General features: G+C 41.4%; 1 protein-coding gene across 2 annotated transcripts; it reads left to right on the plus strand.

Moving 5' to 3' along the window:
* Positions 1-22,288: 22,288 nt before the first annotated feature.
* insyn1 (inhibitory synaptic factor 1) lies at positions 22,289-120,503 on the plus strand. Of its 2 annotated transcripts, none has more exons than XM_061701696.1 (4): positions 22,289-22,411; positions 22,523-22,801; positions 23,198-24,632; positions 119,418-120,503. In XM_061701696.1, exons 3-4 carry the CDS (start codon positions 24,489-24,491, stop codon positions 120,222-120,224), a joined length of 951 nt encoding a protein of 316 aa, XP_061557680.1. In that variant the 5' UTR covers positions 22,289-22,411; positions 22,523-22,801; positions 23,198-24,488; the 3' UTR covers positions 120,225-120,503. The 2 variants fall into 2 exon arrangements, with proteins under 2 accessions (XP_061557680.1, XP_061557688.1); XM_061701704.1 differs by lacking the exon at positions 22,289-22,411 and adding an exon at positions 22,454-22,501 and having other exon boundaries at positions 22,590-22,801.
* Positions 120,504-144,179: the final 23,676 nt, after the last annotated feature.

Consider the following 144,179-nt stretch of genomic DNA (forward strand, 5'->3'; position numbering starts at 1 on the left):
CACCGACCTCCATCCATCCATTCATCCATTTTCTGTACAGTGAAATTGCAAATAGCTTCTTACATCAGATATAGATCCTTTGATTCCTTCACCGTTACTTGGGTATGTGTGGCAATTCTAAAGATAATGTCTATCACAGTAACGTTGCGTAATTCCAGCAGAGAGGGAGTGAACTTTGACTAGTTTGTGCCGTCATTATTGTCACTATGCTTTTAAGTTAACATGCCACTTAGGGCCGCATGATTATGGCCAAGTAATAATCACGATTGTTTTGATCAATATTGTAATCACAATTATTAATCATGATTATTCCTCGTTTATTTGTATTGCAATACTTTTTAACAAACAATATGCAACAGCTTTCAGTTCAAAATGAATCTTTAAATAAGAGTAATTGAAAGATAATTTTAAAAAATGTACCCGAAAAATTCTACTTTAGCTAAGGCTAACTGACAAAAATGAACCACTTTTCATATGTGCCTGCATTTTTATTGTAAAAAAATGCAGACGATCGGGCTCATTTAATCGTGGCAGTCAAAATTGCGATCATGATTAAAATGTTATTAATTGTGCAGCCCTAACGCCACCTTCCCCCAAACATGGAAATGGTGCATGCATAGAGTCCATTCCTAATGGTGAGACCAGAGTATAAAGTTTAACACCAGACATTAACTTGTGGGAATAGACCTGGAAATGTTTTGCTTTCAGAGGCAGTATCGGTGCTGATGCCTGTTTGTAAGGCAATTCCCGCCCTGTTGTGGTACTGTAAATGATAATTAATGGTATCAGACATGCATCTAATGATCAGATTGTGGGATGCCGTGTTGCTGTGTGGAAGCACAGATAGTTGCTGCAATATTCCTGGTCACCAATCGATCACAGATCACATACAGACAGACCATTACAATCACGCTGCCTGCACTTGCACTACACTATCAGTGACCAAGGCAATTATTTTCTCAAATCGTAGTTGTCCCTTAGATAAATCTTTGTTACCTTGGCTGTTGTGATTCCCTTACATGGACCTGTTTTTTGGGGATCCCGAGAATAATCCATCCATCCATTTTCAACACTGCTTATCCTGGTTAGGGTCACAGGACGCTGGAGCCTATCCCAGCTGACTTCGGGCAAAAGGCGGACTACACCCTGAACTGGTCGCCAGTCAGTCGCAGGGCACATATAGACACAGACAACCATTCGCACTCACATTCACAACGTCACTGAGTGGGAACTGAACCCACGCTGCCTGCACCAGTCAGGCGAGTGTACCACTACACCATCAGTGACTTCCCTAGAATAATGTGTATCCGTTTTGTTCGGGGAGGTACAAGACCTATTAGGTATGCCTAAATTCTTTCTGTTTTGGCTGAACTGATCAATTATAGTTATTATTTTGTCCAACCCCACTTTCACTTGACATGAATTGTAATACACTGGTTTCACATTATTCCTAAAATAAAGGTCTGCCTGCCCGTTTGGTAGAAAATACTGTACGTACTGTACTTACTTACAATTGTGATGCAGCCATTTTGCGGCGTAAAAGAGGCTTCAGAAGTGCTTCTACTTTAAGAGGTATGCAACATGTAACAGCAAATGTAAATTCCAAGCTGGTTTCTAGTTGCGATGCATTTTGTTCAGCAGAGTGGAGATGATGAATGCACCTGTAGATTAAAGTGTGTGTGGGTGTTCCGTTCAAATGTAATTGCTATGGATGTTTTCAGATTACTGTATCCTTTCCATACACCAAAGATGTCAAGTGGTTTGCTGTAAAGACGGGTGTTTATCGCCGATTTTGTGACCTGTAAAAACTGAATATTGAAGTGACCAATCACTTTATCACAGAGGGGAAAAAAATGTTTTTACTGCAGGACAACAACAAAGCTAGCCGAATTTGGATTTTATAGCCAACTGCTGAATAATTTATACACATGAATGACCTTCTATTGAATATATTTCCTATCTCTTTGATCTTTGAGTTTCTCTGCAATTCCTTTCTTTCTTTATGTTTCAGATCAAAAGCTTTGACATCACGTACTGTACATTATCACGGCCTATATTTCAACATGACGCCATCGTCTGCTTTCCGCATTTCTCTGCGGCTCATTGCAGAAGCATAATCAGGGCTAATGACTCAATAAATTTGAAAAAAAAAATCTGCCAGGAAGAGTTTGAATTACACAAAACACAAACATGGATTTTCAGTCCTTTGAAAAAAATAAAACATTAACAGCACCAGCCAGAGGATTCATGGAAGTACTGTTGATGCCTCCACACTTCCCATTCACTCTGTTATTACAGTGCATCCTCCAAAATAGAACACAATTCATTACGTGATGACGTTCACTTACATTTATATTTTGTTTTATTTGTGTTTTGTTTCTTGCTGTCAGATGGCTCTTACATGTGGTTCTTATTGTTTCCCTTAGGGGGCTCAGTGACCTGGGTGGAGAAAGCAAGGAGGAGCTTACCTGGGAGCTATTGGCAATCAGCTCCCAGTTGCTTCGTGCACACCTGTAAGACTCCAGATCGTAGTTGCTAATTCATAGTTCCTTTGTTTGTAGCAGTTTGTATCGTATCTTGCTCCAGTTTTACTTTGAACTTCTCCCTGTAGGAGTTACAGTGGAACTTAGATTTAAACTGACTAATAGGGCTGGAGGGTCATCCGTTACAGCTGATTGTCCATTATATTGAAGCACTTTTTTTGTTGTTGTTGATATTTAATTTTACTGTAACTTACAAAATTGTATCCTTTTTTTCGTGACCTAAAACGCCCATTGCAGTACAAAGTTATTGTGAAACTTAAGTATGCTTCCTATTTCCAAATCTGTTGCCATAGACGAACGGCTTGACAAGAAACATTTTTACTTTACCAAAAATAGCATGTTCCAGACTCCAGAGACGTGTGTGTCGAATTCCTTTTTAAGTTAACACCGGAATACATTAACACCGCAGCCATGAGCACTGTGCAACAATACATTACATTCTTGCCACCATGGCTGTCATCAATACATGTCCTGGCAATGTTGCCACATTCAACATGGCCGCCAAATGTCAAGGCATTACCTTTGATCGAATGTTGCCACATTCAACATGGCTGCCATGTAGATAGGGAAGCACATCTGTTGATTGGATCTAGTCATAATGTATATCTGTGACGCGGAAATACGTGCGTTCCAGTCTCTGCCTATATTGCACCATAGCGCCAGTAAACTACAGTGGCCAATTCTGTATTTGACAGACTTTGTGCCGGTTTAAGCGAGAACTGTACTGTCCATACGCTCCGTTACTTCTAATATCCCTATAAATCTGGGTCCGTTAAAGGTTCCACTGTACTTTATTTTTCCAGGTTCCTGTGAGTTTTGGTATCTTCATGATGAGTATCCTTGCTGCCTCTTAACATCACCATAAGCCTCATATCTAGTCTTCGCTTGTTGTGGTGGTTCTGTTTGCTTTTGCCTGGCACCGTAGTTTTCTGTTAATATTTTCCTACCCGTATAGTAGTGCTTTTGTTCCCCACTTTTTGCTCTTTTTGCAATTAACAGTTATATCTGTGGCTATAGTTTTTTACTATTATTATTTCAATCAAGACTGTTGAATAACAAACCCTCTCCTAATGCTTCTAGGTCCAATTTGTTACAAACCATAAGAATTAAATAAGTTTCCCATTGGGATTCATTATATTGGGATTTGTTAACCATTAATGTTCTATAGTGTTAAGCCTCATTAAGGTTGCGTGTGAGCTGGAGTCTATCCCAGCGAACTTCGGGGATGAGGCAAAAGATGCAACCTAGACTGGGTCACCAGTCAATTGCAGAACACACACATACACAAATATTTACCCCTGCAGTATAGACAAAGTCTTCAATTAACTTATCATGCATGTTTTTGTAATGTGGGAGTACACAAACTCATCACAGGAAGGCCGAAGCCAGTATTTGAACTTGTAACCTCTCTGAGATGTAAGGCAGGCTTGCAATCTCCTAGGACACCATGCTGCCAGCATTATCCATCCATCCATCCATCCATCCATCCATCATCTTCCGCTTATCCGTCGCGGGGCAGTAGCTTTTAGCAGGGAAGCCCATACTTCCCTCTCCACAGCCACTTCCTCCAGCTCTTGCGAGGGAATGCGTAGTCTCGTAGTAGGCTTGGGCATCCGAAACAGATGCCCAAGCCACCTCATCTGGCTCCTCCCTATGCGGAGAAGCAGCGCCTCTACTCTGATCCCCTCCCGGATGACCGAGCTTCTCACCCTATCTCTAAGGGAGAGCCCGGACACCCTGCGGAGGAAACTCATTTCGGCCGCTTGTATCCGGGATCTTGTTCTTTCGATCACGACCCACAGCTCGTGACCATAGGTGAGGGTAGGAACGTAGATCGACCAGTAAATAGAGAGGTTCGCCTTTTGGCTAAGCTCCTTCTTCACCACAAGGGACCGATACAAAGTCTCTAAATCACTGCAGACGCTGCACCGATCCGCCTGTCAATCTCTCGTTCCATTCTTCCCTCACTCGTGAACAAGACCCCAAGATATTTGAACTGCTCCTAGAGAGGGCACTCCACCTTTTTCCGACTGAGGACCGTGGTCTCATATTTGGAGGTGCAGATTCTCATTCCAGCTGCTTCACACTCGGCTGCGAAGCGCTCCAGTGTGAGTTGGAGATCACGGCCTAATGAAGCCAACAGAATCGCATAATCTGCAAAAAGCAAAGATGCAATACTGAGGCCACCAAACTGGACCCCCTCAGCGCCTTGGCTGCGCCTAGAAATTCTGTCCATAAAAGTTCTGAACAGAATCGGTGACAAAGGGCAGCCTTGGCGGCGTCCAGCCCTCACCGGAAATGAGTCCGACTTACTGCCGGCAATGACACCAGTCGTACAGCCCGTATCAGGGGGTTCGGTATCCCCATACTCCCGAATGAAGTTCCTCGGAGTCTACATCTCAGCAGACCTCACCTGGTCAACCAACATCTTCCTCAGGAAACAACGTCAAGTCGAGCTCCCCCAACACCTGCTGATAAACCTTTACGGATCCAACCTCCTGACCTACTGCTGCACAACTTGGTTCAGCAGCTGTACTGCGAAGGACAGGAAGGATACTCTCTTTTCTCCTCCCTTCCCTCTGAATAACGCCACAGGACAACGTCTCAAACCACAGGGCTTTAAAAACAGCTTCTACTACCAAACTGTGAAATGCATCTGCCCCAACACCCCCACAATAAAAACTAATTGCTACCCCACCACCCACACCCACACAGCACCCACTTCACATGTATTAAGTGCAATCTAATGAGACTGTGCAGTATTGTCTGATCATAATCTGTGCAATAATCAAATACCATATGATCATATGGTCTTTTTCTCAAATGTGAACAGTTGTATATTCTGTAAATAATTGTCTTTTGATAATCGTGTATTTTCGGCTACTTCATTGTTCATCGTAAAAATCAAAATACTGCATTAATCTTTTGATGCCGACTGAAATGAGGAATTGTGAGGCATGCCACAGACTATAACAGTTCGATATATGACAATTAAGGCGTTTTTTTTTCTGAGAGCTCGCACATTTGGGATTTAAGGTGTTTGACTTCAAAGATGAACATTGTTTTTAATCTGCTGACCAATACACAGTATGACCCTCCAAAATTTCACATGCGCTGTTTTGACATCACAGTAAAGTAGCCCACATCACACAACGTGACGCTTACCCGCCGCAACGGTTGCAGGAGCATCTTAGTGACTCCCTTTTAGTGTACCAAAGTGTGCCGTGAGTGTTTTCCACAATTGAAATGACACAGTTTTAATGGGCACCACCATGACTTCCATATGAAAAAGTATAGATGGAGCAATTCAGTGGGGGATTGGTTCGAGTGATACATCACACAAGCGTATGCGATAGGGTGCCTACAGCATTTAGTGTTGAACAGGATGTTAGTCATTGAGGCCTGCGGCCATTTCATTACCCTACATTTTCGACCTGTTTTAATGTGAAATGATATAGTAGCTGGATATGTATTCCAGAATACACTTTAAAACCATGGGCTACCAACCACTGCACTATGTGGTCATACAAATGGGAAAAGTATCGTATTTTCACGACCATAAGGCGCACTTAAAAGTCTTAAATTTTCTCCAAAATGGACGGGGTGCCTTATAATGCAGCGTGCCTTATGTGTGCACCGAGTTCCAACATCTATAAATGTTAAGATTTTAAGAGCGTTTACTGCCGGCACTTTGCTTACACAGAGGAAAAGCGGACGTGGCTGAGGACAGGGGAGGGTGCGTGAAGGAGGACGCTGAAGCCACGCCCCAAATAGGTCGCCGGGGTCTGCATTGTGCAAAGCAACATCGGTTTGGCTAAGGGCCCCCGAAAAATGGCACCTACAAAGAGACACTCTTACGAAGCACAATTTAAACTGCAAGCTGTCAGTTACGGAGAGGAACATGGGAATCGAGCAGCCGCGAGAGAATTCAAGATCAATGAATCCATGGTTCGCAAGTGGAGAAAACAGGAAAACGAGCTTCGCCAAGTCAAGAACTTGAAGCTGAGTGAAAACAAGGCGAGGTGGTCCGAGTTGGAAGACCAACTCTAACTCGAGCAATGGATTAATGAGCAACGAACAGCCGGGAGAAGAGTCTCTACAGTCACCATTCGACTGAGTGCAATAACTCGGGCCTTGCCATTGTTCCGGGAGGCTCGACAAACCGAAGGACATCCGCGTAAACAGGGCGTTCAAAGTGAAGTGAGTGGTGTGGGAGCCATGGATGACAGATGGCGAACACAGCTTTACGCAGACTAAGAGGCAGCGCCGGGCGAGTTACGCCACAATTTGTGAATGGATTGTGGATGCTTGTTCGAGCTTTCGCACGGCAACGAGATTGACTCGAACCTGGCGTGTTTGTTGGAAAACTTGCCCAGCTGTTCATTTTGGATACAGAAGTTGAGGACTGTGATGGATTTTTGGATGAGGATCAAAAATAATGTGAGTACATTGTTAAATACTTCAATAAAGTACAACCGAACTCACTTTTGCTCCCGCTGCCTTTTTAAAAACATACGCTAGCATGAATGCTAGTGTATGTTTTAGCGTGCATGCATGCTACCGTATGTTTTACCATGCCTGCGCCCAATAATACGGTGCGCCTTATGTATGTGTTAAATACAGAAATAGATCCCGTAACTGAGACTGCGCCTTTTAATATGATGCGCCCTATGGTCGTGAAAATACGGTAGTACAAATGCTCAGTGACGCTTGTGTACAATGGATAAGTGGTATATCTGCAGTATGTAGTCATGTATTTGGACACCCTATTTCCTATCTATCATTTCTAGACAGCACCCTACTAGACACAATTACAGCTGAATCAGAAAAGTGAAACTCAACCAATATTTCTCCAAAGTTGCATAAAAATTCAGACTTTGAATGACTGTAATGCTTCACATCAAACGAGACCTTCACTTAAGGGATTAGCATAACTGATTAACTAACCATTAAGAATTATTGTAATCATTTGGAATTGTTGATTAATCACGTTTTGAAGTAATTAAGGCAAGTGGTACAATGTAGTGATTTAGTTGGAAACCCTGATTTCCCATCTGCTCTTTCTAGACAGCACTCTTTCAGTCGCAATTATTGCAGAATTACATATATTTAAAAATATATATATGCAGCATTAAAATTCTGACGGCAAACTGCGATTTTGTTTGACATCACTCGAGAACGGCGCAGGTATGGGCATAACAATCCATGAATTAATCAATAGGAATTCTCTCAATCACCTGGAACTGTTGATCACTAAATTGAGGCAAAAAGGAGTGCATTTTTTTGGCTTCTACAACTCCTTAAGGCAAAAATAAAAATACTAATTTAGAACATTACATAGATTCTCCTGTCCCACTAAAACATCCATCCATCTTTGGTATCGCCTATCCCCATTCGGGTAACAGGTCATCTGGAGCCAATCCCAGTTGACGACTTCAGGTGAGCGGTGGGGCACACCCTGGACTGGTTGCCAGCCAATCAATCGCAGGGCACATTAAAACAATTTACATTCACACAGATTTAAAATTTGGAATCTTCAATGAACCTACCATGCCTTTCTTTGGAATGTGGGAGGAAAACGGAATAAGAGTACATCACTATTCCACACAGGAAGGCCGGAGTCCTGAACTATGAAGTGGATGTGTCCCACTAAAACACAATATGAAAACAAAAATATTAAATTTTTTCTATAGTCAAACTAGAAAATACAGCAGCTGAAAGAAGTATTTAACGTCACCATTTTTCTCACTAAATATATTTCCAAAGGTGCCATTGACAATACATTTTCACCAGATGTGATGTTGGGAACAACCCAAGTAATCCATATACACAAAGAAAGTAGAACAAATAAGATCAGAAATTAAATTGTGTGTAATAATGTGAAACGACACAGGGAAAAAGTATTGAACACATGAAGAAAGGGAGGTGCAAAAGGCATGGAACGCCAAGACAACACCTAAAATCTATCAATAATGAAACAGCAATTCAGCCCCTTGTCAGTGCAAATGAATATCAGTTGGTTTAGTCCTAATTGATGGCCTACAAGGTGGTCTCATTGCCAAGGTGTGAACCATAATAGGTAAGTGGAAAGCCAGTCATACCACCTAAAATTTACCTCGACCAGGTGCTCCTCGCAAAGAATAATCAGAAGAGTTGTCCAGAAGCCAAGGACCACCTGTGGAGGGCTTCAAAAAGACTGGAATTAGCAGATACTGTTGTCACAAGGAAAACAGTAAGTAATGTACTCCGCCGCCATGGCCTGTATGCACGCTCGTAACGCAAGACCCCATTGCAGAAAAAAAAAAGCATGTCAAAGCTTGTTTAAACTTTGCTGACCAAGATTTGGACAAACCAGTTAAATACTGGGAGAATATAGTCTGGTCTGATGTGAGCAAAATTGAACTCTCTGGATGCTATAATGCACACCACGTTTGGAGGAGAAAAGGCACTGCACATCACCCTAAAAACACCATACCAACAGTGAAGTTAGGAGGTGGGAACATGATGGTGTGGGGTTGTTTTTCACCAAATGGTACTTGTAAACTTCCCACTATAGAAGGAAGGATGAATGGGCAAATGTACCGAGACATTCTTGACAAAGATTTGCTTCCATCTACGAGGATGATGAAAATGAAACACGGGTGGACATTTCAGCAGGATAATGATCCAAAACATACTGCCAAGGAAACTCAATTAGTTTCAAAGAAAAAAAATAAAGCTGCTGCAATGCCCCAGCCAATCACCTGACTTGAATCCAATCGAAAATCTATGGAAAGAACTGAAACTCAAGGTCCATAAAAGAAGCCCACGGAAGCTTCAAGATTTGAAGACTGCTTGTGTGGAGGAATGGGCCAAATTCACATCAGAGCAGTACATGTGATTAGTTTCTCCATACAAGAGGCGTTTTGAACCTGTCATTGCAAACAAATGCTTTTGTACAAAGTATTAAATACCAGTTGACGTGTTCAATACTTTTTTTCGTATGTCATATTTTTCTTTTGTCCATCACAAAAAGTACCAGTATATAAGGAGGAAAGGAGGAAACGTGATGACAACCATAGAATCAGAAATGAAACTCAGTGTGACACAATTGACATAATTCTATAATAATACAAAAAATATTCATTGTTTACCACTGTAAAAGCAGAAACTCTCCATCCATCCATTTTCCATACCACTTATCCTCACTACTACACTACACTTTGGGCAAGAGGCGGGGTACACCCTGAACTGGTCGCCAGCCAATCGCAGGAAGCAAGAAATCTCTTCATTTTATATATCTGAAAAGTGTATCCTGACAAAAATTCACATATTTTAAAGGTCCAATCCCCAGAATTAAGTCACTTTAAGACAATTTCACCCCAAATTGAGGTTCACCAATCAAGACGAAATTTGATAGACACGTTTAGAATGACAGGAGAAAAGAAAAACCCTCAAGAATAATTTTTTATAGGAGGATTCCAGCCATTTCTCTTCGGGAATTACTAATATGCAATCATCATCAGATTTTAAATGGGTATGAGTCATGAATTGCTGTTCTTCATACTGCTTTATTTGAAAGAAAAATGGCCGTTTACACTACACTAAAGTACATTTAAATCATATTCTATTCAGCAACATACTTTGTTAAACCAAAAACCATATTTTGAATAAATAAATCCCAACACTTCTTGCCAACACAAGGTGGCCAAAGTAACATGTTTTTCTTGTTACGATTATCACCCAGTCTTCTTCAGACCTTTTGGGGTTGTTCTTCATCCAAGATAGATCATAGTAAAGGCGATCAGACCCAAGGTGCTTGAAGGAGCTGGGGTTCTATGTCAGAACTGTCATTGCTTTTTTTCATCACTGCCAATGAGCGATTGGTTTGCCTAATGGCCAGTTTGCGCTCACCTCATCAAAAATACATTGTGTTGTACATGCTTCCAAGTTATCTCTGACGGGTCAATACGAAAATGGCCTCAAGAAGACTCTCAATGACCTCTCGCTGTAATTAGAATTCGGGAAGAGCCCCCATTAGTGCCCTTTCGTTATACTCTGTGACATTCTCCCAGCGGAGACAGTGTGATTTGTCAGGCACTTTTGGAGGACCCTCAACCTGTTGACCTTTCCTTCAGTAATAAGTTTAGTACAACTCTTTGAAATCTTTAAAAGGCCTGAGAAACCGGAGACCATCCAATGGCTTGAATACGGTCCATAGCTCAGAAAACAGGCGATGAAACATGAAATGGTCGAAGGTTCACGTCATTATTGTGCAGTGGTATCAAGACTAAAGAGTTTAATTTGTGAACATAACCAAGCGCGTAACTCAATTTACTCTTTTATTAAAATTAATATTCCCCAGTGATGAAAATTAATCCGTTCCAGCCCCCAAAACATAACCATTTTTTGTTACATTTCTAACAAAAAAAAAATAGCGCTGTATTGGTGTAGAAACATGCTTTAAAAGAAGAAAAGAGAAATAAAATGGTTTTATAAAATATAATTGCGTACGTTGTGAATAGTTGAGTCACACCTGAAGTGTTGGATGTGTGCCTTGAAGGGGCATGAGTGACGTAGAACATGGCTGGTTAGGTATTGGCGTCAAGAATATACTGCGTCACACACAGCATCCTGGAGTTGTCAAGAAGAACATTGGAAGATAAAATTATCGTCACTGTTAGTGGGCTCCCGGAATTTTCTGATAACTCTGCTGCCGACTCTGGTACCGGACGAACAAAGAGCAGGCCAGGAGAATGGTGAGCGATAAAGTTAGCATATCTGTTAAGTATATTTATGTTACTTGTTTACAGCTGTCGGTTGTACTTAACTGTGAACCGGTTAGGTGTGGCGCAAATGCAGTAAATTCACATTCGGTGTGATCAAACTCGCGCGAGTAAAGTTAGTTCGTTTCACGTCCGATGTGAACGCTTCCCAAGTACACCACAAACGATAAGATCAGGGACTTTTCATCATGTGTGGGATCTGTTTTTATCTTCAATTCAGTTAAGATGTTGAAAATCAGTAAGTGTGGAATCTGCATTCGACAAATCACTATTATTGAAGCTTTACAAACATTCGCCTTGCTCTTGGAATGTTGCAATAAATGAAAGAGGCCAACATTGATACAAAATCAGATAAGTAGACCGTCGCGTAATTTCAGCTGGGAAAATATGACACAAGCGCTCCGACTCTTCATGATGAGGCCTTTGACCCTCCCAGGCCATGAACACGTGCAGCCGCTGGGACCATCATTCCCCACCGTTGGGGAGGAAAAGTAAATGAGAAATCAATCAACGACTTAAGTCTCATGTCATTGTGTAAGAGAGCGGATCCAAGCAGCCCGCGGCTCGAGCACCGCCCAAAAAAACGCACACATGCGGGATTCCGAGTTGGAATATTAAAAAGTCAGCGGAGAGGCAAGAGGTGTCGTTGACTCATTAATGATTTGCCTGTCCTTTTCTGTTTGTCCGCGTAAGACAATGCCGGCTGTGTCATGGAGATGCCAGGTGGGCTTCAGCCTCGTAAATCATTACTCTCTGCAAGCCAAAATTCATAAAGCAATGCATTGCTGTGACAATGAGAATAAAACTGTCAATGTGAGCGTACTCTCAGTGGAAATTAGACACATTTAGTCACAAACTGCATATGCAATCAAAATGGAAATGAATCCTTCTTTCATCATTTATCATGTTATCTTGGGGGTTCTTCAAACAGTAAGCTTGTCACAATAAACATTTCTGAACTCTGCCTGAATTCTAAGGAACATCTTTTTATCCATTTTCTATAGCCCCTGTCCTCACTAGGGTCGCAGGTGAGCTGGGGCCTATCCCAGCTCAGCACATACAGTGTGTGAATGGTTGTTTGTCTACAGTATAGTGAGAGGAAGAAATATGTGAACCCTTTGGAATTTCTTACATTTCTGGGTAAATTGGTCATCAAATGTAATCTGAGCTTCATCGAATCACCACAATTATATGGTTTCATATTTTTATTAATAACATGTAAATAGGTGACACGGTGGTTAAACTGGTTAGCACATCTGCCTCACAGTTCTGAGGACCCGGGTTCAAATCCGGCCTCACCTGTTTGGACTTTGCATATTCTCCCTGTGCCTGCATGGGTTTTCTCCAGGTTCTCCGGTTTCCTCCCACATCCCAAAAAACATGCTATTAAAATAGAGTGACAGTGACCCACCCAAAATTAGTCTGGGACCCACTTTTGGGTCCCGACTGATTTAGCGTCACCAAGAAACTTTCTTTTTTTAATTGTCTTTCTACAATTTTAGCGCATCATGACAAAAAAATGTCTCAAACTACAACAACTGTAACACAATGGCCTGGAGATTATTGGCATGGTAAGGTTAGTTTTACAAAGCATCTGATGTTATTATTGGATGTAAATGTTTTACAGGAACCACCTTATGTAGAGTCAAGATGTTTATTGTCATATGCACAGTAAAAACACAGTGTAGCACTCAGCAAGTCTCTCTCCACTGAGACAAAGATTATCAAAGATTTTTTTTTAAATGGAATCATTTTAAATATTATTATTTTTAAAAAAAAGTACTCTAAAGTGCGACTAATTTGGTCACATATGCGCCCTAATTTCTGAATGATGTGGCAAACGCCCCCCCCAAAAAAACCCAGAAAAAAACAGAGGGTGGGTGCGTAAAGGGTGCTCAGTCATTTGAGGAAGAAAAAAACATTCCCGCGACTTGAAAGCAGACACATGATGGGTTTCATCATCGTGGTCTCTAAACCAGTCAGAGATAGTGAACAGCGGGGACCCTCTATCTGATTGGCTGTGTGTGTGTCTGTTTACGCGTGTGTGTGTATGTGTGTTTGCGTGCACGCGCATATACATCTGACAATGCTCGCGTACAGGAAGCGAAGTTTTGTGACTGTGAGGTTGTAGCTGCAGTTACAGAAAATAGAGCGCTATAAATGGAATTAGTTCCAAAGCCTAACGCCACGACGACGTGGAAACATTTTGGATTCAATCCGGATGAACGTGGCCATCCCCTAACGCCAACAAACTGGTATGTCGAACTTGGATGAAGTCGCAACAAAGACAACACAACTTAAAGCCTTAAAGTGACAAAATCCATTTTAAACACAACCATCCCACTCGATTTCTTCAGCTGGGAACAAAAAACACGGTTTCTCTTGTTTGCCGTCAGCTTGCAATTATGGAACCCTTTGCCCAACAATGCAAATAAAAACGTCAATATGGCGCACGTATGCTCACATTATATACAGTATCACGTTACTATTGCAAGAGATGTCGCCACTGAACATGTCGACAAAGCAGCATTTAAGGAAAAGTAGCACAAATCTTGAATCGAAACAGGTTGCTTTGTTCTTTGTGTTGTCATTAATGGCCCAAGACGAGATCTGTGTATCGCCGATCGATTGCTATTCCTTACAGTTCCCGGATGTCTGTCACAGGTAATTTGAAACTGAATTTGTCGAACTGAATCTGAAATGATCAAACTGAATGTGAAAATATATAATTTGAATTTGCATTGCGGATAAAAAAAAATTACATTCACTTTCAAGTTTATTGGACTTAATACAAATTCAAATTATGTTTTTCATTTCCAGTTCCTAAATTCAAATTCAATTCCTGGTGGCACATATTTCAGCCCATATGGTACACCCTCAACTGGTCGCCAGCCAATCGCAGGGCACATATAAACAAACAACCATTCGCACTCACATTCACACTTACAGGTAATTTAGAGTCTTCAATGAACCTACCGTGCATGTTTTTGGGATGTGGGAGGAAACTGGTTTCCCACCATTTACAGGGCACATTAAAACACATAAAAAATTTACAATTTAGAGTCACCAAGAAAATTCATTATTATTATTATTATCCATCCACCCATCCATTTTCTTTACTGCTTATCCTCACTAGGGTCGCGGGCTGCTGGAGCCTATCCCAGCTATCTTCGGGCAGGAGGCGGGGTACACCCTGAGCCAGTCGCCAGCCAATCGCAGGGCACATAGAAACAAACAACCATTCGCACTCACATTCACACCTACGGGCAATTTAGAGTCTTCAATCAACCTACCACTCATGTTTTTTGGGATGTGGGAGGTACCGAAGTGTCCGGAGAAAACCCACCCAGGCACGGGGAGAACATGCAAACTCCACACAGGCGGGGCTGGGAATTGAACCCCGGTCCCCAGAACTGTGAGGCAGATGTGATAAACAGTCTTCCACTGTGCCAATTATTATTATTATTTTATTTTATTTTTTTGGTCCTTCCATGGTTTTAGTGGGTCATATGTCCCATTCAAGATGCAGTGCCACATGACGGTCAGAATAGGAAATGCATATTATTGGACTTCAATGGTAAATGGTAAATGGACTGCACTTACAGTGATCCCTCGTTTTTCGCGGTTAATGGGGACAAGAACCCCCCCCCCCCCCCCCCCTCGAAAGGTGAAAAACCATGAAGTAGGATTTGCCCGCCCCACCCCATAGGAATTTTCATGTATGTGGGTACCAGAATGTTTAAAATATGTAAAAAGTATTTATACTTTACATATATGAGACAAAGATTACAACAGTACACGTATTTACTTAAATCTTTAATTATAAAACCTTATACAGTAATTAACATTCATCAACATTGCCTTCATGGTGATGGGTAGTTGTTGTCTTTGTTTTTTCTTTTGCTTCAAAATTCCCCTGTACAAGGACATGACCCAGTCTCTTATTACGTGGAGTTACCACACGTTTCGCTTCCGTATTGAAGCAGTTTTGTGAATGTTTGCGTCCTCTTTCTTGATGTACCGCACTGAAGATTCATTCACGCCATAATGGCGGGCCACAGATGCATAACTATTGCCCTCTTTGATCTAAAAGTTTCACTTTTTCGCTGATGGTCATCATCTTCTTCTTCCTCGTGGGCGCCCCGGAGGAAGCTTTCGCAGGGGCACAGCGCTTAGGCGGCATAGTAAGGGCTTAACTAATCAAAAAAAGTTATCGCTTAAACAAACAAAGTTATCACGAACACAACACTAAGATACAGTACGCGAGACAGTCAACAGCGTGGACGAGACTGGCGAGACACAACAAGGGAAGATGCTGGGTGAGGCTGCGATGATGCGCAGCCTATCAGCTCACGGGATAAATCCGCTCGTGCTCTCATTGGTCAATGTCGCGCCGGGAACCAATGACGCACCTTGTATGAGTGCCCGTGGCATGTACAGTACAGTACAGTACAGGCATGTACAAAGCCTCTGAGTCGCTTTGTTCAGCATGTATGGAAACCTTCTCTCTAATGCATCAACATGAAACAACCCGTCTTTCCGCAATATGGCTGTATTTTTTCATTTTTATTTTTTGATGAAATTATTTTTTATTTTTTTGATGAGGAATATTTTGGAAAAACCCGCGAAGCACTGAAGCCGCAAAACGTGAAGCGCGAAGTGGCAAGGGAACACTGTATATATGATTCAATGCAGCCACCTTACATCACAAGATTGTATCTCCAAAGTGGAACACAATGTGTTCTGAGATCCAGGTTTCTTTCAAGTTGTTCTAATTTAAAAAATAAATCAATGAATAAATAATTTAAAATAATAATAGCTGTCTCTCTCATAAAACCTTTCATTTAAAAAAAAATTCAAAGTAAACCATTGATCCAGCCATCAGTCCATCCCTCCATCCAGGCATCTATCCATCCAGCCATCCATTTTCTATATTATTTGTCTTTGTGAGGAGAGCTGGAGCCTATCTTAGCTGACTGGGGAAGAGGCAGGGCACATCCTGAACTGGTCGCTAGTCAATCACATATAGACATATCAATAGGCGCCCTCACGTTGACACTTTTGGGCAATTTGGAATCTTCAATAAAACTAACATTCTGTTCTGCTAGCAACATGCTTTTACCTGAGCATTTGCTTGGTAAATTACTTTTCTGAATGTTATTGATATGTTGAAATAGGTTCCACTATTGATTGTTTTCCCAATGCAACTGAAGGCACTGAGTCAATAATGTATGGTATTAACAAAACTGGTTGTTTGAAAGCATGCGTTTTTTCTCTCAAACTCCAACTACAACACAATTGGGTTGATTTTCAAGAAAGTCCATCTTTGCACTCTCCTTAACATTGCCAGACTATTAAAAAAATGTGTCCAAAGTTATTTTGACTTGTAAATTTGTAATCTTTTTTTAATTTTATTTTTCCCAAGTGTCCATGCTATTAATCCTTTTGAAATGTGCAGCTTTACAATACAAATTTTCTCTCTGTGTGTTTCAGGATACACTCACTGTTCCACAGCTAAAGGTAAGATGTCATTTTGTCCATTGTTCATTGGTTGATACTGTCTGGTTGACATTGGAGAATCAGCTGATGAACATGAAGGATCCTGGGGGTTTTCACAGTCTTTTGGGAGGTAATTGAGTCTGGTTTGGTGCTGCTACAAAAAAGGACAAACTCCGACAGCAACGGACAATTAAAACTGCTGAAAAGATTGTCAGTTCCCCCCTACCCACCCTTAAGGACTTGCACGCTGCCAGAACTAAGACAAAAGCATGTAAAATCCTCTTGGACCCTCCACTTCCTGGTCACAACCTCTTGCAGCTCATTCCCTCAGGTAGGCGCTACCGAACAATGCAAACTAAAACAAGCAGACATTCCAATAGCTTCTTTCCTCTTGCCATTAACTTCTTAAACAGTTAACTTTCAATTTCATTGCAACATGCTGCCAATTTTGTCAATTATACATTACTCGTGCACTAACTGTAGCAGTGTCGCCACGCTGGACTATTTGCATATCTGTTGTTGACCAATACTGGCCAATCATGTGCCTGAGTAGCATCTGCAACATTCGCACAATCGACATTGTCCCAGAAAATAATAAATTCTACCGGCCCAGTGACTGTGTTTTTATGTCTCAAAAGTATTTTCTGTCATTTGACTGTCTGTTGTCGTACTAGAGCGGCTCCAACTACCGGAGACAAATTTCTTGTGTGTTTTTTACATACTTGGCAAATAAAGATGATTCTGATTCTGATAATGACGAAGCAAATCCGCATATACATGATTTAACATCCAAGCAGTATTTATAACACACAGCTAAACAAACGTGATAATCTTCAACTGTGCCTCATGTTACCTAATGAAAAGAATAGACAAAATGAGTGGAAAGACCATCCAGTGGGGGTGGAGTGTGGTTGCTGATTGAAAGTTACCAAGTACTATGTGGGCCAAAGAGACACGTCAACTACTTAAGTGAAGGGGCACAATATTTTTCAGGAGCACTTTTGCCCCCCCATTTTTCAATGGCAATGTTTTTGAGCCATCTCATTTTCTGGACCTAACCGGGAGCAAGTGTATCGTCAGAATTACTTCACATTTCTGACGTAACATCTGACAGAAAACAAGAATAATAATAGTTCATCACGTCCATATAGTTTTCAATCATGTCCGATTACTATGAATGTATGATACTGGATGCCGAAATCGAGGATCATGTTCATCTTTGTCAGAACCATAGAAAATCTCACCTGAGTTGAAAATTGTAAAAACGAGGTGGTGAAGGGATTTCCCAAAAATGCTATTGGAAAAGAACAAGGATTACCTTACGTGGAACAATGACAAAACGTGATTTGGTGGACCTCGCTATATTCAAGTGCTGGAAATCCGCCTCAGCAAAATGGAAAGAAAATGGTGCCGTTTTTCTGGATTTAGTAACATACCTAGATTGTTTCAAGATTGTGGTTAAACTGTTAAAATTAATATGTAAAATAAAGATAATCCAATGGAATGGAGAAAGAGCAACAGGTGTCCTGCATTGTTGATTTGTCATATTTCTCCTATTTAAAGTGTACCTCAATCATCAGGTTATCTATATATAGGACCTAGCCGGGCTACCCCTAACATGTCAACAAAGTGATGGATAACTACTAGTTTTGAAATCAGAGTAAAGGATAATTGTTCAACCATTTTTCAAGTTACTGTAAAAAGGTGTATGGTAACAATAAACAAAAGCAGGAATCGTGGAAATTGACAGACTGATGATTTGCTTTTGCATACAAAGATGTGGCGCACCACACTCGGCACCTCTGCCTTCAGTTTGACACCTGTGCGCTACACGTACACAAAAATCACAAGTACATTTAATGGATTATTATCAATAATATCCTACTGCAATGAAAAGGTGACTTTGCCAGTACTCTTTCATATTGTTTTCATGATGGGGACAGATTGACACAGGAACATTTATATTTGTATTATTTCCTATAGGAAGATTACTTTGAACTCCAATCAAATCTATTCAACAACATCCTGCAGAAGATGATGTTTGTTTGATCATAGAGCTTTCACTGTAATGCATTCCTACCTAGAAAATCAACTACAAAATAATATTACATCAAAGAAATGGCCCTGTGTTGCCTTTCAGGCTCTTCTCTAAATAAATAAGTTAACGGTTTAAGTAAATAATTGTAAAAAAAAAAAAAAAATGATGTATTGTTAAAAGTGATTTAAAGTTGTTTTTGATGGATAATTTACAATTTTAACTTTTAAGTAAAATATAATCGCTAAAGTCAATTTCCTGTTTCTGTTTTGTTAAAAACACTTAAGGCCCACTCACACATTGTTTTTCAATGTTGGTAAAGACTGTGGACTTCAATTCTGTAATCAAATCCTTCATGTTGGAAGAAAATTGACTGTATTGATTGCTGGCACTCTCTCTCTGTCAACATTGTAAAACAAAATAAATCCTCCGGACATTTTGTAACAGTGGTTGCCAACCCAGTGACTTTATTGAAGACTAAAAAAAGAACAATCATATAAAGGCTAAATCTTCTGTTCTTTGTAAATCCCATTTTTTTAATTTTAAAAGTGGAGGTATGCTATATCACAATTTTAATAATTACAGTATAGTGGGGCTTACGTCACAAACGAGGACAAGATCTTCATTCAGGGAGCTTTCACCGACGACATCATCAACGTCTTGGAGTTGAATCAGTTCCATGACCACACTTTTAACTCAAAATACTTAACTCTAGAATCATATTTTCCCCTTGAAATGAGTAAAAGTGCCATTAATCTGTTCCAGCCTCCCCCTATAAAAAAACCCAAAATGTTTGCTTCTTTTTAATACTGTACTTTAAAAACAGAGTAATAACATAAACTGAATGTAAAGTATTGTTATATTATTTATCTACATGTGTTGCTCTCCCGTTTGTTTAAATATCAGTTGCATCTCCAACTGCGGCTATCGATGCGAAGGTTAGCATTTCAATTGCGTTTTGCATTGTTAGCATTAAGCTCAGTGGATTTTCGTAAGGCAAAGCTATGTAGTTGTTTTAAAATACACAATGTATAATTCTTTTCGTTTTATGTTTCTTTTTTGAAGAATTGTTCAAGCTTACATGCAGCGCTATTCCTCGTCCTGTGCAGGGTCTCTCACGTTTGAAAAAAACAGTTAAGATGTTAAAAATTGGTATGTGAACAACCTGCCTTATATCTGTAAGGCAGTTCCCAGTGTTTGTGCACTAATGTCTTTTTCGACATTTTTATGCTTGTTTATGAGCCCTGTACCCAACTAGAAAAAAATGACATTCCATAAAAAAAAAGGCATGGCACAATCATTCCTACGAAATATTAAGTGCAAGCCATATTATTCTGCACCCACTCCAGATTCCTTGTAAAAAAAAAAAAAAAAAAAAACAATAAAAAAAACACACACACACCAGACGGTATGACCTCAACATAAAAGAAAAATAGTTTACGTGAGGGAAATGATCAAATTCTCTTTCTCATGAAGGCATCACTGGAATAAAGCTATCTGAGCTGTGGACCTGGGTCTTTTCCATGGGGATGCTATTTAGCCCTCTATTAGGGACTGCCCTACTAAATACACCTTGCAAAAAATAGCAGAGTTTTACAATGTTGCGCAAGAAGAAAACAGCGGCATAAAAGCGCGAAAGAACAGAGCCTCTTCGTTTGGTGCTGTGAAGGTGCAGAGGGAAAATGCTCAAGGACACCTGTTTTTTGCAGAGTCACATGTACAGCCATTCTGCAATCTTACACTGCACTTGTGTGTCTGTGTAACCACCTGCATATAAGCCTGCCTGATCCTGGAAATCCTCGCCAAAGTAATGCAGCTTCTCCAAGCGGTACCACGGCCCACCTGCCTCACGTAAGCCAAACTATTCCTCCTCCCCTTTAATGACTCCTGTGTCTATCCTCCTTCTCAGTGTTTCCCCCTCTGTGTTCCTGATCTACGTCATTCTGCCACCCCGCCGCCAAGCCAGCCGCCTGTCCTTGCCACTGCCTGCCAACGCACCTTGGACCACCTCCATTACCTCCCATAATAAACTGTTCATCATAACCTATCTGCAGCCGCCTGCTCTTAGGTCCAGCTCCTCTCCATTTGTGACATGTATGTATTTAACAGACATAAAATTGAGTATATATATTTTTTTATTTTGGGGGGTGAGGATGATGGTGATGATTATTTATTAATCCAAGAAAACATACATGTGGATTTGATTGATTGAAAATATTTTAAATCTCCTTCTAAATAGCCTTACAACATCAGTTCAACTTCTACGATTCAAGGATGCCAGACCAAATTAATCTGCATGGAAAATCCACATAACCTGAATCCCATTTTGCAATTATGCTAAATGGAATTCAGAGGAATGCACAGAGCCTCTGGCTGTTCTGCTCAGTTAGCTAACAAACAATCCAAAAAAGACCGTTGGAAAATAACGTGCTTTGCTCTAGAAGTTATTATTGGATGTGCATTTTCAAAATGCTAATCCAGTTTAAAGTCAAATGTGATCTTGGAGTCAATCCTGGCTGACTTTGGGTGAGAGTCGGGACAGACCATGGACTCGTTGCTAGTCAATCACAGTGCATATAGAGACGAACAACTATTGACACTCATATTCACGCCTATGGTCAATTCTGAGTCTTCAGTCACTATTTGGAGAAAAAAACAACAACACAAACAAATTGAGAAGATGCAAACTAGAGATTCCAACCCAGAACCAACTTTAATAGCGATGCAGACGTAGTCGCCACACGCTCCACAGTGTTGCCTTTTTCCGAGCTCGCGTTAGAAAATATTTAGTACGCCTAGTATTAGTATAGTATACACGGTCCAAATTGAGTGGCGACTGCATGAATTCCCGGTAAATTTGTTCAGGTACATTCCGCGGAAATGGCCAAAATCCACTCAAATGGCACCTTCAAACTAAAATGGCCGTCGACCCGCGCGTTTCATTGCGTTGGTTCTTAACTGATTTGCCTGCGTCCTGTCACGATCAACATGCATACCAGTGATTGTCAATAGGATTTTGCGGTGGGTCGACCCCGGGGGCCACACATATTTTCACCTGGATACACGTGTTTGTGAGGTTTTGAGTATGTTTATATGAATTCTTTTGGGGCTCCTTCCTGTTTAGCCTGTCAGTATAGAAAGTCGGGATAAGAGTCGCTACAGAACTTCCACGGCAGTAGTGAGCTATGGCGTGGGACCCAACCTGCCTTGTTTGTACAGCGATGATTTTCAGCACCCTAAGGCCTTGCGACCGCTGCGCCTGGCAGCGTGACTTCATCCCGATGTATTCAATAGACGATAGAACCTCCGCGACAGGTTGCGAGCGAGCGTCGGATGCCGGCAGAGGTGGAGCACAGCGTGGGTGGAGGAGCTGCGCCTTTAAAAGCGCCAGACTCCTCCTCCGCCGAGTGGAAGCGAAGAGCCGAGTGGTGCTGCCAGAAGTCCACATGAGCAAGTCTGGCATCAGCTCGCCTTCATCCGGCAGTCAGGGAGGACACAGCGAGGGTGAAAGGTGGGCAGAGAGACGGAAGAAAGAGCAAGCGCCACAGAAGGCGGGAGCAAGCTTGAAAGTGAGAGGGAGAGAGGAGGGGTTCGGGTGGGGTGGGGGGGGGGTTCTCCGTGGTCACGGTGATGAGACAAGGCGAGTAGACGAACGACGAGTAAGTGTCATCTGCGCGCAGCTTTCCTTCGGCTGCCTCACGACGGCAGGCGAACGCCAGCGGGGGATGACGGGTGGCTCGTTTTCAGCGGCGCGGTTATCGGTGTGACGCTCGCAGCGCTGCTGACAGGATCGAAGCCGGCGGCGTCTTCTCGTCTTCACTTCGGGCTCCCTCAACGGACTTGCCGACCGCTCTCTCTCGCCTCCTCCTGCCCGTCTTCCACGCAGCCTCATCTTCCTCTTACTGATGAGCCTGAGAGTGAAAGACCCCCGCTGATAGAGGTTCCTCTCTGTCAAGACAGTAAGTAAGGGGAGGGAGGGAAGTGTGTGTGTGTGCCACTGAGAGAGAGTGAAAGAGAAAGTGTGGGAGAAAGGGAAGAAGAGTGAGGTTGTCTGTAGCTCAGAATGCCAAGGATGTGCATGGGCACTTTGCTCTGGGCACAGCAACAGTAACGAGATGCACAGAAGAGGTAAGTCTCTCTCTCTGTGTGTGTGTGTGTGTGTGTGTGTGTGTGCGGTGACGCTTTCTGACACAAGCTCCGAGTTAATCCTTTCCGTTCTCCGTCCTGCTTTCGCACGTTCGAAGGTGCTGAGAGAGAGAGAGAGAGAGAGAGAGAGAGAGAGAGAGAGAGAGAGAGAGAGAGAGAGAGAGAGTGGAAGAATAAGTGATTTGCTTTCCCCATTCCTATCTGTCCAGGTGCCATGTGCAGTTGGCCGGGGCGCCCCACGGCAGCAGTGCTGCCCCGCATCTGGCGGGAAGCGCTTCCCCTTGCACATTCTCCAGGGCTCCGCCGGGAATCTTTTCTGGGATTTATCTCATCCTGCTGGATGGCAGTGAGCTCCCTGCTTCTCTGAAAGAAGAGTCCGCATAGAAAACCACACACCGCACGGATAAGAAGTAAAATAATTATCCAATCACTGCATGGGGAGGCAGTCCTGGTTTCCTTAGCAACAACTGAGAGAGAAAGAAGAGAGTCGTTTTCTCTTTTTGCTCTTTTGGGGTTTTTTTGTTGAGGGAGGGGGGGGCACAGCCTTGTGGACTGCTGTGGGTATCAAGTGCCACCCAGATTCTAGGACAAGTCGGTCCGTTGCCTCCCCTATAACTGCGTCTCATCCACCGTGATTTTTGTTGTTGTTCTCACCACGAGTCACGTTTCGTAGGCTTAGGAATTCATTCATCCTGATACTACACCACCTGGAATAAATCCTTCTTTTGGGAAGGAAGATTGGATTCTCTAGGAAAATACCTGCCCCGGTCCACCAATCCTCCGTCCTGAAAACAACTGAAAAGAAATGATCCAAAAAGAAATGGGGATCTGAAGTTTATTTTGACATGACCACTGACGTCTCTCATCATTTTCAGTTGGGATGAAAAGGAATATCAATTTTTTCATAGCCAACAGCAAGCTCCCTCACAAAATCCATAAAAGAAGACAATCATCTGGGAAGTTGTATTTTTCTATCTCTAGAAGAGTGGATATTTATCAACTTTTATAATGGTGGTATGACACAATGTTGCTCTGTTTTTCAAGTGCAAAAGGCAAAAGCTCTTTCCCAAGTATAGAACAGTGTTTTAAATAGCATCTCCTCCAGAACCATTTCAGTTGTACACACTGACACATGAGATGAGTTGGCTCAGTTTGATTATGTAAGATTTTTTTTTTTTTTTTATTATTCCAGCCTCGGCACATTTTTTGCCTCTTTTTTTCCATGGATTTATTGTGTTTGAGTTTTCCTGTGCTCTCTTTCTCCCTGATTTCGGATGGACGTCATGGCTGCCAGAGACTGACCTTCTGCCGAGTGTGCAGGCGAGGAAAGGCGTTTTGGTCGTCCAGGTGCTTTTAAGATGTTGAGGTCTCCCTGCGTGGCTGGGGCCCCTGTTCGGATCAGTAGCACTGAGGCTCCTCGTAGCCAAAGACATGGACCCCGACTCGGCTCCCCCACGCCCTCAGCCCGTTGGCCACTGGCCCCACGTCACCTTGTGAAGGATGTCCCTCAGCAGAGCTCCGGCCCGGGACACCGCTGAGACCCCCAGCCCGAGAGAACGCATCCGCAGCCACATGAAGATGGTGATCGACCAGCTGGAAGGAATTCTAAGAGAGCTCAAGGATGTGGCCAAGGAACTTCGGGAGGTGAGCTTGGAAATTACACAAACATCCAGCTTTACGGCTTTGAGGGATTGTGGGAGAAAGTGGGTTCTTTGTGGGTGTGCTACTAAGGAAGAGTTCATTTAATTAAGCATAACATTCTCCTCACAGTGTGGAGATTGTGATTAAGATTTGAATGCGGGAGCTGACTTTTTGTTGTTGTGTAGCAGGAGGATATTGTTGATTAGTACTGCAGTCTCCCCATCAAAAAGGAGGCAATTATTAACACGGCTCATGTCTCCAAGTTGAGGCAGGGTAAACTTGGTGCGAAGACCCGATGAGGGCAGCAAAGCTTGGCTGTGAGAGAAAACGGGCTTAGATAAGATCCAACACTTAGCACCGCAGCTGTTATGTAAGCATTTTGTTCGGGATCAACGAGATTCCTGTAGTTTTGCAACTGCAGCGTGTGAAGGATGTTTGAAAGGGACTTGGTAATAGCGAGATTGTGCAGAATTTATCGTGTTCTGCTACTTTAAATAATCTAGGTGGAAGAAAGAAAAAAAAAAATGTGTTGCGCTGATAATCTGAGTCCGAGAGTACACAACCCCCCCGCCATCTCTTTGGGATCTTTCCCCAAGAGCTCGTCTTGTTCAGCTCCTCCTAAAGAGAGATAACACCAGCTGGGGAGACGGAGACGGATGGAAGCTTCACTAAACCCATCCCATGTCCTGAGAGTTCTAAACCTCCCACCTGTTTCCAGGGAAGCAGAGGAAGGGAAACATGCTTTAAACATGCTGTACAGGTCCACATTGGACCATGTAATGTCCAAAAGACAAGGCGGGGAGATTGTAAATAGATGTTTGGAGTCCCTTTGCACACATTCTTTCAGACTCCCACCTCTTATGTACTCAGAGGCGCAAGGGCACGGCTCACAGCGCGCCTCCTCTAAAGTGGGACGGAGAGGCCGTGATTGACGATTATGGTGCTACAGCAAATTGAGTAATACCGGCTGGAGATATTTATGAACAAACACGCGCCTCGTGCCTATGCCAGCCCCTGCTGCCTATTACCATTCTCGTCTCAGCGCCCATTAATGGAGCACGATGACTCTAACGTAACTTTGTGGGAATGTCTCAATTTCGCATTGACAGCTGGTCTTCATATTAGCCTCTTGTGGTGGGGAAGAGTATCACGATGTATTGACCTTTTCAATTTCACTTCATGCTCCATACGCAGGTGTCAAAGATGGATATTTCAACTGTCAGTCAAATTATGCACACTTTATGACGATTTTGACATTTTCTAATCAGTTGATCTCAGTGCAGGGGGTCCCGGTTTACAACGGAGTGCCATTACTAAAGCAGCGACAAACCAAATTTGTGCTTGAGTTGGAACACACAGTTGTCTATTAGTTTAATATAGTAAAGTCCAATGCAAATTCCAATCCAGTGAATCCCACAATCCAGTGAAAAACAGTAAGTGCAGCAGTAACTGAGCATGCCTTCTTGTGCCGCGTGATGACATATTCATATGTTGCTGCATGAACTACTTTATTCATTCATTCCGTACCTTTGAAACCTCATATGAATAAAAAAAGAGGACACCATGTATTCTGCTGTTATTATTATTAAATTAAATCCTCTTAATTATTAAACATTTGAGGTACAACATACAGTGATGATTGCGGCATTTCTGGTACTGAAAGCTGTCATTTGTGTTGTTTATTTTAAACATTGAACTTGCTCCTGAAAAAAATTCCAATTATGTACATCAGCTTAATATCAGACAAAAGTTTATGTAGTTTCATGTCAAATAACATTTTGTATACTTAATGCTTGAAGACTCTCAGTCTTCAGTTACATATTGTGATGTATTGCTATTTGGTTTCTTCCAAATGATCCACTATCGCACAATTGCTGTATCTTGATATAACTGGTATCGTTGTTAAAATAATTTTAAAAACAAATTTTATTTTTATTTTTTTTAATTATTTTTTTAAATATCATACTGTGACTTACTGCAATTCCCACCCACTAGCCGCCATGTTACTAGTATCAATATCTAGCAAGTGACCGACCGTGTGATTGAAGATCACACTTTTAACATAACATGGGCCGCCAAGGCAAGGAAGCAGAGTCACAGTCATATGCGTGACTGGCTAATGCTGCATAAAATCTCCTATTCTTGTCTATGTGAAAGGAACAACAGAGTAGATAACTGTCACATAAATAAATGAGGAATTGCCACGTGAATGCGGTAAAATAACTCAGTGATGGAGCAGTAGTGACTGATTATCACCCACAAGGTCTTCAGAGAGCTGGTGGAACTGTGGCATTCTCGGGAGTCAAAAGATGACAATCCAGCTCACAGGCCTGCACTGCAGAAATGCAGCATTGCCACTTCCCTCTTTTGCCTTCCTTACTTGGGCGATTTTAGAAGCTCAAAATAACACGTGCAGAAACCAAAAACCTCTTAATTCCAACAACATTAAAATTCCATTCAGCAAAGCAATCTGCCTGCCTAACATACATTGATTGTTTATAGTTTTATCAATGTGCACTCATTTCTTATTCCAGCCTTCAATCAAGCCATTTAGTTGGAGCCTCAACACGAATGAAAATATGAGGTTTTTATTTATTTATATATTTACAACTCGTAGCTGTAATAGTCTTGTGCATCGGCTCCGAGAAAGCAAGATGTTCTGTAGACATTTAAAGAGGCAATTCCAAATGTGCATTGTACTTTTATTGGATCTCAAGGTTTAGCAATGTCCAGGCCATTTTTATTTCACTTTTAACATAACATGGGCCGCCAAGGCAAACCTTTTCATCACTTATAAGACCTCACAGAAAACACTTTGGTGCAGTCTGCCAAGGTGGAAAAGACCGTTGTCAGCATATGAATAAAAGGAGTCCAGGCAGGAAACAAATCATTCAATTGTCGTTGTTGGATGTGTATATGTGTGTGCGTTTAGAAATATCATATGAAGGTGCCCTGCCAAGTCTCAGTGGGGTTTATGAATTAATCAAACACTATTAACAGCAAACACAAAGGTACCACAATAAGAAAATACCCGGAACTTGGCTCAGGAGTCTATAGGGAACTGCACAATCTTTAGGGTGAGAGTGAAGGCTCATATACTGTATGAAATTGTAAAAAGCTGCCCCCCACTGGAAAAAAAACAAAAACAAAAAAAAAACCTACCTCAAATGGTAAATAGACTGCACTTATATAGTGCTTTATCTACACTATCACAGTGCCCAAAGCGCTTTACAAAGCCTCACATTCACCCACACATTCATACACCAATGCCTAGGGCTACAATGTCCTGCATAAAGACACAAGCCAATAACATCATAGCGTCTTGTTGAATAAACTACAATGGAATGTAGCCCTCACAAAGACCAAGAATCTGTGATTGGCAGGACGATGTAAACTATAATTCCTTCCTTTCTGTTGAATTACATGGCTGTTGAAAACTAAAATCTGAATCTTGGCAACCAGCATGGTTTCCTAAAGATTTTCTGAGTGAAATGTAAAATAAAAAAAATAAAAAAAGCCTACTCTACAAAACGTAGTGTGGAATTGTGGATAATAATTCCATTACGAATTTGGTCGATTGTGTTGAATTGATTGTTGATTAAATTGATTTTGTGGATATGAGTCCAAAATAAAGTGCAGTGTACTAGTTTGTTGTGTAAAGAAGTCAGGTGAGGGAAGTTGAGCCACAGTTAATTCACTCTGTGGCAAAACTCCTTAGGGCAGAATTTTTCTGTTTACTAGGACACTGGCAACGGGACTTTAAGACATTCAGAGAGAAACCCATTGAAACACGATCACTGATTCATGGTGACTGAGGTAGATTTGTTGCCTGGTTCGCTAACAGGTGAGACTTTTCTGTTCTTAATGTAAAGTTATTTTAATAATAATAGTATGGTATTTTAATTTTAAGTTCGATGATATGACAATGGCTGTTGTATCACAGGAAATGCTCAGTCCTAATCCACTTAAATGTGTAATGTGTCAAGTGCAGCATCTAAATCTAAATCTAAATCAAATACTCAGCATACATTGGTGAATGCCACATTCTATAAACAGTTTATTAGAAAATCAGGAAAATTGCAATGGAAATAAATTTTATTTCTCTATACAAGGCCGAGTTTTAACATTTAAGTGGTCAAGTTTAAAAAAACAAAACAAAAAAAACTTAAATGAGTATTTGATTTAGATTTAAATTAGTCCGTTCGTTTTTCAAATGTGTTTGTAAGTTTGAAGATTATAGCGCTCTTGTAACATTCAAATAAAAGGTTTTTCTGTTGTTGCTTAAATATGTGTCACAAGCCCCGATTTGCGACACTTGCTGCCAAGGTTTATTGAGCTGTTTGACCCCTGGTAGGCAAATATGAATCAGAATCAGAATCAGAATCATCTTTATTTGCCAAGTATGTCCAAAACACACAAGGAATTTGTCTCCGGTAGTTGGAGCCGCTCTAGTACAACAGACAGTCAATTTACAGAACACTTTGGGGACATAAAGACATTGGCAAAAAACAATTGTGCAAAAAGATGCAGAGTCCTCTAGCACTTAGAGCAGTTCGAATGACTAATATTGCGATAGTCCGGTGCAATGACCATAGTGCAAAGGGCGCTGAGACTTCAAGGAGTGTATGCGGTTTAAAGTGACGAGTAGTGCGATCATCTGGGACAATGTTGGTTGTGCAAATGTTACAGATACTCCTCAATCAGTGTGCAAATGGAGCAGATGCTACTCTGGCATGAGTGGCCAGTATATGCAAATAGTGCAGCATGGCGAGACAACTACAGTGAGTGCACGAGTAATACATAATTGGCCCCACAGAAATGTGACAACGAACTCAAGTCAAAAACTGCCAGCTTATTGTAATGAAGAAATGTTTCTGAGAAAACAGAACATTTAATGCTATGTGCTACGTTGAAGTTGGCCTTTAATTTTATGAATAAGAGGAGGACTAATACGCCTCCTGTGGACAAGTGTTGAGAATTAGCTCTGGTGCTAAAAAAACGAGAGCAATGCATCTGGTATGTGGAACGTTCTTGTGATGTCCATATCAAATAAATGGAACTCAAATAGACATTAACTACTTAATTTGAAAGTAAGTTTCAACCAAGTCTTTTTTTCGGAGTTAAAAACGTCTTTGTTACATGCAGAAATACAATTTAATAGAAATAAAACCATATATGCAGTGTTATCCTCACTTTGGATGTCAAAAGGATTTTGTGGCTCTCTTTTGGTTTTTTTTCTTTCTGTCGGAGACGGTCAAAATGACTTTTTGAGTATTAAAGGTTGCTGAACACTGATCTACGGGTTAATAAAGAGGGTAACACATCAAGAACTGTATATAACTCTTACAACTGCATACCAACATTAATATTCCCTATAATGTGTTGTATTGTCCCTGCAGCTGAATAAGTACATCTCATGCCTTGTGAAAGTTTTTCCACCTACTCTGTCGTCCAAAGTCAATTAGGGTGACATACGGCTCCTTCGTACTCGTGAATCACATGACAGTCTTTGTGACGAGTCCAATGAGAAGGACATAAAGGAAGGACATTGACGGTAATATACGCCGATAAAGCACTCCATTTGTAATAATCACACTGGCAGGAGAGGCGACTCCGCTGGAGAAATCCTTCATTGGGTTGCAGCATCAACCTTGGACAAAGGATAAACAAGAAATGTTTTGTGAACGTTACGTGACATTCAGATGTTTTCTCCAACTAACTTTGGCAGGATAGATGATATCCACTGGAAGACAATATTCTTTATCGGACACTTCCAGTCTGGCAAATTAAAATAATGTAATAAAGTACCGAGTGAGGGTGGAAAAGTCAAGATATGCAAGCTGAAGCATTTTAAAAAAGAATAAAAAATTTCGGGAAGGAAGCAGGGATGATGGACTGTTATGATGGCCGTTATGCAGAAGGATACGATGCAACACATTTGTGTTCGGCGTAAGACAAATGAACACGGGGCAGGCAATCAGGACTCCTCAAATACAATAAAGCTCCAAATGAGATGAGGTCAAAAGACGATAAAGAGAGAGCAATTATCACTGGCAGAATGCAGCACATTGGAGGACATTGCCCCCTGACAGGAGGCCTCAGGATAGATTGAGGCTAGTTTTCTCAATAGTCGACGTTACGCTAGACCCTGCTGCTTTATTAATGAGAATGGCCACCGGGCAGGGTGTGGATTATTTAACTAATCTTTGGAAGTGTGTCGTGAATCAAAAACAAGCCATCATTATTCATTTGCGAGCGGTGGGAGTTGCAGCTATCACACCCATCATCCATATTCCATAAACCTAATTTTATACAGTAATCTTACAGTACAAGCACAGTCCATGTTTGATTCGATCGTATTTCAAAGCGTTTTTTTGTTTTTTGTGTGTAATTCATCCATTTCCTATCTTGTGTTCTATGTTGCAAAAATCTCAAAAGGCAAAATGAATGGCTATATTGATCTCTAGTGAGGTATGCTGTAGTCCTGTGCAATATGATGGCAGTTTGACCTCCCAAGTTATTGTGTAAATTTTGAGACATTTTTATTATCTATCTTTGGGACTTTAGGATCCAATGTATTTTTATTACGACAAAATAAATGTGTGTTCTGTTTTTGTTAAATTATTTATGAATTATGAATTATTACAGTTAAATGCCACACAATCCTGTTGGCCGACGTTAGTGCAAATCAAGAGATTTATATAAAAAAAAAAATTGTACCTTTTCAAAAGAGCTGATCTGTGAATGATCTGCTCTGAGAGCAGGCGCTATGCTAAATGGTGGCATTGTTTGAAGCACGTGTTAACGCTGTTTCAAACAGCTGGCCCAGGATCAGTCGGCCTGTTCCCCAGCCAGCAAGCCAGGCAGCTTGCGTCTCCTGTTTGATACTGCCACCAGTTACCACACGTTCCACCTTTAGCAGCACCCTGCTGAAATGAACACGCTCGGCCGTAAACCAAATTTGTTCCAAAGCCAGAAATTGCCCAGGGGAGACCAAAATCAAAGAGACACTTTCTTTCTCCAGGGAACTCTTCTTCTTCTTGTTAACCCCCTTCCCTCCTCCGTCTGCCCCCCCATGAGCAGGGCAGAGCTGAACCCTGACTCACTGTGAGTGGCAGTCTTGTGGCCATTTTCAACATTATTAATAAGAACAATGAAAAAATGCCCCGCCATGTCGATGGTCATCTTCAGAAGGTTTCTGGGTATGCTTACTAACTTGGCAAAGTGACACGTACTGTTTACTTTTTTCCAAAATTGGGATTAAGACAGATTTTGTCTGTTGTCTTTTGTCTGTCTGGCTCGTCTTTTGCAGGGTAATATTGTTGCCCTCTCTGATCCAATCGGCAGCGGTAGTGTGCTTGACAAGGTGGATACAAAGCAATCTTTTTTTCCTATCGTAGGGGAATTGCCCCACTTTGATCCACTGCAAGCAGACTTTAACTGCAGAAATCCCACCTTTATCCACATCTGGATGAGCCCTTGCACCGAGGCAAGTTTTGTAAAGGTTTTTGTGTACTCATGCCGACAAATTAACTAACAACAAACTGGTATCTAATCAAGATTTCGCCTTGTGCAATTTGCTTCCGAGTTAGAAATGTGACAATTTGTAGCCTAGGCTACATGGCAGAATGAAGTCATTGAGGTGTCCACACCTATTACAAGAATGAAACAGGCCTTAACTTATCTAGCCTGAACTGAAGGGTAAGCTCAAATCAATTTACAGTCTATTTGCTTTCAGCACTCACAACAAGCAGGAGAATGAGACAGTCGCAGATAAAATAGTGCCCCCCCCCCAACCCCACCGCCGCAGAGTGGTCCAGAGCTTCATTCCCTCGAGAGTATGAGAAGTATTATTGACTTGAGTAGTACTCCATTTTTTCCCCAGTTAAAACTCGAGAATTTACAGTAGGTAAGATATCATTAACTGCATGCATATAAATGCATAGATGCCAAATGCACTCCCTGTCAAACATTGTCTAATAAACTTGTTTAAGGCAGCCGTCTGGAGCGGTATGCTGGAGCGTGGATTGTGGTACTGGCCTAAATGATATGATGAATTGATATGAAGAGCAAATCTTTATTTTACTATTGAACTGTAAAAAGAAAAATCTTCAATCACAATAGAATGGAGTACTGTATAATCATCCTCTTGTCAGTAGCAGTAGCACTGCTGTCAGTGTCAGCAGAGTAAAGTGGAGAGTGACACCTCAGCACTTGTTAATTACAGTAGAGGTGTGAAATTAATTTCCTCAAGATGGATCTTAAGGACTTTATTAGACTTTACACCGATCTGATCGGCCTTATCGGTATCGGCCGATATTTTCCATTTTATGCTGATCGGCTTTAATGTCATAGTTCGCCGATCAATGACGTCATTGATCGGCTCCGCAAAAGACATTTACTCCGCGTCGCCACAGTTAATGAATCCAAAAGCTACTTTATTCTTACCCTTGTTGCGTTTTTTGACGTAGTAGTGTAAATATCTGATGGCCAATAAAGTTATTTAAAAAAATTATAATTTAAAAACGTCAGCGGTGTGAGATAGACAAAACGTCTGAGACAGACAACACATAATGCCCGGATCAGACTACAAGACGAATTTACTACATTTTTAATTTAATTTTTTTAAAATAATTTACTACTACAATAAAATATTTTATTCCGATACCACCGCATCTCGTTTTTTACGATCATTGGGCTTTATCTTGTCAAATGCGACCGGATATGCTCGTTACCATGGCGATGGCGACAAGAGTGGATCGCACCGACTGTATTATAAGGACAAAATGGGAAAAAACATGTGTTGGTGGTCACCGGTGCTCAGGACAGGAGAGGACGTGCTTGAGGTAATATATAATTACAGTAAGTTAGCACCCATTATTTCTGTCATGTAATGTTTGTGTGACATGACTGATTAGAATACATAACCTGACTAGCAGTGATTTCCAACCTTTATGGAGCCATGGAACATATTTTACAATTTGAAAATCTCATGGCACACCAACAAACAAAAATGTCACAAAAAGTGGATACATTAATTACTGTATGTACTTCCTTCCATCTAATAGAAGACCATTCATTAGTTCTGTCTGTCACTATGCCTCACTGGCATAAATAGATGAACAATGATACATTATTTATTGTAAATATATATATTTTTTGAGCAATTAAGTCCACAAGTATATACATTAAATGAACAGGTCATTTAAATAGACACATTGCTCCATTTTGTGATCAGATCGGTGATGGGTTATTGTTTTTTTAAACTTGCTGATCGGTGATTGGCCCCATAAATCCTGATCGCGTAAAGCCTCGACTTTATATAGAATGTTCTCAAATTAAAACTTTGTAGTTTAAGATAAACATTAATATTCTAGATCTTTGAGTGTAAATATTACCAGGCTAACTTTAGCTGTCATATAATTGTAACAGATTTGAAAAGCAAATGACGAGCTAGCTACGTACGGCCCTGGTTCGAGACGCTCGTCATGACAACCAAAGTGAGATTAGTGGCTCGTGCATTGATGACTAGCGAGTGAGTGACTTGCTGTGAGAATGAATTGCTGGACACACTCACCATTGACACTTTAAACGTATGCCGCAGTAATAAATATACATACTTCAATTTGGCACCGGGTGGCATCGGGTCTTGTTTTCTCCCATGCGCCTCTCCCCGCAGCTGGGAAAGCCCATGAGCCTGACTGCTTTGCCAGCAGCTGCTGGACGGTGGATTGAAGCATTTAGCAAAGCGGGGGGAAAGCGCTCACTTTAATTTTTTATCAGGAAGGGGTTTTTGAATTTTGAAGAAGGCAATTTTGGTTCGCCAGCGTGGCGAACTTGGGCAATATTTGCCTCGCCACAACAGTGTTCCAACAGAGATTTAACCCCAGAGCTCCTGACTATAAGGCAGACATCCTAACTACCAGGCCCCAACATTGCCCTTAACAATATCACCATGAACGTGTATTTTTTTTGTCATTTTTCTTAATCTCCTTATCGCCATCATCCACAACTCCAAGCCTTGAGCAGAGATTCTAACCCAGAATTTCTCTAATGTGAAGCATACATTCTAACCACTACAACAAAATTCTACCGCATGGATACTTCCGGTGAACATTTTTCTTTTCGTCACGTTTTTCTTTCTGAAAAATGCTCCTATGGTGCGGCGATGGCTCGCAATTAAATATCTAGTCTAAAATGTTTACATTTAACACGTTTTCCCAAAACATTGTGTCGAACTCCACATTTTATAGGGTACATTCTGAACTGGTCGCCAGCTAATCACAGTCCACATATAGACAAACATACTCTCATTCAGTCCTGTGGACAGTTTAAAGCAGGGGTGTCAAACGTACAACCTGGGGCCAGAACTGGCCCTTCAGTGGGTCCAATCTGGCTACCATAGAACCGCAAGTGCTGCGAGTTGCGTAACACGACACGGCATGGTGGGCACACCTCCAATCTTTATGCAGTAAGAAAGTGAGACTTTTTGTGAAGCAATGCCTATAGATGTATCATATCATATATTGTTTAAGTAATTTCATGTGGAAATGTGAACATGTGCAGTTAGAAACAAGTTTGGGAAGTTAATTGGGAGATAGGTTTATTAAAGCCTGGATAAAAATGCATGGGTTACGTCAGACTAACAAATCTGGTGAGTGATTCGCTGTGGCGACGACCCCCTGACAGGGAAAAGCTGAAAGTCACCTCTTTAGTGAGATGTAGGCTAAAAGCCAATTTGATGCATGCTAAAAGTTGGAGAGTGCTTGCTAATTGTTTGTGCAGACCACAGCTAACCTCATATAAATTTGTTCTTGGTTTCAGTTTTTCATGGCACTTAAATAATCAGAATCAGAATCATCTTTATTTGCCAAGTATGACCAAAAAACACACAAGGAATTTGTCTCCGGTAATTGGAGCCCCTCTAGTACGACAACAGACACTTTTGAGACATAAAGACATTGAGAAAAACAGTCACTGAGCAATAAGTCACCACTGGTGTAGTGGTACATTCCCTGAATTCGTGCGGGCAGTCGGTACTTTCACTAGGCGGTCGGTACTTTCACTCGGTACTTTATTACATCATTCAGTTCCCACTCAGTGACGGTGGGAATGTGAGTGCAAATGGCTACAGTATACAGTATGTGCCCTGAGACTGACTGGCGACCAGCTCAGGGTGTAGTCCGCCTTTTGCACAGTCAACTGGGATAGGCTCCAGCACCAGGTGACCCTGAACAGGATAAGTGGTATTGAGAATGGATGGATGGATAATAATCAATACATGCGAATATAGTTGTAATTATGTGCACCCAAAAAAAAAAATTTGAATTGTCGTTATTTATAGCTTATCAGACCACATATATACTGGCCCGGCCCACTTGTGCTCAAATTGGGGTGAATGTGACCCGGAAACTAAAAGGAGTTTTCACACCCCTGATTTCGAGTCTTCAATTAACCTAACATGCATGTTTTTGGAATGTAGAAAACCCATGCAAGCACGGGGAGAACATGCAAACTCCGCAGTGTTTCCATAGAGATTAAAATTTCCAATATCCTGACCTCTGCAGACATCCTACCCACTAGGACACCATGCTGCTTTCACGATAACGTCCATGGCTATTTTTTTATTTATTTTGGTCTTACTTTTCTTCATCTCCTTACTGCCATTATCCTCAATTCCAGGCCTCGGCCGGCATTCAAACACAAAATGTATTGACAGGGAAACGTCTGGGGGAATATTTTTCACGTTCTTCTTACCACAAGAAAAAGTTCTGAAAAAAAAGACAACATTAAAACTTTGATGCTGGTTGAAATTACATCTACTAATTTGCTGTACAGAGAAATGAGAGAGAGAAATCTCCAAAATACTGTATGTACTGAACATCCATCTACCTTTCTATAGTGCCTGTCCTTATTGGTCACAGGTGAGCTGAAGCCTATCCCAACTGACTTTGGGGGAGAGGCGGGGAAACCCTGGACTGATCCCCGATTTTTACAAATAAAGGCTTATTTTTGAGTCAAGCAACATTTTTGAAGCGCTTTAGGGCATTAAGGAGGTTCCACAGCGTTAGTACTTCTTGCTACAGTGACTCAGTATCTTGAGGACCGCTTGTTCAGAGTAAACCATTCCCCTTGGCCATTTGATGAGAAACAATAATGCTTCCCATAGCTGTTTTTTTTAACCCTGCATTCAGTGTTTTAGCGAGTTGCTCTCTGGTTTCATCCCATGGTGTTAAAATCGCATGGACCTCCAAGCACTCGGTGAGGGGGTCCAGTCTCGAATGCAGAAAACGCACCGATCAACGTGATCAGAATCATCTTTATTTGCCAAGTATGTCCAAAAAAAACACACAAGGAATTTGTCTCCGGTAGTTGGAGCCTGGTGGCACGGTTGCCGACTCGTTAGAGCGTAAGCCTCACAGTTCAATCCCCGGCCCCGCCTCTGTGGAGTTTGCATGTTCTCCCCGTGCCTGCGTGGGTTTTCTCCGGGCACTCCGGTTTCCTCCCACATCCCAAAAACATGCATGAATTGGAGACTCTAAATTGTCCGTAGGTGTGGATATGAGTGCGAATGGTTGTTTGTTTATATGTGCCCTGCGATTGGCTGGCATCCAGTTCAGGGTGTACCCCGCCTCCTGCCCGATGATAGCTGGGATGGGCTCCAGCACGCCCGTGACCCTAGTGAAGAGAAGCAGCTCAGAAAATGGATGGATGGATGGATGGATAGTTGGAGCCGCTGTAGTACAACAGCAGACAGTCAATAGACAGAGAACACTTTTGAGACATAAAGACATTGACAAAAAACAGTCACTGAGCAATAAAGGGTTAATAGTTATCTGGTAATGCCGGTACATGTTTTCTTTTTTTTTGACAATTGTGCAAAAGATGCAGAGTCCTTCTAGCACTTAGAGCAGTTCGAATGACTAATATTGCCACAAAAACTGGGTTAAAGGGTTGCTTCTCATTAAAAGCTGTTTGAGAAGAAATGACAAGTACCTGCCTGCATTCTTGTCAATTTCCTCTTTGTCACCTGACTAACCTGAATTTCCTTGTGTATGGAAATTAAATTCCTAAATTATTCCTAGGTGTCGCGCCTCGAGCGGAGTTCTCTTGTACTCAGAAAGAAAGACAACAAAAACAAGGCACCTTAAGCCTTAAATGTTTTCTGAGCTGAATACAAAACAACCCTGCCATCTTGTCAGCCCTAGATCCTACACTCTGTCAATTCAAACTATTAAGTGGTTGAAGTCATTACTTCAGACAAAGAATTATTTTTGCTACCATTTTTCTCTGTTTGTGTCAACAGCAGTACAGAAATAACAGCGGTTGAAGGTCCTCAAGGTCGTATGATTTGTATTTCCAGCAAAATTTAGGAATAAACACACCTTTAAATTACACAAACTATTCACATTTCAGCATATCGTGCAGGACCTCACTAATGATGAACTCTTTGGGTTTTAGTTTTTCCCACTTTTTGTTCCCCATTTAAAAACAAAAAGTTTGAATGGTAAATGGGCTTTCACTTGTATAGCACTTTTCTACCTAAGGTACTCAAAGCGCTTTAACACTGTCTCCTCAGTCACCTACTGATGACGCAGCATCAGGAGCAACTGGGGGTTCAGGATCTTGCACAAGGATACTTGGACACGGTCACAGGGGCCGAAGATCGAACCCACAACCTTTGGGTTGAGAGACCACCACTCTACCACCATTTGAATAAACACTGCACCTCAGACTGATGCCTCAATTTTCTCGATTGAGGAAAACAAATGATAGTAGTTCAACTTGAAGTAACATCACACCTCAAATACTAAATTTCCCCTTTTCACCTCAGGATATAATATATTACTATAATGTATAGTAATATATAATATACAGGGTGAGGCAAAAGTCACCATACATAGGAAAAATGTATTGTCTATCTGGGTCATCTTCACTCATATGCTGAAGCATCTGCAATTTGTATTTACTTATTTGTTTATATATATATATATATATATATATATATATATACACTTCTGAGATGTGTAGAATCATCACTCATAGACAGTCAGTCTAAGGCGAAACTACAGTATATGGCTGGTTAACCTTGAGAGCTGTACAGAAAGTATGTGTGAGATGCATTCCCCTGAGACTCTCGCTCTTTCCATCGAGCTTCTTTTGGGATGTGGCCCCAGCATATTGACCAGCCCATCATGCCTATGAGACCCACTGGGCCTCCCTCCAGGAACCGTGCACTCAGCATAGACTGTAATGAGGCCTCTGCTTTCGACCTCTGCTGAGGTAAACACTTGCAAAACAAAATAGTGCTCGTCTTGCTTATTGCGCTCGTTATAGAGAGGAATTTCTGCACGACTTTACAATATGGGTTTTTATATACGTGTGAAGGGTTCGTAATGGTGTTATAAACACGTAAATGCTTAATAAACAGTTATTTATGGCTTAATACGATTTTTAACCTTTGGTGTTGGCTCACTGTTATATTTGTCTAAACCACTGCCACACTCACCAGTACTTGAGAGTAAAAAGCATGTGAAGAAAACATGGTTTCTAAATTTATAACACTGTTTCTTAGTAAGATGAACTATATTGCCAAAAGTATTCGCTCATCTGCCTTGACTCACATATGATTTGAAGTGATATTTCATTCTAAATCCATATGGTTTAATATGATGTTGGTCTACCCTTTGCAGCTATAACAGCTTCAACTCTTGTGAGAAGGCTTTCAACAAGGTTTAGGAGTGAGTTTATGGGAGTTTTTCTCATTCTGCCAGGAGCATATTTGTGAGGTCACACGCTGATGTTGGACGAGAAGGTCTGGCTCACTAGCCACTCAAAATAAACACAAAGGTGTTCTATTGTGTTGAGGGTAGGACTGTGCAAGTTTATCCATACCAGATTCTCTCATCCATGTCTTATGGACCTTGCTTTGTGCACCGATGTGCAGACATGTAGGAACAGGAAGGGGTAATCCCCAAACTACTGAATGTCCAAAGTCTCTTGTTACACTGAAACATTCAGAGTTCCTTTCACTGGAGCTCAGGGGCTAACATTTTGGACATTTCCAACTTTGTGGGAACAGTTTGGAGCTCGTCCCTTCCTGTTCCAACATGACTGTGCATCAGTGTACAAATCAAGTTTTGTAACTGGCCTGCATAATCCTGACCTCAACCCCATAGAACACTTAGATGTTTCAGAGCGGAGACTGAGACCAAAGGCCTTCACATCCAACATCAGCGTGTAACCTCAAAAAATCCACTTCTGGAAGAATGGTCAAAAATTCCTATAAACACAGTCCTAATGTGGAATGCCTTTCCATAAGAGTCTAATATGTTATAATTGTAGAGGATGGACCAATGTCATATTAAACCCTATGGATTAAGAATGGGATGTCACTTAAATTCATATCTGAGTCAAGGCAGGTGAGCGGCTATGTTTGGCAGTAATGTATCTGTGATATGCTTCCCTCAAATACCCTAAGGATGAAGCATTATAGTGCATTTGCACACTTTTTCTTGTCTTGCTGAAAATTAGCCAGTTTTCAGGGGATTGAGCTACGGGACATCCTGCCCCATATATACATAGCCAATGGGGAGCACCACAAGCAACTGACTTCCACTTGTGGTGTTGGAAACCAACAAGACAGACGAAGACAAAGAAAGCATTTTAACTCAAGGGAGCAGCAGTTCATACAGTAAACTTACTTTACTTAATTTACCATATCCCTCACCCCCTCGGCAGCAATGCAGATGTGCTTACCTTTTGGCTTCGACATGATGATGCCCTCAGCTGCCGCTTCAAACTGGCTCTTCTGGACTGAATCTTCAGCCAGTATAGGTGTAGGTGCCGTGTCGTTGGTGGAGAAACTCGATGTGGAGGTGGTTATCAGGTAAATTAGCCCTCCGTTGCGTAACAGTCCCATAACGTATCTGACATACCTCCTATATTGAAATATGTCTGTACTTACGCACTTAAATCAGAGCAACCATATATAAACCTTTCATGCTCTTGTTATTGAATTTCAAAACCATAGCATGTTTATTTTGCGACTTGGAATTCCATGGGCTTGAGCTGATGAGGATGGAAAAACAGAGAGCTTGTTACAGACAGGGCAGAAAAAGCTCAAGATCAATTGTTGCAATTGTGCCAGTTCGTGAGTGTGCAGGGGATTGTTTTTGATCATATCTCTATGCTCTGAATAAAACTAGTAGGCAGTAGTTAATGGCGTGAAAAATGGCACCTCACAAGGAAGCCTCAGAGAATAGTTACATAATTTTCATTGTGTCAAAGCGTACTGTACGTGTAGGAATGGCTGACTCTCCATTAGACGCTGTCAGGGGCTTTAAACAGGTGCGGGATCGTCGCTCACGCAATTACAAATACAAATGTAAACTGATTTGTGATGATTCCTGAGCACAGAGCAGCGCTCAGGGCAACGCGAGGCCCACCGATTCTCTAGTGAGGAAGCTTAATCTTGCTACAATCTTCATCTGTCTCATTCTGAAGGATCATCTGGAGGCTTTTTTTTTTGGGGGGGGGGGGGTCCTTTCTTTTATTTTTAGCCCTAGTCTGTGATACATCATAAATCAACCCCATTATGGAAAAAGGTTGGAAACATTTAACTAGCAGAACTACAGAATGCAGATCACATTGTGTACAAAACTTTAGCATCAGAGATTAACAAATCCAGCATTAAACCCTTTTCCCCTCATGAAAAAAGCAGTGTTCCGTCCACTTGAAAAATATAAATGCCACACCTTAAATGTGTGCCTCGCTTTCCCCCTCAGAAAATACAATGTCATTCACCTGAATAAATGCCACACCTCAAATAGACACCTCCTTTTTCCTCTCAATAAAAAAAAAACTGTCATCTACTTGAACAAATAAACACCACACCTCAAATACAGGTGGTGCCACTAAGAGGGCACCAATTAACTTTACTGGTACCACCATGTGTCGCAGTAGACGTCTCTACCACAACACAGATCGTCCACAGAGCAGATTTGGCATCTGTAAAGATGAAGTATGGCTTAAATAGAAACCTCTCTATGCTTTCAGTGACTGATTCTGGCTGCAGTAGATTTTAATTGGTATACTGCTCAAGCAAAACCAGCGATGGCGGCTTACTTTAGAGTGTACACTGTGGAGCATACAAATTTTAAAGAGCTTTGGTGGGGAAAAGCCATAAACAACAAAAATAGCAATAATTGTTTTTTTTTTTTTCAAGTCACTGAACATTTCGGCAGTTTCATAATGAAGAATTACGATCACCTCATGTTTGATGATTTATGCTGATCGTACCTCGGCAAAGGTAAATGTGCAATGATTCTTTAAAGGAGTTGTCAGGAGTATAGATTAGCTTTTCCTCTGGTAATGGGTCCTCTACCCCCCCCCACCCCCCCCCCCAAGTATACTTTAATTTCAAATCAACACACAAAAAGACGAATTGCCATGGAAAAGTCATTTTTTTAAAGGCACAATCAATTTTGGCACATCTGCTCAGGTTGGGCCGTCTTCATTAAGTCTCAGTTTATTGATTGTGTTGGAGAGCCGGTAGAAAAAAAAGTGGCAATTAAAACTGGGCAGTCATTCAAATTCAAGTGATGGGAAGGTTCCTGTATGAATTGTTCAGATAGTTTGAATGGCTATCAGAGCTTTGTTTTATTTTGAATAACTTGGTTGGAATAAGGGTTGCACAGGCTAATGCTAACTGTGTTTGGAAGCTTCTAAATGATGTATTTTGCAAGCAGATATCCGAGCAGCTGTGGTGTTATTGAGGGCGCTGTAAAGTATCAATTTGCGACAGATGCTCTCTGCAAAAGAATTCAGTTAATTCAAACAACGGGATTGAATTGGCTCATCAAATGTGCTTGTGCACAACAGCCAAGCGTTCAGCTGTCGGCATAAACGCGGCTCTTTTTGTATCTTTAAGTTTCCAAAGCCAAGACAGTCAATTTAAATTGTGAAAGTGCCACACCGTGTTGCCTCAAATAGTGTCCATCCCTCCAATAAATGCAGAGCCCACAATCAGTCACTGTTACTCTCTTAAAACAAGTAAACACCTCCCTTTTCCCATCAGGAAAAAAAAATTGTAGTAATCTGTAATTATCTCACAGACGCTATCATTCACACAGAGGACTCAGATGATTTCCATAGACAGCGCATCTGCAGCTGGGCGCAAATGCTGGTGGGTCCTGATTTTGTCAAATTGGCAGACCGGTCTATGCAGAGCTAGGAATTCCGGCACACCGACGGTGTGTCCTTGGAGATGCGCCTGGCAGAGTGACAATTCGGTGGCAGAAAGTCCATCTAAACCTATGCTTGCTCAGACCACAACTAAGTTCAGGCTCAGGCTCGACCACTGGTCTAACGCCATTTTGGTGAATTTCATCGTAGCGAGGCAGCACGGTGATGGCAGGTTAGCACATCTGCCTCACAGTTCTCGCCTGTGTGGAGTTTGCATGTTCTGCCCGTGCCTGCATGGGTTTTCTCCGGGTACTCAGGTTTCCTCCGACATCCCAAAAATATGCATGGTAGGTTAATTGATTACTCTAAATTGCCCGTAGATGTGAATGTGATTGTGAATGTTTGTTTGTCTATATGTGCCCTGCAATTGGATGACGATCAGTCTAGGGTGTACCCCGCTGCTCGTCCAAAGCCAGCTGGGAAAGGTTGTTGTCATTTAAGTGAGGACAAGCGGTATGGAAGCTGGATGGATGGATGGATGATGATGGCGCAGGCAGGCAGGTAATGGGCTCCGCAGGCATATTTAAGTTGACAGGCGTCGTCTTGAATAGGCTACAGCACACTGGACCGCAGCCATATTGAGGATTAGGGATGTCCCGATCCCACGTTTTCACTTCCGATCCAATACGGATATTGTAGCCTTGAGTTCTGGCCGATACTGATATCGGTCCAGTCCGATTTCACCAATAATCATACATAATTTACTTCTTTTCTCGTATTGAATGTTAGAAAAGTCTTGATCAAGTTACATCACTCAAACAGAGAACAATAATCAGCAACAGAAGGTAAATACTGACCCATTCATTATTAACCAGTGGGTTACATAAAGTAACTGCTGTGCATGTTTTGACCTCTGAGGGGCAGTGTTGTGCACGCAATGAGATACACACTTGTAGTAACAAAGTAGAAGTCACAATCAAATATTGTAATTATAACTCGTTTTTAACAGAATATGTCAGAGAATATTGTTATATTGCCTTTTTGTATGTGTTTATGCACTGTTTGTATGCCAATATTCATTATTTTGAGAGTCCCGCGAGTTCAATGGTAACTTTCATTATCTCGTCAATGGTGTTTTTCATTCATTGTGTGTTAGCTTTGATATAGTGATTTTTTTGTGACCAAAAACAAAGACCGAAACTAACTCTGTGATGTATTTGAACATTCAATAGGTGTAATTATTTGTTATGTCTGTTTAGTTTTACAGTAAACTTCAACTGGAGTGTCAATAAACAACTTTAAGCTCGCAACATTTACGCTTACTCCTTGCTAATATGTTAGCACCTTAGCAACCTTCTGGATAGAAGTGCAGCGGCGGAGCATGGAACGGACTGCTTGTGTAAGAGTGATAAAATCTGAGATTTTAGATCCAGTCCGATCTGATCCGATTCTTGTTTTTTTTGCTGACATCAGACCGATTTCTGATCTCAAAGATCTGATCGGGACACCCCTAGTATTTAAGGGTATCCGCTCACATCAGTTGCCACGTCATGGCCAGAGCAGTGACATTGTTTCACTTGCGCACGGATCGCTGTGATTACGCACTGTCCTCTTACCCACACAAAATGGTGCCATGTCGACGTCCAGGCTGTCAGTTGTGCCACATTTAGAGAGAATGAGAGGAGCCGCTCTGATTGGTGGCAACTGAAGTCGACTCTAAACACTCAGTGCTCACCTCGCTCACTCCCAGGTCTGCTTGTCTGCTCTCGGCTACGAAATTACCAACACCGGTGAAAGCTGCGCCTTGCGGAGTTGCACCACCCGCCGTGCACCAGTTATTATCAGTCTCTAAGATGTATTAAAATGTATAAGACATTTTGTAAACAAGTTCCCTGTGCATTGTTAAAGATGATCCTATGCTATATGGAGACAGCATCCTTAGCAATGGTTAGCATTTCAATATACTCTGACGTGAATGTTCCGCAATCGTGTCCATGTGCGTACAAATGAAGGCCTACCCTTTAATAGATCTTATCTCCACTCATTCCTCCATCAGAAATAAAAGCGGACCGCTATTTGCAGACATTAAATAATCCATTTCTGAGACAGTTTGAACTTGTTAATGACCAAAACAGCAACAGTGAAGTATGAAACTGTCTCTCAGATGAATTAAAGTGTGGAGTCTACAAATAAATACCTACCCTCAAATAGATCTCATCTCCCCAATTCCCAAAATATAAATAAAAGTGGATCACGATTTGTGAACATTGAATAGTTAACTTCTAAGCCTGTTCGAACTTGTTGCTACCCAAAACAGCAGAACCAGAGTATTCAACATTCTAGTAGACTTTGACATGTGATCGCTCCGCAATGTGTGTAGAAATAAAAGCCTTCCCCGTCTACTCAGCTCGTTTGAACTCTGTTGCTAACCACAGCAGCAGCACCAAATCATGTAAGCAGCCTCTCAGATGACTTGTGGAGACTTTCCACGTTTTGTATAGTGATGTATAAAATCTCTTTCTCATTTTGTGGAGATGGTGTTTTAGCATTTTACTCTACATTCTGGCATGTGGCCGCCACAAATCTGCTCCGGGTTGTGCCGTATTTTGGTAGTAGCCCTTTTTAGTTTGTTTTAAACTCCAGTTTCACTTGGTGCAAGTTGTAAAAAAATCTGTCACAACTAAAATCTAATACTAGGGGGCTGCAGTTGAGTTGAATATATGCCCCTATGTTTACGTTACGCCAATGTGAAGAGCACTTGTTATACCTTGAATGGCTCAAACGTTTTGGAACAACTAAATACGGTCTCGAAATACTGTAGTCCAGTAGTAGTTTTTTTAAGACATTTAGGCCAGCATTATCACAGCGGCTCACGAAATGCATCAAATCGTGCAAAGCCACCGCATTTATGTGCTCTGGCATACACGGGGACAGTTATTCGGGGTGTCAAATTTGCAATTATCCCATTATTGTGAGTGAAGAGATTACGCTTGTGTGTCAGGAGTAATGGGCTAATGCAGGACTAATGCACATCGCTATGATTTGCGAGACCTCTAGAAATGCCAAAAACATTGGATTCTCCTCCTGATATTTGCCTCTAATCCGCCTAATTAATGCCAATAAAACAGAGATTTATTTAACATTTAAATGTCATTCATTACTTGCCTCCGTGAGGAGCCTTTAAGGCTGAATATCTGTGCAGGGTGTTTGTGATAGTTCAAGGCTAATCATCATGCTTCTGCATTACTGAATTCATATTTTAGTTTTTCTTTCAGTTGTTAGTTTAAGATAAGGTGATGTGAGTTGTTGTAATGATACAAAACTTTGTTCTGAGTATAATAGTAACACGAATGCTTATAAACAATGATTGTGCTTTTTTTTCCTCCAACGGCTTTAATTTATTTGGAACTTTTGGTATTAATGATACTCAAATTTATTGCTGTTTGAATATTTAATACCACAACTCAAATAGATGTCTGACTTTTTCCCCATCAGGAAATAAAAGTGCATCATCCACATCAAATAGACGCATCGGGTGAAAAAATAGTGTCAGCCAATTGAACGAATAAATGACGCACCTCAAATGATGCCTGCCATTTCCCCTTCAGAAAATAAACTGTGTCATCCACTTGAATAAAATAACGCTGCAACTCAGATTGAAGTGTCCTTTATCCCCTTCGGGGAAAAAAGTCATTACAATAACTTTAATAATTTAATTCTGCACGTCATAGCGATACCTATTTTTCTCCATCGGGAAAAAAAACAAATGTGTTACCAATCGAATAAATAAAAGCTGCACCTTCAATCGGATCATCCACTCGAAAAATACTGTACCTTGAATTGAAGCCTCATTTTTGTCCCATCAGAAAAAAAGTGTTGTCCACTTGAATGACTAAATACCACACCTCAAAGGGATGTCTCCTCTTTACTCACGACATAAAAATGAGAGGTTCACTTAAATACACACTGAATAAAGACAAGCTATTTGGTTTTTGCTTTTAACACAAAGTTGTTTATGAAAGTCCTTGTACACATATAGACAAATGGTATTTACTGTAAAAAAAAAAAAATGGTTTGCATGCCTAGTGTTTCTTAAATAAATAAATGATGTTTCCTACTAACCTGAAATGCAAATTATATCATCTTTAGTATTTTTTTTGTAGGTTCACTTTCATGTTAATGTTGTCTACTTGGTTGTTGTCATTTATACCTTGCTTAATGTTTGTAGAACAAATGTTGATTCAAACCTGGCAGTTAAAATTAGTTGTGTAAACATTTTGTTTGCTTAGCAGCATTAATGTTTATAAGTTTCCTCACTGTAGCTCAGTTATCACAATGTACACACGGTAGGCGATAACGGGCCACACGTGGCTTGAACGGCGTTGTCACAGCATGGCAATTGAATTATTTCTGTCCCGGCAGCAACTCTTGCCTCATGGTGCTGAAATCCTGGGTTCGAATTTCGGCTGCAGCTGAGTTTGCATGTTCACCCCGTGCTTGTGTTTTTTCTTCTTCTTTGTATTCTGGCCTCCTACGACTTTCCAAAAACATGCATGCTAGCTTCAATGAAGACTCTAAATTGTCCATAGGTGTGAATTTGAGTGTTACTGGTTGTTTGTATATATGTGCCCTGCAACTGACTGCTGACCAGTCCAGGCTATACACCTCCTCTCATCCCAGAAATTCCGCAGGGTAGACCCCAGCTCACCCACCACCCTAATGAAGACAAGCGCTGTAGAAAATGTGTGGATGGATAGGGAACTTGTTGGGTGCTCCTTCCATTGTCTATTCCTGTGATTCTCAAAGGGTGTTACTCATACCACCAGTGAGCCACCTTTAGTAGTATGTGATAGAATCACTGTCTAAGTACAGTTCATTTGTACTTAACTTAGTGCTGTCAAGTGATTTAAGAAAATAAAAAAGTGATTAATTATGATCTGTAATTAATTGATCAAATTAATATATTTTTAATCTCACCTAAAAATTGCTGAGAAAAGCCCTCAACATGATATTTTAATTTAAAATTATTATATTATTGTAATATAAGTAGCCACTGATTTTATATATATATACATATATATGTATATATATATATGTACACGGGAACACGACGACGAGCAGCCAAGTAGCAGCTGTACAACAGAAAAAGAGAGTGGCCACTGGGTTGATGTGACGGTATGTCAAAAGCATGTCTTTTTTTACAGTCATGGCTGGAATAATGACATCCCTGGGGTTCCAATATTTTTTAGCAGGACTATACGTATTATATATTCATATATGTTTCAGTGACACGGCACAATCATTTACATAGCATGCAGTATTCCTATATATTGTGTGCCCCTCACTCCGCACAGAAAGTCTTTGCCATGTCTGTTGGCTTGTCAAATAGGCAAAAGTACAGATGACAATACTGAAAATTACTGTGTGGGTCTTTTTTTCCTACTCCCCAGTGCAGAGTAACCATAATAGAGTCGTAGGTATATATAAAATGCCCACTTCTGGGCTGCGCCACTTCGCCGTGGCAGCTGTTTAGAGATTTAGTTCTCTTGCTGGCTGGTTGAGGTCCCGATGGCTGTAGGAGAAATGGTTGGCACCGCAGCTGATTTCAGCCTGTACCTCTGTATCCAATGCTTTCTGGTAAGTTTTTCTCAAAACACGGCGGTTCGAAGTGATCAGCACAGAGTTCAGCATACCTGACCACGTTTCTTCCCCTTTTGATTGACTTTCCCTATCCACTACTCCTTTTTCAATTGCTGCTAACGTTAGCCGTGCAAGCGTTGATGTGGTAGACTAAGCCTGATTCGTGTGAAAGCAAATCAACCTTTCACAACATAGGCTTGAATTTAACAAGACAATAATTACCCTAAAACGCCAGCAGAGGCAGGCAAAGCAACACATGCCAACTCTTACAAAACAACTTGCTTGCATACAGGAAACACTACATAGATTAAAAAGAACATTAATGCGATTAAAAAAAACATAATGCACTAAATATGACTAATTACTTAATTAGTAATTAATTCATAATTACTTAACTTCAAAATACAATACATTTACAGTACATAATACTACAGTGCCTTACAATAGTATTAAATATACTTTTTAAAACAATCTTGTTTTTGATAGGCCATTTTATAATTTATTTTAATGTTGGTCATGATGGTGGTACTTGGAGAGAAGTATTTTCTTAAGTGGTTCTCGGTCTAAAAAGTTTGTGAACCACTGGCCTATTCCATGAATGCCTTCGTTTTGAATCTTTGCTGTAAAAACATTAACACTGTCGCAGTAAAGCTTGCTCAGCCTTTGTTCCCCCCCCCCCCCCCTTTTTTTTTTTAAGCTTTTTGGCCATTACGCAGCATGTGCACTTAGCATCAGTAATTTGAAAATATAGCATCTAATGCAAGGCTGGTTGGGGGGAGGACGAACGGCAGGATAATTATTGTTATGACTCGCAGCTAAGAGCAGATGAGGACAGTCCATGTCAACAAAATGTTTGGTGATTAACAATTTTCCTCCCCATCACCTGTGTACTTCAGGGTCACAAAAATGAGGCTCAAGACGTGTATGCAAAATAGATTATACAGCAAGGTCCACACTAGTGATAAATGTAATTATTATTTTTTTTTTAGAGATGGGGGGGCTTCTCATGGGTATTAACCGGGCAGGGCACTTAAGGTTGATGTGGGTTATGGTAATCTACAGTATGTTCTGCAAATTCTGATTCGTATGTAAAAAAAAAAAATAAATAATAAAAAAAATCCAGAAGATAATTATGCATGTGTAGTAAAGTTTGGAGTCTTACCTCATGTTGTTAACCTTACCTGTGCAGTATGAAAGATGATTTTACATTATGTGGGGAGAGTATCAATTAGCTTTCTAGAATACTCTGACGGTGTGACTCTACAATATTGTGTTCCGCCGTTTGACCAACGACCAGTCTGTCTCCTTTCTTGCCATTTTTCCATACTAGTTGACATACTTCATTTGTAAAATACCAGAAAAGAAATACCCCTTGACACCATTTGCAGACATTAAGTACGCTTATGAACGTTGTTGCAAACCAAAACAGCAGAACTTCCCAACCACGAAAAGTGTCTCTCAGATGTAGTGTGGAATCTTAACGATGTTGTTGTCAATTAGCGTTCTAGTATACCCTGATATAGTCACTCCACAATGTTGTGTGTGGCCATTTTGATGCATTTCTCTACTATAGTCAATTTTTTTATTGTTTTAAACTTAACTTTTCATGGTTTAATATTGGTCCAAAAATCCTTTACAATGTGTGCCTCAAATAGATGTCTCTAAACACCGCTGGCCACTATTTGCAGAAGTACTGCGTTCAATATATAATATTGTCTGTGGGCAAATCCGTGATTACTGGCTACTAGTTTATGGTTGAGCACGGACCCACGCGAATGCAATGTGGGAGGTCTGCATCAAGTTCCTCCCGTCAGATGGATTTACAGGTATTAAAAAGTGGATTTGATGGAGGGCCTAAAATTCCTCGCAGCTGACGAATAACCGCCGGCCTCTTAGCAGCTCGTTTTATGTGCCTCTATTTCAACCGCCGCAATGCAACATGAAGGTGCAGACAATAACTGTAAGAGGTGCACTATATTGACAGCCAAAGGAATCACTGGCAGTCAGAGGGGAGACACTGCCACATCTCAATCTATGCATTTTTATAATCTAAGAACATATTTATGGATTTCGCATGCAATGAAGTTAATGGGATTTTCATCTAAACTGTTTTTTGTTGGTGTCCATCCATCCATCCGTCCATTTTCTACACTGTTTTTCCACATTACAGTTGCGGGTGACTATAATCTATCGCATCTGACTTTGGGCGCGACGCTGGGTCCACCCTGGACCGGTCAGCAGCCAATCGCAGGGCACATTTAGACCAACGACCAGTTACACTCGCATTCACACCACAAGTGAACTCCACAAATAGATGTTCCGATGAAGATTCGAACACGGATCTCCAGACGGTGAGACAGGCATGCTAATTTTGTTTTAACGGATATTGATTTAAATTCTGGATTTTGAAAAAAATTACACAGTGGGGCCAAGCACTGCTTCATTCGGCGAAAGCACTACTTTTTTTTAGACAGAGTGATGGTCTGTCTAGTTAAGGCTCCTCCCATCGCTCCAACATACAGTAGTTTCTTGGCACCAAGATGGAGCAAAAAAACAATACTTTTAAATTAGACAAGGCTTAGGCCTGATCTTAAAGAGCTTTTCCATTGAGTAATGGAGGATCAGTGCCAAATAAATACCAACAGTTTCCAACATTCATACTTAAAATGTGGGCGGCTCACATTTAAAGACATAAAATGTATTTTTTAACATGCTACAGTGGGTTAGGTCAGCAGGGTTTGCGAGTCGTTAGCATAGCTGTCTCACAGTTCTGACAATCGGGGTTTGAATCTCAGATCCAGAGTCTACCAGTCAGCTTGGTGGGGCTCCGACTTACCCATGGCCGCCCTAATAAAGACTAGCGCAATAGAACATCAAAGGATGACCTTATAATTGTCTGATACTTATTGACTGTTTTATGGTACATATAAGCATCGTAAAAAATTGGAGCAGGATACATCTACGTGGTTGTCTACGACCACGTGTCTCTGGTTGTCACTTTAACCAGTGCTTCTCAACTGTTTTCACCCTGGGACCCACATTTTCACTTATTGCAAAGTTGTGATCCATTTCATAGAAGTTAATGAAAATAAAGAACATGTTTTGTTTTTTAAGAAAAGCCTATGGAAATGTGTATAGTTTATTATAGTTTCAAACGCCATTTCAAATGAATGTGATGTACCACCAAAAGAATATTGCTTGCCATGACTTCCGCTAGCCAGATGCTGAGCTGTACAGTATTTGTTTATGGCGTAAAATAGTGGCTAAAGGGCGAGACGACTACACTTCCTGTCACTTACCTAATATATTCCATGTTGTACCGTGGTATGCCTAGTAGTGTACTGGATGAACCAAAATAAGAATTTTTTTTTTTTCCCAAAATGAGTCCACGACCCAGTTTTGGGTCCCGACCCACCAGTTGAGAATCCTTGACTTAAACCATATTGTCATGATGACTTAAGTTTTGGTTGCAAAGTGGATAAGAAACATCATCCCTAATTCAACTTCTAAAATGAGCGAGAAAACATTCCAAGGGTCAGTGAGTAATGTGCTGATCAATATTAAAAAAAACTGTGGTCTGATGAAAGGAAATAAGTGCTACTGTGTGTATCGACCTTAGACTCACAAGTTCATCATGACAACAATGATCCAGACTGAGCTCTATTCTGTACTGTTGCCCAACAGCATAAATCATAGTGGGCCAGGATGCAGTTTGGACTTTATTACCACTTCTGAGTCCATATGTGACTTGCCATGAGGTGAACTACAATACGTAACGATTTATCTGATGTGTCCTTGTTTGGCTTTGTTGTCACTGACATGGATTAGAAAAGGGGAGGAAACCAAGCTGTTTGTAGCTGCACTGTTGACCTCCCGAGTTGCTAATCAGAGTTATCACAATCACAAGTCCTTGAATCAGCTCTTCTTCTTGGCGTTGGCAAAAAAAAGCCAGCGTGATAAAATGCTCTGCACACTGTCATGACTTTGAGACGCAGGCATTCACTGTCCAGTTTGGGAGGAGGCCGCTTTCGTCAGCATAAAAGCAAATAAGATAGATAGGTGGGGTACGGACTTGATTCAATGACGACATTCAAAAATGGCTTTTGTGAGGCAGTAAATAAACATCTGGTAATCCATCTATCCATTTTCTACAGTATAGCACTTTCTCCTCGTTAGAGTCCCAGTGAGCTAGAGGATATTCCAGGTGACTGTGAGTGAAAGGCGGGGTACACCAGCTAACTGCAGGGGAACTTATAGACAATTTAGAGTGTTCAGTGAACCAAACGTGCATGTTTTTGGAATGTGGGAGGAAGTCGGAGTACCCGTCCACACTGGAAGACCAAGATTCAAATCTTAGAACTGTGAGGCAGATGTGCTTAACCACAGGCCTACCGTGCCGCCGTCATCTGGTCACCGTGCCGCCATCATCTGGTCATCTGATGATACACAAGAAAGTAGGACAGTAAGGCAAAAATGTGCAAAATGATTAAAAATAATTTATTTTCATGTAATTATATGGTGCGTCTATACATTTTTTCTCCCCAAGGACGCAATTGGCCCATAAAAGCTTCATCTTGGTATGGGGGATTCCTCAGTTTGAGCGAATTAATGGTAAACAATATATTTACGTAGTTATAGCGTGTGTCTTAAATTTAGGCTAATGCAACCAATTGGGTAACAAGCTTACTTGTCGCAAAATAATTCACACTTGTTAAACTTCCAGCTGAAGTCGTTTGAATGTGTCAGAATTGCTAACCTGTCTGACGTTCTCTCGACTCGTTGACGACACCGTTCACCGAGGCGGCTTTGCTGAGTTATTTAGAAGTACAGTATCTTTCAGCCTGCTCTCAGTGTGGTTGATCCGTGTCATGTTTCCTTGTTCCAAACGAGCGTTGCAACGGGCTAATAGAGACTTTGTCATGCTCGCACATATACACACATAGCCTGGGTGTCTTTCATATAATTAAAAACCCCCAGAAAAGTTTCATTGTATAATATAGAAAGAAAAAAAAAAAAAAATATATATATATATATATATATATATATTATTGCTTCACATCATTTTGTGGCATTTTCGTGCCAAGGAACTATGATTAAGTTAGTTTAGGAGCTTCATATAGTGCAAATGAAAACAGTATAAAAGTATAGCGATGACTGAGCATTCCTTCCTGATTCATGTGATGGTTTATTCTTCCATCACACGCCATTCTCAACCTCAAAATTCTGTCAGTTGGAACTTTCATAAACCAAGGACCCCATGTAATTGATGACTAATGTTCCCTCTCGCCATGACCATGTTGTAAAACAGAGCATTTTCCTGTCACTTTAATAGAAATTATTTGTGTGTTTTGTGTCTAAACCAAACCCTACCTTAACCCCAGAGTGTCCAAGGCGTGTAATCTAATTATTTTTGCAACATTGATTCATAACGGCAGTGCTTAATATTGTCTCAGAGGGTACCGAACAGACGTCTTTTACACTCATTTGGACTAGACTATGTGCTCCTCAAAGGGGGGGGGGTAATAAAATAATTAACAGAACAGAAGGAATGAGCGGACATATCGGTGGGCCTGCAGACAAGCGTTGTTTTTCAGGGGCCGGTGCCCCCTGAGTGCAGAGTGCCCGAGGGATGCGCGCTTCTTTTCAGGGTGAGCGAGCCACGAGGTCACCAGTTCATCCTTGTCATTCTTTATAGCTGCGAGTCAGTCGCAGATGCACAACGGTCCAGAAGCGCGTCTAGCTACTTACCACCTGTCACTTCACCATTTGTGTAGGGGGGCTGACGAGAGCCGTCCAGCTCGACAGACCATATATACACCAGGGTTCATGTCTGAGCCTCGTTCTTCCATCTGCGTACACTTGTTCACGTGCTTTCTAAAATTCTTTATTTCACAATATGCGTCCTTTGCCCCAACAAAAGGCCACATTCATCGGTCCCATGTCAATATCGCTTTTCTGAGTCATTTGTATCAGTAAAAAAAGAAACGGCTTTGCTCGGCTTGTAGTCGATGACAGCCACTCTACGGCCTAAACTGAAGCATCATTAACTGGGCTGTCAGTTGTACTAATGCTTTTCCTGGAAGGTAACACAAGCCTCAATGCTGGAGAGCTTCAAACACTGCCACGATCTTAACTGCAGAACGCGACTGTCCAACATTTCTATTATTATTTGGAGGATTTTACCTTTTTTTTTTTTACATTAAATACTTTTTAAAGATGACTTTTTAAATTGAAAGAATCAAAGATAACACTGGGGAACAAAATTTTTGTTGAGTTAGGTCTGACAGCTCTTTTTAACAAATTTCTGGGTGCAGAATCCAAAACTGATCTCAGTTTTTCTCTATCACGTCAAGTTTTTGAATTATAGATCCCTGCTTTCTTAAAAAGAAAAATACCGTACTTAATTCTTTAAAAAATATGAAAAATACTGTACTTAACAGATATGTTCTTGTTTTATAAAAAAAATTCAAATATTGACATACAATGAAATTGGAAGAAACAGGCATGACTGTTGACATGAATGTTTATTTAACACTATTATGTTTTACAAAGGATATGGCACAAATTCTCTTAATTCCTACTATGCTAGCTTTCTGTTTGCAGATATTGATTGTACTGACCTATTGGGAGCTGCACACACCTCACCGCACTGTCTCAGTTGTGACTGCACAAACAAGTTGCCACGTAGCTGGAGATGAGTCCAATCGTAATCAGCTGGGAAGTCTTACTGCAGCTAATCAGTGGAATTTTGCTTATCTGGAGGGGTAAGCTGTGGAGAAAAAAACTTGACGTGGTAGAAAAAAAACTGACTGCAATTTTGTAATCAGATGCTAATTTTAGTTTTTATTAGCATAAAAATCTAACTCAACTGATTTTTTTTCAAATTGTTCCCCAGTGTAATAAATATATAATTAAGATGAAAGAAAACATCAAGATGAAAGTAGAAAATACTGTCATGTTTAATTTTACATTACATTTTTTATCATGTCTGTATTGATATATAATATTAATATTTTATATATACTTTTTATCATACAATTTATATTTAAATGTTTCTGTTTTATTGTAATTATGTATAATGAATAATAAAATACTCTATTTATATTATTTATTATTTATACTGTTACTTGCATTTTGCAAGATCTTAGACATTATTATATAACAATCTGCATGAACTATTGTATAACAAATATTTTCAGAAAATACATTAAATATTTATTAGTTAACAATTCTTTTGCTTTTATTTATTCATTTTTATATTTTAAAAACATTTGACAAATTGCTTTTGAAATGGAATGTATCATAACATATTTTTATAAACAACTATTTTATTATAAAACATCAAATGTATTTCCTTCGTTTAAAAAAATCCCAAAATTAACACACAAATGGATTTTTTTCATACCACGTTGACAATACCCTATTTTATATTTAATGTAGCCTGTCAGTTATCTTTCATACTCATTCATATTTTTCCATTATGAAGTCCGTATTTTCTTCTCACTATACCATTCATTCATTCATTCATCTTCGCTTATCCTCACTAGGGTCGCAATGCCTAGATATAAAAGTACTTGCTCTGTGAAAAAGATCAGACGTCAAATGCTGGGGATGACATTTATGCTTCTTATACCCATTATTCAAATGTTGCGACGCGGTAACATCTCTGAGCCTGTGAATATATTTCTGCGCAATTGTTACATAAATGAAAACTTCCTATAAAAGCGTTTTTGTCAGATCAGCACACCCTCCCTCTCACTGTCCCTGTCCACAGTGCTTTGTATGCACAGCTATGTTTCCATGATGATGGCCCACTTTGATTCTTCTCCGAAAAAAAAAAAAAAAAAAAAAAAGGGAGGCGGGGGAATCTCATCCGAGCGGAGCTTCATTTCCTTGTCAACTGTGTTTAGAAATCCACACAAAGTATTGAATGGGAGTTTAATAACATGGATCAACTCTTTCTGTTGGCTACTCTTTCCAAAAGTCCGCTAAATTGGTGTGCTCATTTGGGGATTTGTCAACAGGGTGACATATCGTTTACTGCCTCTTGGCTGCAAAACTTTTGGTCCTCCACTTTACCATAAGTAGCAGATAGTTTAAACCCAAAACAAATGTTAACAAAAACTGGAGTATTGTATCCCAGTCTCCACTTTGCCTTAGCACTCCGTTTTCATATACCATAAGGAGGACACATGTTTGGAGCATAAAAACAGATGCTAACATTAGCTTACCCACCTTAGCTAATGCACACTGCATTATTATACTCCACAGTCTCCACCTTGCTGCCACTCTGGTTTCAGATACCCTATAGGACATCACCGCCATGTTTTTGTATCATTTGTGATACAGAGCTAGAAGTTCTAAAAACAAACACACATGCTAACGTTAGGTTACCCCATTGCTGTGCTTTATGTCTGGATACTGAATTGTTAGACTCCACATAGTCTCCACTTTGATACAGCGCTCCGTTTTCAGATACGATACAGAGGATGTTATCACCACATTATTCTACAATTTCTTTGGAGACATTATACAAATAAACACATGATAACGCCAGCTTACCCTTGTGCCTTAGCTCTTGACACAGCATTATTATACTCCACAGTCTCCACTTGGCTGCAGCACACTGTTTTCAGATTCCATTTGGAGGACATCATCACCGTATTTTTGTACATTTGAGGATACACGGCTGGAATTGTTCAAATCAAACACACATAATAGCCGTAGCTCACCTGGTGCCTTAGCTCACCTGGTGCTTTAGCTCTGCACACTGCGGTATCATTCTCCACAGTCTCCACTTTGCTGCAACAGTCCATTTCTATGCTGCCCACATTCTCCTGATGAATAAAATGTGTCTCTTTTGAGAAGTAAATACAGGAGACCCTTGTTCTCCTTCATTGTTTTCTGTTATTAATGCTTTCAATGTGGTGTGGTATTTGGAGTTTCCTTAGGGTCATTCAGATTTAGAGGATCCACTGGAACTATAAAACTATAGTGAATTACTGCAAATTGGTCAACTTGCTATCAAGTTTGTCCTTATTTTGGGTAATACATGACTAGAAATCACATCTACTAATGTGACCTTACCCAGTTCCTTGGTTCTGAACACTGCATTATTATACTCCACACTCTCCACTTTACTGCAGCAGCCCTTAGTCTCCTCTTGAAAACAATTATTCTCCTAGAAGTAGGTACAGGTGACGCTTCCTTTCCTCCATTGTTGTTGTTTGGTAGTGTGCCTTTTTCCGACCAATGCATTCAATGCAGCCTTGTTTTTGCATTTTCCAACTGTATTTTGAAGTGGAAGACTGAAGAGTTGAGTCAATAAGAGTCGGTACTGCACAGAGAAAAGTGATGCATCTTGTTTTGAGAGTTGAGTTTCATGAGTAGCATACTTTCACCACACCCTGATACCTGAAGTACCTGAAAGCCATTCAGCTATTCATGTTGCCACTTGCCTTCCTCCAGGGTCATAGCCATCATTTCAGTAGGGAGGACATACTTCTCAGGGGTAAACCAACTTTTTATGAGCAAATTATCATCTCGCAACTGATATTGTTCTTAGTGGCCAAAGAACTGTCAATATGTCAAACTCTGCTTGGGTTAAAACACAATGACAGTAAAGCATTAAGGAGCCAGATAATTAAATGCCCAATGGCAACACTGAATACAAAAATGCAGCAAATCATCGATCTTGCCAGAAATCTTATTGCACACAAAATGGAGAGGAAGTGAAAAAGTTCTGAACCATTGTTATTATTATTTTAAAAGGTCAGAATGACTTTGGGTTTTCAGAAAGTCTGACTTCAGTGTGGCTGCTGATGGTCCGGCCTCATACGCAGTACAAACACTACATCATGCATATAAGTCATTATTTCAGTGTAAAGAAATTATACTGGGTGATTTCAGCTCTTTTGAATATCTCTGTTTTTTTAGTTAAAGGTGACCCAAAGGTTATTGTTTAAATAATTTATAGGCCTCCAAGATACCATAGAAAATTTATGGAGGATTTTTCAGAACTGGTGTCAGTTATTTGTACTGACTACAACTATTCTGTCATAACGGGAGACTTTAACATTCATGTTGACAATAACATGGAAAAAAAATCTAAAGAACTCTCTGCTATACGAGACACATTTGACCTCTCTCAACATATTCAGAGTCCAATCCACACTCAAGGTCACATCTTAGACCTGGTCATCTCTAAGGATGTTGAAATTCTATCAATTGACATTAAGGATATGGCTATTTCGGACCATTTTTGTTTATTCTTTGAATTGCAGATTCTTCCAAAAGTTCAGACAACCTCTATGTCTATTAAGAAAAGGTACATAAATGAGAGTACATAGAGACAGTAGGACAGTATGGAGACAGTAGGACAGTATGGAGACCATAGCTGTGCCACAAACTGTGAATGCTGAGACAGTTGATGAACCTTTGTATAATTTCACCTGGAAAATCTCAAATGTCATGAATGCTGTCACTACTATTAAAACTAAAACAATCTTGAGGCGATCGAGAACACCATTGAGGAGCACAATGATGGTAAAGACCTCTAAAATCAAAGTGTAGGAAAGCAGAACATAAGTTGAGAAAAACTAAACTCCAAATTGACTATGACCGCTACAGACAAAGTCTTTGTAATTTTAACCAAGAGTTAGTCAGGGCTAGACAGCAGCACTTTTCTGAAATCATCAGTAAGAATTTCAACAATACTCGCACTCTGTTTGCTGTGGTAGACAAGCTCACAACCCCCCGAATCAGATAGCGCCAGAACACCTAACAGCTGATAAATGCAATGAATTTGCTTATTTCAGTGAAGAAAATACAATCTATGAGGTTAAATATCAGCACAAATCAGCAAAATGATAAAATGATACTACATCTGAAGCCATCCAGGAAAAACTCTCTTACCATGTCAGAATTGGATACAGTTGACCAAAAAACTATAGAGAAAACGGTTCAGCAGCTGAAACCATCAAAAAGCTGTCTTGACTCAATACCATCTGACTTTTTCTAAGCTATTTAGAAGTCGGTGCTAGCTGATTTGCAGCAAATAATCAATTGCTCACTTCAATAAGGCAAGTTTCCTAAACCTCTTCAAGTAGCTGCCAATAAGCCTCTGCTAAAGATATAGAACGCTGGACGCTTCCCTGTTAGCAAGCTATAGACCCATCTCAAATCTCCCTTTCATAGCCAAGATTGTTGAGAGAGTTATTTTTCATCAACTCACCAATTTCCTGAACTTAAATGAACTTTTTGACAAATTTCAATCAGGTTTCCGAACTCATCACACTACAGAATCTCCTCTTATCAAAGTGCTGAATGATATAAGGTTGAATACTCACTTGGGAAAGGTGTCAATTCTGGTCTTGTTGGACCACAGTGCGGCTTTTGATACGTTCAATCATAATATACTGCTGAACAGGTTGGAAACGTGGGTATTACTAAATGGAACAGTCCTTAAATGGTTCAGGTCCTACCTGGAGGAAAGGAGTTATTTTGTAACCTTTGGAAGTGTTCAATCTCATCGAATGGCAATGACCTATGGGGTCCCTCAAGGGTCAGTGCTTGGACCCCTCCTGTTCGGCCCATATATGCTACCCTTGGGTCAAATTCTTCAGAAGTTTAATTTTGACTATCATAGCTATGCAGATAACACACAGTTATATCTAGCAGTGTCTCCAGATGACTACAGTTCAATTGAGGTGTTGTGTCACGGCCTAAAATGGATAAATAACTGCATGAGCCAAAATCTTCTTCAATTAAACCACAACAAAACTGAGATAATTGTTTTTGGTAATAAATAAAAGAGGAATGCTGTTAGTAAATACCTGCGATTGGCTGGTGACCCATTCAGTGTGTACCTCGCCTCTCGCCTGGAGATAGCTGGGATAGGCTCCAGCACGCCCAAGACCCTAGTGAAGAAGAAGAAGAATCATCTTTTATTGTCATGAACATGCATGCATGCACACGAAATTTGTTCTCTGCATTTAACCCATCACAGTGAACACATACACGTGTTAGTGGAACACACTGGAGCAGGGGGCAGCTGAAGCGCCCGGGGAGCATTTCGGGGTATCAGTGTCTTGCTCAAGGACAGTGAGGATAGGCGGTACAGAAAATGGATGGATGGATGTTACTAAATACCTGGAGTCACTCTCTTTAAAAACCAAAGACCAAGTCAAAAACCTTGGTGTTCTGATAGATTCTGACCTGACTTTCAACAGTCATCAAATCAATTACTAAAACTGCCTTCTACTATTTGAAGACCCTATCCAGAGTGAAGGCTTGCATGTGTCAAGCAGACCAGGAGAAGCTCATCCATGATTTTAACTCAAGTAGACTTGACTATTGTAATGGTCTTCTGACTGGACTCCCCAAAAAGAGCATTAAACAGCTGCAGCTCATTCAGAATGCTGCAGCTCGGGTTCTGACCAGAGCAAAGAGGTCAGAGCATATTGCTCCAGTCTTTACAGTGGCTTCCAGTCAGCTTTAGAATAAGAATAGATTTTAAAGTTTTGGTGCTGGTCTATAAATCACTCAAAGGTTTAGGTCCTGAATACATGAAAGAAATGCTAATGGTATATAAACCCAATAGGGCTCTGAGATCGACAGACTCAGGTCAAATAGTGGAGCACAGAGTCCAAAGCAAACATGGTGAAGCAGCATTTAGCTATTATGCTGCACGCAAATGGAATAAGTTGCTAAGAGAAGTGACGTCAGCCCCAATTGTGAATGTTTTTAAGTCCAGGTTAAAAACTATTCTTCTTTTCCCATGATTTTTAGAGCATTTCCACTTTTAAATGATATTCATTGCACTGTACACTGTTTTAATTTTACTTTTATTTTTTTCTCTTTGTTAAAATGTTTATAAACTGTTTTTTTCTTTGTTTTTAAATGCTTTAATCATGTAAAACACATTGAGTTACCCTGTGTGTAAAATGCGCTATATAAATAAATTTGCTTTGGTTTGCTGAAGTGCAAATAGCCCAAATCTTACAGAAGCCATTTTTCTATTTGGGTTATTGTAATGAATTACAATGCACGGCCATTTTACATAATTTGGCCATTTAATGTGCCCTTAAACTAACATGTGACATACTGTATTAATTGCACTCGTTAGTTCTCATGTTTATTGGCTTGGTAGCACCGTCTGTTGCCCTCTAGGGGGTTGTTCGGATGGGGGGGCAGGTTACAATGGATGTATGTCCCTTAGTTACAGTTAATCTTGGAATGCTTTTTTTTCTATACGGTAAGTAAAGTCAGGGCATGAATCTCAAAATTCCATTTTCCATTTTCTGAGCCGCTTCTCCTCACTAGGGTCGCGGGCGTGCTGGAGCCTATCCCAGCTGTCATCGGGCAGGAGGCGGGGTACGCCCTGAACTGGTTGCCAGCCAATCGCAGGGCACATACAAACAAACAACCATTCGCACTCACAGTCACACCTACGGGCAATTTAGAGTCTCCATTTCATGCATGTTTTTGGGATGTGGGAGGAAACCGGAGTGCCCGGAGAAAACCCACGCAGGCACGGGGAGAACATGCAAACTCCACACAGGCGGGGTCGGGGATTGAACCCCAGACCTCAGAACTGTGAGGCAGACGCTCTAACCAGTCGTCGACCGTGCCGCCCAGTACAAAGTTATTGTAAATAAATATGAAAAAAGCTTGGGCATGGTGACATTGTTGACATATAGTACACATCATAGGAGTGTCGCTTTCATGAGCAGCAAGGAATTAGTGTGCTTCCTAGTTCCAAATCTGTTGCCAAAGGCAAACGGCTTGTACAAAAAATGGCACGTTCCAGACTCCAAAGACTTATGTTTTATAATCAGAATCAGAATCATCTTTATTTTGCCAATTATGTCCAAAAAATACAAGGAATTGGTCTCTGGTAGTTGGAGCTGCTCTAGTATGACAACAGACAATCGATTGACAGTTTGGATGACTATATAGCAATAGTCCGGTGCAATGACCATTGTGCAAAGGGCGCCGAAACCTCAAGGAATTTATGCAGTTTAAAGTGACGAGTCGTGCGATAATCTGGGACAATGTCGATTGTGCAAATGTTGCAGATGCTCCTCAGTCAGTGTGCAAATGGTGCAGATGCTACTCTGGCATGAGTGGCCAGTATTGGTCAACAACAGATATGCAAATAGTGCAGTGTGGCAAGACTACTACAGTGAGTGCATGAGTAATGTATAATTGGCCGACAGAAATGTGAGTTCCTCAGAGTTAACACCACAGTCATGTCACTCTCTCTCTGCTCTATGTTTAATGTTCAATAGATATAATGATGTCACATGGCTGCCACGTAGGCACGGGAGGCACGTCTTTTAGAATTGGATCTAGTAATATTGTATATCTGTGACCCGGTAATACATCAATCCCATTCTCGGCCTGCATTGTGCCACACCACCAGTAAACAACAGTGGCCAATTCTGGAACTAACAGATTTTGTCAACAGCATTTTAAGTAACTATTTTGGGCCACATTGTTCAGTCCCAATGGTCCGTTTTATCAGATATCTGTTATATTGGGATCCGTTTTATTGAGGTTCCACTATCTATATGAAATAGTTTTAAAAGTATTGACTATTACATATATTGAACATTGAAATTATTTTTGCAGCCGTTTTTGGTGAAGTGACTTTTGGGGCTCTATTTTCAAGACCGATGTAAATCCGGCACTGCGGGTTACGTAAATCTTTGTGGAGGCGGTTTAGGCCGGGTTTTAATAATTTCACAGATGCGTCCAAGGCGGCATATTTAAAATGGGCAGTCTGCGCCGTTGTGGGAGTGGACATAACCGACTTCATTCACCGCCAATCAAACCGGCTCCTCTCATTTCCTCTAAATGTGGCGCAATGAGTCTTGGATCGAAGCATATCTGGCGGAAGAAGACACAGCGATCCGTGCGTGTCTGGAGCATTGTCACTGCTCTTGGCCAGTGTGGCAACAGACAATGTGAGCGGGTGCCCTTATTGAATAAGGAATGAGCTGGTGATAACATAAAGTATATACCTATCCCCACCCACGATCGTTTGTGTGCCCCCCATAGCTGCGTGTCGGCCAGCGGGATGATATAAAAAAATATATAATAATAGTGATAATAATAATGCATTCAATGAATTGATTTCTTCAACGACCAGAGGTTTTGACGCCCACTGTTCACATATTTATGAATGAAATACATCTGACATCAACCACACATCTCCGTGGACGTCTGAATCTGTCTGGCTGTGCCCTCGATTAAATTCACCAAAATCGGGTTAAAGCAGCTGCGGCAAAAGTCAGATGTGGTGTTGGCAGGCGTAAGTGTAGACAGAATTTTTGCCACCAAATTGTCACATGTGCCAAGCTCATGTCAAAAAACACACCCTTGTTGCATCCAGTTTGTTGCAGACCGGTCTGCCAAATTGGCAAGAATGTGCAGCGAGCCTTACGCTTGCACGAAAATCAATATATGCCAGTTTTTTTTTCCTCTACTGCAGATCCGCTGTCTGTGAAAAAAAATTAAAAATCGAGAGTGAATCAAGAAAAATATTTGGACGTGCATGCCCTTCATGTTGGATTGATAATCAAAAGCGCAAAGTGTCTCTGGGATGGGAAACTGAGGTAACATTTGTCGCTTGACTCATGCATTGTCAAAATAAGTGGCCTGCTGCTGCGCGCCTCAGAAACTGCCAGAATAATTGTCCGACTTTGTGGGAGGTGGTGTGTGCTCACAGTATTAGGGAACCACAGACAGAAACAATTTGGCGTCGCCATTTAATTTAGAAATCTCATTTACTTGACGGAAAAGCTCTCCGGCGAGCCGCCCGCCGCATGCGCCGCCACACAACCCTCCTAAACAGCCCTTGATAGTGAGACTTCATTTTGGAGCAGGAGAGAAAATGTTCTCATGATAAACTCACTGTGAACTTTTGGTGACAGCCACTGGCAGTATTTTTCATCCATTTTAGACGTTATTGGATTTCCCTTTCCTTCATCTACTATAGCCATATTTAGCAATGATTTGTGGCAAGAGAGGAGAAATAGGCAGTCGGATTCTTTTAATTGGCTTCACACACTGCCAGTGTCGTTGGAATGACAGATGTGGAGCTTTTCAGATCACTCTTAAGGTATGGAGACCATTGAATTGTGTTGAGCACAGAGGTGGATGAGTGTAGTAATTCCCAAACAGTTCCCAGCACGAAATCGTCAAGTGTACAGCAGAAACTATCAAATGTCCCTCAGTTGGTCTGAAAATTATTTACTACAAATAATACGTTTGTTCATCTTTCGATGCCAGGGAGATATAGTGATAGGCAGAACAATGATATGCTCTTCAACTAGATGGCAGAAGGTACAAGTAATCTGTGTATCCACTGTTGCCATTCATTCAACAAAATAATAGCTTTGTGTCCAATGAGACAGACCCAGACACTGAGTATATAAATCTGTGAGTAAACCAGATCATTATTTCCGGTTATACAGTAGTAGCTTAATTTAGCAATTTAATTCATTCCGTGACCAAGCTCGTGACTCATTTGACTTTACTTTTGCATATCATATCAATATTCCCCACTGAAATGAATGGGAATTCCATTAATCCGCTCGGGCCCACAAAAAAAAAAAATATATATATTTTTATCATGGGGGGGGTTAACGTGTTTAAAAAAAGGAAAAATAGCACTGTATTTTTTAAAAATGGAATGAAAGAGAATGTAAAGAAATAAACTGGTTTTAAAGTGTAATTACTGTACATTGGGACAAAGCGAGTCACAGCTGTAGTGTTGTATTTGTGCCTTTAAGGGGCGTGGCCTAGCGAGTCATGACATCAAGAGCTTGGCGGGTTAGTCTGTGTGTGAGCGTCTGAGCGTGAGTTGTGGCCCACAGTTCTCCCTGTGAGTGTGTATTTGTGTGTTTGGCTGTTTTTTCCAGTACAATAAAAGGTTGAACAAAGCAAAAAAAAACAAAAAACCTAGCGAAGGCTCATAACTCGGAAAACTCAGTAGGTTGGTAAGTTGAGGCACTTGTAAGTCAAAGTACCACCGTACGTACTTTTTGTGTCACAAATGTATTTGATGGTGTTCCGTGAGATTTATGTAACTTTAAAATATGTGTCATGGCTCAAGTAAAATTTGGGAAACACTGGACCCGTGGTCAGGACATTTGTTTCATAGTTGAGAGGTTCTAGGTTTGAATCTCAGATCTTCCTGTATTGAGTTCGCATGTTCTCCCGGTGCTTGCGTGACTTTTCTTTGGGTGCTCCAGCTTTGACACACAAACCAAAAATTAATTTTAGAAGACTCGAAATTGCCAAAAGGTGTGAATGGGAGTGTGGGAGATTGTTATGGCATCCAGTCCAGGGTACACTCAGCTTCTCCACCAAAGTCAGCTCAGATAAGTTCCAGCTCACCCAGGACCCTAATGTGGACAAGTGCCATAGGACATGGATGGATGGATACCTACTCAGTAGTTCTAAGCGTGCCCTCAGTGTTCTCATGGAAATCATTTGCCTCTTTAGCAAGCAGTAAATACAGTACTGGTTGATTGACTGTGACATGGTTTTCACTGATTTTAAGGACTCACAGTCAGACCAGCGTTTTGTGAACAAACGTCTATGATTTGGCTCTATTGTGACTTGTGTCGTGCATTTGAGTCTTGTGTTTCTGCTGTATGACAAGAAAGCACACCGAGTAAAGATATGACTGTAACATTAGCATCTTGCGCTAGCCAGCCACTGACTGCTGCTCACTTGTAATCAAAACGTGATGGTACGGTATGGAAAGACACCTTTGTGTTTCCACTGTTGAGTGAAGAAGAAGAAGAATCATCTTTTATTGTCATGAGCATGCATGCATGCACACAAAATTTGTTCTCTGCATTTAACCCATCACAGTGGACACATTCACATATTAGTGGAACACATTGGAACAGGGGGCAGCTGAAGCGCCCTGGGAGCATTTCAGTGTATCAGTGTCTTGCTCAAGGACACCACAGCCGTGAGTCTGGGGGATGTTGGCGGATGGTCCAGTAGGGGTTTTGAACCTAGGTCCCCCACGGTGGCAGGCGATGATCTTAACCATTGGGCCACGGCTGCCCGTAGGTGGGATGGTGATAGACCCTAGACTGGTTACCAGGCAATCGCATGGCACAGACAACCATTCACACTGACCTTCACACCTATGGACAAGTAACTTTGTCTTCCAATGAACCAAATGTTTTCGGAATCTATGAGGAAGCTGGAGTACCCAGAGAAAACCAACACAAGCACTGGGAGAACAACACAATTGCCACAGGTGGGCCTGTGCCAGGATTCTAACTCAGGACCCAGGAATGTGAGGCAGACATGCTGACCACTGTTTGACTTTGCTGCCCACAAAACACTAATGACTTAGCCTACGTTGACACTACATGGCATGATGCCCAATCTGAATTTAAAAAAAATGTAATCTGATCTTTTTATATAGTCGTTCACATTACAAAAACAAAGGAGACTACGGAATGCGTCCACGATGTCAATCGCATGCGCACAAAACAGGACGTCACAGTTCACATGCGCACAAACACAAGGCGCTGTGTTTACGGAAGTCAATACGGCCTCTCACGTAGGTCTCGTCATGACGCATTTGGGGCAATTTCAATGATTTTGTGCAACCGGAGCCAACATTTTCTTATATTTATCAATTCTAAAGCATCTTCTTTTCGCCACTGACTGTTTTCTGCCCCTTTGTCTGCCGTTTGCTTTTGTCGCGTGTCTGTTTAGTCGTGCAATTGCGACGTTTGTCAGCATTTGATGACGTGCAGGTCGAATGCGCTCCCCGTGAGCATCCATATTGCACTCGCATTGGATACAGATCCGATTTATTTCCACATACGAAAGAGGCCTGGGTTGGATATGAAAAAAATCTGAATTGTACTGTTCACATTGACATGAAAAAAATCAGATACATGTCACATTGGGCTAAAAAAGCGGAATTGTCCTGCAAAGGGAACACACTGTAGCCTGAGTGTCATCACACATTCTATATGTAAGTCCCACTCCTTTGATGTTAACTCACAGAAGTGAGAATTCTCTGGGAACCATCCTAGCTAAAACTTACTACAACCAAATCATACCTCACCACAAAAGTCAGTGCCCCTATGGGAAGGGGGCAAATAGTGGTCCTGTACAGCTCAGTTCTTTTAGTGATTTTGACAGCGTTTGCAAGTGGGAATCAAACAACTCTACTGCTTGATGGAACCTTGGCTTTATTCATTTGGAACAATATCTGACACCATGATAGTCGAGACCAAAGGGCACATCAGCACAATGCTCTTGCTTCAAATCTTCCCCGGTCACAATCTTCAACCACTATTCTCCCGGATTCCAGGGATTAATGTTTTATAACAGGACAACAATCTTCGCCCCTGATGGCTAAGTTCGCTAAGGTCGCAAAGTCACATGTTGCCAGAATCATCGGGTTAGAAACAGAATTGACACAGAATTGGAGCGGGAAGTCAACTTGCCATGTTCCAGCTTCGGAGGCCATATCCACACACTATCCAAAGCGATACGGGACAGCGCCTGTGTATTAGGGTATAATGGAATTTCGTTTGATTTTAAACAGTTCCGAGGTATATTAATAACATGTCTGTGATATGCTTTTGTCAAAATACGCAAATGATCAAAACTTACAGCACACTTGCAGCATAATAATACAATTAGATAAATACATAAAAAAAATAATCAATACATAATTTTAATTAACCGATTTTGGGAAAAAATGGCCAAATTAATATAAATATTACAGGACTCTTGATAATGTTTATGGTTGTTGGGCTGGATTAAAGGCTGTATCTGGCTCATGGGCCATACTTTTCTCACCCCTGCTTTAAACCCGGAGTGTGAAGAAAAAAGCATCAATAATATTTGCACCCGTGGAAATTAATTGCCTGTAGATGCCACAAGATGGCGGCAAAGCACTACCTTTGTCTAAAAGAAACTCCTCAACTACCGAACATAGCTTCTTGGTATCAAGATGCAACAAGATTGTGCCAAATAAATACTTTCATTGCCTTGTCCTGAGCACAAAAACTAAAATTCCTATCAGTAAATAATGATCAGTCCCCCTAAAAATCGGTGAATGGGTAACTTTGCAAATGCCGAACCGCAACTAGGGCTTCAATTTACCGTAAGTGTCACTTGAAATGTACTTATAAATAGACAGTAAAAACAAAAAAATCAGATATAGGCGATAAAGCGGAATTGTGACTGCATGTGGCACATGGAGCAGACGCATCAGAGAACACAAATAGGCTACTGCCCCTCTGAGCAGGACAGAATTAACTTGTGCATGTTTGTTTTTAAATGAAAAAAAGCTTGTTACAACACTCATTGACCACTCATCTATTCATCCTGAATTAAGTGGATAACTAATTGCACAGCTAACGACATAGACATTTTCAACTCTTCGTACAAGGGCTCTTGAGATCTGCGTTTGTTTCAATGTTTATTCATACGCCTGATTAAAGGGCCTCTGCAACGGCGTGCACACATTGAAAGTATCAGTCATGTGGTGTCCAAGAACTGCGTCTTTGCCAGTCGCTCGGTGGCACGTCATTAGAAGCCCAGACGTAAGACTTTGATTCAAGTGCCAGAATCACAGCCCGAGGCGAAAATGAAAGGCCACATATTTCCATCCCCCGACAAGAAGAGAGCAGTTTGGATCCGGTCCACTCTGTTTCCGAGTTGGAAGGGCGACCCCCTTTTCCTCCCCTCCTTCTGCTGGATAAATTTAAACCAGCGTCCTCTGTGCTGTAAATAGAATATTAATCAGGCCAGTGAGAAGCCAGTTTTGCAAGAGACTTCCTCCCGCCACCATCCCCGTTCTCCCGCATTACAGCATCTGGAACTTCTCCTGCCATTCTAAGCCGCGTTTTACACACCCAAGGCATTTTGTGACAAATTGAAGTCCGTTAATGCCATGCAGGTTTTCACCGACCGTGACCGGTAAATTAATACAGCATACATTGCCTTTTAACTTTAGGCTCTGCAAGTATTACTTATAATTCATTGCCCTGCTTACCTTCTCACATTTCCCTCCGCTCTACATCGGAGAGGGGGAATACATTTGAGGCCCAATCCATCGTTTGTTTGGCTACATACAGTAAATTATTGAGCGAAGGCACTGTTCACATACATAATTAAGGACTTTTTTCTATTGAGATGGAAAATCAGCATTTTGTATCTCTCAATCAATCACATTCAGGAACATTTGGAGCTATTATTTATAAAGACTGCTCATGTATAAGAACCTTACGGAATGAGTAAACAGCGTACTAGTAAATATTTCAGTAAAATAGTACAACGCAGTCTTTTTCTATGCTTCCATGACAAAATACTATTTCCTCAAATATAGTGGCCATCCCTTACGTTGTCACAATGCACGAGACACACTCAAGACACACCTAGTAACCACTATACATAACATTTTTTTGGTTTTGTTTTATATCAATGGCCTAGAATAGTTTTCTATACTAATATTAACTTCATTTATGACTTGATTACTGCATTAGAGGAGGCGAGTGATAAAATACGACACATTCCAACATATGTGCAAACGTGTGTTCAGTTGTGACTGTGGGAACAAAACCGAGGACCTCTTGTATTCCTTGTTTCTTTAGATGACTTAGGGTCAGTGTCTTTTCCAAAAAGCGGGACAGACACCAATTGAAAGCCAAATCTAAAATAAGAAGAAGCTGTAACCGGGGCACCCAGGGCAGATATTTAGGGCAACGTGCTGCATATATTTTAGTGTGCTAAGTCATTCCAGGTCAGGCTGGATAATATCTGTGCCTGCAGTGATTCAAATTGAAGTCAGGCGTCACGGTAGAAGCAGCCTCTTGTTTTTCCCAGAGATGGAGCTCCTGTCCTCGGTCGCTGAGCCCTTCCTGAGTCAATGGAGACGCTTCACCCGGGGGCTCTAGCGTCTGCCAAGTCACCCCCCCACCACCACCACCACATGTCAGCACTGTACTTGTTTTGGCCTTGGTCGACGGCGAGGAAGGTTAGGAGAAAGCAGGAGGGAGGGGAGAGTCAAGGTGGTTTATCATTTCCTGTGACAACTACACAGCCTGCGAAAGTAAAGTGCATGTACACTTACGATGTGCAACCTTATCCCAGCCGGCTGACAGCCTAGCGGTCACCTCGCAGACGTCTGGCCAAACCCCATCTATTAACCTGCAGAAGCTGGCTACTCTACACACCTATCCGCCAGGCTTTTAATTGTGTTCTTCTTACGGAGTAGGGGAGATCAGGAAAGAGATTTTCGCCAATTCCATTTACATTTTGATGATTCGTGCACAGGATCATTCCTCATGAGACCCCTGGAATACAACTCGCAATCATTAAGATGGTGATACTGCTAAAACGCTGACATCAAACACCTTTCAAAATGTGTCTGTGCTATTGTACAGATGTCAGCACTTCACTGGAGCTCACTTCAGTCGGCATTAAAGGGTTAACGCCGTGTGTGTTTTGCTTTTTATTTGGCAAGCCTGTGAATATTCTCATTCATTCAGGTCATTTCATTCTCAGGGCACTGAATCGATCAAAAATAGACTGTTCTGTTTGTCTTAGAAGACGTTTCGCCTCTCATCCGAGCAGGCTTCATCAGTTCATGCAACAAATACTTAGTTAGGACGCACTAGCCAGTGTTTGTGTACACAACTCAACTATTTATGCTCCAACTTAGAGGCATGCCCCACACCACGTATGGAATCATTTTTTTGGAATGCAGAAAAAGGAGAGAGCCATTAAGGCGCCTGGCTGAGAGGCCATTGTCAGTACACCAGAGTCGTTGTGTGGAAACTCCCTATTTCATATTCCATTCAGTTGTAAAGTGGTTGTGGAGTCACCTAATGGTCAAGGAAGCCGTGCTGTTTGTTGGAGGCAGAATTATTGAGTTTCTTTGGAATGGACGAAAGAACAGCATTGTAAATGGGAGATAGGTGATGTCATAAACCCCCTCCTCTGTTAAGCGATGGTTTTTCCACATTTGTGTATATGGCCTCTCCCACCCCTCTTTCAAACCATCTGTCTTCCCTGTCCAGAATATACACATTTCTATCCTCATAAGAGCGCTGTTTCTCTTGGAGGTGCAGGTAGACAGCTGAGTCTTGACCTGAGGAGTTTGCCCTTCTGTGTTGTGCCATGCATCTGCTCAGTGATTGCTTGGTCTCCCCAATGTATGTATCCGTGCATTCCTCACTTCCTTACACTGGCATACACCAGATTGCATTTCTGCGTGTGTGGTACCTGGTCTTTGGGGTGTACCACCCTGTGTCTCAAGGTTTTACCAGGTTTGAAGTGTACCCGAATATTGTTAGTTGAAAATTCTCAAGTTTCTGATACATACGGAATGACAATATTGTTGCGTCTGTCAGTCTTTTCTTTTTCATCCACCTTGGTCCTGTCCCTTCTGTGCTCTTTCTCTTTGGCCTGTGGACTGGTTGGAATGTTATCAGCTGTGTTGTAGGGTACGGATAATGCCCAGTTTGTGTTCCAGAGGGTGGTGAGAATCAAAAACTAAGTATTGGTCAGTGTGTGTGGGTTTTCTGTAAACCCCAAATTTTTATTTGTCTTTTTGCAGCACCTTATTTGAAATAACCCAGTCAGAGAAGACTATTCCCCAGACTTAGCAGGAGTAGCAGTTTTTTTTCTAGTGTTGGCGATTGTTTCATTGTCAGGATAGTTAGAGATAATCACCAGTCGCTGTGTTTAGCACTGTGACTGTTTTTAATTTATTTTATTTTATTTTTGTAGCCTTTTATTTCCTATGTTGGGCTTGATGGGACTGTCTTTAAGAGCCAGTATTGGCCGACGTTTTGTGAACAAAGACTTAAAGATCTTATGTGAATCTTCTGTGTCTTGCATTTGTGTCCATCTGTTTGTGAAGCGGTACTGACTGCTACATTCGTTTCTTGCACTAGCTAGCAACTTGTTATCAAAAGGTGTTTTATGATTCACATGTGTGTTATGTTTACATTTTTTCATGACATTTAGTGGCGGAGCATCCTAGTGGTTAGCACATCTACCTCACAGTCGAAACGTCCTGGATTTGAATCTCAACTCAGGAGTTTGCATGTTCTCCCAGGGTTTGTGTGGGTTTTCTACGGCTTCCTCCCAGATTCCGAAAAAAATGCATTAGGTTGCTTGAAGACTCTAAATTGTCCATCGGTATGACTGTGAGTATGAATAGTTGTTTGTCTATATGTGGCATGTGATTGGCTGGTGACCAGTCCAGGTGTACCCCACCTCTTATCCAAAGTCAGTTGGGATAGGCTCCAGCTCACTCACAATTATCATGAGGACAATTGCTATAGAAAATGGATGGACACAAATGGTTGATCTAATGTGTTTTATTATTTTAGGATGATTAACTGATGAAAACTGCATGAGTGTGAAGAATGTCAAAATGTCATTTCAATCATTGTCTTTACAGTTAATAAAAGTTTTAAGATGGCGACAGTTTGGATGAGATGGATTATTCCAAATATACAGTCGGTACAGAAAGTATTCAGACCCCCCTTAAATTTTTTTTTTTTCCTCAGTAATGTACACACAGCAGCCCATATTGACAGAAAAAAACATAATTGTTAAAATTTTTGCAGATTTATTAAAAAAGAAAAACTGAAATATCACACAGCCGTAAGTATTCAGACCCTTTGCTGTGACACTCATATATTTAACTTGGGTGCTTTCCAATTTGTGTGGAGAAAACCAGGCAGTGCTTATCACCTGTCCAGTATAGTCCCATCAGTGAAGCATGGTGGTGGCAGCGTCATGCTGTGGGGGTGTTTTTCAGCTTCAAGGACAGGAAGACTGGTTGCAATGGAAGGAAAGATTAATGCGGCCAAGTACAGGGATATCCTGGATGAAAACATTATCCAGTGCTTGGGACCTAAGACTGGGCACAAAGACCCTAAGCACATAGTTAAAATAACAAAGGAGTGGCTTCAGAACAACTGTTCTTGAATGGCCCAGCCAGAGCCTTGACTTAAACCCAATTGAGCATCTCTGGAGAGACCTGAAAATGGCTGTCCACCAACGTTCACCATCCAACATGACAGAACTTGAGAGGATCTGGAAGGAGGAATGGCAGAGGATCCCCAAATCCAGGTGTGAAAAACGTGTTGCATCATTCCCAAAAAGACTCACGGCTGTATTAGATCGAAAAGGTGCTTCTACTAATACTGAGCAAAGGGTCTGATTACTAATGGCTGTGTGATATTTCAGTTTTACTTTTTTAATAAAACTGCAAAACCTTCAACAATTATTTTTTTTTCTGTCAATATGGGGTGACGTGTGTAAATTAATGAGGAACAATAATTAACTTAAATTATTTGAGCAAATGGCTGCAATATAATAAATAGTGAAAAATTTAAGGGGGTCTGAATACTTTACTTACCTACTAACTGATTTCAATTAAAAATTTTGTCTTCAAAGCCAACCAAATGGAGGAAGTGGATGTTGTTTTTTACTTTAATAACCTTGACCCATTCAAAGTCTGACTGCTGAATGCTTTCAATGCAGCAGAATGCGTCACATCTACATAATACAACAAAAACTAATTTCCTTTCCTTTTTTTCCCCCCCTCCAGTCCGGGGAAGATGGAAATAGTCACACAAGCCTTTTGTCCTGAACAACGACATAATCATCCAGGATTTATGTTGCGGGGGAGATGGAGCACTTGTATCAAATTAATTGTGCATGGAGCGAGAGGGTATCTCATCAGAATGGATGTCGTCATGTCAATCGCGCAGTTGCACAAAGTCTGCTGAATTCAGAATAGAGTGTGCTTATGTTGAGCAGTGTTTCATAGTAGCTCATTTCCAAGCTTGTCAAATAACACTGAGTTTACATTCAGGCCCACGCTTGATACCTCCACCTTACGATCATGCTCTGAGGTTTGAGCTTTTGGTAAGATCATCACTTGTTTACTCCTACACCTACCCTAATAGCATCTTTTTGCCTGTTATATACAGTGGAACCTCTGAAGTGGAACACGATCTGTTTCGGTAAGGTGGTTGACTTCCAAGTACCGGTAGTTCTAATTTCCAAACAGTATTTCCCATAGGAAATCATGTCAAGTCCATTAATTTGATCCAGAGTCCAACTGTTGCTATCATAAAACTTTAATAACTGTACACTTATTTTTGAAAATTACCTTTCTTAACTGTGATATCCAAAGAATTTAACAATGTAACTGTATCATTATTGTACCAGATTGCCATTGCATCCTCCCAAGGTATGCACGCGGCAGAAGTTTGGGAAGCCCTGCTTTCGCCTCTTACTGAGCTGAAGTCTCATGTTATAGGATGCTGTACGACTTCAGCGAAATAATATCGAACGTAGGTCAAGATGCGATGCAGCATCCACTGAAAAGGACTTGACAGAGAGCAGCCATTGGAGAAGAGTGACCAGGTCAGGGTAGAGGAATGGCTCACGTCACAATGAAAAACGAGGAGCGGTTGATAGTAAACCTTGTGTTAAGTCCATTTGAGTTTTTTCTTTTTTTTTTTTTTCTCTCCGAACATAGAAGGTGAGCAGCACTGACAATAGCTGGAGGGTCCAGAGCACTATGGAGTAAATAGCAAAGCGGAGGAGAGCAGAAATAAATAATGTCTCGCCTAGCGGTAGGAGCAAGCCAGGTCGGCTCTGTCAGAACTTTGCTGCTGTCTGCGGATGAGATGGCACTCTCTCGATCACCCTACCCCCGATACGACAAGCCAATACGGACACTTACTGAACACATTGATGAAGATCTCATGAGAGAGGAATTTTTCTGATGATGCGGCCCTGTTATAATGGTTATTTTCCAATTTATTCTAAAACATCAAAATATAGTACAGTGGTCCCTTGACACTCTCTTCTTCTCTCCTTAACTCTCTTCTGTAACTTGTAACTCAGTGTAGTCATATACTACATCACATTTCCCCATTGAAATTAATTGAAATCCCATTAATCTATTCCAGCCCAAAAAAAACTGCATTGTCCAGAACATCCATCCTCTACACTGCCTAATATAAATACATAATAAAAGTGAATGTAAAGCAATAAACTAGTATTATAAAGTGTAAGCTCCAGCCGGTCCACTTCCTGTCGATACGCAAACTCGTCACCGTCTTTGATGAGGCCGATGTCTGTGGTGTCGTCTGCAAACTTCAGGAGTTTGAGAGCCGGGTGTGTTGAGGTGCAATCGTTGGTGTAGAGAGAGAAGGGCAGCGGAGAGAGGAAACAACCTTGGGGCGCCACAGTGCTGGTGGTGTGTGAAGATGAGGTGGTGAGATGGAAATGGCTGTAGTGAACACTTTCTTCCAGAAGAGGCAGGAACACAGGGTGACCTACAAGAGTGGCGGTAGAAGCACGCAGGTGAATTACATCTTGTGCAGACGATGTAATCTGAAGGAGGTTACTGACTGTAAGGTAGTGGTAGGTGAGAGTGTTGCAAGACAGCATAAGATGGTGGTGTGTAAAATGACTCTGGTGGTGGGGAGGAAGATTAAGAAGACAAAGGCAGAGCAGCGAATCATGTGGTGGAAGCTGAGAAAGGAAGAGTGTTGTGCAGCTTTTCGAGAAGAGGTGAGACAGGCCCTTGGTGGATAGCGGGCGCTTCCAGAAGACTGGACCACTACAGCCAAGGTGACCAGAGAGACAGGCAGGAGAGTACTTGGTGTATCTTCTGGTAGGAAAATGGAAAAGGAGACTTTGTGGTGGAACTTCAAAGTACAGGAAATCATACAAGGATCGAGGTTAGCTAAGAAGAAGTGGGACATTGAGAGGACTGAGCAGAGGAGAAAGGAATACATGGAGATGTGACGTAGGGCGAAGGTAGAGGTGGCAAAGGCCAAACAAGAGGCATATGATGACGTGTATGCCAGGTTGGACACTAAACAAGGAGAAAAGGATCTATACAGGTTGACCAGACAGAGAGATAGCGATGGGAAGGATGTGGAGCAGGTTAGAGGGATTAAGGATAGAGAAGGAAATGTGTTTACTGGTGCCAGTAGTGTGATTGATAGATGGAATAATACTTTGAGGAGTTAATGAATGAGGAAAATGAGAGAGAAGGAAGAGTAGAAGAGGCAATTGTGGTGGACCAGGAAGTGGCAATGATTGGTAAGAGGGAGTTAGAAAGGCACTAAAGAGGATAAAAAATGGAAAGGGAGTTGGTCCTGATGACATACCTGTGGAGGTATGGATGCATCTAGGGGGAGGCTGTGGAGTTTCTTTGACCAGGTTGTTCAACAGAATTCTAGCAAGTGAGAAAATGCCTGAGGAATGGAGGAAAAGTGTGCTGGTGCCCATTTTCAAGAACAAGGGTGATGTGCAGAGCTGTGGGAAATATTGAGGAATAAAATTGATGAGCCACACAATGAAGTTATGGGAAAGAGTAGTGGAGGCTAGACTCAGGACAGATGTGAGTATTTGCGAGCAACATTCTGGTTTCATGCCTAGAAAAAGTACCACAGATGCATTATTTGCCCTTGAGGGTGTTGATAGAGAAGTACAGAGAATGTCAAAAGGAGCCGGATTGTGTCTTTGTAGATCTAGAGAAAGCCTATTACAGACTACCCAGAGAGGAACTGTGGTCCTGCATGCGGAAGACTGGAGTGGCAAAGAAGTACGTTAGAATAATACAGGACATGTATGAAGGTAGCACAACAGTGGTGAGGTGTGCTGGATGTGTGAAAGAGAAGTTTAAGGTGGAGGTGGGTCTGTATCAGGGATCAGCCCTGAGCTCCTTCCTGTTTGTAGTGGTGATGGATAGGCTGACAGATGAGATTAGACTGGAATCCCCATGGACCATGATGTTCACAGATGACATTGTGATCTGCAGTGAAAGCAGGGAGCAGGTGGAGGAACAGTTAGAAAGGTGGAGGCATGCACTGGAAAGGAGAGGAATGAAGATTAGACAGAATATATGTGCATGATTGAGAGGGTTGGAGGGGGAAGAGCGTTGCTACGGGGAGAAGCGATAGCGAGGGTGGACTACTTTAAATACTTGGGGTCAACAGTCCCGAGCAATGATGAGTGTGGTACGGAAGTGAAGAAATGGGTCCAAGTAGGTTGGAGGTGAACTGGAGGTGATGGAAATGAAGATGTTGAGGTTCTCTCTAGGAGTGACCAGGTTGGATAGGATTAGAAATGAGCTCCTCAGAGAGACGGGCAAGGTTAGATGTTTGGGAGACAAAGTTGGAGAGAGCAGACTTCAATGGTTTGGACACGTCCAGAGGAGAGACAGTGAGTATATTGGTAGAAGGACGATGAGGATGGAGCTGCCAGGCAAGAGAGCTCGAGGAAGACCAAAAAGAAGGTTGATGGATGTCGTGAGGAAAGACATGAGGGCAGTTGGTGTTAGAGAGGAGGAGGCAGCAGTTTTGACACGCAAAAATGAGAAGGATGCCACGCTGTGTCGACCCCTAACGGGACAAGCTCAAAGAAAAAGAAGTGTTGTCAGAAAGGGTAGTCCGGGGACCAGACTCTGGCTATCACTTGAAAGTGGCTTTAGATCCTCACCCAGCCTAGATGATTATTTCATGGGTGGGGTTATTATGTAAATTAGCCCTACTGTTACATAACAGTGGGATAATATGAAGAGGGTATTTGTGGTATGAATTTTGAGGAGGCGTTTATTTGTCTTAAGTGGTTGACTGGAGACTAATTGAGTTGCCGTGTCTGAGGAAAAGCTTGGATGCTACTATTTTTGGGGAAAATACATGTTTTGTGTGTATGACACTTTGTTTATATTTGAGTGGGGGGAAAAAAGAGCAAGTGATTGATGCATGCTTGGCCTAAGTGAGTACTAGCAAGATGATATGAGATTGGAAAGACAGAGTGTGTGTATGTGTGTGCGTCCATGGTTGATTATTGTGGGGGTGTGCGCTCTCGCAAGAGCGAGCGGTTTGTTTGCGCGCCACCCACGTTGCATTGATTTGATGGAACGCCAGTGGTGAGGCCCTGCCGCGGGTTTTCTCTCACATCGCTCGTGACTGTCGGCGGTGTCGCTTGTCGTAAATGAAACAACATTAGTCCGCTTGTGTTTGCGCCGAATACATTAAGATGGAGATGTGTGCTCTAGCAAACTGCAAGGCTTCCTTATTACTGTTACTGTCAGTACCCAAACAGCCTAAAATCACTACCTTTGGACACACACATATAAGGCGTTGTCTCCCAAGGAGTATTTGGGACATTTATCTTGAGCAAATCCCCAGCATATTTGTTGTTTGGCACCAAATCACCTATTCATGGATTTATTTTTATTTTTTTGGGGGGCGTTGTCCATTAAAGTCATTTGTCTGTTAATTTGAAGCACTTCCTTTTTTGGCCAACAAAAAACCTTAACCCATTAAAGTAACAAATTATTGTAAATAAATGTAGCTTGAAAATGTTTGAAAAGTTTTAGTTGACCCGTACTTACCTTTAATGAGATGTGATGATCTACTACTGCCATTAAAGTGTCGTGATCGTTACTGCTTGGGGGGCGGTGATAATGGCATGCCGGTGGAAAAAAGTTCTGCCACGGTTCAAAGTCGGCGTCGCTTTCACAAGCCGTAAGGTTAGCACGTTTCCTTTTCCCACCACAAAACGATTGGATGCCATAGAGAAGGGCTTGACAAAAACAATTGTATACTGTACCAGAATCAGTGTTGCATATTCGAGAGACGTGTACACAACAAGCGCCCAAGTAAACAACAGGCATAGATATGAATAGGTACATACGACCTTGAGAGCTGCGTACCCACGGCGACACTAAGCAAATGTCCATGCATTGCCTTTGATGGGAATGTCGCCCCGGCCAACAAGGCCACCACAAAGGCACGTCAGTTAGTTGGATCTAGTCTTCATATCTATGACAACAGCAGCACAATCCGAAAATAGGGGTCGCTGTCTGGTGATTGTGCCAGTAAATAACAGCGCCCAATTCTGGAACTAACCGATTTTGCCCGTTACAAAAGGCGTTTTGAGTTCCAATCGAACACTATTTTCTGTCAGTTAATTACGAAGTCTGTTGTTTCTGGGTCAGTTAAATCGAGGTTCCACTGTACTAAACAAATTTTGGCCCCATCCTGTGGCATTTTGGAGACAAGCAACTATGTTGACGTGTCAGTGACAGTGACTTTATTTGGTCAGGTCATAGCCTCAAATGGTGGGGGTTCACTGTATACATAGTAACATTACAAGAGAAAAAACAATGTGCCTCATTCACTAACCATGCGTACGCACAGATTTGTGTTTAATTGTGCTTACGCATGTTTGATGTACAGACCTGTGATTTATCAATATGTTCATACTTGTTTTTGTTTGTACTCTGCAAACAAATTTAGAAGCTCCTCCGACCATGCGTACACACAAATATTGCAGGATCAGCCATTGTAAATACGTCAAACATCTTTTACCCAAGATGCACAATGCATTGGAACAACACTCACTCATATAAACAATGATAATAACTTTTAATAACTCAAAGCAGAAATTTGCTAATAGGTTCACTGTCCTAAATAACAATTTTAAAAGGACACATTTCATCACTTTTGCTGCCTTGTACAGTAGGATATGTGCATTTACTGTATATGTGTGTCCCTCGCTGGTTGTCTGTGTCCACGGCCGACGGTGACGAGGAAGTGCAATTAGACCAGCCGTATTTCCTTGTTGTTTCAAGGCTTTAGTATTGTTTAGAATCCCTACAATAATCTGATTTATATATTTTGTGATTCTGCAGGTGCAGATGTGATGTAAATTGATCAATTCGCAGTAAACTCACCCATAGTTGCCGGAGTGGTTGAATTGTGAGCACTCTGTTCATACCCTGAATTTTAAACAGTGATGATGTAATATTCAATGAACAGCTACTTACGTTTATCAATGTCTACTATTCAATTTACAGTCATCAAAGTTTGTAACATTTGATTGATAAACCTTTCACAACTTGGCATAAAAACCTGACCCGAACAAAAGAAATGTACGTCATTTTTTGATTCAGCGGTGCAAAATTGTCCTAAACCAGTTGAAAAAACAAGCAAGAATTTATTTTTGTAACACTGTATGAGACAGAGACAGAGACATTTGACAATGGGGCCTTTGCTGACTTTGCTCGCAAGGGAAGGAACATGCTAAGATTTAGCCCAAATGTCGCTTTAGTCGGTAAACAATCAACCTTCAAAGAACACCGTTACAATGATCAACATTGGTACAATTTTGTCGTACTAACGTGTTTACAAGTATCATAACAGACCCGTTTCAGTGAGACTAGCCTAGTAATTCAATTCTCTCTCACACCATATAAATATACTGACTGTTATATTACCCAACACTGTCCTCCCTTGCTCTCTTGCCCCGGGCTCACAGCAGAACTCTCTCAGCCCGTTATCTCCCCATTCTCCCCATATCTCCCCCTTCTGTCATCAATCACAACTTAGCCCCACAGAAAAAGTTCTCTGAGGGGGGAAACAGTGGCCGACTGAGGACACGCACTTACGAATCGGCGCCGCATTTACGCAAAAACATGGATCGCATGGATTATTAATGATGCGCCTGTTAAAATGTTTCCAGGAAAAGTATAGTGGCTGCCTCTGTAAACATTGCATCATCCTTACAGAGGAAGTGATTTGTTGGCAGGCTGAGTATATGAAGAATAATACCCAATGAGAAACAAAACTTAGTATTGTATGCACTTTTTCGAATTAACATTGTTAATTTAGAGGACCTGCGGCCCGTGGAAATCATAAAAATGGACGGCCATAACATTGCGATTGAGCCACTGTCAAGTATACTGCGGTTTTTCCCCAACCTTGATTGAGCCAAGGCACATATTTTACATTAGATACATCTCACAGCACACCGCCAAACAAAAGTATTGAATACTGAAATAGTAATGTTCTTTTCTCCTAAATGTAATTAGTGTGAAATACAGGCCTATTTACAGTATCCGCCCATCCATTGTCTGTCCCGCTTATCCTCACAAGGGTCGCGGGTGTGCTGGAGCCTATCCCAGCTGACTTCGGGTGAGAGGCGGAGTACACCGTGAACTGGTCACCACCCAATCGCGGGGCACATATAAAAAAACAACCATTCGCATTCACATTCACACCTACAGTTCAATTTAGAGTCTTCAATCAACCTACCACGCATGTTTTTGGGATGTGGGAGGAAACCGGAGTACCTGGAGAAAACCCACGCAGGCACGGGGAGATCATGCAAACTCCACACAGGCGAGGCCAGGATTTGAAACCCGGTCCTCAGAACTGTGAGGCAGATGTGCTAACCAGTCGGCTACCGTTCCGCCTATGGGCCTATTTAGTTAAACAAAAAGCGATTATTCTGTTGTATGAAAAGCAACAAGTGGGTACACAAGTTAATTTTTCCTTCTGTCCACACCCACGAGCCCAATGAGGACAAACACTATAGAAAATAGATATATTAATGGTACACGGGTTCCTCAATTTACGACAAAGTTCCATTCCGCTCGTAACTTCAAAGCCTTCACAAACCAAGGACCCCCCCGTATTCCCATCAGTATACTATAGTGGTAGTGGTGGAGCTAGACACACTGCTGTTTTTGGTTGACAGAGAATCCGTACTTCTGTGGCGGAAAGCTTTCAAACCCTTACACACAGTATTTCTTCTCCTTTTGTAACATTTTATCTAAAAGATTAATATGCTCTGTATAGAACCATACATCTTCATCGATCAGGTGCTTCCATTGTATCAACTTCACCATTCATTTTGCCCCCAGTTTAACTGCCGATGATTTAGGGGCCAGAAAGTAAGGGGATGGAACAAGCGTAGATAAGGCTGGAAAAAAATGTCTTGGTGCTGGCGTCTACTATGTGGTGCTTGTTTGTCTGCGGTAATTGGACCTTTTAATGCTCATGGAGTATGAACTTCACTGTTGTGTTTGTAACAAGGCGGCCAAGCAGAATGTTTATCATGGATGGTCTTTGTAAAATGTACCAATTCACAGGGTTTATTACACACTACAAATTTTGAATGACAGACAGTCCAAGATTCTTAGTTGGTCAGATTAGTGGTCTTAGAAAGAACTCCGATTGTAATGTTTGGTTTGTATGCTCTCTTTCGATGTGCAACCCAAATTCCAATGAAGTTGGGACGTTGTCTTAAACATAAATAAAAACAGAATACATCCATCCATTTTCTGAGCCGCTTCTCCTCACTAGGGTCGCGGGCGTGCTGGAGCCTATTCCAGCCATCATCCGGCAGGAGGCGGGGTACACCCTGAACTGGTTGCCAGCCAATCGCAGGGCACATACAAACAAACAACCATTCGCACTCACAGTCACACCTACGGGCAATTTAGAGTCTCCAATTAAGGCATGTTTTTGGGATGTGGGAGGACACCGGAGTGCCCGGAGAAAACCGACGCAGGCACGGGGAAAACATGCAAACTCCACACAGGCGGGGCGGGGGATTGAACCCCCGTCCTCAGAACTGTGAGGCTGACGCTATAACCAGTCAACCACCATGCCGCCGAACAGAATACAATGATTTGCAAATCATTTTCAACCTATATTTCATTGAATACACTACAAAGACAAGATATTTAATGTTCAAACGGATAAACTTGTTTGTTTTTCGCAAATAATCATTAACTTTGAATTTTATGGCTGCAACACGTTCCAAAAAAGTTGGGACAGATGGCAAAAAAGACTGAGAAAGTTGAGGAATGCTCATCAAACAGCTGTTTGGAACAAGAAAAGGTGATGTAACACAGTGGTAAACATGACCCTGTCCCAGCTTTTTTGGAATGTGTTGCAGCCGTACAATTCTAAGTTAATGATAGTTTGCTAAAAACAATCAAGTTTATCAGTTTGAATGTGGTGATATCCTTTCCACATTGATGTCGGTTTTTGATGCAGTGCTGCCTGAGGGATCGAAGGTCACGGGCATTCAATGTTGGTTTTCGGCCTTGCCGCTTACATGCAGTGATCTGTCCATATTCTCTGAACCGTTTGATGATGATATGGACCGTAGATGATGAATTCCCTAAATTCCTTGCAATTGTACGTTGCGCAACATTGTCCTTAGACTGTTAGACTATTTTCTCACGCACTTGTTCACAAAGTGAACCTCGCCCCATCTTTGCTTGTGAATGACTGAGCAATTCAGGGAAGCTCCTTTTGTACCCAATCACGGCACCCACCTGTTCCCAATTAGCCTGTTCACCTGTGGGATGTTCCAAACAGGTGTTTGATGAGCATTACTCAACTTTCTCAGTCTTTTTTGCCACGCAAGGATCCACAATGTGGAGTTTTCTCTTTTTAGACTACTCAACTAACAGTGCTGATAATGCGGGATGAGTGGGCGGTATGTATATCCAGGATGTATGTCTGTATAACTGTTCGCCTGGCAGAAATGGTGCATGATAATAACACACCTGCCCACCACTTTGGCATACTAATGGTTGTCTTTGGTTCTTTTAGAGCATTGCGGGGAACTGATTTGCTCTCTGATACAATGTTGATTACTTCATTTAGTGAGCTTGCTTATTCTTGTCGGAAGGGCTTTTTTTTTCGGAAGCGAGGTCACACCTCTGCACACACACTGCTGTGTATCCCTGCCAACGCTGTGCACACCCTATAATCATGACACACAAACACACACCTAAACACAAATCAAGAGATTTCTCAGGAGTGAAAACGTTCTGCACAGTTGATCTAAATGGGGGAACATGCGTTTTCTGCATATTTCAGTGAATATGCAAGCAATCAATATGTTTATGAGCTTTTGAGTAACAACTCAATATGTAATTATTTAGGTGGTGATCCATGCAGATTGACTAATTGTTCCCACGTTGGGATGACTGGTGAAATCAATCCTAAAAGAGAGGCATTTATAGCGCCTCAATAGAAGAAATGTGGCAGCACATCTGCTTGCTGATGATTTAATTTAATCAAAAGCTGTATTTTTAAATTGGATAAAACCTTGGTATGTTTATAAAAGGAGCTGGATATTTAGTTTTCTTTTTTTTTTTTTTGCAATTATTCATCATCCATGGCCACAGTGTCTGAAGATTTGTGTATAAAAGGCGTGTACCTGACGATGTCTTTTATTCTGCTGGTGATCTACTTGCAAGAAGGGAGAATGCTGCGGCGTTAAGATAAGTCCCCTGCATCGGGACTACACGTGAGACTCTTAATTCCAATGTAAAGAGTTTGAAATGAGTGTCAGACATTCAGAGACAAAGATACAAAGAGCGTTGAGTGAACCCACTACACAACCGACCTCTTTGAAAGTGTTCATATTCATGACGTTCTGTATTTTATGCTTCAACCAACCAAGCAATGTTTTATCCCAATTATCAGTCATCTTGATTTATCACGGCACTTATCACCATCTAGAGGTGAATATTCCTGAGGTTGTGCAATTCGTAATTTGGCAAAAGTTGTGTTGACGTCACAAGACTTCATTCAGTGGGCATCAAAGAATAAAATGTCACATATTTGGCAGTTTGGGGAAAGGCAGAAAATGTTGCCTTTTTCTTGGGGTATTTGTTTTTTCCAGATCAATGGCGTGTTCCAGACAACTGGAAAGTCATTATTTTCTGACTTTCAACGGTATTTCAATTTTTATTTGGATTTTTTTTAATGATCGTTCCAGACAATTGGGAAGTTGGACATTTCTGAATTCCAAAAGGGTTTTGCTTTTTCTTTGAAACCTGGAACCTTTATTGTGCGTTCCAGACAAGTGAAAAGTATGACATTTCTGTCCTTTCTGTTTTTTCTATGGCCTCTTTTTGATTGTTAGTTAGACAACTGTAAAGTCAGAAATTTCTGACCTCCGACGGCATTTTGCTTTTTGTTTTTTTTGACATCCAATTACGGAAAGTGCATTGGAAGACCACTCAGAGTCAGAATTCACAAACTTGCGGCACATCGATGTACACTGACTCCACTGAGATGAAGAAAACTGATGTCAAATGTCAATTAAGAACACCTGGGTACCATGGCTGTAGTAAATATTTTCCATGGAAACGTACGATAATCAACATATGTGGCAATATCGCCTCAGTTATTTTGTAAAGAATAAGAAGAAGGAAAAAAGGGTCTTCTGGAAAAATTATGAATATTTCAAAACAAAATGTCCCAGTGAGATTAATTATATTTGGAATCATTTCTGAAGTCATTCAGCCTTTATGAACTGTAGAATAAATGTTTTAAGTAGATTTTAATATCACGGTTTGTTGTTGACTAGTTTTCACGATGGGTGCATTGACTCCTACTGCTAAACGACACACATTGTTAAGATCTGGTACTGTATATTTGTGATAAGCCATTAGAGTCAATGGGCCTTGTGGCTTACTGACATTAATTTTTACTGAATGACATGCATGTCACGAGCTGCCATCACCTGTATTGCGCTACGGAGAGAACATTTTGTCAATTTTTTTTTTTTTGCATGACATTCTTTAAGTACCTTAGTTAAGTGAGTAGGATTAAATCTCCGTGCATTTTGTTTTGTCTTTGTCTATTTGCGGCTGATTGGTGACATTTATTCCCAAATATGGACTTCAGTTAGGGATGATATGAGAAGACTACATATCATGCAACACCACAGTCCAGGTGGAATCAAAGGTGTGTATTGCTTTTTCTTTGCCTTTTTGGCAGCACTTATTCCAAATGAAGGACCACCCTCAACAAGGGCTGTTTAGTGTAGAATGTGAGTGTGTACTAGCTTCCACTCTAGTACACCCTTACGTTCTTCCTTTAAATTTAACTGACGAACATGCATGTCATGGGCTAAAAACAAACATATATCGTGTTACCTAGACTTACAATTTTAATTTGTTCAGTAACCAAGCTTATAACTCGATTTACTCGTGCAGTAAGTACTCCCACATCCCAAAAACATGCGTGGTAGGTTAATTGACGTCTCTCAATTGCCCGTAGGTGTGGCTGTCAGTGCGAATGGTTGTTTGTTTGTATGTGCCCTGTGATTGGCTGGCAACCAGTGCAGGGTGTAACCCGCCTCCTGTCCGATGATAGCTGGAATAGGCTCCGGCATGCCTGCGACCCGAGTGAGGAGAAGCGGCTCAGAAAATGGATGGATGGATGGAGAAATAAACACACACGCACACCCTTTAGTATATGTGTGTGGCTTTAATGGGGCGTGGCCTAAAGAGTGATGTCATGAGCTCTGATTCCAGCTCCGGTTGGCCATTTTCCATGTCAGCTCCTTGCGAGCGTGTCATTTTGTACTTGTGTTTGGCTGCTTGTCCTGTTCAATAAACCGTTGAAAGTGTATCTGTGAGCATTTCACTTCACTTGAGCTGTGGTGTATCCGAAGTTCGCCTGTAAGTAAGATTTTGGCTCACAACACCCGGTGAAGGCTTGGAACTCGAAAAACTCTGAAGTTAGGGCACTCTTAAACCAAAGTACCACCGAGTGCAACATACTACATTGCACTCAAGTTGGATTTCAAGAATTGGTCTGGCAGCGAGGTGGCTATAGCCGTAGTGGACCTTATCAAAATGCAACAAATGCCTAACAAGCTTGCAAGTGCACATCTCCATTAGGGCCTCTCAGTATCATTCCCTTGGCTGGGGAGTGCTCGTTCAATACCATAATACGAGTGATGAGTATTCAGTCTGCACCTCTCTGAGATGAGACTCTAATCACTTTATTGATAACCCTGATAGCCCGCTGTGGTTCACGGCTAACATGAGCTTGCATTAGACGTTTTAACATGAGCTTGCATTAGACAAGGAGCTGCCCCTTTCTGGTAGTCTGAACCTGCGTTGCTCGCCAGTTGATTCTTCAGGTAGATTTTTGTTGCTGTTTTTACAATACTAAGTATAGGACATACTGAGACAAAGATACAAAAGAATAATGGCTGAAAGTGTGTGCACAACCCAACTTACCTGTTTATACAGTATACTTGATGGTTTTCATGCTTCAACCAACCAACCAATGCTTTGTCGTTCAATTGTTTTTTTGTTTCTTTTTAGGCAGCACTTACTGTGCATGCCGTGAAGTTGTAAATTTCAGACCTACATCACCGTTTTCCTTTTTCTTTGACTTTCCTAAATTTTGGCCCTCGAACATCACTCTAAATCAGAATTAACATACGCTGAGCACACCAACATACACTGACTCTAAAGTGGCGTCACGCTTTAATTGTGTCCATCATGAATGTAAAAAAAAAAAAACAGGTTTGTTTCAAGATACATCACTCTAACGCCCTTGTATGAAGTTATTTTTTGGAAGAGAATAAAAAATTGATATATATCACTAACACCTTTGGATGAAGTTATTTTGTAAAAAGAAAAAAATGACTGCCAATAATAATGTTTGTCGTCAGCGTAGTCTATTACTTCACCATATACCGAGTCCTCGGTCTATGACGGTAACACTATACGAGGTTTCAACCTGTTAAGAAGATGTAATCGGAAGATGCATTGATGGATCACCCAACAGCGGATTCTTCAGGTAGATTTTGTTTGCATTTTTTACAAGATGCAGCGTGGGGGTGGTGGACACGAGAGCATCTATAAATAGAGGCGCTGGTGATGGAGGTAGGTACGTGCATGCGGCAGCCAGATGGTGCCTTGTGGGGGAATGTCTCCTGGTGATTTTGTTTGCAAATAGGTCTCACTGTTAAGAAAAATGCAGCCCGGCGTGTCTCCAGCCGACTCGCCTGATGTTCTAGTTTTGACTTATAAGGAGCCGGCACGGAGATGTCCAAACGGCAGCAAGGAAAGGAGTGAAAGTGACGCAGGGTGACAGGTTTTGTCACTCATTGAGGCAAGTGGTGTACAGGTTGTCATAGATACAAACAGCAGAAGCAATGACAAATTGTTTTGGGAAGAAGAAAGCGGGGAGAGCGAGTCTTGCCAAAATCCATAGTCTAGCTCTGCAGAGGGAGGAAGACTGTAGTTTCCAGGTAACAGGTCGATCCCCTAAAAAGAAGTGGTTTTGGAAATGCTTCTTATGGGATTGCAATGCAGATTTTCCTCACCTGAGGCTAAACATCCAGAGTCGAACAACAATTAATTCGATGACTGGGTTTGGTAGAACTGAAGAAGCCTTTTGAATTAAAGTTAAAATGTTTTCAACACAAAAGAGTGCAGTTGCCTTGATTCAACCTTTATGGACTTCCAACAGCAAAATGTTTCGAGATTCAAAACAGTTGGTCTCATAAAACCTTTAACTGTACAGGCAATGGTTTACGTCCCATTTTGACATCATTCATTGCCGTCAAAGTTGACCGTTTTATAATGAATATGCTAGAGGAAAAAAAACCTCTTTAAACACCCTCAAACATTAATAAATGTGATGCACCTCAAACATCCCATTCTTTAGCTGCCAGACAGGATGAACATGAAATCAACCAGTAATGTGGCGAAAAACAATATGCATCAAACGTTTTACCTTTTTTTCATAAGTGACAAGCATATGACAGATAGCCAGCATGGGCCAAGTAAGAACCCTTTCAATTATGCTAAGGAGTTTTAGCACTTTCACCGGAAAAAAAGTGTGATGTTAAGGGTGTTTTTACTGTTCTACTGACTGACATCAGCAAGAGACGAGGAATTATTTGAGGGCTTTGTCACGAAGCATCATTGTACTGATCTTAATGAAACTTTTGACACCATTGACCATCACATTCATCTATCTGTTCTTTGGAGAGAGAAAACTGTATAACCAGAAAGTTCCATCCATCCATTTTCTGTCGCCCGTGTCCTTATTCTGGGTCGTGGGTGAGCTTGGAGCCTATCCCAGCTGATTTTGGATGAGAGGCGGGGTACACCCTGTGCTGGTCGCCAGCCAATCATACTAACAACCATTCCCTCTAACATTCACGCTCACCTCTAGACAGTTTAGATTTCAATTAACATGCCTGTTTTTTGGAATGTGCGATGAAGCTGGTAGAAACATGATAACTCCACATAGAAGGGACTGAGATGAGATTCAAACCCAGAACCTCAAAACTGCGAGGCAGATGTTTTAACCACCAAAACAAAGTGCACTTCCAACCATCACATTACATTACAGTAAATTAATTGAAATATTTCATTTGTATTAATGAATTTCTGAAAGTCCTGCTGGTGTCAGCACTGTGTCCCACAGCCTGCTTTCCTAGAAACAATGATTGTTACTTTACTTCTGTTTACCATGTCATTAGGAAACATTAATTTCCATTGTTGTGGCAAATGTATCAACTAATCTGTCATCCAAACATCAGGTGACCAAATAAATAGTTTTCTACTGAAAAGCGCAGACCAAAAGCCAAACATTTAGCAAAAGTGACAACAGTGTAGTAATGTACTTGTGTTATTTGTGTTAGCAGGGTTACCATTAAGGGTGGACCAATGCCACTACGCCGCTGTTTTGGGCTACCACTTACATAGAGTGGGTCTGAAATTATTTTATTTTATATTGTGCATTATTTGTTTATGTCCCGGTATTAATTTATTTCAAGGATAGCCTCTTGGGATGCATCATGTCATTTTCAAGAGGGTCCTTTCTTTTAATTAAATTTTTTCTTTTTTTATATTTTTTATTTTTCGTCCTGTTCGGCTGTTAGGTCAAGCAGAATGGAAAATCTGTATCCCTTTTATGCCGGAACAGTTTTACTGTGTCACAGTGGAGTTTTTAAGCTTCCGCTGTGGTTTCTTAGTATTATAATTGAGGTTTATTGAGAATCAGACTTGATCAGTCGAACAGAACAAATTTTCTAGAGGGGAGAGAGAAGCAAAGACAAAGCACTCATTGTAAACGGGATGAGAGAAGTAAATTATTACATTACTACAGACTGTTGCATGGGGCTGTAGTGCTAGACCCTGTGAGGGAAGGACAGGACAAGATAGAACAGGACAAGGACAGGAGAAGAAGCATGCAGGACAAGGATCGTGAACCCGGCTGTACAACTGAAGTGTGGTGGGATTAATTATGTAAATTGTAAAAGTCTACAGGACGAGAGTATAAGTGAGGGGATACACAAGCGATTTGCATATTCATGAGTTCTTTGTCGCATTAAGTGCGTGACCCCACCCCCAGTGAAAGAGTCCTAGGGGTGTGTGCCTGCGGATACATACACGTTTTACATGCACGACTGACAGTATCCTGTAATTGCTGTGGCCGCACCGCAGAGGCTGAGGACCCCACCCAATCAATCGAGGGGCAGGATCAGGCCCAGGGGTCCATCCGAGAGCAGCCCGGTGGACGGGACACGTCCTATCAAGAGGGTCCTTTCAACACATACTGATAATCCCCAAAATACAAAATAATAATTAAAGGTAAATCAAAATCATAACGGACACACACACACACACACACACACACACCTACAAGCACAAGTCAATCAATTTGTTATTCAGCAGGCTCCTTCCCAAACAGGATAACGAACAACAGACAGGCAATGGATCGTGATTCTTGATGGTTTCAATGATTTATTGATGCAGTGAAAGGGTTCTTCTTTAGCCTATGCATCACCCATCTACAAACTTTAGCAGTAATCATTTTTGTATTTATTTATTTTTTGTATTTATTTTTATTTTTGTTTGCGCAATTCTTATAAAACAGAATTTATCTTTCGCTTCTTTTGCTTAAAACGGTGTTGATGGCAGGTTGAAGGAGACCAAAGTCATAAATGTGTGCTTGGTGCAGCAACTTTGCGAGTCTTGACAACAGCAGTAAACCATGCTAGCTTTGGGTACACTTGTCAGAATCCAATTCTGCCTTGTATTTGATCTCTACAGATTGCAGAAGTGTGTCTAATGCAACGACAGTGAGTGGTGTTATTCGGCAGACACTGCGGGCCAGCGCCAGACGTACTTTTATTTGAAATGCCAAAACGCATCAGGACTCATCGTTGCCAAGCAGACGCGCCGCCGCTTTTGTCTTTGAGCTCGCCGATGCACCGCGTATTATTTCAAGAAATCTGTCCACATAAATCTGTGTCTCTGCCCACATCACCCGGCCTCCTCTTAATATGTGTCCCTTCATTTCCTGCCTATGCTATCCTTCATGAGGATTAACACTGCTGAAAACATCACGTGAAAACCACCAGTCAGAAGAGAAAAAACAGGTTGTCCATGAATTTAGAAATAAGAACTTAGGTTGGGGTGGCACAGTGGCCGACTGGTTAGAGCGTCAGGCTCACAGTTCTGAGGACCTGGGTTCAATCCCCGGCCCCGCCTGTGTGGAGTTTGCATGTTCTCCCCGTGCCTGCGTGAGTTTTCTCCGGGCACTCCGGTTTCCTCCCACATCCCAAAAACATGCATTAATTGGAGACTCTAAATTGCCCGTAGGTGTGACTGTGAGTGCGAATGGTTGTTTGTTTGTATGTGCCCTGCAATTGGCTGGCAACCAGTTCAGGGTGTACCCCGCCTCCTGCCCGATGACAGCTGAGATGGGCTCCAGCACGCCCGCGACCCTAGTGAGGAGAAGCGGCTCAGAAAATGGATGGATGGATGGAACTTAGGTTGTTTTTTTTTTTATTTTAGTTGTGAGTCTATAAGAGGATTTAGAGAGGTGGTGTATTCAGTTTACGGGAGTCCGAACATTTTGAGGTTCCAAATTGCACACAATGAACTACTTTGCATAGCGGCATAAAAATACGTCATCAGGCGGCACAAGAAGGCACGCTCAGTTACTGCCTTACTTACTGGGACTGTTTTTCATTGGACTGTTTTGTATTTATAGCCTTAGTATTTTGCATGCAAATATTTACAAAAAATCTGACTTCTGTATTAGCATAGGTTAGTGATAGACTACGGCATGGTCAGATTTACGTACAAATTTGGGTTACCGATACGTCACCACCGCAGGAACGAAACTTCATCGTAAAACAAACAAACCATTGTAGTTGTGTTAAAGTACTGTTCTACTGTCTCTGCATTTTAAAATGTTCCTCTTACTGACTTTTTGTGTTAAAGTTTGACATTTAACTAGTATACAATTATGGCCTTTAACAAGAACACAATGCAGGAACACCAACAGATTACCAAATGACAAGAATATTAATCGGTCTACTTTCCCTTGAACTTTCATATCATTTGAAAATACAAACAATAAGTATGATTTTTTTTTTTTTTTGTAGCCACAGATTACAATAAAGGTCTGCTCCTTTCACTTAACTTTCAATCCCCCTTATATGGACTTTCAAAATAAACTTTTTTGCCGAATAGTTTCGTTTATATCTATTCAATTTTGGCTCTAAAATATCTTTAAAAAAAAATAATAATAATAAAAATTGAAAAATGTTATAACATCAAATAATTAAATGTATTTACTATGCTTAATCTGCTATCTATACTGTAATACATGTAATACCTTGTACATACACTCAAATCAGTCATGCCGTTGTCATGATTTATGTCTCTCATTCAATGAGGTACAAATGCAGCCCTATGGGGGACACAAATCAGTGCAAACTGTAGGCCGGTCCCAAGCCCGGATAAATGCAGAGGGTTGCGTCAGGAAGGGCATCCGGCTTAAAACCTTGCCAAACAAATATGAGCGTTCATCCAAAGAATTCCATACCGGATCGGTCGTGGCCCGGGTTAACAACGTCCGCAACCGGCGCCGTCAACCTGCGGGGCGCCGTTGGAAATTCAGCTACTGTGGGTCGAAGTCAAAGAAGAAGAAGAGGTGGAAAGCGGGTTCTTTGGCAGAAAGAGAAGAGGAAAACACAGAGCCTAGAACTGAATGTGGGGACTTTGAATGTTGGGACTATGACAGGAAAATCTCGGGAGTTGGTTGACATGATGATTAGGAGAAAGGTTGATATATTGTGTGTCCAGGAGACCAGGTGGAAAGGCAGTAAGGCTAGAAGTTTAGGGGCAGGGTTTAAATTATTTTACCATGGTGTAGATGGGAAGAGAAATGGAGTCGGGGTTATTTTAAAAGAAGAGTTGGCTAAGAATGTCTTGGAGGTGAAAAGAGTATCAGATCGAGTGATGAGGCTGAAATTTGAAATTGAGGGTGTTATGTGTAATGTGATTAGTGGCTATGCCCCACAGGTAGGATGTGACCTCGAGGTGAAAGAGAAATTCTGGAAGGAGCTAGATGATGTAGTTCTGAGCATCCCAGACAGAGAGAGAATCGTAATTGGTGCAGATTGTAATGGACATGTTGGTGAAGGTAATAGGGGTGATGAAGAAGTGATGGGTAAGTACGGCATCCAGGAAAGGAACTTGGAGGGACAAATGGTGGTAGACTTTGCAACAAGGATGCAAATGGCTGTAGTGAACACTTTTTTCCAGAAGAGGCACGAACATAGGGTGACCTACAAGAGCGGAGGTAGAAGCACACAGGTGGATTACATTTTGTGCAGATGATGTAATCTGAAGGAGGTTACCAACTGTAAGGTAGTGGTAGGGGAAAGTGTGGCGAGACAGCATAGGATGGTGGTGTGTAAGATGACTCTGGTGGTGGGGAGGAAAATTAGGAAGACAAAGGCAGAGAAGAGAACCATGTGGTGGAAGCTGAGACAGGACGAGTGTTGTGCAGCTTTTCGGGAAGAGGTGATACAGGCTCTCGGTGGACGGGAGGAGCTTCCAGAAGACTGGACCACTGCAGCCAATGTGATCAGAGAAGCAGGCAGGAGAGTACTTGGTGTATCTTCTGGCAGGAAAGGAGAGGAAAGGTGGAACCTCACAGTACAGGAAATCATACAAGGAAAAAGGTTAGCTAAGAAGAAGTGGGACACTGAGAGGACCGAGGAGAGGCGAAAGGAATACATTGAGATGCGACACAGGGTAAAGGTAGAGGTGGCAAAGGCAAAACAAGAGGCATATGATGACATGTAAGGCAGGTTGGACACTAAAGAATGAGAAAATGATCTATACAGGCTGGCCAGACAGAGGGATAGAGATGGGAAGGATGTGCAGCAGGTTAGGGTGATTAAGGATAGAGATGGAAATATGTTGACTGGTGCCAGCAGTGTGCTTGCTAGATGGAAAGAATACTTCGAGGAGTTGATGAATGAGGAAAATAATAGAGAAGGGAGAGTAGAAGAGACCAGGAAGTGGCAATGATTAGTAAGGGGGAAGTTAGAAAGGCATTAAAGAGAATGAAATATTGAAAGGCAGTTGGTCCTGATGACATTCCTGTGGAGGTATGGAAGCATCTAGGAGAGGTGGCTGTGGAGTTTTTGACCAGCTTGTTCAATAGAATTCCAGTGCGTGAGAAGATGCCTGAGGAATGGAGGAAAAGTGTACTGGTGCCCATTTTTAAGAACAAAGGTGATGTGCAGAGCTGTGGCAACTATAGAGGAATAAAGTTGATGAGCCACACAATGAAGTTATGGGAAAGAGTAGTGGAGGCTAGACTCAGGACAGAAGTGAGTATTTGCGAGCAACAGTATGGTTTCATGCCTAGAAAGAGTACCACAGATGCATTATTTGCCTTGAGGATGTTGATGGAAAAGTACAGAGAAGGTCAGAAGGTGCTACATTGTGTCTTTGTAGATCTAGAGAAAGCCTATTACAGACTACCCAGAGAGGAACTGTGGTACTGCATGCGGAAGTCTGGAGTGGCAGAGAAGTATGTTAGAATAATACAGGACATGTACGAGGGCAGCAGAACAGCGGTGAGGTTTGCTGTAGGTGTGACAGAAGAATTTAAGGTGGACGTGGGACTGGATCAGGGATCAGCCCTGAGCCCCTTCCTTTTTGCAGTGGTGATGGATAGGCTGACAGATGAGGTTAGACTGGAATCCCCGTGGACCATGATGTTTGCAGATGACATGGTGATCTGCAGTGAAAGAAGGGAGCAGCTGGAGGAACAGTTAGAAAGATGGAGGCATGCACTGGAAAGAAGAGGAATGAAGATTACCCGAAGTAAAACAGAATATATGTGCATGAATGAGAGGGGTGGTGGGGGAAGAATGAGGCTACAGGGAGAAGAGATAGCAAGGGTGGAGGACTTTAAATACTTGGAGTCAACCGTCCAGAGCAATGGTGAGTGTGGTCAGGAAGTGAAGAAACGGGTCCAAGCAGGTTGGAACGGGTGGAGGAAGGTGTCAGGTGTGTTATGTGACAGAAGAGTCTCTGCTAGGATGAAGGGCAATGTTTATAAAACAGTAGTGAGGCCAGCCATGATGTATGGATTAGAGACAGTGGCACTGAAGAGACAACAGGAAGCAGAGCTGGAGGTGGCGGAAATGAAGATGTTGAGGTTCGCTCTTGGAGTGACCAGGTTGGATAAAATTAGAAATGAGCTCATCAGAAGGACACCCAAGGTTCGATGTTTTGGAGACAAAGTTAGAGAGCGCAGACTTCAATGGTTTGGACACGTCCAGAGGAAAAATAGTGAGTATATTGGAAGAAGGATGATGAGGATGGAGCTGCCAGGCAAGAGAGCTAGAGGAAGACCAAAGAGAAGGTTGATGAATGTCGTGAGGGAAGACATGATGGCAGTTGGTGTTCGAGAGGAGGATGCAGGAGATAGGCTTACATGGAAAAGGATGACGCGCTGTGGCGACCCCTAACGGGACAAGCCGAAAGGAAAAGAAGATTCAATGAGGTATTGCCAAAAGTATTCGCTCACCTGCCTTGACTCACAGATGATTTTAAGTACATCGATCCATTTTCTACCGCTTATCCAGGTCGGGTCGCAGGGGGCAGTAGCCTTAGCAGGGAGGCCCAGACTTCCCTCTCCCCAGCCACTTCATCCAGCTCTTCCGGGAGGATCCCGAGGCGTTCCCAGGCCAGCCGAAGGACGTAGTCTCTCCAGCGTGTGCTGGGTCGTCCCCGGGGTCTCCTCCCGGTGGGACGTGCCCGGAACATCTCACCAGGGAGTCGTCCGGGAGGCATCCGAATCAGATGCCACTGCCACCTCATCTGGCTCCTCTCGATGTGGAGGATCAGCGATTCTACTCTGAGATCTTCCCGGATGACCGAGCTTCTCACCCTATCTCTAAGGGAGAGCCCGGACACCCTGCGGAGGAAACTCATTTCGGCCGCTTGTATCCGATTGATTTTAAGTGATATTCTAAATTCATATGGTTTAATATGATGTCGGTCTACCCTTTGCAGCTATAACCCGGATTGGGCATCGAGAACCGATTGGACCCGGGACTAACATTCCGGTTCTCCCGGAATCATTCAAATTTAAAAATGTTGGTTCCCAGTTTAAATGCCTAGTCCACCAACCCCAAAGAAGAAGTGGTGAAAACCAACAAAGAAGAACGCGCACGAAGAGGTGCTTGTGCCCAACGGCGGCGGCGAACAAAAGTGTGTCTTAACTTTGTTCAAATTAATGACCAGTCACCTCAGTGCACCACTTGGAAGAAGATTTTATTGTACAAAGGAGGCTTTCACGATGTGTAGCATCTGACGCTTATCGACACCGTGCCGAGCTTCAATGACATCAACTATCAGTCAACTGGGTGAGTGAAACAATAAAATATGTCTATGCCAACATTGAGACAGCTCACAAGGTAAATGGTTGATTGCCATTTTACACTGATGGTTTTTAGCATTTATTTTAGTCTTCAAACCAACATAAGATCCGATGACAGAAAAAAAAAAGCTTAACATTGAGCTAAAACTTCACCGTACCAACTTTACATCACAATGAATTGAGACAAAATTCACATAAACGTTGCCTCAACAATATCACAATATCACAACGTTGCCTCAACAATATCACATATCACAAACAGTAACCGTGTGCCTCATCGGTGGGTAGGGAAAGGAATCAACGTTTTATAGCATTTGGTTCCCATCCATCCATCCATTTTCTGAGCCCCTTCTCCTCACTAGGGTCGCGGGCGTGCTGGAGCCTATCCCAGCTGTCATCGGGCAGGAGGCGGGGTACACCCTGAACTGGTTGCCGGCCAATCGCAGGGCACATACAAACAAACAAACAACCATTCACACTCACATTCACACCTACGGGCAATTTAGAGTCTCCAATTAATGCATGTTTTTGGGATGTGGGAGGAAACCGGAGTGCCCGGAGAAAACCCACGCAGGCATGGGGAGAACATGCAAACTCCACACAGGTGGGACCGGGGATTGAACCCAGGTCCTGAGAACTGTGAGGCTGACGCTCTAACCAGTCGGCCACCGTGCCGCCCATTTGGTTCCCTTCATTTAAAAATAATAATAAATCACTGGTGTCGTGTGAAAGTACATTTCATGCCAAAAGGCTGACTTCCGGTGCGTGCACGTCAAAATAAAAGGCTACAAGCTTCAAACAGGAAGTCAAGTTAAAACTTGCACATATAAACCATTTGACATGATAAAACAATAGCAAATAACATTTTAACAATGCTATATTTAACGTTTAGCTGAAACATTAATGCATAAATATTAAGTCAATTGGTTTAGTTCCCGAGTCAAATGTTCATTTTAGTCTATGCTGCAGGCTGCTAAGAAAACGGATGTTCATAATTTGGACACCCTTTATTTAAACCATGAAAACTTTTTTTAACCCAGCCCCCTAAAAGAATCGGAATGGAGAATTGTTTGGAATCGAAATAAGGAACCGGAATCGGGACCGGAATCTCTCAAATTCAAATGAGGCCCAACCCAAGCTATAACAACTTCAATTCTTGTGGGAAGACTTTCAACAAGATTCAGGAGTGAGTTTATGGGAATTTTTGCTGGTTCTTCCAGGAGTATATTTGTAAGGTCACACAGTGATGTTGGCCGAGAAGGCATGGCGCTCTGTCCATTGAATAGGTGTTCATCATGTTGAGGGCTGGACTCTGTGCAGGCCAGTCAAGTGCATCCATACCAAATTCTCTCCTCTATCGGCCTTGCTTCGTGCACTGGTGCACAGTCATGTTGGAACAGGAAGGGGTAAATTGTTTGACTGTCCAAATCTCTTGGTATGCTGAAACATTCAGATTTCCTATCACTGGAGCTCAGGGGCTAATATTTTAGACATTTCCAACTTTGTGGGAACAGTTTGGACATGGCCCCTTCCTGTTCCAACATAAATCTGTATCAGTGCACAAATCAAGGTTCATGAAAACATGGATGAGAGAGTTCGATGTGAATGAACTTGACTGGCCTGCACAATCCTCAACTCAACCCTATAGAAAACCTTTGGATAAATTAGAGCGGAGACTGAGAGCCAGGCCTTCTCATCCAACATCAGCGTGTAACCTCACAAATGTGCTTCTGGAAAAATGTTCATGCATTCCCATAAACACACTCCTAAACCTTGTTAAATGCCTTTCCATAAGAGTTTAAGATGTTATAATTGCAGAGGCTGGACCGATGTCATATTAAACCCAATGGATTAAGAATGGGATGTCACTTAAACGCATATCTGAGTTAAGGGAGGTAGGCGAATACTTTTGGCAATATAGTGACCGAAAAGCCAGCTAATGGTGCTACAGTCGGACAGCAGGAAGGCAGGGCTTAAACAAAAACACGCAACTCCCAGAGAACTACGTAATACTGTCTGAGTGAACAGAATTGGATATTTTAACATGCCAGCAGGGTGCTTTTCTTGCCTTACCCTTTGTTGTGTTAAGACTATTCAATCTTTTGTTGCAAAGTTTCAGACTGAACCGGTGACTTGTTTTTAACAGGATTGAAAAAATGGGTGACTGTCATTATATAGAGTGTGCATAGTGTTTATGTGTGAATCAGTGCATCCGACAACACTGCAACTCTTCTTAGTGTCCATCTTTGAGATGATAGTGGTTACATGTAAAAAGGAAAATTACAGCGCTTCAAAGTCATGGTTGTGGATAAACAGTCAGTGTCAAGGAATAACATTTCAACTAGCCAATTTTGGACATAATAGGGCTTAAGCTAAACAACTTGCTTCAAGACATTTTCTAACATAGCTGGTAAAAAAAAATGTTCTTTATTGTATAACCTTACACTTAATGGGAGCGCATGCACTCCTGAGACCGAAATATGTGTATACAAGCAATTGAAAAGTCCCGTATAAAAGTGCAGATACCCTGAGAATGATGGGCCTAATAGTAATAGTAATAGTTTCGGTCCTACATAGGGTTAAAAGTAAAAATTTTTATCTTTTGCTCAATCGCAATATCTCCAATTCATTTAAAATCAGGTATATATTTGTTTGCAAGCAATGATATATGGGTCCATACAAGAAAAGAAAATTGGAGCACACTGCCATTAAGATAAGCGCCACAGCCCAGAGGAAGCCCAGAAATGCCAGTGGCATATTGATTGCGTGGCCTGTATTAATACAAAGGGGCCAGCCGCTGCTCTCCCAGCCAGGACTTCTTATCCCAAAGTCACGGCCCAGCACCGATCCTAATGAAAACTAAGCCCACAGCAAAGAAAAAACTAAAAGAAAGTTAGAGTCAATTTTCAGTGGATTGCTGTGAAATTGTAAGTGAATGTTGCCAGGTAGCGCGAGAAGCCCACCCCGCCAAACAGGACGCCACTGAAACAGGTGCACTGATTATTTATTAACGAATACGACTGCTCAGTTATCACATCGCGCCATCAATATTGGTTAATTAGCATCATCAGCTATGAGTTACTGCGAGATAGGGACCGTTAACTACTTTGGCCAACTTGCTTTTCAACCGCCTCCTGTAGTTTAAAGCCTTTTTACACATCTGAATCGGACACGCTAGATGTTGGCACCGATTGTTTCGTGACTTTGTCTGTGGTAAGAATAGCTCTTTGAAAAAAGGCAGACAATTTAAAAGAAATTCCAATAAGTTGTTCTCATTCTAAAACATACATTCAACCATCCCTTTTTGTATAGTGCCTCTGTCCCCTATCATAGCTGATTATCGTCCATCCAGAGGCTGGGTAGACACTGAACCGGTAGCCAGTTAATTCCACAACAATGTTCACCATAGGAAATAATGTAAAGTGAATGAATTAATTCCAGGTTGTCACCCTCATAAAGCCTTTATTCAATGTAAAGGCAATGTCTTGAGTAACATTTTAGCATTCTTAACTGTCATGAAAGTATAAGAATAACCTTGGTAAAGCTACTCACCTTTTAAAGACGCTTGACTGACACGTAAAGAGAGTGAACAGGCAGGTATTTTCAGTCATAGTAGTATTTAATAGGTATAGTGAACCCCCATTTATCGCGAGGAATACGTTTCAAACCCACCCACAATAGGTGATAATTTGCGATATAGAGCCACCGTATAAAAGTGGGTATTTTTTACGATACTTTAACTGCTACCACACTTTTTGAAAACATTATAAACATATTTGAACATACAAAACTGCAAACATAAAATGTATAGAACATAATGTACAGTATTGATAAATGTGTGCTGTGAATACCCCTAAATTCCAATAAATGCCTAAGGTGTGGAGGTCAACAGTCGGTTATTTATTTTACATACAGGTATAGATTCACTATTACCTCAGTCTCTCAGGTCTCTCTATTTTTGTATGAAGACAGCTGACCCCAAACTCAATAAATGATCACCACTGACTATTTTAATGTGAAAACGTATTTTGAAGGACCGGCAGAGAAACAAATGCAGCCATATGCCGTATTCTAAAAAGTCATGTAACAGTAATGAAACAGTGCCCTAAAGTGACATGAGAGGTGAGTGTTGACTTACAACAGGGGTGTCAAACTCATTTTTGTTACGGGCCACATCGTAGTTCCATTTTCATGTATTGCTTTATTCTGATGGGACAGTGCACATGAATGAACATGTTCAAAATCTACCCAGAGATCTATACAGAAAAAAAAAAATGTAAATACGCCAGAGTTAGTTTAACGCTCATTTCATCTGTCGTCCCCGATAAATACAGAACATAATGCATGGCGGTTCAAAGTCCAAGCTTGTGCGACTTTACAGGTGGTTTTCACCGGTTGCCACCATTGCCATTACATTTAGTCATGGTTAAATTAACAAATTGGATCAGTAGCTATTTGGAATTTGACCTCCTCTGTCCTCAACGTCACCTTCTTCTCTTGTTATTACCCCATCAGCTCGAGGGGCATCTGTCCCGTGAGGGTTAATGGCCACATTCAGCCCTCATTCTGTCATTCATCTTTGGGAAGACAGTCTTAGAATGACAGTGTGCTGCACGGAAGTATCATGTCGACGGCCAAGAATGGACGCTAATAGAAGCCATAGCTCAAATCTGGATTAATGATTTTAAAAAAGAAAAAAGAAAGCTTCTCTATGGTAACCGTAGTCACGGATAATGCCTATAAATAGAAGTGGATTTTGGCTCGAGAGGGGCGGGCTGATGGAAATATTTAGCTGAGTTTTGCAGTTCCATTCCTCAGTCATAAAAGTTTCCGCCAATCTTGCCCTCTGCCCAGGCTGTCCACCTCCTTTGCGCTATCTGCACATAATCCTTCCCTCTGGAAGAAAAAAAAAAGTTTCTAATTAAAGCTGAGGGCACCGATGAACAGGCCGGACGGAGGAGTATGCAAGAATGCGAGTATACAGATATGGGAAGGAGTTATTGCATCATCAAACTTCTCTCCCATGCTCTGGCCACACATGATGAATAAAGTTTCAGAATTCAGTGTTACCCATCTGCTGTCGTTCAAAGTCAAACTTCGAAAACAGTTTAACTTTTGAACTACCGCGGGGTGTGCTATTGAGCCAATTTGAATGAAATGGAAAATTTGATTGCATTAAGAGAATTGTCATTAAAAAATTATTCATTAAATGAATGATTTGGACTCTTTAAGAAAAAAATAAAAGGCCAAAATTGTCTCATGTGAGTTTTTAGGACAAGCACAATTCCTGAAGCAACACACGCAATGATGGAAATTTAGGATCACCCATCTGTCTCGTGTACATGGTGAAAGTTTTGTAGCAACATCTTTTTGTCTTTGAATATGCCTGGAAGTGGCCAAAAGGACCATAAAATTACTGCCTAAAAACAAAATGGCAACCGTCCTCTGAATTTTCGAGCATGAGTTCTTGAGATATTTTCGTGGGTCTACCTATGATGCCTAACACATTTCATGTTGCAAAGCCTTTGGGGGCTGATTTTATTATTATTATTATTTATGTATTTACGGTATTTATGGGGATTATTCCCAGGTCTATTTTCACCAGGATGAACATGCCTGTGAAATTTGGTACGGTTTTGTAAGTGAAATCCATCAAAATGACGATTTTGAAACCAAGCAGAATGGACATTTAAGTCTGTTAAAACGTCATCTTATTCTTTTTGGATATGGTCGTGAGTGTTCAAGACTAGCACAATTCCTCAAGGGCATCTTTCCTTTTTTCACTCCTTACTTTTACAACAGTCGTATCACAGCTGTGACATTTATGAGCATGCGCTTAAGTGTAATATTGGGATTAAATGACAGCCTCTCCAAAAAGAAAAAAACAAACAAACAAAGAATTAAACAAAATGTGTTCAAATTGTGGGTCATAGACAGACACACAAAAGACAGAATAAATGTGGCTGGTGTTATCGGTGTCTCTCTGGCTGCATGGTAAACAATCAGTCACCCTCAGCAGACCTGGGTGTAATGAAAGCAGCTTTACTACGCCGCTAAATCACTCGACCTTTAGTGACGACCTGGAAGCACACACACGTTATCTGGTCTCTGTCGAGTCAGCTAGCCAACCCGCACTAATGTTTCACTTCCTGGGGGCCTTCCCAAATCGAATAAATAGCTCACGCTGATACGCAAAATGGTTTCGCTGGCTCAGTCTTACAATTTGCTAGTACTGCGTCAAAGTACTTCCAGTTCCATAGGACAGTAATGGCAATGGTATTCATTTGTTCCAGGGTCAACAATGATTGGATGGCTGGAGGGATGGATGGATTGAGGGGTGGACGATAGGACGGGGAGGGCGAGTGGTTGGATGGATGGATGGTATTAATTTGCCCCAAACAAACAAAAATACTGCTTGTGCCTGGAGGTAAGGCTCTTCACATGAAGACTAAACACAGCTCACTTTCCAGTCTTCATTTTATCTCTTTTGTTGTTATTGTCCACTTGGAGTCCTCTCTGCCTTGGCATTTTTCTGAATCAGTTAACCTGTTTGTGCATATGAGTCATTAGGCCAATATACTGTATGTATTAAATAGCAATGCTGGTAGAGGGGGTCTTCGGTTTATGGCCCGACATCTTACATTTTGAGGTTATGAACACGTTTGCACAGGGGCGGAAGAATATGTGGATGAAGTCTGGCTCAGTTACAGCCGTACTAATGTGATTCCATTTGATTGTTTAATATAGCGTCTATGGCTGGTAAGTGTTTTTCATACAAATATTTTCTGTAATTACTGTACTAATGACTTTGTTACTGCGTTAGTGTGTGTTAGTGATTGTGTATGTGACATTCCAGTAATGTTCAGCCCTGCAGACCCCACCTCAAAAGTGACAAAACTTCTCCAAAGTAGAAACACGCTAGCACTGACTGTTCACGCGGCAAAAGATGGAACGCTCAATTACCACGGTGCTTACTGTTTTTCGTTTGATTGTTTTATAGTTATGGCCTGAAAGTGTTTTTCATGCTGACATTTACTGTAATTATGATTTTACTACTGCATTAGTTGAGATTCGTGATAGACCACTGCGCATTGTGATCTGCTATTTCAAATTCAGGTTGGTCAAACTGTGGCTGGTGGTGGCTCAAACTAAAGTTTTCCAACAATCCTTTCAGTTGTTCCGATCCAAAAGAGGGATTTTTTAAAATGTAGTGAGGTTTTCAGCCCAACGTCTTTCAGTTGTTGTTTTTTTTTTTTTTTTTTTGTTTGGGGGGGGGGGTCTCCTCTTTAGCAGGAAAAATGCACTATAGGGTTTAGGTCTGGAGATGGAGTTAGCGTCAATGGGTTACAGGTTTGACGCAGTTGTATTGTAGCATGAGTCTGACATGACTTCTTCAGTATAAGTCTGGGAAAATTTTTATGTTTACATTCTAGGAACGTTTTTCATCCAAACATCCATCCATCAATTTTCAACACCGCTTATCCTGGTTAGGGTCGCGAGGCACTGCAGCCTATCCCAGCTGACTTCAGGTGAAAGGCGGACTACACCCTGAACTGGTCGCCAGTCAGTCGCAGGGCATCACACAAACATATACCGTAATTTTGACTTTACTACTGTATTAACATAAGTTAGAAGTAGACGACAGCACGTTCTGACTAAGGAACAGAACTCCGTCATAAACTGAAGACCCCCTTTGTAGGGACTTTGCATTTTTTTCCCTTCCTGAAAGATTCTTTCTAGTACAGGTCAGCTACTGTATGTTCACCCAACACACAAAATCACTAGCGCATTTTCCGCCGTGGTTTCAAACTCAGCTGGTTTTATTGAAAAGCATCCCGTTGTTGTCTTTTTTTCGCATAGTATGTGACTTTACAAGACTCTGGTGTAATCTCATGGCTACGTGGGGAAGGTGGCCCTGTAGCGTGACATTATCATATATTTTTTCCCCTTCCTGGTCATTCCTGGACAGAAGCAATGAAGCAGAACCTCAATAAATGATCAGCTTGCTTCCACAACACCAAACCTATTCCGTCTGTAATTGTGGTAACATGTAACCTCTGAGCATAAATGCTATTAAAATGTTGCAACTTTAATGACTCCAGAAGCCCACCTTCCCTTCCTATAAAGCCCCCAGAGGGATAAACGAGGCCCATTAAGCGGCGAGATTCCCTAATGATGCTTTTGATCAGCGACTTGTCCTCGCGGGCATCACAGCGCAGTTTAACACTTTGAGCCCAAGACGAGCTTTTTGGAGATGAAAAGGGCATCATGTGCACATCCTAATGAAGTTCAAGGCTTATAAAACATGCTTGTGACAGGATCATTAAGGCCGTCAGCACTTCAGAGACACCTCGTCTGCATCGCACCCATCAAGATGACCTAAATCACGTCACATGGTTTTTAGCTAAAGCTTAAGGAGCACAACAACTGCAAGAGATTTGTTCCCAGACTTCTATGGTTCCAATTCTTTAAATTAGAACCGCATGTACTAAATAGGCTGGCAATGCTCAATTGCGAAGGTCTTGAGTTGTCGTTGTTGTGTGTGGCTGGAACACACTTGAGTAGGGCTGCACAATAGAGTATATCGTTTGAGCATTGTCATCGCAATGTACGTGTGCGCAATAGTCACATCACAGGGTCCTGTACAATGTTTGTGTACCGATATGCAGTCAGTAAACTGACCAGCAGAGGGATCTGGTTGAACATGCTAATAAGATTAGCTCGGATGTTACGGTAAATTATAACCCATCATACAAGACACACAGCACAACCCTGAGTGTTATATACTTTTTTTTTATGGTAACCATTAATGAGGAAACAAGTAATTTTCCATGTATAATGCGCATTTTTCCCCGCAGCGCATTATACATAGGTATAGGGGGGAAAACTCACATTTTATAAATGTATGCCGCCATCTAGAGGTTATGAAAAAGGTGTAGCCTACACTTTCATTCCAATATGACAGGGGTACGTATGACTGCATATTAATTTCACTTTCATTCCAATATGCCACTGTCACCTCGTGGTTATGAAAAAGGTGTAGCCTACACTTTCATTCCAATATGACATATATGACGGCATATATGTACAGTTGTGCTCATCAGTTTAAATACCCTGGCGGAATTTGTGAAATATTGTTGTTGTTTTTTTAGTATGACTGATGACTGAAGAACAACCATCATTAGTTTCTTCATGGTTATGTGTTCTTTAATTATAATGCTTTTCTGAAATGCTTAACCATTTAATTTGAATCCCATTAAAATAAAATTAAATGTGTTTCGCCTGGCCCTTCATGTTTTCTTTAAATAATTTTAACCATCTTATTAATTCTGCCTGGCTAATCAAACATATGATCACAACTGTGTGTTTTCTCATTTACTCAATAAAAGTACAGCTGTGAATTTCAAAATATGAGCAAGGAAATAAGAAAGTATCACGTGTTCAAATAAAGTGCTTAGCTTCAGAATAATTCTTTGGGGAAAAAAGAACAAAATACAGATAATACTTCATGTTTTGATCATATGGGTAGAAGCAAAATCATGCATTGTAAAAATGCATTATACATAGGTAGAAAGGTTTTCCAGAATTTTTAGGTCAACTTTCAGGGTGCACATTATACACGAGAAATTACAGTACACGCCTGCATTTACTGTATCTCTCTTCAGAATATGATGAATGTATGCATCTTACAACAGATTACATTTGGGGGAAGGAGGGAGAGCCAGGGCATTATAGATCATTATTGAAGGGCATTCAAATATAGAAATACAGTGGTGCTTTACCTTGCCACTACCGGTTGGCGTTTACTTGGAAAGTAACTTTAAAACAAAGAGAATGACATGTTTTGCATTCCTGTGTGTTTTAATAGAATGTCTGTGACATGCTTTGGTGAAAATACCCGAGGAAATTACAGCAGACTTTTCACCCTCTCTAATCAGCCAGTTTTTGGGGGACTTTTATGTATCATGCAAATGAGCCAACGTGATTATGGCATGAACTTAGTCACTTTGCTCTTCTTTGTGTAGGTTGGTACTATGGTTAATTATTTTTAAAATAAAATGAATATAGGGGTTTTCTGGCTAACCTTTGCGTCCAAAAACACTGTACCTCTGCTTAGGTTTTGACTTTGACACACAGTTATAGGGGTTCTGTGGAGCTTGTGGAAAAACAAAATGGTGGATTTTTGCCCAGGTAGCGGCCAGGTAATGGTTGAAAAAACTTAATATTTTAATTATCTCTAATGTGACATCACAGTTGGACCAATATATGAATGGCTTTTCTTTTTCTAAGATTTTTTTGGGGGTTGGGGGGGGGGGGAAAGGTATATGAAAAAAAGATGCCACGCGGCAGAAAAGCAATACCTTTGTCTGAATTAAGCTCCTCAATTAACTTCTACATAGTCCCTTGGCACCAAGATGCAACAGGATAGCGCCAAAGTAATACATTGATCGCTTTGACCTGAGCACAAAAAAGCAAATCGTTTCCCCAAAAAGTCTGAGAATAGGTGAATTTGCGAACACCAAACTGTAAATATGCGGGGGTTCTCTGTATTTGTACATCACCAATTAAAAATTATTTGTTCCATGTATGTATGTATTATATGTCCCATTTAACTGATACCTAATACAACAAGCTTTGGGTAAGAGGGCATTATTTACTGCAAGGCTTGATTTGGTACAACAACATGGTTGCCAAGCTCAAAGGCACTAAGCAGGCAAAAGGAAATATTTGTCAGTAACATTTTAACATCCATAACTGCCATACAAGTGCAAAAAAAAAAAAAAAGTTAACCATTGCTACAATCAAAAAAACATTATTAACTGAGTATAAAAAAAACATTAATAGATGGACATGGTGACGAACACTTGGTGCAGGAGTCTCATCACATGAAGATTAGGTCTATCGTATGGTGTTAATTTGTTTTTATTTATGATTGAAGTCACATTGTACTGAGCAGCAATAGTGGTGCTGTACCTGGTAGGTACTGTTGTTTTGGTTAGCAATTGTGAAACAAAAGGACCAAACACTGAATGGAATGATTTATTCCCTTGAATGTGGTTCTCTTTTGTTTTGTTTTCTCTCCCAAACACAGAACAGAGTGTAATAAGATTCAATGACATCTGACGCTCAAAAACGCTCCCAAAATGCAATTGGAAAGAAAGGTGTTCAAGAGAGTGGACTTTTGTGTTTTCTTTTTTGCAGGCCAACAAGTCTGGGATGATAAATGAGCTGTCAGGGGATGAAATAAATCACAACACCACTATGTGAGTGCTCTATTCACATGTTAAGAATTTGAATGAGGATAACCAAGACGTAAGGTTGTGTTGAGAATACAGTGGTGTGTTTAAAAAAAGTTACTACGAAATCCTTCGAAGAACTTTTTTTTTTCCATACACAGATGCATTGGGAACGCTTCAAATTGTATTCCATGTATTCAAAAAAAGTGCTATTAGTATCAAATATAGTTTTCCTTTACAGAAAGGAAACTACTATTTGCAAATAGTGATATTTTTACAAGTGTATATGCAATCATTGTGGAGCTTAGCTGCATCCAGTGCTGGTGTAGCAAGAAATAATGATGATGAGATGTGTTCGAATGGCCCCCAACAAACGCGTTTCTCCCTGTATTTTTTTCCCCGGGAACCAAACAAAGGAGACGCTAGACACCGGATGCTTTATAATTAACAAGCAAGCACTGCAGAGTCCTGTGAAAACGACAGCGTGGCGCCCGAACAGATGGCGCGGGTCCACTCGAACGCAGTAATGAAGTTCACTCCTATGGTGCATTCGTTCTTTCTTTTTTTTAAGAGGCATTCAGCGAGAGTGTTACGTTTCATTTATCCTGGCAACTCACACCTGATTTATTTACACATGTACCAGCTGTACTGCCGTCCATTTAATTCGCCAGTAAATATGCAAATATACAACACTAAGCCCTAACTTGGGAAATGTAATTCTCTCCACAAGGATTATGTCGAAGATTGTTTTTTTCATCAATGGGGGGAATACGAGCCATATGTTGACCTGGCGAACAACATATTAATATACAGCCAAACCCGCTGTGTCTGTTTAAAAGGCAAATCCAATGCACATTTCGGTTTTAGTGGAAATTTGCTTTCCTTCTTCGTACTGACTGGTTACAACATCCGCCTCACAGGTCAGAGGTTGTGTGTTCAAATCCAGGCTCTGGCCTTCCTGTGTGGACTTTGCATGTTCTCCACGTGCCTGCGTGGGTTTTCTCCGGGTACTCCGGTTTCCTCCCACATCCCAAAAACATGCATGGTAGGTTAATTGACGACTCAAAATTTTCCATAGGTGTGAGTGTGAATGGTTGATTGTCTGTATGTGCCCTGCAATTGGCTGGCGACCAGGGTGTCGGCTGGCATAGGCTCCAGCACACCCTACAGTGAGTGTGAGTGTGGTTTGTTTATTTATTTATTTATTTGCTTCAGGGCTCTCCCTACTGGTGTGAAGTTCTCAAACTCAAGACCCGTGTCCTAGACCTTTTTCTGTGGCCCGTGTAAACCTGGACATGACTGACTCTACTGATTATTCACATACATACACGATGAACAATGCCGTGAAAAAGTATTGGCCCCCTTCTCAAATTCTTATATTTTTCCATAGTTTCCCCACTTTGTTTAAGATCATCAAACACATGTAAATATCAGACAGATATAACCCAAGTGAACTTTTATTTATTAAGGAAAAAAAACTTCTCAACTAAATCTAAACCTGAAACCCAATGACTTGCAGATTTTCGCTTTTTGCAGCAGGTCTTTGCCCTTATCCTCCACAAGTAGCAAGGTAGCACTATTTTAAAAATACTAGTAAAAGTAGAGCTCTGTATTGATTCAACACCTGTATTGAAGTAAAAGTAAAAAAGTACATACTCTGAAATGTACTTAAAGTGAACTCCGATTCCAATGACATGTTTGGTATATAGCATCGCTTTCAACTTGAGTAACATAACAATAAGATACAACTTTCAATATCCATCCATCCATCCATCCGTCCATCCATTTTCTGAGCCGCTTCTCCTCACAAGGGTCGCAGGCATGCTGGAGCCAATCCCAGCTATCATCGGGCACGAGGCGGGGTACACCCTGAACTGGTTGCCAGCCAATCGCAGGGCACATACAAACAAACAACCATTCGCACTCACATTCACACCTACGGGGAATTTAGAGTTGTCAATGAACCTACCATGCATGTTTTTGGGATGTGGGAGGAAACCGGAGTGCCCGGAGAAAACCCACGCAGGCACGGGGAGAACATGCAAACTCCACACAGGCGGGGTCAGGGATTGAACCCTGGTCCTCAGAACTATGAGGCAGAGGCTCTAAACAGTCGTCCACCGAGCCGCTCTTTCAATTATAATGTTGTGTTGTTGTTGTTGTTGTTGTTGTTTCATTGCAGTGTTTTCTGGGTAGTGACGACAAATGGGGAAGTTTTTAGCAGTAGCCACAGTAGCACCCCCTGGCAGCGATGAATGCTGTTCAGCCATTTCAGTTTGGGCCAGAGTGTGATCGGAAATGAGTAGAGTCAGGAAGTTGCAAGAAATGAGGATGAAGATGACGGGTGTGAAGAAACACCAGTTGGTCATATTCAGTGGTGTATTTGAAGCTACTGCTAAAGTGGGCTCATCAAGTTACGTGGCCAGCGCCTCCTGTCTTTCGCGTCTTTTTGCTCACCTTTTGCTTGTCACACGCGGCCATTTAGGCTCCTTGTGAAGAAAGAATAAAAAGAAAAAAATTGGGCTGAAGTGACGAGAACACAGCAGCGGATCTTTCGGCAGCTCAACTCTTCCGACCGCATCCTCGCACCGTTTCCTCAACTTTCTCTTTTTGGGAAAGTTAGGAATGCTTACCTGCTTTTTTGCATTCCGTCCTGATTGGAAATTGCATCCAAAAGCATATGTCTGGTACTGTCTGCCCTAACGTGCATATTTCAGCTCACTTCTAACTTGAGAAAACACCGTGCAGTAAATTGCAGATGTTTTGTTGTAGTTTTGACTGTGCATACACACACACATAGACACACACACACACACAAACACACACAGCAATATCAGAATATGCACATTCACATTTACTTTGTAATTCTTTTTTATTATTATTGATGTTCATGCTGTGGTTAAAAAAAGAAGAAGTTACTCACTATTTACTCAGTACTTTGAGTAATTACTTCACTGTGTACTTTTTACTCTTACTCAAGTACTTTTTTGGAAGACTACTTTTTACTTTTACTTGAGTCACATTATTGTCAAGTAACAGTACTCTTACTTGAGTACAATGTTTGGCTATTCTACCCACCTCTGGAGCGGACATCCTCTATTTTACGTTTTAGCAAATAATTTTCTCATCAGATCAGCTAGTGTCGCATTTGTTGCACTGGTCTTTCATATTTTCACGTTGAGATGCTTAAAGTCGTGGCCTTGGTTGCGTTTCCAGCGGAACCGCGGAGTACATGTAATATCGGCGACAAGAGCTGATCCGCTAGTACACCTACAATTATCTAATTAGTTTATGGATGCTAATGTTAAAAGTATTAAGTGAGGGAGTGATGTTAGGAATTATGTCACAACACAGAATGAACTAACTTCGAATTCAGAAATGGCCAATAAAAACTGAAAAATACTGTACTTAATATTTTCCTGGGGAATGCATTTGGGATTAGCCTTTGAAGTTGGTAATAGCGAAAAATGAAGTGAAACAGATGTTGATTTTAGTCAATTCTTTTCTAGAATGAGACGGCTTAAAGAGAAGGATGCTATTCATGTGGCACAGCTTGAAGCCGGCATCAGGTGCCGGTGGAGATGGGCCTGGCTCAAGTTGGAGGCCATAACAAAAAGGCAAAGAAATTAGGCAAATTTAATTTGAATATTAAATTTGTATATCAACATGTACTTGAGCAGTGTAAATAGGTTTTTCTGCGTGAAGCAATATCTTATTGCTGAGAAGAAGGGAAAAAAATCACCTTGTGCGCCACATGTTTAAGAGGTAGTTAGCATTGGCTCAGCTGTCAAAACGTATTCCCGTAGCTTTGCTGAAGTTGTGAATTGATTAAAAAAAATTCTCAAAACTGAAAAAATACACCTTGTGTTATTTATGTGGTTTTCTTTCACATTAGACAGATACATTTTTTTATGCCAGAAGCTTGTGATTTGTAGGCTGGAGGGACAACGCATTTGCCACAATCATTCTTGTAGCTGACAATATCCAACAATTCCTAAATAACGCCTTGAATGGGGAATATCTTGCTTCTCTGAATCTGTTGTGTCATCGTCGTTAATGCTCCTAAATCACGTTCCTCCAAGTTGCTGCTGTGTCCCTGTTTATTCCAACTTAAAAGAGAAACCAAGATCTTAATCAATAAACTTCTTGACCATAGTCGACCTCCCTCTATTTGCGTATTTTTTACATTGTGTTGACATCTGCAGAGGTTAAAAAAAAGTAACAAGCCAATTTTGACAAAGTAAGAAATAGAAAGTACCGTACCTACAGTATATCTGTTTTCAAATGTAGGGAGTAAAAGTTAAAAGGGTGTTCCAATAAACATCATTTTGTAGTGAACACCAAAACAAATAAATGAGTGTGTGCGGCATGCATTTTCAAAGAAATTCAATGAAAAGAACGCCAACTGGAAGGCACATTTGTATAGCACACAAAAAAAAGCAGAAAGAAAAAGTCCGATTTGTGAAATCAGTGATAAAAGCGATATCATTTGAATATGTTGTATCTTTCATTTTGTTTTGCATGAGTCCTATTTACTGTCATTTACAGAGAATGTACAGTAGTTACTCAGATATTCATTTTTCAAATTTTCTATTCTTTGGAACACGCTGTACAAGGAACTCAACGTTTATAAGTTAAAAGATATAAGAGACAAGAGATTTCTTAGTAGATAAAAATTGCCCATAATTAAATGAAATGTATTTATATGATGAACAGTGTAAACGTTTACAGCGTTTCACAGTTACAATCAGCCCACTGAAGGGAACCCTATTTCGAGACCCTTTTAGACTACCTGTAAAAGGCAGCATTTTTCCAGCTTTTTTTCTGTATAAATATCACCGATATGGAATGGTAGTGTGAAGTCGCCTGTAAATATGCCGCTAGTATCTGAAAAATGTCATAAGAAAACAGAGCACTTAGTACCAGTGAACTATTTGAGCAACCTTTAAATATCTTCATTTCCTGTAAGTTGCTGCTGAAGTCAAATCTCTTTCCATTACAATATAATTGGATAAAGCAGGCGCGGTGAATCTATGGGTAGCCATACACTGTACAGTCATATAATACACTCCGCCGTGCAGTTCTAAAAAGAAATAAAACCACATAGGAACTGTGAGAAAAAGCCCCAAAACATTAAACATATGTTGATAATGTACAGTATAATAATAAAAATGTTCATCCTAAGGGTGTTCAACATGCAGTAGTACACGTGATCACATTTGCAGATGCTTAATATCCTGTGGTTTTGACACCTCAGGCAGGCTTTAACACAAGCAAAGATTTGCTTTTTCGCGGCTGCTAATAGAGCTTCGTTTGCTTTTCCATCACACCACTTTGCATCCATGAATCCTTAATGTTTTTTTGGTTTTTTTTGGGCGATTTTTGAAACTCCTTAATATGTCACATGGGCAGGTCTTTAAAAAGGTCTTAGGAAAAAGCTCTTGGAAGACACAGGAAAGAAGCCCCCAGCGGATGAATGTTCTCTGAGTGTAGCGTGAATAAAATGAATAGTATATATAGTATTTATATATACACTACTTTGGAAGTGTAGGATGTCAAAGTATTTCACATAAACGTTAACCTCTGCTTTTGTCATCAGCATCCTTTGGATGTTTGCGAACGATAGAGCACTTCAGATGGAATCGCACCGCTTTGCCACAACACACACTTGACATTTTAGCACCTTTAATCCGCACCTTGCACGTTTGATGAAAATCCATGGGCAAATGAAAACACTCAGCATCCATATGGTCGTAAATTATGCATCTCTGTTTTGCAATGAAGGCTATTAAAGTGTTTCATGCACAAAAAAAGTGTAACATAACCTGTTCATTTTCAAATTTGAACAGATTAGGAGAGAAATGTATTTCTTAAATGAACTGTCAAAAGAAATGTCTACCTTTAGATCATGAGTGGCAAGCAAATCACCGCTCGCCAGTTGGAGGTTGATTAATTAGTATGGAAAGGTAACAAAGCAGTCTCGATCCTCACACAGTGGTCCTTTTTTGTCAAACATTACAAACCAATCCAAATTAAAATCCTTTGTTTACAAACAGATGGGTTGTGTACCTCCTCCAGGTATGAAAATCCCCGGAAACGATATCAGGAGACAGTCGACTACTGACACATCCATCCTTTCATTTTCTATACCGGTTGTCCTCATTGGGGTCGCAGGTGAGCTGGATCTCCTCCCGGCTGTATTTGGACGAGAGGCGGGGTACACACCAGACTGTCACCAGCCAGTCGCAGGGCACATAGACAAACAACAATTCACAACTGTGAACAATTGAAAGTCTTCAATTAACCAAACAAACATGTTTTTGAAATGTGGGAGTAAGCTAGAGAAATGTCCACATAGGAGCTCTGTGCCTAGACTCAAACCCGCAACCTCAAAACTGTGATGCAGACTTGCTCACCACTTGTGCACATGCTGCCAAGGCCAGAAAAGTGTACCCTTTATTTTTTGGGAGCTTTACTTGACCTACTTATCGATCTGAATGGCCCCTAACCCAAGTGCGCTTCAGCTTGAGGTCACAAATTGATGGCCTAACATTCCCGTTCAGAATTTTCTGGTAAAGAGCAGCATTCATGGTTCCATCAGTCATAGCAAGTCGTCTAGGTCCTGAAGTAGTAAGCCAGCCCCAGACCATCACATTACCGCCACCATGTTTGACTGTTGGTATGATTAAAATGCTGTGTTACATTTATACCAGATATAACAAGACATACACCTTCCAAGAAGTTAAGCTTTCGTCTCGTCAGTCCATAGAATATTCATAAAAGTCGTGGGACTCATTCATTCTTTTTTTGGTTAGAAGTGTTTTTTGCCTTGGAACTCTGCCATGGATGCCATTTCTTCCCCAGCTCTTCCTCATTGTTGAGTCCTGAATACTGACCTTAACTGAGGCAAGGGAGACTTGTAGTTCGTCAGGTGTTCTCCTGGGTTCCTTTGTAACTTCCTGGATGAGTCATCGCTGAGCTCTTGGGGTAATTTTTGTAGACTGGCCACCCCTGGGGAAGGTCCGCCACTGTACCATGTTTTCTCCGTTTGTGGATAATGGCTTTCACTGTCGTTCACTGGAGTCCTAAAGGTTAACAAAGGGCTTTGTAACCCTTTTCAGACTGATAGATATCAATTACTTTATTTCTCATCTGTTTTTGTATTTCTTACGATGATGACATTTTGTTGGAGCTTTTTGAAACCTTTGGCTGACTTCATTTAGAAAGTGATTTTTTGATTAAACAGCCCTGGAGGTAATCAGGCTTTGGTGTGGTCAGTGAAAATGAACGTAGCTCCCCCCCCCAAAAAAAATAATTATTAGCTACAGTTAATTCATGTTTTAACAAGAGAGGCAATTACCTTTTTACACAGAGCCAATAGCGTCAAATGTTTTTTTTTCTTAATAAATAAAATAATAAAAATAAATAAAAATCATTTATAAACTGCTTTCAATGTTTACTTGGTTTATTATTATCTGATATATACATTTGTTTGTGGGGAAGCTATGCAAAAAAAATAAAAAATAAAAATAAAAAATTTGAGAAAGGGGCAAACACTTTTTCACGGCACTGTGTTTGTAGGCAGTAAGAGCATGGAAAACGATCCTCTTATCTTACCAAAGACAGCCACTCTTCTTACTACTCTATTAAATCAGGGTCTAGCATGGGGATCAAAGTGTTTGGTGTTACTAGATAAAGGTCCAACTCTTTGGAGTCCTGCTGCTCCAGGTCTTGATTTATGGCTGTGAGACCTTTACATTTACTAGTTTACCACAGTCCTCTGGTAGCAAGTTCCAGAAGAAAATCCTTGGCAACTTTGTGTCAAACAATAAGTTTGTTGAGGGAGCTCAAATGGGACATTTAATGCTGGACACTATGGCTAAGTATTCCAAGAACGATCTGACTCTTGGGTGCCACTTTGATGATAAGTGGTCAAAACCCAGACGGAGCCCTCCGAACACCTGGATGAGAGTCCTATTCAGCCAAAGTAGTAGTAGTTACAAAATAAAACCAGTAAACGTGCAAATGATCACTTAACAGAAGCAACACTTCTGTCCAGTCTTCTGCATGACTATTGGCGATCATCGCCAGTAATCATGCCTCTGACACACTTGCTAACGCTTGACAAAAACACTGGAAGAGATACCAAGGAGACAGGCTGGTATAGTATTCCCTTTTTTTGTAATTATCTCCTGGAATTTAGGTGCATGGTCACCATGCCAAAGTGTTGCACATGCTCCTGACATGCCCTGATTTTTTCTTTGCTGATGCTCCTTCAGCAGCATTCTTAATTTAAATACCCACAGCCATCCCCGGTAAAACAAAGGGGTGCTAACGCTGGGCTGAGTGGTTAAAATGTCTCCTAAAGTCAAGACTAGACTCTTCATTCATTTTGTTTACCTCCCAATGATAAATCGGTGGCGTGCAGTTGGAGGCTGGAGTTCAGCGTATATTCCCCTGTGGACTTTATGAAGCTGTCACTCTATAAAGTTTACGAAGCATTGACAACATTTCCTGGTGACTGAAGAGACTTCATTTGCAACACAGTTAAGCAATATAGCAAAAGAATGGTAGTCAATAATCTTTTATGACTTTCTTTTTTGTTGTTAATGACGTCTTTGCGGAAGGCGCTGAGAACGATGATAATATCCGTGATTGTGTGTGGGAGTTATCATTAAAATTATCTAAAGATGCAATGGTTGCCTCGACGTTCAGAGGAACGTGAGTCCCCTTTTTGCTATTATTCTCCTCCACTGCGAGCAGTCAAGAGTCAAATGTCATCATTAAAATTATCTAAAGATGCAATGGTTGCCTCGACGTTCAGAGGAACGTGAGTCCCCTTTTTGCTATTATTCTCCTCCACTGCGAGCAGTCAAGAGTCAAATGTCGTCACAACACTTGATCAAATCAGAGTCAGGTCACTCCGCCGCTCAAAGAGTCACTTTAATGGAGAGGCAGGCCAGGCAGCGTCAGCCGAGGGTTTATTACTGTACCTCGACACCTGTCAGAGATGATTGGGCTGTGTAATTGAGGGTCAGAATGAAGGAGGCCACTCGTGGCTCCCTCGTCTCTGACATGACGCCGTGACGTGGAGCAATGGTCAGTAAAAAGTCTCCGGAGAGCTTCTCCTGCTCGGTTCGGGTGGTGATTTGGGAAATGGAATCCATGCGGTTCGTCATTACAAGAGTGCTTCTCTCTAATATTCAGCTCCACCTGCTATCATGATTTATTTAATCACGAGTGGGAACCCGTTCCTGCTCACCACCACCCCAAGTGAGTCCTCTGTTCACGCCATTTGGAAATGTGCTGGAACATCAGAGAAGGAATAAATCATTGTGGCTTTATGTACGTAGCACACCAGATTTTTGGTGGGCTGAACTGTGCAAAGCTGTGAAGCCATGTGGGGGGAAACACAGATTGACCACAGCGTGGGCCCGAGCACAGCGGCTACATCAACATGGATAACGATAAACAAGACATCTGACCTTATTCAAATAAATTCCCTAATTTTATAGTGGCCTCTGTAAAATTCCTTTCAAAATCTGTTACTGAACTTACCCTGTGCTGTGCCTTAGCTCTGGATTCTGCTGTATTATACGCCACAGTCTCCACTTGACTACAGCGATCAGCTTTCTTGCTGCCCTCCGATAAAAGCAGGAGACCCTTCTTCTCCCTTATTGTTTGTTAGCATCCATTCTGACCGATGAGTTTAATGCAGCAAGGTTTTCGCAGTTTCTCAATGACGACTGAAGAAGTACTTTTTTGAACTGGAAATCTGATCGCTCTGAACCAAGGCAAACAGAGCAGAGTGAAAGGTCCTGTCCTTCTTCCATTCCTCATGCACTCCCTATTGGCCCCGCTGTCCGTTTGTCTTCTAATATGGGAATAACTAGCATTTTGAGTCACTTACCATGTAGTGGTTCACTCGCCCGCTCACTTATTGTGTGAGTGTGAATGGTAGTCTGTCTCTCTATATGTGCCTGTGATTGACTGGCGACCAGTCCAGGGTGTAGTCTGCATTTTGCCCAGTCAGCATGGATAGGTTACAGCTCACAGCGACCGGCGAGATAAAAAATGAATGAAATCAAACTAGCATTTCCTCCTTAGCCCAGAAGAGTGTGTCATCATCTTGGTACCCTGAATTAGCCACAATTTCCTGTAATTTATAGTGGTGGTAACCTCCACTAAACACCAAGAACAAGAGCACGGCATATAATGTCAATTACAAACTCCAATTCCAATGAAGTTAGGACGTTGTGTAAAAGGTAAATGAAAACAGAAAACAATGTTTTGCAAATCCTTTTCAACCTATAGTTAATTGAATAAACTACAAAGATGATAATTAATGTTTAAACTGATGAATGTAAGTGTTGTTGTTTTTTTGCAAATATTCACTCATTTTGAATCTGATGCCTGCAACAAAAGACTGGGAAAGTTGAAGAATTTTTCCCCCTCCCAAAACAAAAACCTGTTTGGAACATTCCAAAGGTGAACAGGTTAATTGGAAACGTGAGATTCATGATGAAAGGAGCATCCCAAAAGGCTCAGTTGTTCACAAGAAAGGATGGTGTAAGGTTCACCACTTTGTGAACAACTGCGTGAGCAAATAGTCCAACAGTTTAAGAACCACGTTTCTCAACGTACAATTGCAAGGAATTTAGGGATTCCATCATCTACTGTCAATAACATCATCAAAAGATTCAGAGAATCTAGAGAAATCTCTGCACGTAAGTAGCAAGGACAAAAGCCAACTTTGAATGCCCGTGACCTTCAATCCTGTACGGTCACTGACGGTATGGTGGTTTACTTGCCTTATGTGCAGGCAGTGTAGGTTCAGTTGTCACTCAGTGACAGCGTGAGCACAAATGGTTGTCTATGTACTGTATGTGCATTTTGACTGAACGGTGACCAGTAAAGGATGTACACGACCTCTCCAAAGTCAACTGAGGTAGACTCTAACGAGCATTTTGGGCAGCACAGTGGCCTTGTGGTTAATCTCAACTCAGGCCTTCTTGTGTGGAGTTTGCGTGTTCTAGCCCTGCTTACATAGGTTTTACTAAAGCCAACTAACGCAAGTAAATTACAGATACTGAGTACAAAGTGGCAAATGTGCAAATTAATGTGACTGAGCAAGCCTGACTTGATTTAAGACTTGCTTTACCCAAGTAATGACTTGACTCTACTTGCAAGTCATTTCCTGGGAACTTGCTTAATTTTGGACACAGTAACTTGGGACTTACTTAAAAATTTGAAGGTTAAGAATCAAACTTACTATCACCTGCACAAATGTAACGTAGTCCCACCTCTGCTATTATTCCTTCCAGGTGGTGGGCCAGATCGATAAACTGACATCAGACTTTGACTTTGACCTGGATCCAGATGACTGGACGGTGGCGACAGCGAGCAGCACGTCCAGCAGCGAGCGTGGCCTCGGGGAAGCCTTCCGCCTCGACTTCCTCAACGCTGACGTGTTGTCCGACAGCTGGGAGTTCTGCGGCTACCTGGAGTCTGCCAGCGGGGCTTGCGCCCGGATGTCCAGCGAGCTACCGATGGGGTACTACCCTCGAGCGCCCCCAGGCCGCGGGACCATACCCACCCAGACGCCCACCCTGCCCCCGATGGCCACCGCCTCTGTCTACTCACAGATGAACGGCGGGCTGCCCATCCCCAACGGGCCGCGCATCATCACTCCGGATTCATCCAGCGAAGAGGCTAGCAGCTCCACACACAGCCACAAGACAAGGGAGAGGGTCCGATTCAGTGACAAGATCCTCTACCATGCCTTGTGCTGTGACGACGACGATGAAGAGCAGCAGGAGGACCTACCAGACGACAAGAGCGGCCGTGGCACGCCTGACAGCGACAGTGAGGCAAGCCTCCTGGCTGAGCCGCTCACCCCCAAACGTTCTTCCTCTGAGCACTCGCTCCTCCACAACTGCCTCGACCCCTCTTACGTTCCCCCGTCAGCGAGAAGCATGACGGGAGCGCACACGTTACCCAGGAAAGGCCTCCTGAACCCCGGCTGCCGCAAAAAACTGCTCAGAAACAGCAGCACACAAACTGTGTCGGATAAGAGCACCCAAACTGTACTGCCCTATATTCCAAGCAAACAGAAAACAAAGGAGTACTGAGCCAGCCGGAACCTCCCTCCGTTTATCATTCAGCTCACCACAAGGACTGTGCATTATTTAATATTTAATACATAGTTCATAGATTAATACATAAATAAATCGATTACTAAATAAAGAAATGATATATGGGAAAAAAATCATTGTGCTCCCTAAATTGATTCCAAAACTCATTTAATCTTGGTTACGGAAGTGAATTTCAGGCACTATCTCCTAAACCCTGCACCATAACTCATAACCCGTACACTAAACCATAACCCCGAACCTTGGTTCAAACCCATAACCCTAAAATTACCTCCAACCTTAAACATTTATCCCTAAACCTAATTCTAACCCCAACCCCTCACTCTTCCCCTAACCCCTATGTTAAACTCTATGTTAAACAAAACCCTTGCCCTAACCTTAACCCTCACCCCTAAACTAACCTTAACTCTAATCTAACCCTGATCCCTATATCTAATCATGAATCTTATCTTTATCTTTAACGGAAATCCGAGCCTTTACCTAAACCCTAACCTCACCCATAACCCCGAACCTTAACCTCAACTCTTTAACCTCTAACTATTTAATCCCCAAACAATAACATTTACCCTAACCCCCAAAATTAAACCCTAACCACCAACCCAACCCCTCAATCTAACCGTAACCCCAAACTTTAACCTTAATCCATAACAATAATATTAACTCTAACCCCCTAACAGGCATCAAAGCATTATCAGAGTTTTTCCACTTCTGGCTGTTGTTATGGCGAAGGGGAGAACAAAACGCTTGCCACTCTGGTATCAAGTCAAGTTTATTTATACAGCACAAATTCACAACAGAAGCCATCTCAAGGCGCTTAAAGTCTAGACAAGAAAAACTGAACCCCATGTGAAGAAGCACTATCAGGAAAGTGTCGAAACCAAACCAAGAGTCAGTGTGGGGTGACCATCTGCCTCTGCTGGTTGGATTAATATGGAGAAGAATTCCAAGGAAAGTGAGCAGAAGGTAAGTCCCGTTATTTCTGCAGGTTTTCACACAAAGTTAGCATTAGTCAGCTGGGTTTAGTCAGCTAGGTTGTACAGGTTGTACCATAATACTATTTGAGTCAAAATGTTTGTTCTCCATCTACTTTGTGGTTGGTGCTAATAATAATAGCTGTGACTGCCTGGCACTATGATTTTCACAACATTTCAGGATGTTTTCCTATTGGTCAGTTCACTGACTGATTCTTCTGTTTACATTAACTAATTATGGAAAATTCGACTCATCTGTTAATGTGCTAAAGAAGATAGTCCGGGAATGGCCTCTTTTTGGTATGCTTTAGCTCTTGGTCCTTGCAGTACGATACTCCTTTGGCCCACCACCACCGAGTGACATGACTCAATGCTACTGGGGTGGACGCGAAAGAAATTACAGTTGGCACTCTAGCCGCACACCAAGCAAGTGAGCACAGCACATATACTGGCACGCTGCGACTGAAAAACTGCAAACCTCCTGAGTTTTTAGGCCCTACATGTGACATACTGTACTGTATTTAATTGTTTTAATTGAAAAAACAAAAGCATGGCATATATATATATATATATGTGTGTGTGTGTACGTGTGTGTGTATATATATATACATCTATATATATAAATGTGTGTGTGTGTGTGTGTGTGTGTGTGTGTGTATGTATGTATCTATGTATGTATATATATGTATGTGTGTGTGTACAAGTGTGTGTATATATATATATATATATATATATATATGACGAGTGCAGGGCGGCATATTTAAAAGAGGGAGGTCTCCTCTCTTTAAAATGTGGCACAATCACAGTCTCGCATGGAGACGTCCCTATGCGCAACGTCATGATGCGTAATCTCAGGGATCCATGCATTGTCACTGCTCTTGGCTGGTGTGGCAACAGACAAGGTGAGCGGGTACCCTTGTTAAATACAGTATGAACTGCTTGTAACTGCTGGCGGCTTGAATATGTCCGCAGACCTCACCCCCCAAGTGTCTGTGTGCCCGCGCATCGAGCCTTGTGCTTGCACAAAAATCTGGATACGGCAGTTTTTGTGTTCTGCCGCAGATGCGCCATCAACGAAAAAAAAAAAGCTCATGGAGTGCTGGATCATTCTCTGCTCTTACTTTTTTTCTGATATTTAAATTAGTTTAAAAAAGGAATAAAAATTTCGCTTTTTTGGATCGAAAAAGTGTCAAATCATGACACTAAAGTATTGAAAAGAACCGTGAATTTTGTGTATTGCTACACAAGTGTATGTATATATATATATATATATATATATATATATATATATATATATATATTATTTATAGAGAGAGAGAGAGAGAGAGAGAGAGAGAGAGAGAACTGAGACTGTCGTTCTCCTCCATTGTTGTTCATTTGCGTGTCTCATTCAGACTGATGCGTTTAATGCAGTTGAACAGTTTTCCAAGACTACAGACAAGACAAATCTTGGACAACAACAATAATTCCATCACACCTCTGAATCTGCTGTCGACAGAAGCAGATGTAAAGTCCTTAAACAACGCGTGACATTTCCCATTTCCCCCCTTCTGTGTGACCAGCGGCGGTGTCATTAAAGGCGTCAGTTCGGAGCTAAATGGTGGGGGGAAAAAAAAAAAAAAAAAAAAAAAAACACTAAAGATTTTGTCTCTCCATCGAGCGGACCAGTGGAGAATGGAAGCCGGTCGGAGAGTGTTTATTCAGAGGGCTCATGCCAATACCCATTCCCGATCGATTTGTTCAAGGGAGGGTGCTGCCGGGGGGAACAGGAAACAAAAAACTCACAGTTGGACCCATTTACTTACACTAAAAAGTACTGTGGCCCTATAGAGGTGACATTTACAAAAAAAGAAGCATCCACGAGTGAGAGCTGAAGAGAGAATGCTACTGTTAAAAGATTGTTTTTTTCTGTCCGCGGGCAATAATCCACCCTGTGGATTGGCTTTGTACTCCCGCGAGCACCCTGGCAACATGCTAGCTTCTACCCAATTTCCTGTTGGGGTTTAAAAGGAAAAAGTAAGAAATATTGTAGACTTGGAGTCAAAAGTTTGACGACAACTGCGACTTTTTAACCGCAACAATAAGGGCTCCTGACTCCTTATAGGGGAGACATTTTTCCAAAGACCCGCCCTTATAATACTACACTGTAACTTTAAACAAACGTAACGACCATCCATACCCCTAAATGCCTAAGGAATTATTTCTATTTTAACCTTTTTAACCTGAATATTCATGAGCTGTTCAATAAAAAGGAATTTAACCAAATTGAATTGAATTCAATTTAATATTTATCTGTCGTTGCTGGCTGACATGCACAGCTTTCACTCACAACATGGCTGCAAACAGAGAGTTGCTAGTTTACAAAAACGCAGTCAGTGCTAGCAACCTAACAATTTGGTTAGGTTGCAACTTTTCTGCCGGCTAACGCGTTTAATTCCCACTAGAAAATGGCAACATGAGCAGAATCATTTCACATTGTGTTCTGTATACAAGTCAGTCGCACTGAACATTGCAAAAAGACATGCTTACAAGGTTGTGAGAGTAATGTGATACGTCACAATCATATCAGAGTTGTTAATTGAGCCATAGTTAAGTCAGGGAGAAGTAATTGGTTTCGTGTGTTTGTTTTGTTGTAGTTGTTTCGTGTTTGGGCATGTCGCCCAAACACGGCCATATGTAGGTATGCACTTTTAAAAATGACACAACATATCCATACATCCACCTTCTCCACTGTAAGATTGCGGGTGCGTTGGCACCTATCTCAGCTGACTTTGGGCAAGAGGCGGGGTATACCCTGAACTGGTTGCCAGCCAATCGCAGGGCATACATAAATAAACAACCATTCACAATCACATTCACACCTATGGACAATTTAGTCTTTAATTAACCTACCATGCATGTTTTGGGGATGTTGTAGGATACCCGGAGAAAACCCACGCAGGCACGAGGAGAACATGCAAACTCCACACAGGTGAGGCAGGATTTGAAAACCTGTCCTCAGAACTGTGAGGAAAATGTGCTAACCAGTCAGGCACCATGCCGCCAGACAACATATTGATTTATTGCAAATAATATTGTTTTGACCCCCAGGGGACAGTTTTAGAACCACTGCACTTTTACTATAAAACTATCATACGTATCATGTTTATTCGTGTGCGTGTGATGTCATCCAAATGTGACATTAAATTGGATGGGTTCTATGTAAATCAAATGCGTTGCTGCAGCATGAGACAGTTGTTCAATAGCCATTAGCAGCCACTGTCATTTTGATTGAATAGGGGAACAGATGACGGTGATACAATGCTGCCGCTATTTGTTTCAAATCATTCCCATTTCTGGTTATTATCGTAATCATGCCAAATCTTCCATGCTGATTCTCCCTGTTTTTTTTATTTATTTTATTTTATTGTTACAAGAATATTTGGAAATCAGCTTGAGGGATTGTTGTCCTGGGCCGCTTTACTATGCTGCTAAGAGACATTTTTGCTTCCCTTTACAAAATCATACAAATAGAAATAATCTAAAAACCTTTAAATTATTCTCATTGCAAATTTCCCAATAGGAAACACTAGAAATAAAAGTAATCTATTCCTCTTAAATTTTCCAATTATCCCCATTGTATTTCAGATAAATACAAAAAAAATCTGTTATTGTTCCTGTTCTCATTTTCAAGTTTTGCCCATAAGAAATAATATAAATAGAAATAATTTGTTCCTGTTCAACTGGAAATAAAGATATTATTTCCAGTTCCTTTTCAACCTATTCTCAAAAGGATGGAAATAGAAATAATATATTTTCTGTTCTCATTTAATATTTTTCTGCTGTTGATCAGTTCCTCCTGACCTGTGAAGAAAGAAAGCGAGGAGGTATTGAAGTGAAGGCAATGGCTGCTTCCTCCCCACAGCACCGGCTGCCATTTTGCAGCGAGATTGCGGAGCAAAGAGGTCATCGCAGTCATTAGCATAAACAAACAATGCCGGGCCGCCACACGGGCAAAGCATCAATTACAGTAAAAACAAACTAAGCCCTCATTGTGATGTCCAAACAGCCTCTAGATGCCGGCATGCCAGAGGCCTGTGTGTGCATGTACGTGTGTGTGTGGTTTTTTTTTTTTCCCCCTGCCTGGTAAAGATTTTAAAAGTCATCTGCGCTACGACTCACAAATATAACGGGCAAATTTGAAATGTTTGGGTCTCTTTTGCAAAATGGCTCAATATTCATTTCCATTAGGAAATTCCATAAGGAAGCTCTGTCCTCACTTCACATCTCAGTGCGGTGAATCTGCATCGACAGTTTGCCGTTAGCAATACTGTGATGCGCATACTGTAAAGTAGAGGCCCCATGTTTGCTTATTTACTATTGACTTTTTTAATACTGTATAGCTTAAGTCCACTCTCTGGGCACTTCGTTAGATACACCTGCACATCCAAATCAAAAGACATCCAGTGCTAGCTTGGGGCTTTACTAAGATAAGATAAATGGTCGTAATCATTTTGTGACAAAGAAAAAGCGTGTTTCTCCAGATTGTGTGTGTGACCAGTGACGAAAACATTTTTACAAAATTCTTGACCATTTAATAACTAATCTCCAAATTTTGCGACTAATGAAAAGCATCTACTGTATCTCCAAAATTGTGTTACAATTAAATATGATTCACTCAAATTTGTAACAAATGAAAAGCACATCCAGTATCTCCAAATTTTACATCCAATATGTAAAGCATGTATGTATCTCCGTATTTTGTCACCAATGAATTGCATGTACTGTATCTACACCTTTTTCACCAAAGAAAACCATCCATTCTATCACCAGCATTTCGTGACCAGTGGAAGCTATGTACCTCCAAATTTTGTAACCAATGAAAAGCAGGTATCTACAAGTCTTGTGACAAATCAATAGCCTACCGTATGTCCAGATTTCTTGACCAATGAAAACCATGTAGCTCCAAATTTTGCGACCAGTAAAAACACAATTTGTATGAAATTTGTGACCAGAGACAACCACATTTTTATACATTTTTGACCAATGAAAAGCATGTACTTTTGTGACGTAAAGACCATGTTTGTCCAAATTTTGTGATCTGTGAAAATCACATATTTGACCATTTAATACTGTATTTCCATACAAACCATGAATCCCCACATTTTGACTGATGGAAAGCATGTCTCCCAATAGTTTGTGACCATGTATATTGAAACCTTGCAACCAATGAGAAGCGTATCTCAAAATGTTTCATCCAATAAAAATTGTATTGCCACACTTTTCAACCAATGAAAAGCATGAATCCCCCAATTTTATGCTCAATAAAGAGCATGCATCCTCAAATTTCACAACACTCATCCAGGTCACCAAAATATTAGGAAAGGCTTTCAGTGCAACTACTACACTGCAAGAAACTACAACCACAATAAAAAGAAAAATGAGCACAAACAATTGTGTGGGTGTACGTATTATGTATGCGGCACATCCAAGGAAGGAGTTTCACCTGCTTGATTTGTCAAATAATTGTGATGTTGAGAGGCAATCACGCGGAGGGAGGCCAACATCATAAAGGTGTGACACAAAAATAGCCCCTTGCCCGCCCTTCATATATAATTACCACACCTCACTCTCATTGCCTCTCTCAATGAGCACTGCTGTGTGTACGCGTGCGTGTGCGTGTGTGTGTGTGTGGTACTAGTAAAACAAATGTGTGTTAGCACTGCGGATTGGTGAAGCTCCGTGAAGCGGCGAGCTCAATGCAGTCCCACTAATTACTATGGATCGGCTTGCTCCTTCAGCTTGATTTGTTTCATCTTTTTGGGGCACCATTTATATCCTGCCGCTAAGAGAGCAAACAATTCCATTTGTATTCTCATGCACAACAGTCATATTCATCCTAATGTTAAGAACAAAGAGCCAATAAAGGTAGCCGATGTGGCTAAAGTAGTTACTGTTCTGACAAAGACCTGAAATTATAGAAGAGGTCGGGAAATGATTGTGATCATGTTAGCATAACACTATAGACTATTTTGAAAGCTAAGATGTGATTTGCTAGCGAACACACTGTTGTTGTTGTTTGTTTGTTTTTTTCCATTATAATGTGTTTTCACTTATTTCTATTGATAACTTTCCTGTGAAGTCCTGCACCTTTGGGCCATGCTTATTGAGTGTTTGAATAGATAAATTTGACAGCCAAGGTCAAGAAAATTGTGAATTACTTACTAGTCTTTCCATTGCAAGCCTAGCTTATCCTCCCGATCTAGACCTCTGCCACAGCAGACAAACAAATACCAATCAAGTGATCAAAAACCTATATTGTTCTATGTTTATTTTTAACTACACACCTATAAAAACAAGGTGAAGATAGCTTAGTTGGAACGTGATTTCTATTTCGATTCGTTTCGTTAGAAAACAAACATTTCAGTTTTTATAACAAATTAAGTTCATGAATCGAGGGTCCACTGTGTTTCCGTCCAGCAGGACCGAAAGGTAATGATTTGGGATGCTCGATACCACTTTTTTCCAGACCGATACCAGGATGCAGATGTGTGGACTCGAGATACATGACTTGGACTCCAGTCAGACTCGAGTCATGAATTTGTTGATTTTAGACTTGACAAAATGTCACAAGACTTGCAACTCGACTTGGACTTGAATGATGACTTGCAATGACTCGTGACTTCAGTCGGACTCGAGCCCATTGACTTAAAAAGACTTGCCACGTTTGCCAAAGTATTGAGAAACAAACACTCTGCAGCGCTCTGTCAAAAGCCTAACAAGACTATATTTAAATGATATCAGAAATTTCACAATGATGTAAGCATCAAGTTGATGTTCTCAATGTATATCACTCAGATGAAAATGGCCCACCAAACTAAAGCTTTATTCGAGCTTATTTCTTTTAACAGTTAGCACTCCGTTGGGCATGTGGAGGAACTCTTTCAGACACTACCTAAAGTAATGTTTTTTTAAAAAATTCAAAAAAATTCAAAACATTTTTTTTAAACCTGCAACATAAATCAACAATTAATGTGTCAGTTACATAAGGTCCACATTCCACGAAGTACTGGTAACACACACAGAAACGACAACTATAATGAAGTTACCAATAAGGATGTTAATTATTGCAAAAATAAATAAATAAATCCACATAGTTTTGTGGGAATCGCGCGACGTGACGTCACGTAGGCTTGTTTTCGTTAGCAGCCGAAGCTAGCTTTGTGAGCGATCACACAAATAGTTACATGGCGGGCCGGCCGTGCGCTGCCTGGTTTTCCTGTTCGTTACAGTCTGGTTTAGTTAGTTTAGTGTTCTCAAGAATCGGGCATGTATTTATTTTTAATTCACTTTATTTACCGATCAGCACGTAGCTAACATCTATTCAACATGAAACAACATTCTTCTTTGTGTCCTTTTCTTCTTCTTCAACTATTTTTGATGTAATATTTTTATGCAGTGCCCCCTAGTGTTCTGACTAAGATACCACAGTTGGATAAAATTGTGCCTTTATAACAAGATGACCAACATGTGTTCCTCTGTTTTTTTTAAGTAATGCCTCATGTTTTTGATACTCACAAGAAATACCAAGTTTAAACTTAAATCTTTTTATGAAAAAAATAACTGTTGTTTATTTGTATTTGTGTTACAAATTGTCTCATTAGAAATGTAGGTAGACAAGAAAATGCCGTTTCCTGCTATATGCACAATGTGAATTTAACAAAAATACTGATTACTTGATTGTTCTATACGGTTTAGATTAGGGGATGTCGTCAATATTGCCAACTGTGAGACTCTTTTATGAATAAGGGCTTTACAAATAAACTTGACTTGAATACTCAGTAGGCGACTCGATTACTAATTGCAGCACTACTGGATGCAAATTCTCATTTGTGACAGCTCTGTTTAATGTAACTTCAAAAATAAAGGGAGAACAAGTAAGTCATAGCATAGCATTTTCAAAGTCAAAGCATAACTGAAAATGTACTATCAATCGGCTTTGAAGGGGCAAAAACTAAATCCACACCACCTCCCCACCCAACCACTGTCCCCACCTTGACAATCGGCTTCGAAGGTGAAAACATTTGGATCAGCCCCCTACTTTTCTTAGCAAGTTTCAATGCACGTGATTATCAAATTTGTTTTGATCAATGAATATAGATTTTAAAATATACAAACATCATATATAAAATATATAATTATATAAGATACATATATATATTAAAATGTATTGTTACTTTGTTGTTAAAATGACTTGAAAGGAATCGAAACTCAAAGTGTAGGACTTGCGACTTGACTCGGGACTTGCTTGTCTCAACTTAGGACTTGACTCGGGACTTGAAGGTAAAGACTTGAGACTTACTTGTAATTTGCGAAGCAATGACCTGGTCCCACCTCTGTCAGTACGGTATTGGTACTTGCCCATCCCTGGTAATGATGCATCTCACACACACACACACACACACACACACACACACACACACACGGCCATCACGATCCATATCCTTTTTTTTTTTTTTTTTTTTTCTTGCTGCACCCACCGCTCTCCCCTTCAAGCCCAGAGCAACTCCCAGTAACTGAGGGATGGCCCGGACAAGGCCACGTCAACCATCAGTCACCATTGGATTGGGCCGGGGAGTGATTAATGAAGAGGTAAGCAGCAGCCGCAGATAAGATGAGACCTTCACTGGGTGATGAAGGACGGGCTCTGTGAGTCTGTGACTGTGGGGGTTGGTTTTTATTTCGTGGAACAAAAAACAACAAAACGTAGCACTTGGCACACTCTAAGTAAACCTACTGAGGACCATTGTCATTTTCAGGTGCTTCAAAAACGAACAGGCCAAGCAAAGAAAAGGGGGGGGGGGCTTTTTTTTATGTCAGTCCAACAAGGAGCTGGACCCCCGGAACACTCGCACAATTCATTCCTGCTCTGCCTTCCATTATTATTCCCATATTACATTTGCCCCTTGGGAAAAATTCCCGGACAAAAAAAAAAATGGAAATAGATGTTCCTGTTCAACTCATTTTGACATTTCCTTCATGAAAACCATTGGAAAAAGAAATGGTCCTATTCCCGTTCAACATTTAATTTGTTCTCATTTGAAACATTTGCCATAAGATGTAGCTGTCATTTGGAATTTTCCTCTTGATGATTCACGTAAATAGGAAAATTCATATTCACGTAAACCTGTTAGATATATATTTGTCACTGCTTTAATCTTTACTAGAGCAATAATTTATCATGCTTGAGCGATTATCGTTGCATTTTGTACTTTATCAGGGGTTGCAAATGTGTCGAGCAAGGTACCAAAGCACCTCCTGACTTGAAGTTATGCGCCCGGGATAGCAGATGGAAATACCGCACACGTTATGGGAACAGAGAGACACAGATAAAGGAAGCTAGATCCCGGAGGATGACAAGATCATTCCGGCGAGACTCTTGCTGAAAGAACTCCAGTGCACTGTCCCACTTGCTGTATGACTGCTATTTGCTTAATACAAAATTTAACGTATTTCTTGGTCTGATCATTGACTCCCTGAACAAACAAAACGGAAAAACTACAAACCTTTGATTGTTTCTAATGCTAAACAAAGAAATGTAATGTAAACCGAATCAATGTTTGCTTAAGTGTAAACTATCTGTCCCTGTTTCTGTTCAACCCTCTGTTTGATCCCTTTTCAAGACCCCCCCCCCCCCCCCCACACACACACACAATGTCTAATCCTGTTCTAATAGCAACAATCAGTTCCTGTTCCCGTTCAACCTTCGACTTTGTCATTTCCAGTTGTCTCCATTAGAATAATGGAAATAGAAATAATCTGTTCCTGGTCCTGTTCTACTTTCAACTCATACTCATTTTTAAATTTTGAGAAATTATGGATATACAAATAATCCATCTGTTTCCTTTCCTTGGATTTGTTCTCTTCCCCAAAATTTCCCATAACAATTAATCCATCCCATCCATGCATTTTCTGTACCGCTTATCCTCACTGGGGTCGAGGCCATGAGCCAGGGCTACACCCTGAACTGGTCGCCAGCCAATCACATGGCACATAACAATTCATTCAAATATAAAAAAAATCCTATTCTTGTTCAACCTTTAGTCTGTTCTCATTTCCAGTTTCCCCCATGAGAAATCATGGACGGAGGGAATACTGGAACTACAACTAGTTTGTTCTTGTTCAAATAGAAAAAAAAATATGTTCCTGGTCCTGTTCAGCCTTTAATTTATTCTTGTTTTCCTTATAAAAAGTCATGTAAATACTGCTAACCTGTTCCTTTTCAACCTTTGATTTGTCCTCTTTTCAATTATGTTCCCACAAGACATAAATTCAATGTAAATTGTTAATTGCTGTTCCTATTGGCCCCATTTTGATTTGTGTTTATTTCATATTCTTTCGAACTAATACTAGAAAAGTGCATAAGCTGTATCTGGTGAACCATTGATTTGTGCTCTTTCAGAATCTTTCCCAGACGAAATAATGGCAATAGAAACAATCAGTTCTTTTTGTCAATCTTCAGTTTGTTTTCTTTTTAAACATTTATGCAATAACAAACTCATGCTGAATAGAAATTGGGAAAAAAATGAATTTAAAGTTCCTGTTCAAGTAGAAAGGATTAGTTTCTTTTCCTGATCAATCTTTAATTAGTTCAATTTAATTAATTCAATAAATCTTGGAGCATATCTGGATAAAGGTGCCGATCAAGGATTATTTAAAAAAAAATTTTTTGAGTAAAACAGTCCAAATGTATATATTAACCTTCATAAACCAGGGAGTAACCTACTAACTAAACAAAGAAATTCTGGGCTTGACAGGTTGGGTTTTATTTTTTGGGTGTTGTTGGTAACTGCTGAGCCTTGGCTGAGGTTTTATCTCTTTTAGTGCTGTTCTAGTCTTTTGTCTCTGTGAATAACACACACATTTCTTGGCAGAATGTATGTATCTACAGTAGGCGGATTCAATTTGTCGCTGCTTGTCTCAGTGTCATTATGCTCCACCGAGTGTCACTCCAGTTGTGTTTATGAAAGGTGTGTATTTTCCAGCACTCTCGCGGAAAAAACACATCTTTACAAGCAGAGCCATGTAACACGACGAGCATCATTGCAAGAGGAAATTACCACGGCAGCATAACCTCGTTGTGCTGCGCCATAAAGTGCACACAAATGCTGGCGTGTAACAATGACACGCTCGGCCAAGCGAGAAAAACTCCCAACAATAATTGAATCCTCCCCAAAAGTGCACAATTACATGAAACACTCATGCAAGAAGGAAATAAAAATAATAATGCAACCAGTTCAGGGTGTACCCTGCCTCTCGCACGCAGTTAGCCGGGATATGCTCCAGCATACCCGCGACCCTAGTGAGGAGAAGCGGTGTAGAAAATGGATGGATGAATATACAACAAGCAAATGTGTGGATGATAAAGAAAAGTGCAGTTCAGTTAATATGTGGTCACACTTTGGCAGCACTTTTAACATTTTATTTGTAAAGCGTACAGAAGTGCTGACACTTAAGAAAGAGCAACACATCAGAGGAGTGAATGATAATAAGACAGCTGAGTGGCCCTTATTTCACCTTACAATGGGCTTTCCCCATCACTCATATTTATGACCTCGTCCACAGCCTTTGTGCTGCACACGCACACTCTCTCTCTCTCTCTCTCTCTCTCTCTCTCTCTCTTTCTCGTTCTATCCCCCTCAAACACTCACTGATATCAAGTCGACACTCAAACCCACCGCAGATGTCTTCGTCAGATGATAAGACTTGGTAAGGTAAGCTAATTATTACCCAGAGAACCCATGGAAATACAACCAAACCATTCCTGTTCCACCATCGATTTGTTTTCATTGTGTTTTCCCTGTTAAACATGGTAGAAATAATCTGTTACTGTTCAACCTTTTTACGTTCCAAGTTTTCACCATAAGTAATAATCGAAAAAGAAATAATGTTCCTTTTCACTCTTTGATGCATTCTCATTTTAAGGAATCACTATAAGAAATAATGGAAATAGAAACCCTGTTCCAGTTCAACCTTAGATACAAATTTCAATCTTAGATCTCATTTCAAATTCTTGTCTGTAAAATTGTACTAACATAGAAACGCCTGTTACTGTTCAACCTTTGATTTGTTCTCATTTAAAATTTCCCCATGAAAATGAATGGAACTATAACAGACTTGTTACTCTTCCTCTTCAACCTTTGATTTGTTTTAGTTTGAAAGTTTTCCCTTTAAGAATATATGGAAATAAAAATAATCGTGTTCATGTTCAATCTTCGATTTGTTCTGATTAATAACTTAGATACGGTATAGTCGGCTTCTAATTCTGTTCTACCTTGAAATCGCTGTCATTTTTTTCCCTTGTAAGTATTCATTTTCCTGTGCCTGTTCAACCTTGAAGAAGTAAGAAATGAGAACAAATCAAAGGATGAACAGGAACAGATTATTTCGATGGCCATTATTTAACATGGGAGAGATTCAAAATGATAATAAATGGTAGGTTTGAACAGGAACAGAGTACTTATTTTTCCACTACATCTTAAGAGAATATTTAGGGGAAAAAAGAACAAAAGTTCATCCAGTGTTGATTATCGATGAGTGTATTACTTTGTGCAGATTGCAACAGATGTGTTTTGTCAGTCAAAGTTGGCTATAACAAGTTTCGCTCCCGCCCACCAATCAGAGGACAGAAAGATGCTGACACATTGAGGGCCAGCAGTTTGGATAATGAAATTTGATTGGTTAAAAAACAATCCCATTGCATTCATGGAAGAAATACTGGAATTTTGCTGTAAATTTAGGTCAGTGCTTCTGATAGTGTTTTAGCCAACAGAGAAGGCCTTGCTGACCTTGACGACCACTGGGATTAGAAATGAGAGCAATTGTTTTTCACATTTTGTGTGTCTTGTTGTGGTCTGTGAATGATCTCTGATGGTTTTGTTTTCCGCTTTAGGCATCGACCGCGCCAAACTCAGCATATTGCTTCGTTGATCTCACAGAGGCATTAAGGCGAGGTTAGCATTGGGATGTATTAAGGTTGGTGGCATGCCAAGTCACATCACCAGCAAGCAGCATCACCTCCTCTTCCCCATTCTGTGCAGCCAAAGGCCCCGTAATGTAGCTGGGAAGAAAGGCAATCAGGCCACACTTTGAAGTTATGGCGCCTCGGCCTCATCCAAGTGGTCAATCAATGTTCTGTTTTTGCTTGTGTTCTCAGTGCATCAGCGTTGGCCGTAAAGCCCACAAGGCTGTTAAATAGGCGCGCTCTTGTCCGACAATCTGTACTTCCTGGCAGCCGTGTCATCTCAGGACTCGAGGAGCATGTCGGGGCGTAAATCTTCTGGTCGTGGCGGCAGCGACTGGTGTGTACCGAGGGTACGGGCTGATCAGCAGCACGTTTACAAGGTAGGAGGAAAAATAAGCATGATGTCATAATAGATAGAAATGATTGCCTGCACGCTTACACAACACTGCATACACTTTTGTTTAATACATCCCATTACAGATAGACACCCATGTCTCCTTATAAACATATAGTTGCATTGCACAAACATATCAACACAGGGTCCATTGTGAAATTCACTCCGGGCGTGCTCTCTGCACCCCGGAAGGTTTGGTAACTCGGAGCGTTGTTGGAGTGTGTCGTTCGATACGAGCAGATCTGACACATTCAATATGGCGGTTGTACTGACGTATCCCTGCCAATAGCCGACACGTTCATTCGTAAAGTTACAGAAAATGGAGCAGAATACTACAATCTCGGGGCATGGTAAGAACGTCTGACTGAGTTTCCGAACACACCCATACACCAAGGTGAAGCTAGGATTGGTCCGAGACTGCATTATTGTCAGGGCTGCTGTTTCAGTCGTACTCCACCGACAACGCTAAAATTGCCTACCTCATCGGCTGTCTCCGGGGTACAGTGCTTTCGTGGGCCACGGCAGGATGGGAGAAACGGCCAGCCGTCTGTGTGTCATGCTCTTCTTTTTCCATGGAGAGAGCGGGATTGAGGCCACTAAACGGCTGATGTCACTCCGACAGGGCTCTCGCAGTGTGGCTGAATTTGCGATCACTTTTCGGACTCTCGAAAACTTACTTACTTACTGCCAGAGTAACTTTAATGATGAGGTGCTACAGGAAGTTTTTCGGGGGGCCCTAAATGAGTCTCTTAAAGAGGATTTGGCCTCCAGGGATGAGCCAAGCTCCCTAGATCAGCTGATTGATTTTTCTATCAGACTGGATTGTCGTCTCCGTGAGCGGCGGAGGGAACGCAACTCGAGGTCACAGACTTCGCCTACCCCGCTTCCTTCTCCACAGCACTCCACTCTCAAATCCTCCTTTGAGCCGCAGACTTCGTCACCAGCACCGCTTCACGAGATCGGCGAACCCATGCAACTTGGCAGAACAAAACTCTCAGATTTGGAGAAAACATGCAGGAGAAACTCTAATCTGTGCTTGTATTGTGGAGACATCGCAAACTGTCCCACACGTCCATTAAACTTGCAGACTCGCCAATAAAGGAGTTGGTGAGTAAGAATGAAAGTTCCTCCTCTTCTGTACGTTTTCAGATCTCTGCTACCATCTGCTGGAATGATCTGTCTTTGCCCATTTTAGCCCTAGTAGACTCTGGAGCTGAAGAGAATCTCATTGCCCACCGCCTTGTTAAACAGATGAAAATTCATCTACAGGCTCTGACCACTCCAGAGAATGCCACTGCCCTTGATGGGCGGCTGATTACCCATACCCATCGCGACTTACCTGTCACCCTGGAATCCGCAGTACATTGGCCTTCCTCCGTCAATGCTTCTGGTGGCCCATCATGGAAGATGACACCCAGTCCTTTGTCTCTGCATGCACAGTATGTGCTCAAAATAAGACATCCTCTATACCAAGCTCTGGTTTACTGCGTCCGCTTCCCATTCCCAGATGCCCTTGGTCGCACATCGCCCTGGACTTCGGTTCTGGGCTTCCCCCGTCAAATGGGAACACAGTCATTCTAACTGTGGTGGACAGGTTTTCCAAAGCAGCACACTTTGTGGCACTTTCCAAGCTTCCATCTGCCAAGGAGACTGCCGACCTGTTGGTTCAGCACGTTTTCCGCCTGCATGGCATCCCATCTGATATAGTCTCTGACAGGGGCCCCCAATTCACCTTGCAGGTTTGGAGAGCATTTTGCACAGTGCTTTGTATAGCTGTTAGTCTATCCTCTGGCTATCATCCTCAGACTAACGGGCAATGTGAGCTCACCAATCAACAGCTGGAGACAGCGCTCAGTTGTATATCCCAGTCTCGTCCCGCTTCACGGAGCACCACCTTGCCTGGGTTGAGTATGCCCATAATTTGCTGCCCAGCACCTCCTTGGCCATGTCCCCTTTTCAATGCTCCTTAGGCTACCAACCTGCACTGTTCCCATCGCAGGAGCCTGAGCTTGCAGTCCCTTCAGTGCAAGCCCACATACGCCGGTGCTCCAAGGTCTGGAAGCAGGCCCGCGCTGCCCTTCTCCGGTCCTCTCCCATGTCTCAGGTGCGAGCCAACCGTCGCCCAATCCCTGCGCCCGCTTACACAGTTGGTCAGAAAGTGTGGCTCAGTATGAAGCATCTATCACTCAAGGTTGAATCCCAAAAACTGTCCCCCCGTTTCATTGGCCCCTATGAGATTGTAGCTGTGTTAAATCCATGTGCGGTACGCCTTAAGCTCCCTGCCTCTCTCCGCATTCACTCCACCTTCCATGTTTCCCTGATAAACCCGGTTTCTTCCAGTCCTTAAACCTTTATTCACAAACTCAGCTCCCTGTCCTCTCTGCATCTGGGTCCAACTTGCAACCTGAATCCTGACAGCTACGTCACGAAAGGAAGCAGCATTGGCCACAAAACAAGCGGACGAAAGCTTCCGCGGTCTCTTTCGTACAGACGTTGTTCTGAGCCACGTGCGGGAGACCCCAGTGCTGAACCTTCACCAACCCTTATTGTTTGACTCTGTATTTTGAAATAAATTGTTAAACTCATCTGGCCTAATCATTGAAGAATCACCTCCACCAGAATAAAAGAACCGGGTAATAGAGCTTTGAACAGCCGGCAGGCTAAACCCGGGCCGCGACTTCTTTGTTCTCTTTTCAACCTCTAATAATACACTAAACTCAATGAAGTCACATCATGAAAACTTCTGTCTGTCCATTCACATACATACATCCATACAGTGGAACCTCAATAGAACGGACCAAATGGGGCGGGGGCTCGTCCGATATAGCCGATTGTCCGTTACATTGAAGCACTTTTTTTGGGGGGCCCATACAGTACAAAATTATTATTTTGTAGGTTGTTTTCATGGCCTCACAGTTTTGAGGAGCGGTGTTCAATCCCCGCCTCTGTGGAGTTTGCATGTTCTCCCCGTGCCTGCGTGGGTTTTCTCCGGGCACTTCGGTTTCCTCCCACATCCCAAAAACATGCATTCATTGGGGACTCTAAATTGCCCGTAGGTGTGAATGTGAGTGCGAATGGTTGTTTGTTTGTATGTGCCCTGCGATTGGCTGGCAACCAGTTCAGGGTGTACCCCGCCTCCTCCCCGATGATAGCTGGGATAGGCTCCAGCACGCCCGCGACCCTAGTGAGGAGAAGCGGCTCAGAAAATGGATGGATGGATGGATTTTTACAGGTTATGAGTTACATTAAAGGTAGAAGTTCTGAAATCATTCATTCATTTGCGCAACGGTGTGTAGACGTTTTATATCAACTGTATGGACGTAATGTAAATATCTGTCTATTCACATACACAAAATGTTATTTTCTTATGTTTATATAAACACATAATGTAAACATCTTTCCTCTCATAATTTAAATATTTGCATGCGCGATTGTGCTCCCGTTGGAAACCATGTAACAAGTCTCAACAACCTGAGATGAAAGGCCAACACATCAGTCTTCTGATCTATTTGTACCACTGAATTTCATTCCTCGCCTCCTTGAACCCGTTAAAAGGCACGCTGGCAAAACTAAATAAATAAATAAATAAAAAGTACTGCAATTTGCCATTTTCACAACACCAGTTTCCCTAATTTTATCTTCAAGGGTCAGATGACACTGACACGGAGCAGATGTTTACATTATGTGTCTATGTGACTGGACAGACACATTTCCACTATGTGCATACGAGAATGGATAGGCAGTTGCTTACATTATGTATGTGAATGGACTGACAGATGTTTACATAGTGTGTGTAGGCTCCCTGTTGGGATTGGCAGCACCTTGCATGGCAGCAGCCGCCCATTGGTGTTTGAATGTGTGTGTGAGTCGGTGAATGTGAGGCTTTGTAAAGCGCTTTGGGCACTGTGATGGTGTAGATAAAGCGCTATATAAGTGCAGTCCATTTACCAACATCAGTGTATAACCTCACAAATGCGCTTCTGGAAGAATGGTAAAAACAAAATCCCATAAACACTCCTAAACCTTGTGGAATGCTTTCCCAGAGGAGTTTATGCTGTTATAACTGCAGAGGGTGGACCAATATCATATTAAACCCTACAGATTAAGAGCTGGATGTGACTTAAATTTACATCTAAGTCAAGGCAGGTGAGCAAAACCCTTTGGCAGTATTGTGTATGTTTACATATTGTGTTTATATGAAGTTTACATTTTATGGCTATGTGAATGGACAGACATATGTTACATTATGTGTGTATGTGACTGGACGGACTGACATTGTTTGCACTCTACTGTTGGCTCCAACCTCAAATTTTGGGAATAAGGACCAGTCCATTCATGAACATTCATATTCAATTGTTCATGTTTTTCTTGTTCTCCAGCTGCATTAGTGGTATAGCAGTCCAGCCTATCACTAACACTGTGTGTGTGTGTGTGTGTGTGTGTGTGTGGGCCTCAGTTACGGCGAGTGGGACCTGTGCAGCGGGCACACTTGTTGTCAGCCATTGTGGCTGTCAGTGCCCGCAGCACAGTGCTTTTAATTAGCATGCCATTAGCCCTGTGGCTGTGGGTACATGTCGCAGCACAGTCGTGGCGGTGAATCATGCATTTTCTCGTACACACGCGCTTATAATTGAGTCGGTCAACACTTATGCAATGTCGCGGTGTAGATTTGAAGCTTATTTTCTTTCGATTAGATTTAGTTTTTTACGCCTGTGCCGTTTGCAGTGCGGGATTGCAAATAATTGGACGGCCCTGCCACAATTCTTCTGGTTCCAAATTTGAAGTTGAAATACTGTATCTAGAATAAATTTGAAATGCGGGCGGCGCGGTGAACAACTGCTTAGCACATCCGCCTCACAGTTCTGAGGACCTGGGTTCAAATCCGGCCTCGCCTGTGTGGAGTCTGCATGTTCTCCTCGTGCCTGCGTGGGTTTTCTCCGGGTACTCCGGTTTCCTCCCATATCCCAAAAACATGCATGGTAGCTTAATTGAGGACTCTAAATTGCCCGTTGGTGTGAATGTGAGTGTGAATAGTTGTTTGTTTCTATGTGCCTTGCGATTGGCTGGCGAGCAGGTCGTGGTGTACCCTGCAGTTTGGAAAATGGATGGATGGCAGTCTGAAATGCAAAAAAGAGCAGACGCAAGACTGTCAACTTTAGGTACCTGGTACTCCTAAATAAATACAGTTCTTCTTTCTTTGTCATATAAAAATGTAAACTGCAAGTTTTAAGACTAGTAATAAAGTTATGTATGTATACCCATGGACATTTTTACATTGTGTGCATATGTGAATGTTAAAACACGTGTTTTCATTGTATGTGTATTTATATGTATGTATGTTACATTATGGGTCTCTATTTTTGTGACTGGCGTATATCCAGAGTGGCTCGTGGCGTAACACTGTGCAAAGGCAAATTAGATCCGGGGTTTATAATTTTGTGGGCCAGCACACCCACGCATCAGCTGTGCTGAATTCTGTGCCATTGTGGGCGTGAACACAACCGACTTCACTCCAAGCGGTTCCTGTCATTCCATTTAAATGAGGCACGCGAGTGCCGCACTGAAAGTCTTTGTAATAGCGGAACAAGAAACTGATTGGCTCAAGTCCGGGCGGTGAAGTATGCAAAGTATGTTTATTCGGAACTGCAAGCAGACCTCAGATGATGTAAAGTTGGCTTGGGGTGAGATCACTGATCTGTGCCGTGAAGTGGGCACTTGGAGACCACCCTCCACCCCCGATTGTTTGTATGTCCCCCATAGCTGTGTGCTGGCCAGTGGGATGATTTAAAAAATATATATAAATTATGATAATAATAATAATAATAATAATAAAGCATTCATTTAATTCATCCATCCATCCATTTTCTGAGCCACTTATCCTCACAAGGGTCGCGGGAGTGCTGGAGCCAATCCCAGCCATCATCGGGCAGGAGGTGGGGTACACCGTGAACTGGTTGCCAGTTGCCAATTGCAGGGCACATATAAACAAACAACCATTCACACTCACATTCACACCTACGGGCAATTTCGAGTTGTCAATTAACCTAGCATGCATGTTTTTGGGATGTGGGAGGAAACCGGAGTGCCCGGAGAAAACCCACGCAAGCACGGGGAGAACATGATTGAACCCCGGACCTCAGAACTGTGAGGCAGACGCTCTAAGCAGTCGCCCACCGTGCCATAAGAATGGAATACGTCTGCCATATCCACCACATGTCTGCGGAGCTTGCGTATCTGCCTATGTGGCCTTAACAAATTCACCGAAATGTCGTGAGAACAGCGGTCTACCTTGCGCCACAAGTTAGACATTGTCTGAATAGGCATGAGTTTAGACTGACTTTCAGCCACCAAATTGTTACACGCGCTGGGCGGATGTCAAAGGATACACCCGCCCAGCTACCAGACCGGTCTGGCATATTGGAAAACACGTGAAGCAAGCCTTGCACGAAAATCAAGATACGGCAGTTTTTGCTCTCCGCTGCAGTTGCCCCCGTCTACGAAAATAGAGCCATGTGTGTGCGTATGAATGGATAGACATATGTTTACATAATGTGCATCTACAGTTTGTGTGTGTGCGTGTGTTTGTGTGCATAGGTAAGTATGCTCACACATGTATTTTTGTGTATATGAATAGACATTGTGTTCATACACTATGAATGGATAGACAAATAGTTACCTGTATATTACTTGTGTATACTGTATAATTGGACAGACTAATGTTTAGTTTAAATATGTACATTATGTGAACTGACACACAAATGTTTACATTAATGTCTATGAAAGTGGACGCACTTTACAGTGTGTGTGCATAAGTAGACAGATGTATTGAAATTTCATATATATTTGAATGGATAGACGTTTAAATTGACTGCATATGTGTATGATTGGACAGACTGCTTACATAATTGTATATGAAACTGGTTAGACGAATGCTTGCATTTATTGCGTATGTGAATGTACAGGCAGGTGTTTATTGTTTCCAGTCCTTTTTCTTTCCTGCTAATCCGTGTTGACAGTGTGTTATGTTCCACAGGGGAACGTAATGCTTTTTCAAGTAGCTACCATCCACTCATAAATACTATGACTTGTCTTTTTTTATTGCTGCAGCTGCCCATTTCCCTTCCCTCAGTCATCATCCAGCCAAGAGGAAGAAGAAGTAGTGAGTTGAGTGAAGGAGAGCGCCTTTCCTCAGGTCATTACCATCTCCACGCCGGAGGTACCCAGACGGCATCGCTCCACGCTCTTTTTACACACTATAAGAAAGAAACTTTGCAGAGTAGAAGAATACATTTCTGCTTAATTAACCCCACTCCTTTCTTTCGCTATTTAAAGCCAATGGTCTGTTTAACAACTTTCAGCGACACTAAACGGGTAATTAGGCACAAGTCAGTCATTTCTTTCATACTTTTTATGGGGATGATCAGACGGGGGGTCTGAAAATGGGGGAGGTGCTGGCGGGCGGGTGGGTTGGGCACCCCACGCTTGGCCATATTTTAGCCACAGGTCTCACGGTTCAGGTCCTGATGACATTGTTGCCGAAGCCATCCCCAAATGACTGTTATATTGTATGCATGCCAGGCCAATAGTGGGCGATGTACACAAATGCCTACCTGCCCTTTAGGGTCTTATCTGAAAGCACCTTTTGAATCCCCTTTGTGGGTGGCCATAGATGTCAAATTGTACACGTGCAAGTAATGCGACTCCATGGTCAAGTTAATGAAAGCAACAATTTTAAAATTTTTAATTTTTTTTTTATTTTGTACATTTTCTTGTAAATTTACAACGTTGTTCTTACAAGATTTAGACTTTGTCTACAATTTTTCTCGTAATATTTTGGCATTCTCGTAAAATTTCGGCTTTATTCTTGTAAAAAAAAAAAAGAAATCCCATAAAATGATGATTTCCGTTCTAGTTTTTCGATTTGATTCCGTTATTACAGTTGTATTATTGGGATATTCCATTTTATTCTAATAAAATATATTTTTTTCAATCATCGTAAATTTACTTTTTTTTAGTTCACTCATAGTTATTACTTTTTACTCGTAATAATTCAACTTTACTCTGTTAAAATAAATGAAGAATTAAAAGAAATTACAACTTTGTTCTAGTAATGTTTTCCCCCGAACAAAAAAGTATAATAATCCTATTCAATCCTAATTTTTTTTCAATGTTTTCATAAAATTATGATTTAGTCTGGGTTTATTTGAACATTGTTCTCAAAACATGATTATAATGTGGCCTTGAGCTACTTGTAACGTGAGTTACTCTGCTATTTCCACCCCTAGTGCACATGAAGATTTTTGGATTTATGCTAATGTGCTGGGTTTGAATGTAAAAAAGACTGAATGGCAACGATGATGCGGGAAAGATGAAAACTGTCAATGTGCCCTTTGGATGAATTGATTTTATCTTAAGCCTCTGCTGCTGTTGTTGCAGGTTATTGGCAGCGCGGGATAAAATCTATCAGTTGTGACGTCATTATTTTCAACCACATTCTTTTTAACCATAAAATCCCCACGCCCCCCGCCCGCCCCCACCTCCCACCTCCCCGTGCAACGTGTCCTTTTCCGATGCAGAAAAAGACAGCTGCGCTTGTGAACAGCTGCGCTTATTTAGAAAAGACAGAGCATTAGTGATTTCATATTGACACCTGGCCAATGGGAGCTCTCAGCACTTCAATGATTTTCCATCACACAAGCAGTTGAATAAATGTCACAAACAGGCCATTCAGCTTCAGCATTGGCCGCTTCCATACTGCTGGCAAAAGCTAAAAGTCAGTGTGCCATAATGGAGTGATCCCAGGATCCCTCCCTCGTCCTGTTTTTATTCCACATGGCACCAAAACACTTCCTTTATTCCAACACGCTGCCTCCAGGCACACGTTGATGACATTTGTAAGGAAATGATGGAAGCCTGTCGGATCTGTGTGGGTGGGTGGATGAGTTTAAGCACACAGATCAAGTTACCTTTTTATTAGGAACATATTAGAGTGTTCGCCCGTATATTGGCTACTCGGAATTCCACCTATTTTAGGACTTATTTTACCCTATCCTCTGTTATATGTTGAAAAACTGCTGTGTTTGTGCGCTGGCCAGAGCACTGTCTAATATTAAAGAATTGTTTCTGCCTAATCCTCTCCCCCAACCTCGGTGCCAAGGAACTATGCTGAAGTGAGCTTAATTTAGACAGGCAATAGCCCTGTCTAATAGAAAAGTAGTGCTTTGCCGGCATCTTATGGCAATATATAAACATTTTTAGGAGGGCATCAACTACTTGCGGATTTTGGCTATTTGCGGCAGTGCGCGGTCCCTATCCTTCACAAATAGCAGGAGCTCACTGTATACAGTATACACCAATCGATGAAGACAGGAGAGCGCTAATTAGGAAGAAGTAAACATTTTACAATACAATGTTTCCATTTAAGCGGCACGGTGACGGACCGGTTAGCACATCTGCCTCACAGTTCTGAGAACTGGGGTTCAAATCCCGGCCCTGCCTGTGTGGAGTTTGCATGGGTTTTCTCCGGGTACTCCGGTTTTCTCCAACAACCAAAAAACATGGATGGT

The sequence above is a fragment of the Phycodurus eques genome, chromosome 2 (assembly GCF_024500275.1).
Source record: "Phycodurus eques isolate BA_2022a chromosome 2, UOR_Pequ_1.1, whole genome shotgun sequence".
Classification (NCBI taxonomy): Eukaryota; Metazoa; Chordata; class Actinopteri; order Syngnathiformes; family Syngnathidae; genus Phycodurus; species Phycodurus eques.

What these genes read in the sequence shown, in the direction of transcription:
- insyn1 (XM_061701696.1), top strand. Translation starts at nt 24,489, where the DNA reads ATGTCCCTCAGCAGAGCTCCGGCCCGGGACACCGCTGAGACCCCCAGC. An exon ending in TGGCCAAGGAACTTCGGGAG is followed by an intron (nt 24,633 to 119,417) that starts GTGAGCTTGGAA and finishes TATTCCTTCCAG; the next exon opens with GTGGTGGGCCAGATCGATAA.